This window comes from Epinephelus fuscoguttatus, linkage group LG13 (genome assembly GCF_011397635.1).
Source record: "Epinephelus fuscoguttatus linkage group LG13, E.fuscoguttatus.final_Chr_v1".
NCBI classification, from domain to species: domain Eukaryota; kingdom Metazoa; phylum Chordata; class Actinopteri; order Perciformes; family Serranidae; genus Epinephelus; species Epinephelus fuscoguttatus.
Window position 1 is genome coordinate 25,412,580 of NC_064764.1, and position 121,896 is coordinate 25,534,475.

At 40.6% G+C, this 121,896-nt stretch overlaps 4 protein-coding genes across 13 annotated transcripts in view; 1 reads left to right on the plus strand and 3 right to left on the minus strand.

Annotated features, from left to right (window-relative positions):
* acp6 (acid phosphatase 6, lysophosphatidic) overlaps positions 1 to 7,209 on the minus strand; it is a 9,260-nt gene extending 2,051 nt beyond the window's left edge. The window contains exons 1-10 of one of the 2 annotated variants that reach the window (XM_049593846.1): positions 7,061 to 7,209; positions 4,148 to 4,373; positions 3,927 to 4,055; positions 3,066 to 3,196; positions 2,846 to 2,925; positions 2,672 to 2,759; positions 2,365 to 2,497; positions 332 to 432; positions 144 to 236; positions 1 to 48 (exon numbers count right to left, since the gene is read on the minus strand). The exon at positions 1 to 48 is cut by the window's left edge and continues 118 nt beyond it. In XM_049593846.1, coding sequence (XP_049449803.1) covers positions 1 to 48; positions 144 to 236; positions 332 to 432; positions 2,365 to 2,497; positions 2,672 to 2,759; positions 2,846 to 2,925; positions 3,066 to 3,196; positions 3,927 to 4,055; positions 4,148 to 4,366 — 1,022 coding nt within the window. In that variant the 5' untranslated portion in view covers positions 4,367 to 4,373; positions 7,061 to 7,209. Of the gene's footprint in view, positions 49 to 143; positions 237 to 331; positions 433 to 2,364; positions 2,498 to 2,671; positions 2,760 to 2,845; positions 2,926 to 3,065; positions 3,197 to 3,926; positions 4,056 to 4,147; positions 4,374 to 6,678; positions 7,030 to 7,060 lie in introns of those variants that run through there. The other variant, XM_049593847.1, reaches the window with a different exon arrangement.
* A 2,481-nt stretch (positions 7,210 to 9,690) lies between these two features.
* Positions 9,691 to 26,612, minus strand: gja5a (gap junction protein, alpha 5a). Of its 4 annotated transcripts, none has more exons than XM_049594428.1 (3): positions 26,366 to 26,612; positions 15,711 to 15,785; positions 9,691 to 13,372 (listed from the first exon to the last, which is right to left on the minus strand). In XM_049594428.1, the coding sequence occupies exon 3, from the start codon at positions 13,270 to 13,272 to the stop codon at positions 12,124 to 12,126; it is 1,149 nt and encodes a 382-aa protein (XP_049450385.1). In that variant the 5' UTR covers positions 13,273 to 13,372; positions 15,711 to 15,785; positions 26,366 to 26,612; the 3' UTR covers positions 9,691 to 12,123. The 4 variants fall into 4 exon arrangements, with proteins under 4 accessions (XP_049450385.1, XP_049450387.1, XP_049450386.1 ...); XM_049594430.1 differs by lacking the exon at positions 26,366 to 26,612 and adding an exon at positions 17,679 to 17,733; XM_049594429.1 differs by lacking the exon at positions 26,366 to 26,612 and adding an exon at positions 16,203 to 16,385.
* Positions 26,613 to 54,040: 27,428 nt separating this feature from the next.
* Positions 54,041 to 71,523, plus strand: LOC125900132 (gap junction alpha-8 protein-like). The gene is given in 8 exon segments (XM_049594929.1): positions 54,041 to 55,318; positions 55,838 to 55,857; positions 55,860 to 55,913; positions 65,107 to 65,193; positions 68,373 to 68,678; positions 69,214 to 69,337; positions 69,431 to 69,455; positions 69,615 to 71,523. Coding segments are annotated over 8 exon segments (1,956 nt in total). The 5' UTR covers positions 54,041 to 54,074; the 3' UTR covers positions 69,711 to 71,523.
* si:ch211-214p13.3 (nectin-4) lies at positions 61,537 to 120,896 on the minus strand. Of its 6 annotated transcripts, XR_007450820.1 has the most exons (9): positions 120,445 to 120,714; positions 108,745 to 109,086; positions 108,352 to 108,654; positions 100,448 to 100,541; positions 87,363 to 87,523; positions 82,364 to 82,466; positions 82,157 to 82,274; positions 81,825 to 81,928; positions 61,537 to 62,249 (listed from the first exon to the last, which is right to left on the minus strand). XR_007450820.1 is itself a non-coding variant. In XM_049594926.1 (8 exons), exons 1-8 carry the CDS (start codon positions 120,833 to 120,835, stop codon positions 81,902 to 81,904), a joined length of 1,248 nt encoding a protein of 415 aa, XP_049450883.1. In that variant the 5' UTR covers positions 120,836 to 120,896; the 3' UTR covers positions 72,823 to 81,901. The 6 variants fall into 6 exon arrangements, 5 of the variants coding, with proteins under 5 accessions (XP_049450883.1, XP_049450881.1, XP_049450882.1 ...); XM_049594926.1 differs by lacking the exons at positions 61,537 to 62,249; positions 120,445 to 120,714 and adding an exon at positions 120,736 to 120,896 and having other exon boundaries at positions 72,823 to 81,928; XM_049594924.1 differs by lacking the exon at positions 61,537 to 62,249 and having other exon boundaries at positions 72,823 to 81,928; positions 120,445 to 120,713.
* Positions 120,897 to 121,896: the final 1,000 nt, after the last annotated feature.

Here is a 121,896-nt window from a genome sequence, read left to right on the forward strand (position 1 = left end):
AGACAGGGAATCAAAGTAGTGTCGTGTGCAGAGTACAAAAATAGTTTCCTGTTGTAGGGAGGATTTAAACAGAGGGACATATAAAGAACAAACACAATCAAGTTTGTGCAACAAACGGGTGTATCCGTCCAGAGGTGTCCAACCTGTTTGGCTCTGATGAGGTGCCTTGTACTTTCTCATCTATGTTGGTTAAAAGTATGTGCAGGAGGCGTCCAACACACAGCTTCAAGTTCTCCCTGGAAAAAAAAGCACGAGAATTAATAGTGGTCTGTTGCACATGAAACAAATGGTCTACATTCAAAAGCCCCTCCTCTGGCTGACTTAATCTGACCTCTTGCTGGGTTCAAACACATGGCAGATCATGTCAACTGCTCTCTGTTCCACTGTATTCCTCCAGGTGTCCAGCACTGATGGGCAGGGCAGGCCATGTGTCTGTTAATGTGCAGAGACTTGACACAGTCAGTATCAGCGATGCTGCAAAGCAACACAAGCCTCAGAAAGGAAACTTCCAACATGACTGAAGGTTTGCTAACGTTTTCCAGAGTTGTCGTGTTATTATGTGATTTTTTTTTAACCCAGTTTCCCCTTCATCATAGTCATTTTACAAAGTGGTGTCTACTGCGGGCGACTTACAATAGACAGGGTGTCAATTTTTAGCCGTGAGAGAAAAATTCACCAGAAGCTTTATTTTCTATTTAAAGCTCGGGTTGGCAGTTTAATTTTGGCTTAATGGGGCAAAAATTCCACAATAAACTTGAAGTATATTGTGATTCAGTTGTTCTGGGAATAAAATAGAATTCTGCACCTCCTCTTGGCTCTGTTTTCAGGCTTTGGAAAATGTAGCTCGTGATTGGAGAGTTGCAGATGCGTGTGTACGTCGCTTTGGTAAAAGCCTGATTCAATGCAGGACAGTCCTGCAGAGAAAGTTGCTATTCCAGCATTTACAACGACTGCCTACACTGCAAAGCAACCCAAAAAAGGAAGACCCACTTCTCAAAAAGAAAAGAGAGTCTGACGATAAAGGAAACAAAACACGTCTCAATATTAACGCGTTTCAGTAATGGACAGAAAATGTTGCTAATAGTTTAGCCTTCTGCTAACCAGAGGTAAAGGCTCACAGCTGCGGCTCATATTCATGTTTTTGTGGGCCTAGCTAATGTCAGCTCGAGCCACAAACGACAGTGTGTACTCCATCTCACTCCCCACCTATCGGGAGGAGAGCAGGCAACAGCTCCTGAGATGAACCCCTAGTCAGCAGCCGTAGCGACTGCAATACAGCCGCGCAAACGCCAGCTACAGGGGAGCTTACATCCCTGACTCCCTGCTGGATTAGCAAACTTTCTGCGGCTGCCGTTACCCACTGTGACACCTGGTGCTAAGGGGCTGGCGGAATTCAAACTGCTTCAGCCGCTGACCAAAGGTCCGGCTCCTGAGCTGCTGCTAGCTCTACTCCCGCTAAAGCAGACCACAGTTGTAGGGAGTGAGATGGAGGGATGGTGGGGTGGCTAACGTTAGCTTGCAAATTCTTATCCCATTTGTGCTGTGAGAAACAGAAAGGTAGAGAAAGCGGGGCAAGAAGGGGCTGAGCGGAAGACCAGCATGCAACTCTACAGTGAAATAGGAATAAATAAATCAGTGTTACTGTATGAAACGCGTGCATATGCCTGTGGTTGTGGGAGGAGCTTAGGACAGAGAGGAGAGAGAGGTGAGCTGCAGGAGCAGAGTGGGAGGAGGGTGCATTTCTAAATCCTGCCTTCTTTCTTGCCCTTTCCAGATTTCTGCCTACCCCAGCTTTGACTGGTTTATGGATGCATTGACTTAGAAATGTGTTGCTTTAATTGGTCTGTTAGTTTGAAAGTCGAACCCAAACACGCTCAGCCAGAATGTTAGGTAAGATTTTAGTAGTTGGCTTTGCACAGCGTGGGAAAATTCAGGAAAGGCCAATAAAGACACACCTTCAGTCTTGTTTCAGATCTACTGGTCGCCCCAATGTGCACATTTACAGTACAATATGGTTATTTGAACACCTACAAAACATGGCCCTAAAGTCTGATATGTGAAATGCAGTCTCTGGTTCCAGTAATGTATTTCTGTCATTGACTGAATTAGAACTTATTTTAGGATATCTTCAATTGCAGCTATGTGTAAATACTGTCAATGTTTAAACTCAAATCATGCTGAATCTGTTATTTTAGCTTGTTAAAAACTTGATGAACCCTGTTGTGGAGTTTCATCTTACATAACGAGCGGCTTGCTGGGTTGCTGCCTCCAGCCAGGCCAAGTCTTCATAATAATCGTATGTATTCTGAAAGCTTGTGGTGAGACCGAATAAAAGTCATATGAATCATGATGCGGCGGTGTCACCTCTCTGGCAACCATGTCGTCCCTAATGAGGATGAAGTCGATGCGCTGGTGAGCAGCGATGCCCAGTGCGTTCTGGATGCTCTGCAGGTCTGCTGCAATGTCTGGCAGAGTGGCCGACTCTGCCCAGCGGTGGCTGCACAGAACACACACAGTGTCAGCCGCGAAACACAGACACACCATGACAAGCTGTCAGAGGCATCTCAACTCTGCTAATAATTTTGCACCACACATTATTCTGGATTCCTGTTTTTGGGGTAGAGAGTGCATGGGATGTTTGAGGCCTGGGATGAAAATACACTCCACGTACCTGCCGAGGGATTTGAGCAGCTTGCATCCGTGGTAGTTAGGATACAAGATTTCAGATTCTGCATCCGTTGTTAATATAGGCACGATTTCTTTAAGTAGAAAATTACAGAAACTGATTAGAGGAGCATTCAGAATATAATAAACAACACCATGCTTTTATGGATTTCTACCCTACCTTTTTGTTTTTGCTGGAAGAGCCCTGCTACCAGGCACTTGGCAGATTCAATGGTCCTCACAATGTTAGTGGAGCGAACACTAAAAATGGAAAAACAGGTCATGGAAGGCAGCCAGCTTCAAAATAGTAAAGCATTTAGGGCTGATGTCCTTTGTACTACGCTCGTAAACACAATGTATCAAAGCTGTAGTGCACGGAAAAGTACAATAACAACACCTACTAGACCTCCGTCGGGCTAAAGGTGGAGCTGAGGAAAGGACTCTCCTCAATGTATCTCCTCCTCAGTCTCTTGCCCAGCTCATACAGCTGCTGCATGCCCACTGTGGTCAGCTGACCGGGGTACGTGCCACCCTGCCAAGTGCAACAAACAGGATCAGGTTTTACTCAGATGTGGCCTAAACAGACACACACACACCTGCCACGGCATGCAGGAAGCCAGAGTGAACGTGAGACAAGGATGGCAGGAGTCCACATTGTGGGATTTAGTTTTCTAAGCTAAATCCAGTGCAGTAAAGCTCTTTAGCAAAGCAGCTAACTCAGCACAGGAAACTATCATTTCCATGGACACAGTGGCTGGCAGAGATGTCTCACTGGGAGGCTCTACACACAGTTCAGCAGCATTACAGAGAGGAGGTGAATGAATGAATGCACTTTAATGTCATCTGTAAGGCTGTGTAATGAATCCTAGTGGCCACTAGAGGGAGAAAGGCTGCTGAATCCACACGATGCTGCAAAACTATGACGGACAAGAACATCCATATGCAGATCTATAAAAAGTATTAAATCCAGAATCTCTTGTCACAACCTGCTTTACATATAAAACAGCAGGCCTTCATCGCAGCAGGTATTAACCTGTCACCGTGCCAGATTGCACAAGGCCCTGGCACATGCACAACAATATCTAATGACACTTTTCTAGCTGCTGCATATCTTCACATCTGCCGTTATCCAGCTATTTGGCCATTATCCTTCCACAAAGCCTCTTACCAAGAACCAGCTCCACAAGTTCCTGCACCTGAATTCGTTCTGTCCACACCTTCTTATCTCAATGCATTCAACACCACACAACACACCTACTCACGGTCAGCGTGTTTTTCCGGTAGCTGTCTTCCACAAGAGCCGGGGGCCTGGGGCCACCATCAAGATCTGTCACTTCATAGTTGATGTGGGTGTGTGCCGGAGGCTCCAAGAGAGTCGGCACCCACTGGGCCTTTGACAAGACAAACATGTCCAAAGTTGTTATATACAGACATCTTTTTTTGTATAGACACAAGCACTTAATGAGCTGATGAAAAGTTTTACCTCCATCACATCAGGTATTGACTTCAGCGGTGTTCGAGCACCGTGTCGGAACACGACTTGGACCAGTTTCAGTTCGTAGGGAGATCTGGTGTTTGTGTCAGCAGGAGAGGAACCGGAAGCGGGGTGGTCTGGTTCAGTCTTCTTCTGCGACCACAACATCGAACCAAAGATCACTGACGCCGAGCCGAACACACCTGCTTTGGTCCAAACCTTCCTCATGGCTGCGCTGTGAACAAAACAAATTGTTTTAGTGTCTGAATTAACTATTACTACACACATTAGGGTTAATACAAGAGGAAGATCAAGAAGAACTTTATTATGATGACAGTAACATTAACAGAAATAATCATTTTCAGGAACAAACCCTGTGTAGTAACCTTCTAACACTAACACCCCCTGTGCAGTTTTTTTTTAACATGTAAATATCATAACTGTCAAATACAAAGCTAAGCAAACTAGATGTAAAGTCATTACCATCCAACTAAATGTGTAAGGCAACCAGTTACACGAATTATTCCACATTTATCCCAGTACCCTTTGCACTCTGCAAAAAAAAAAAAAAAAAGTCAAAATGCAATCACAAGTTCCCACGGCCCTAAATGACGTCTTCCTACTGCTTCTTTTGTCCAACCAACAGTCCAAAACCCAAAGACCTCCTTATTGACGATCATAAATGACAAAGAAAAGCAGCAAATCTTCACATTTAAAAAGCTACCAGCAAATGAAAAATAACCTAAATAATTAATTGACAATCAAAATAGGCAATTATTTTTTTCCAGTTAACAAATCTATCAACTGACTATCATTGCAGCTTTACTCTTCAACACTGCACTGTTATCTTACAGTCTACAAATGTTATAGTTGTTTATATACATAAGCATATACTTCTTGCATACATTAATGTTTGTGTATTATGTTTGTCCTTCTTTTTAGCACTATGTCTAGGCCTTCATTCGTATGTACATTGAGAGAAACAAAAACTGGAGTCAAATTCCTTGTATGTGTTTGCATACTTGGAAAGCAGATTCTGATTTTACTGGTGGCTTTAAAAAAGGCTTTCAGGCTTCCTACTGTTACACAACAGTCTTGCAACAAACCAGCTCAAGTTTGTTCTGTATTCTGTAGTAAGACAGCAGCAACAGCAAGTTTCACTACCAATTCATCTTGGTGTAAAACATGCCAGGAAATAGTAAATGTGACCTATTACAATTACAGCAGCTGGCATATTCATAATGCTTGTTTGGTCTGAACAACACTCCAAAACCCGAAGATAGTAAGTTTATCATCACAGAAAACATGTTAGAAGAACTTTTAGTTTAGTTGCTTAACAGAATGACAAAAATGATCGATCAAGTTGATTATTAAGATCACTGATTAATTGACTAACCCACTGGTTCCCAATGTGGGGGTCCCAACCCCTATTTAGGGTCGTCAAAGCTTCACCGGGGGTCTCGAGGCCTTCTTGATTTTAAGGGGTGTATGATTTTTCTTTTTTAAACTATGACGTACGCCAATTTCTCAGTATTATATTAATTTCTGTGAAGAAAACTAAATTAAATTGTTATTTTTAAAGTTTAGGTTATTATTCCAGAGTGTCTACAGATATAACTGAGTTAAATTTACGACTTAAGAAGGAAAAATGACAACAATTGGGTGAGTCTAAGTTTAACGTGTTTTATGTAAAAACAAAACAAAATCTCATCGCTGTCATAAATGCTATTTATTATTGCATTTCTTCGGTCTGTCCAATGATTGTTAACAGTCACTGGGTCTGTCAGGCTGGAGAAATGTTCAAAGTTAGGTGACTGAAAATATGTAAGACCCATCCAATCTGATTTTAAAACAATTTAAGACTTTTTAAGGCCTTGAATTATGAAAATTTAAGGCATTTTAAGGACCTGTAGACACCCTGTATTCAAGATATAAACTTAAAAAAATCTCATAGAGTAGGGGCACAGTGACGACCTGGAAAACAAGCTATATTCACAAAACCTCCTTCTCATAAGTATGTGTTATTATTACAAATATAAAAATGTATAGTACATAATATACATAATATTTCATACAATAGATTTATAATATATAATTGTATAAAAAGTACCTAAAAATATCAGGAAAACTTATCCCTGACAAAACTTCATCCAAATGGCTCACAGAACACACAATTCTTGCAGTTACTGTATGCACTTTTTGAGTTACTTGTACAGTTTATCAGTTGTTCTGTTCGTTTATTGTTCTGCAATAAATATAATATAATATATCCATAAAATACATAACTTAGTCAGGGGTCCTCAGCTCAATCAGTGATAGGGGTCCCTTTAGAAATGAGGCTGGGAACCACTGGACTAACCATTTCAGCTAGGATGAGCTGCAACAAACTATTTTTATATTATTAATTAATTTGCAGATTTTTAAAATTGGTATATGAAGTGTTAACAATGTGGGAAATGCTCATTACAATTTCTCAAATTCAGTTTACATAATAAAAAGCAGATAAAAGTACTCAGGTTAATGGTTTTAGCTCCACTTACCTGAGTTACCTGATAAAATGTAACTTCCTGTTAAGTCCAATGATGTCAAGGATGAAGATGATGTTGCAGTAGAGCTAACGTTACTACTAGTCAAATGTTTCCCCACGACTGACCAAACTATGCCACAAAACTCCCCAGTATTGTGAGATTGGGTCTATTGATACAGCTGATATCCTAAGCTAACTGTTAGCAGATAAACATTTCTTCATTCGTTTCAACAGACTCGTTGCTACCCGAAGCACGTTAAGAAAACACCTCTCGGCACCAGGCTAACGTTAACTCTTTCAAAGCTAGCAAGTTGCAACACAACACGATAACACGGAGTTTGACCTCCGTCTCAACGGTCAGTCAAGCTAACCGCTAACTAGCTAACGTTACTTACTTTATGTAATGATGTAATGAAGTTCTTCTGCTTGAAAAAACAGCGTTTAATAAATGATAAATTCAACTCTTAGTCGGCAACTTGACACCAGTTCGTGCCAGAGAACATGTCGGGAACTGTAGGGCAGCAGATGCCACTCGGCAATGAAAGTAAAGGTGACAGCTACACACTTAAAACTACATTTCCCTACAATACATCATTCCACCACCTTCTTCTTCCTCGTTAAAAATAATTGTGGGGCAAAAGATGCATCAGCGTGTATTGCTGCCCCCTACCGGACAAAAGTGTATCTGCATGCCACAATGATAAAGTAAATCTCAAACAAATACTGTGGTTTTTGTGACAATAAAAAAAGTCAAAATATAACATCTGCTTTAATGGCTCTGCGCACAAGTGTTTTTTTTTTTTTTAATAAATTGGAAGCCAAGAATATTCCCATCACCAGAAAATACACAATTTGCTGTCATTTTAATTTACTATATATTCTATTTTTATCAAATTATTTATCACAGAATTTATAAATAACATTGAATCTGTCACAGCCATAATAAAAGATGTGTACACAAAATTGAAGAGGCATTTGGCTAGAAATGTATTTTTATCGCCACTAATCAGATTTTTAAGAAGTTACTTTGAAAATGTTAATTTTTCCATATTTTCCCCTCTTTTTAACATTTATTTTATTTTATTTTATTTTATAAGAAGAAACTTAGAAAACCTAACCTGGCAAAAAAGTTTTTTTTGTTTCAACTGTTCTAAAGTTATAAAGACAAGAGAGAAAACAACATCTCAAACTTTGCCTTTTGGACCTTATTTATTATTTTGAAATTTATCCTACCTTTGTTTTAGGCAAAAATTATATATAATATTCACAACTATGTTTTCATTAGTTTATAATGACCTGAAAATAACAACTGTTTTCGTCATCTTACAGTGAGCCATCTATATCTACATATAGAGTCTGCCCTGTTGTTTCTACAGTAGCCCAGATCTAAATAGGGCCATTTGCTTTTTTGCATTTTCTCTCATTTTCTCCTAAACACTTGGCACATGGGGAAGTTTAGGTTCTGCAACCTCACTGCTAGATGCCACTTAATCCTATAACTAACCTATAACTTTAATAAAGACCCTTTCTAAATTCCTTAATTTCTTTTTTTAAATATCTAAAATTAAGTTAAAGAAAAGTTTTGGCAGGTTTTGTTTGTTTGTTTTATAGGTGTTTTTTGGGGGGGCAGATTATTCTTTTCTTAAGTGTTTGTTGTTGTAATACTAATTTTGGCCACAAGAGGCTGAAGTGCAACACTACCCCATGTTCTACATAGGACTAAAAGCATTTTATTTAATATTAATTTCTCCATGCCCTCTAAACACATGGCATATTGTGTGTTAGCAAGTTATACAATATTAAAGTCATGTCTTGCTTCTGGTTTAGAATATTTTTTAATTGTTGCTAATCAGATTTTCTTTAAAATGTTCCTTTTTTTTTTTTTTAGAAAAAAAAATATTCTGGTAAAACCTGTTCCCTCCTGCATCAAGATTACTTTTTAAGGAACTTAGAAAATTTATCCTGGCACACATTTTTCCACCCTTTGATTAAGTCATAAACACAGGAGAAAAAAAATAGATCAAACTTAGAAAATAAGTCACCAGAAACAAATGTTGTCAGTTACCTCTCAGGGTTTCCATAACGATGCATTTTGCACTTTATATATTATTTTGAATTTATTCTATCTTTTATTTTTGTTTATTATATGCTTAAAACAGTAACAAAATAGCTGCTACGGGTCAATGTATCAGGAATGATAGGGAGATTTCACCACTGAATGATTCCCACCTCTCATCCTGAATGCAGATTCTTCTAATTTGTAAGCCATGTGGTGTCCGTCGATTAAATCAAATCTCATACAGGTTTATGCATTTTCTTTTTCCAAAACAAAAAGCTAAGAGACTGGAAACTGAAATCTGAGAAGCATTTTCCATCTTGAATGTTCATCTTGGCTACATTTTTAAATCAATAAGGAGAACAGGCAGCAAGTATCACTCCAAGTGCATAAAAACATCTCAGCTTTGCTCCTGGGTGATTTACAGAGAAAAGATTTTACTGAGCAGTCATGTGGAGTCATCACACTGCTCCTAAATATATGCCATACATTATGCCGTAGCATAATCTTACACAGTGATGATGAAATGAGGGTAACTTTGCAAAGGGGTGAATCAGATTTGCAGCAAACAAAATGGCAGCATCTAACACACTTTCCTACTCAGCTTGTGACAGACCAAGTTGGATATTAGCACTGAGCTTCCTGGCAGAGATGGCGAGACAGTCTTTGTTTGTGTAAATACTGCACATCCTCTCCAGTCTGTCTCCTGCAGGTCCTCTCTGGTGAGAACAGACTGGGAGATGCAAGTGGTAGGATACTGATCTAAAAATGCAGGAAACCCTTCATCTATTTGTGCCCTTCTTTATCTCATCTTCCTCATTTCCACTTATGCTTTAGTTTACAGCACTTCACAGCTTTGATCTGTTGGTCTAAATGTAAACTGTCTAAACACATTTCTAAGTGTTGATGTTGCAGAATGATCCAATGAGTGCTAGAATCAATCACACACCTTGAGGACAATAGAGCATATTGTACAGATGATGGTTTATTATTTGTGATGGATTAGTGATGACATTTATTGCATAAAGGTTTGTGTGAAAGAACCAAAAACATAGACAAGACTTTTGTGTTTTAAATACGCTGTAGGAGAAAGTCTGTAGGGTGAAACCCCCAGTCACAGAAGATGTTCATTTACAAACTGCTGTATTACACAACCTGTACAATTATCCTGCATATAGTAAGAACAAGACACCAAAAAAATCAAATATAATACATTCAAAAACATCAACGGAAACATACATTGCATAGGGACAAATTCACAATTTGCTGCACAAGGCTCAAGGAGAGAAACTGAAAAACTTAAGTGCAATGCTGCCACCCAGTGGCCGGATCTCCTCATAACAGCATCCAAGCAGGACTTCTTTTCTCTTTTCCCTTGAATCCCTTCCAAAGGGAAAAATCCTAAAACAAGCTACATTCTCTCGATGTGTACACAAAGGCTCCTGTCAGATATATAACTAATGAATACAGTTTTACGCACACTTCTTTTTATTCAGATGTGATTGTGAAGTGATTATTCTTGAGTTACATTTTATGTTTGTTGACTTGCAGGTGTAGTGCAATCAGGTAAGCAAGTCAACAGATGGCTTTATATAGGTTTACAGTCTCTGACATGGCTTTTGGAAAAATATACATAGAAAACATATTAAATGGAAAGAGATATATCTTCCACAGTTGTTAAGGCACTTTACCGAAATTCACTGTAAATGCACTGCATGAAAACTTCCAATTTATAAACCAGCAAGCTTCACAGTTTTTTGGATATTAAAGGTCCAGTGTGTAGGATTATGGGGGATTAATTGGCAGACTTCAGACATAATATAATGATTATGTTTTCTTTAGTGTATAATCACCTGAAAATAAGAATCATTGTGTTTTCGTTACCTTATAATGAACCATTTGCATCTACATACAGAGCCGGTCCTTTTCCATGAAGTCGGCCATGCTGTTTCTGCAGTAGCACAGAATGGACAAACCAAACACTGGCTCTAGACAGGGCCATTTGCATTTTCATGTCAGCCACCATAGTAAGCAGCCTCTCTGCAACGGGCTTAACAGCATCGGAAAACAGATTTTATTTAATGTGTTTTATTCAGTGTAATCGTTTTAAATTGCCGGGTCTGTTTGTTGGACAGGAAAAGACCTCTACGGATAATTGGGCTCCTGGTAAAAACCTCCCAAATATTAACACTGAAGAAATGCTAAATGCCTTTGCACACTGAGTCTGTTTTTTTAAATCCATCATCCAAAAAATAAAATCATTATGCACAGAAACCTTGCACACTGATTATGATGCGTTTTATCCTTCTATTAGTTGTGAAAATTTGCAATATGTTACAAAATTAAAACATTTCCTTCTTTGCCTCTCTCCACTGGAGTTACCTATCTGGCTGTCACCACACCTTCCCTGTCTTTCATTAGGTATTGCAGCTGCATGAAGGGGCAGAGCTGTCCTCCCTCTCTGCCCCCCACATTCTGTGTGCAGTCCACATCCTCCTCCTCCTCCTCATCATCATTCACCAGAATATAACTATCTGACCCGTTGAAAGTGAGCTGTCTGAGTTATTAAATGAATCTGTGCGCTCCCTGTTTCTCTGTCTTGTTGCGTCTGCTTCCAGCCCCCACATTTTCTTCACTGATTCTTGGTCAAACATCTCTAAAGGCTTCTGACGGATGTGAAAAATACAGAAAATCGAACATGATCCGAAAATTTTAATGATGGACAATAGTTTCAGACCCAGTGTGCAAACGTGATTTACACAACGCTAAGTCTTGGATTAAAAAAAATGGACTCAATGTGCAAAGTCCTTAACTTGGAGTTCATGCTTGGCACATGGGAGAAGTTTTACCTGGCTGCAATCTGCAGTTCTCACCACTAGATGCCACTAAATCCTACTCACTGTACCTTTAAGTTCCTGTTTTCTCTAAATGTATCTCATTTTTTGCAGCGAGAGAGAGAAAACAGTTGGTTCTACTGTAGTCACAACCTGATCATATGATTAATCTGGTTAATTGAATAGTTTTTGGCTTTAACGGTTCAACTCAAACATAAAATGTGCAATAGCAATAGTGTCTCACCTGTTACCCTGTTCTCATTTCAAAATTGTTTTTCTTTTGCAGTTTGGTTTTTTGAGCTCGGCGGACAGACTGGTTCACAAACACTGCTCACAGAGCTCATGCATGTCAAGCTTATGTGGTCCACTCACACATCTCAGTGTCTCATTTAGTTCATCCTCTGTAGTTATGTGTCAAGCTTCAGTGCCAGAGTTTGCATAATTATCTTGGCTCACATTCTGACCACTTCAACTTCTTCCTAAACTGATCTTTCTGTTCCTACTGTTGGTCCTGAAGGTTCAGTTCTTCCTCGTCTCCCCTCGCCAGCTACTCTTTCTGGTTGTGAGTCTATACTGCCAGGTCATCCTGGCGAGCCCGGCTGCTGCTCCCGCTGGTCTTGCTCAGGCGGCGTTTGTCCTTCATGTAGCCGGAGTGCAGCAGAGGTGATGGGGCGCAGCTGTTGGGCAGCTCTGTGGGCGCTTGGTCGTATCTCATCCTCAGGAAGTCTTCCTCGTCCTCTAGGTTGTCGCAGCTGTGATGCCGCTCGGTGGCCAAGTTGACCGAGTTCTGCTGCAGCGCCATCCTGTTGTTGAAGGGATGAGAGGCCATAGATGTCATGGGGTTCATGGAGCTCGGGGCTGCCAGGCACTGGCTGAAGTCAGGAGGTGGGGTGCAGGAGGCCGAGGGCCGAGGTGGGCTGTTTGGCTCCAAGTCTGTGGACACGGCCACCGTCACAGCTCTGTGTTTGCTCTTCTGCATCATCTTTTGGCGACACTTCCTGGCGCTCTTCCAACCAAGGTGGTAGAGCTCTAACACAGACAGCAGCAGAGACACACCGGCCACCACCAGCATGAAGATGATGAAGACGTTCTTCTCCGTGGGCCGGGACATGTAGCAGTTGACAGGGTTGGGGCAGGGCCAGGCCTTGCACAGGTACAAGGCCCTGAGGAACACCCCATAGATCATGTACTGCACCACAATAAACGTCACCTCCATCACTGTGCGGATCAGGATGCTCAGGATATAAGTCTGCAGCAGAGCTCCTTTTAGGCGAACACGGCCAGTCCCATCAGACGTCATTGTTTTTCCACTCTCCTTCTGCTGGAGGTACTCCTTCTCCTCCTCCAGGTCTCCTCCGCCTTCCCCTCTCTCCTCCCTCTCTTCCTGCTCCTTCTTGCGCAGCTTCTCCTCCCTGCGCACAATGTGCATGGCATGACCCATGTAGATGAGGGATGGCGTGGAGACAAAAACGATCTGCAGCACCCAGTAGCGGATGTGGGCGATGGGGAAGGCGCTATCATAACAAACGTTGGTGCAACCGGGTTGCTGAGTGTCGCACAGGAAGTCGCTCTGCTCGTCGCCCCACGAGGACTCGGCTGCTGTGCCCAGCACCAGGATGCGGAAGATGAAGAGGACAGTGAGCCAGACCTTCCCGACTGAGGTGGAGTGTTCCTGGACCTCCTCTAGGAAATTTCCCAGGAGACTCCAGTCCCCCATCACTGCTCACAGGACAAACACACACCTGAGATACAAAGAGTGGAGAGGGAGGAAAGGAAGGGCGGATGGAGGGTGCACTAGAGGTGGAAAGATGAAGTCACTGAGGGGGAGAATAGATGGAGCACAGAGGGGGGTAAAGGAAAAAAGAGAAATACAGACAATCAGTCAGACAGTTGCAGTTCCTCTGACATGGAAGAAATAAGGTTAAGGTTATGGAATAAGGTTTCTATAATTATAGATATATTTTTATGTAATCTGAGTAATTGGGGTGTAAGAAACGTCACAAAGATTTTTTTTTCTCAGAAATGTATTTTTGTTTTCTAACGTCCCTTCTGGAGGACATCAGGTCAGTCTTCTCCACAAAAGGGTACAATACATTACATGAATAAATTCTCATCTAAGAAATGTAATATTAAAGGTAAAGAGTGCTGCAGGGATGAGTCCTAAAACCTAGATATGAGTTAGCATTTTAGCGCTCCTGATTCCCGTGTCTTGACATCAATGGGTTTTTTGAATGGGTTTTTGGTTAGATGCCTTAACTAAGGTCTTTCATGCTTTGTTTTTTTTTGCTTGTTTGTTTTTGTTTACATAAAATAGGTCAGTAAAAAGCCCATCCATAAATTCTGAAGCCATAACGTGGCAACACCATTGCTATTAAGTGGCTAAAAAGGACTCCAGAATGTCTCCATGCTGAACATCGATTTACAGCCTCAATTTGGTGGTGACGTTGGAGTCATGCAACTGTGATGCTGTTTGTTTATAGTCTAATGCTAGCTTTCACTTCTGGCGATTGCATTTAGGCTTTTTTTTTTTTAAAGTGTGTTTATTTGTTAAGATTATCTTGCTGAACAGAAAGTGAAAGTATCACAAGCTTTTGTTTGCCACAGAGCTTATGTACCCTGGGTTTTAACAGATCTGGGGAAAACTGCGTTCTCCTACTCTGCACCTTGGACATGGAACAATCTTCAAAAAGATTTAAAATTGGAAACACTGCAACCATTGATGAATGAATTTTAAGGGCATTATAAAGATAATATGGTGATAGAGACAGACATGTGCACGTTTTTCTTGAGAGGCCACCATGTTTTAATAGTTGTTGTTTTATTGTGGATTTTTGTATTATATGTTGCATTTTAAATGTGTTCTGATTGGCTGCTACCTCGGCCAGGTCTTTCAATCCCAATGGGACTTCCTGGTTAAATAAAATGAATTAAATTAAATTAAATTAAATTAAATTAAATTAAATTAAATTAAATTAAATTAAATTAAATCAGATCAAATTAAATTATTCTTTGCAATAACCCAAAATCCAATGAAAAAAAATCCCATTGGCTTTTCAGTGTTAACTTCTGTGTTGGCCTCCAAATAAACGACATCCCTGTAACACACTATTGTACATGCTTTTCACTGGTTTTACTTAGTGTGTGTGCGCATATGTGTGCATGTTGGTGTGTGTTATCAAGGCAAGTAATCTACATGTCTGACCCTTCCTCGGTAATATTTACAAAATCTTTTCTGCCTCCTTCAGTGCTCTGTTTCCTGTAATGGTTGAAATGAGAAAAGCAACTGTCCCCAACAAAGGACATGTGTTAAAATGTGTATTTTGAAAGGCTTAACATTAAAATTCACTTTGAAAAACTTATTGTAATATAGTTAAAACTCTCATCATTATGAGGAACAAAAACAGTATATCTTCATCACTTATCTCCCTTACTGCCATTACCTCCATGTGTGCTACATCACTAGAAGGCCCAGGAAGTCTGTTTCACAGCACACCAGGGCTCAAACTGCCTGCATGTATTGTGTTTGAAATAAAGGCCTCAGTGGCATGTTCCCCACAGCGCACAAATATGAATTGCTGGGTCTCAGGAGGATTTTCTGACAGATGAAATGACCTGGGCATGTGTGTGGCATCATGTGTGTAAAAATAGCTTGTGAATTGCTTGAGGACTGGACGCCATGGCATGAGAACAACCATTTTCCCATGAGAGGTTGAGTTAGGGGGAGAGGAAGTTTGGGAGTCATGTAAAAGTAAATAAAGAGGGTTGTTTAAAGAAAAATGATTCAATAATATGCTATGTGTGTGTTTGCATTCCTAGTGTCCAGCTCCAAATTACGTATGACAGACAGTCAGAGAGGGTAACAGGCCACCACTGGGTAAGTCAAAGCTGGGAGACTTTGTCCTTTTAATGCCGTGACCTGCACGGACACTATCTTGCCTCTGGATCTTGACCAGCAGACCTCACTCACAATGACAGCACAGCATGTCCCCTGTCCTCTCTGCAGTAATGAAAACCTCCCACAGGCTGCAATCTGGATCTATCTGTGAGCATCAATCAGATCTCCTCATCTATCCTCCTCTGTGTGTGTGTGTGTGTGTGTGTGTGTGTGTGTGTGTGTGTGTGTGTGTGTGTGTATGTGTGTGTGTGTGGTTTCACCTGCTGCATTAGTGAGAGTTGAGTGAGACCCAAACATGGCAGCGACAAGCTGGCGAGTCTCCGCCGAGAATGACCCTATAAGGCAGTTCACCAGACAGCTTTATGAGTGCAATAACTGACCTCCATCATTGAGGGGTTAAGAAAACCCATCAAGCTCTATCGAGGGGCGACCTCCGACATCTAAATGCACTGTGTCCCTTTGCCTGCTGGCAGCTTTTACTATGCAATTAGACATCAGAGACAAACGATTTATAACATACTGTAAGGAAGGAGGGCTGAAAGTAACAGTTTGACAGGTTTTTCCAACACGTCACATGTCTAAAGTTACTGCCCTACTTGGCAAGCGTATAGAAAACATGGTACACATTCCTCAAAAGCTGTGTGTTAAGACAAACTGTTATTTTAATGGTGAGCCAGGTAGGATATACAGAATAATCACTACAATCACAGATTGTTAAAAAAGCCAAACACGGAGATAATATTCTCTCTTACCACCTCTCATCTCCTTCCAAGTGTAATCCATGAGCAGTTGCTTCCATAATAAGTTACTCCCATTGTGTAGTCCACTGTGGAAGGCTGTGACTTGACTGGCTGACACTGACACTAGTTATGTGTGAGAGAGAGATGGTCTAAATGACCCTCAGTCTGTCTCTCTCTCTCCCTCAGTGACTCTATGAAGTATATATATGGCAATAAGATGGAAAATCAGAGCGTTGTGCTCTTTATCTGTGAAGCATGAAGAGGCGGGAAGCAAAACACCCCTATGAGAACATGTGGGAGAGGAAACGCTCGGCCTCTGTCCACACACAAGGCTCATACTCCGATGCATAGTGCAGGAAAGTTTGGTGTGACACTTGCTTTCCAGCATGCACCATCTAATTCCCGCTAACGTCAGACCGGTCACAGTTGGAGACCAGTTGGATCATGAGTAAGTGAAGCGGGTCCTTGTCCCACTCAGGGAACTGGCTCTAAGCCCTCCTTGGATAAGGCTGATGATCTTTACTGGAAGTAAATCACAAACAGGCAGAGAGCTGGAGGAGGAAGGGAGTGAGAGTCCAACCAGCACAATAACAGGAGGTACACGTTACTGAACGGCCGTGTTCTTATCAGCGAACACTGACAACAGGCTTTCCTCACCTGTGCAGACCCCACTAACAATACATCTCCCCCTGGACTAATTCAGAGTCAACCTTTGTGACAGTGTCATTATTTGAATAATGACACGCCTCTAAATGTTTCCATCAAGTACATAATATGGTCATTAAATCAATGTGATGACAAAACTACTTTTGTAAAACAATGTCTTTATTTTTAATCTTTTCCTTGACTCGTTAAATATGAAAACCTAAAAAGAAGTGAGGGTGTGCCAACCGGTCACCGGTGTGGAACGATGATATCCAGATCCTTTAGCAGCAATATCACCATGTAAAAATATTCTGCTACATTCAAAATTTTCATAATTCAAGTAAACGTACTCAGGCCTGCTCACAGAAATGGTACATTTTTCCCCCCACTGTCATGTACACTCATACCATTTTCAGCAGAGGGGATTTTCATGATGAAACATGCTACATTTTACAAAAGCAACAGTGAGTACAATGTTTATTTTTGTTGTTTTTATTAGTAATGGTGGAAAAAATTGTTATTATGCTTATATTTAGGACAAAAATGTTTATTGCTGGCCTCCATGCTCGTTCCCCCCCCCCAGAAATCTTTTCAGTTTTTACTCCCTTACAATGTGTCAAAGGTAAAACAGTCAATGATGCACTAACAGTATGCTATGCAGGATTTTCCTAAAAAACAAACAAACAAAAAAACCCAACAACAATATATAGATTTAAACGTAAACCCTCTCAATTATCACTTATGACCCACTAGAACTGCGTGGCGGTGTATTTTGCTTTTTTCTTCTTATTTTGCTGTGTTCGGGTTGTTGTCGGGTACAGTGCACAGGTGAAAGGTAGCTACCGGGTGTCAGACCGTAAGCAGCAGGCATCCAAGAGCTCCAAGCTACAAAAAACTGCAGACGCAAACACAAACATAGCAAGGCAAAGTGTCAAGGCTGTGGTTGACTTTCACTTTTGCTGGCAATCCTGCTTACAGTCGCCTGCACAGTGGTCTTTACCTTTAACATGTCATCAGCATTTTAATGTCGTAGCTGGTCAGCTTCACACAGCTTTTGTTAGCTTGATCTATAAACAAGACAAAGAGTTTACAGTGTGCAGGTGGCTCTATGTAGCATTCAACTCAAAGCACTGCTGTGTCTATTGAAAGTGCTAACATGCTAATGTCAGATTGGCACAATGCTTATTACATTTACAGTCCAGTGTACAAGCATGATAACATTTGCTAAATACTGTAACAGTACAGTGGAGGTTGATGGGAATGTCATTAGCTTTTGCAGGTATTTGGTCTTAATATAAAGAATATTGTTTGGGGCAGCAGTAACTTAGTCCATAGGGGCTTGGGAACGGGGGGTTGCTGGTTCAAGTCCCTGTACGGACCAAGAATGGAGCGTGAAGTGGTAGCTGAAGGCACTGCCGAAGTGCCCCTGAGCAAGGCACCAAACCCCCAACTGCCCGAGGCACCCGCCTGAGGTAGCCCCCCTGCTCTGACATCCCCCCATTTAATGCATGTACAGGTCCTGTTTGTGAATGTGTGTATTTTGAGATTGTGTGTGTATATACTATAGAGTGAAAAGACTGAATTTCCCCTTGGAAATCAATAAAGTACCTCCTCTTCTTATATAATAATAAAGTATTACGGGAAAAAATTGGCTAGGTGACAAGGAATCACCAAAGTTATTACAATTCATCCTGAGGGGAGCATGAATGCCCCTTGAAGCTAGTTTCTGATTTGTGAAATTGAGCTATATAAATAAAACTGACTTAACTTGAATGTCTGCATCAAATTTCATGGCCTGTTGTTGAAAAAATTGTCTCAAAACCCTTTGCAAAGCTAGATGAAAGTTCAGTCGATCCCTCGCATCAGTAGGATTCATCCTCTGGGCACCATGAATGTCGACACAAGATTTAAAGAACCTCTATCCAACAGTACTTGTGATATTTTAGTCCGAGCTAAAGTGGATGGACCAAACCATGCTGCTATCAAGGCTAAAAATCTGATTTTAGAAGACGATGCTTTGGATGTAAGGTTGAAAAAATGTACTACATTTATCTCTCACATGTGTAGGATTAAAAGTACAAAGTGATATAAAGTAGAAATTCTCAAAGTAAAGCAGTACACACACAAGTATCCATTCACAGTTGTGGGAATGGGAGCTTTAGACAAAAGACAAAGTGGACTCCAGATCAGCTGGGGACAGGCAACGGTCTCAGTCTCTTTCTCCTTCCCTCGACTGCTTTCCTGTTCTCAGAGGAAGCAATCTCAAACAATATGATTTCCGAAGGACAAAAGGAACAAGGTATTAAAGGCAGTGGGAGGCAGATAGGTTACAGCCCACATATTCCAATGAACCTCTCTGACTGTGAAAACACCTTTTGCTGTTGGCTATCTATCATACCTGTGCTCCTGTTGGCTCTCTGGCAATAACCATGGATTTACTAGGATACATTGTGCCCTTTGCTGAGCGGTCTGGTTTGCCTGTAGACCATCATGGCTGTCATATTTGTTTATAATCTCTGTGGCAGAGTAATGGACAATCTGGTTAGAAGGTATTCAGAACGGTGAACTGCGCAAGTGGGGTATTATGCACCTCTGAGTTATTTCTCTTTGACGTTATATCTGAGTCTGTGAGTGTGTTTGTGTGTGTGCGTCCTGCACAGAGGAAGAGTGTTGGGGAGAGTTCCATGGAAACAAAGTGTTAAGTGTTAGAGAGATATTATGATAAACTAAGCAGGAAAGTTGAGTCTGTATGAATTGCAGCCAAGAGCTACAGTCATTTCACCACTTCAGTGTCAACTCAAACTCAAAGGGAGTCTTCACCTACAAAATGATCACTTGGGGAACAATTCTCAGCCCGTGTTACATTGAATATGTGAAGAAAACTTTGCCTTTCTGGGATGCCTCCACAGTAAACAAAGAATCTAAACCAAATCTAAAGGGGGCCACGTTTAACAGCACCAAATGTGGGTCAAACTCATACTGTATACAGTATAATCCAAGTCCCATTTATCCAGTTGTATGCTCAGTACTTCCCAAACACATGTATTTTTTGCTAAAGCCTTACTATTTAAACACTTAAGCCCAGTTCTGACCAAAGATTTGTGACAAGACGAAACCGTTTTAGAACGTTGCAGAGAAAAGTTGCAGTGGGGCAAACTGGCTGTCTGAGCTCGACTCAAGCCGGCTGATGGTGTCACCTACAACTCCGCGGGTCAAATCACTGACAGCTGGTTTTGGAATGTAACACACGTCACCTATTAGCCAATGGGTTTGTAGTGAAGTTTCAGAATGGTCATGGTTGGCATGTTTGCTTGCTGCGGCAGTTGCTCCGTCCCCTCCAAGCCCTCTGTATCTGATGCCAGTTTTGTTTATGGTCTTCGCCGTTTTGTCACTCCTACAAATGCAGCTGTAGCCAGTATCTCACTATCACTATCCTCATTCATATTTCAAGAAGCTACAAATTATATTCAGCCCAAAATAAGCCTGAAAAGCTGAAAATCAGAACAGAAGTACAGAAAGTTGTTGCATAGAGATGATACACCATCTCATCTAGTTGCATCGGCATGAACCGGCAGGTTTTTAGAACTTCGCAGAACGGTGCATTGCAAGTAGGTCCATGTTTCAACTTGTCTTGTTGTGAATCTTTGGTCTGAACTCTTTGGTCTGAACTGGGCTTTCCGCCTTACAGCTCATTCATTGGCCAGGAAGTGACAGGTGCGTGTGAGCGACAGCAAAACCTCTGGCCAATGAACAACCAAGAGATTTAAACTGTAAGGTTTTACCAAAAATGAATGTATTTGGAAGGTACTGGATTCTTACATTCACCACGGAGGCATGCAAGGAAAACAATCACGAATTCAAGGTAACACAGGGCGAGTAGTTGATACACAAATTATCATTTTGGGGTGAAGTATTCCTTTAAACCGCACTAACTGAACGTGGTTGTATTTAGCTTTCCAGAGCAAGAACTGAAACTGAGTCGGACTGGACAGCAGCCAGGCAGCTCAGAGACGTGAAGAGAGAAATAGCAGCTATTAAACTGCATCAGTGTGAAGTGACAGCTGCTGCTGTGACTCGCTGCCGAGCAACAGGAATAAATGCTGTGTGTTTTCTCTCCCCTGCAACACAATTAATCCTCCAGTGTGTTGGGCCCGCCTCAGTGTTGCCTTAGAGGGCAGTGACTCTGGTTCAAGAATCAGTCGGGACTGTGGCAACACCTTGAGCTGGAGAAAACCCCTGGATGAAGTTTTATAGGATCATTAAGTTGTGTTTTTATTGCTGGCGTATGGGGTAACGGTGTCAGATTTATGTATCTCGCAGAATCATTGAATATAGTTTTAACTGAGTCATAAGAGTGCAGAGATAGATCAGTGTTATCTTTAGTTTTAAATCTCAGACAAAGCACTGATGATTAAATCTCTCTTCTCTATTTGAGTCCTTTAGTTTAAACACAAGCTGGTTCCCCTCAGCCTGCAGTGTATCCACGGGCCAGGAACAACAGGGGGCAGGGTTGATTTAAACATTCCTCCAGTGATCTGCACCTTTCAGCGCTAAGCCCTGTTTGACAGACTCTGGATCCTCATCGAGGACCAGGATACACTGCCCGCCCTGCACTGTCCCCATAAACACAAGACAATTAGATGGTGAGGTATACATTTTCTCGGCCTGTTTTTCTTTAATGGAACATGTTTACATTGGTGGAGGAAAAAGTGTTGCAGCGGTGTTGGGCATTAAGTACAATAGTGTTATCATGTGTGTGTGTGAGAGGAGTAAATTTCACAGCAATCTCACAAATGATCTCAGCATGCCGGCTTAAAAACTGCATTATCTGACATACTAATTTATCGTTACATTGGAAAGTAAAACACAGTTAGAGAAGTCATTTATTTCCTAGAAAATTCTATTTGACATATTGCAGAGGGACACATTTGGCCACACAGGCTCACATTGGAGGGGCCCGAAGTTAGATTCTAAAAAAAATTGTGGAGAGCCAAATTTGGGCAGCTGGCCTCAGGAGATTCTGGTGTAGGGTATTTTAATAGCTACATGGCCCCATATATGTTCCACATCAGAAAAAATGATGTGTATTTGAACTGTATGGCTGCATTATCTCTGCTGTGAGTGGATTAGAATAGCAAAAAATGCACTTTTAAGAAATTTATTACATGATTAATATCTAAATATTTGTGTCTGGTGCTGTTTTTCTTTTAAGCTTTTGACCTTGTCATCCAAAGGTTTGTATTGTAAGCTCCTTAAAAGGGTGGTGCTATGATTTTTTGTCTGTGATTTCTCTGATACACCATCTATTTTAGACAATTTGAATACAGGCGATGTTTGTGGCTGTATTTCTTCTTTATTGGCTTCTTTATATTTATACAATTACATTTTCTTTCTAATTCTAAACTCCAACCCGATTTTTCTTTTTTTTCATATACTATAAACACCTATCTGTGTATTATATATTATTATCTGCGTATGGTAGTTTTCTTTATTATTACTAAATGCATTTTAGCCAGTATAAAGTGCATTTTGTGTACAATATTACCTGTACTTTTAATAATAATAATTTAATTAATAATAATTAAAGGCATATGGTGCCAAGCTGTGATCACTATGGTACTTGACTTAATGAGTGATGTAAATCTGCAGTGGGACCTGACTGGCTCTCACAGGTCAGGGGTCAGCAACCTTTACTATCAAAAGAGCCATTTTCAACCAAAAATAGACTAAAAAAGCCTATCAGCATTACTAATAGGTCTAAATAGGTATTCATTGATATGTTTTAGCACAAGGTGGCTCGTCACATTTGGTAAGAGTTGGTGGTGAAAGCAAATGAATCTGTCCACCAGTTATTAATGTCTCTATTTTTGTCTGAGATTTTTACATCTTTGGATTTGGAGTCCATAGCTAGCCTCACTACAGAGATTCAAGACTAGCCACCACTACTGAGGCTCATTTAAACATGACCCAAGCAACATTTTAATTCTGCCTATAGGCTTCACATTTTTACATTTAGAGAATGTAAGAATTTCTTTGGGCCTACAACAATGGATTTAAAAAACAAAAAAACAAAAACGCTATTCATTTCCATAGAATTTTTCGGAGCTGCAGGTTGCCTCGTCTCTCCCAGTCCTTACTGAAACATTGTTCTTATTCCCAATACATTTCCTTCTCTTGCATGTGTAGCAGACAGAGTGCAGAAATTATTTGTTCAATGATAGTTGGCCCATGGTCTTCTCCTATGCACCTGTCGACCCCAAAAGTTTTGCACTTTTTGGTTTTTCAAAATTAAGTGTTTGACTATACTAAAAACTCTTAATCATGCTTCGCCAACTTTCTTCTTTTTTTTCTTATAAAACGTTTTAACAATTTTTTTTTCCAAGATGTGAGACACCATTGTGACGTGTAACCTAGGTAAATAACTAATAATGCATTATGCAAATTAATAAAGACAGCGCAAATAAATGAAAACAAAACACTCACAAAGAAACTCTCAACGAGGCAGCAAATATTATATCAGAGATAATAAAAAGTGACTAAATAAAAACATTGATATACTATCCAGACCCTTGCATCCCCAAGTCCATAAATTTCAATCCATCTATACTTCTAAGTTCATATTTTTCACAGCCAGTTCACTGAACAATCACAATTAAATTCATGTATAAATGCCTTAATTTACTTGACACACATTGATTTAACCAGAATTTCAATGGCTAGTGAGCAGTTTCATCTGAGAATCGGGTTCTGCTTTATCAAAAACAAAATGAATTTTTATTTCATGATAATTATTATCATTATTATGTTCTCTCATTTAAATCTTGGACAATATATAATAACTATGTAACCTTAGATATTCCATACTGTATGTACGCACTGATCTCGGAAGAAATAGTTTCAGGTATTGAGCATATGAACTGCAAATTTCCCTCAAGCAAGAATCATTTACTTCCCTTGGAGATACTAAAGATTTATTATATGAAGTCTTGTGTGATTTCTGTAAGGTTTTTGGCTCAATTGTTAGTTATCTGACTCTATAAATGTTTTTTCTCTCCTGAAAAAGAGGCTCTCTAACCAAGCCACTACGGGAGATAAACTCAACATCACAGCTGATATTAAATGACCCCAAACAAAAACCTCCTGCCAGGAGCTCCACAACCAAAATATATTTGCCGGTAACAGTTCACTTTGCAGTATTGTGACAGCTCAGCAATGTTGGTGCTCACAGCGGAGCACAAGGAAAATGTCAAACCAGCCACACCATTGCTCTGCGCTAACACATTTATACACTTGTTGCATCAGTCTCAGCTGACATCAACAGACCTGCATGCAGGATGCCAAACATACCCAGGCTGCGGTTATTCAGCTCGGTGATTGTTATTTTTGCTCTCTGGGTGATTGGAGCCATTTCATGAGGTTATTTAGGGAATAATGGAGTGAGTAATGGAAATAAGTGAAGTGTATTTATTTGCTCATACGTGTCAAAGCTTAAAAGGCACGCAATATTTACGAAGCATGGTTTTTAAACTTGAACTTCAACACGTGCGGTTAATCCCAGCATGCACTGCAGCAACTGGACTGCAGGAGTGGCGCGCCTATCTCTCCCAAGTGTGCCGGGATTACGATCAAAGCTGAGTGTGTTTAAGTTTAGTGGTGTTGGCGTGGTGGAGGGGTCAGTTAGTGTGACCTACAAAGTGGCTCTGAAGCGGGATGAGCAGGGGGGAGAGTTTCCCACTCATGTGAGTCACCTGTTGCCTCTGCTTCCAGGCCAGAATGGATCTGGGCTGCCATATATCAGTCACAGCAGCAGAAGCCTGCGGGCCGATGTGCTGCCTGCTACCTTACATGGCTGTCTGGCTCTTCATCTGCCCACTACTGTACACAGACCCACAGCCCTGTTATGATCTATTGTTTAGCTGCATATGGCATTACACTGGAGCCCTCAGGCCAGACAGCTGCAAGGTGTTTCATGGAGGAAAATTCTCACTAACACACTCCCGACTGAAATTCCTGGATGGCTGCTATTTCTGGAGGGTGACAGAGTTTATGCATGGCTTGTTTAGATCTTTTTTTATTTTGAAGACTATTTTCATTGTCAGTGACGTCAGTTCATCCTTAGCAGGAACACAACATCATTCGATTAGTCAGCCTCTAATCTTACATCTTTAGCTAGGAGGCGTCTGCGCACAAATCTCAGCCATTGTTTAGCATGTTATAGTTTATGAACTGACATAAAGTCTTTTCTACGACTGAGCCAGGAGTTGGGATTCACGCTACTGTCACAGCTCTGGTTATTTGTCAGTGCCGATGTCACTGATAAAGACTCAAAAATATTGAGGTTGCTTTGTCTGAGATATGAGTTTTTGTAATCTTGTCTAGAGTCACATATATCTGTTTTTGTCTAGAGTCATATATATCTGTTTGTCTAGAGTCATATATATCTGTTCTAGAGTCATATATATCTGCAGGAGGAAAGTAAGTTAATTTCAAGGTACTTGTACTTTACATGAATATTTTTAATTTCAGCCACATTTTACTTGCACTTATCTGCATTTCTAGAGAAAATAATGCTTTTTACTACACTACATTTATTTGTTATCTCTTATTTTTCAAATTAAAACGTAAAAAACCCACATGAGCACATAAAAGACACACTGTCAGCTATGCACATTAAATTAAATTACCCATCAGTATATAGTAAGTAGAATCAGCCTCATGATGGCCAGCTACAACATGCAAATGCTTCTCACATATTGGTGCATACATAATAATAATCAAGTGGTAAAATATGTAATAATTTAACACTGATCACGGCCATATTACCTGCATATTAAGTAGATTTTTGTTATACTTAAAATACCCTACTTATTGCTGATATTACGACTTCTTCAGCGTTCCGGTTGCAAGACATTGACACTGTGATACTGGCACTTTTACTTAAGTAAAGACTCTGAATATCTCTCCCACCACTGCTGAGATAAGGCTTTATATAATTTAAGATAAAAAGATTGCCTCGGACTTATCAGTGTGTGGCTTTCACCCTCTTTAGCATGCATCTTACTTCTGCTGTTTGATGCATTTTCTAGCGTTCATTTCCATTTAGGCTGACACATTTTTGGTTACACAGTTTGTCAGTTCAGATTAATGAACTTCTGTATGAACAGCAGAGTTCACAACTCCTCAAACAGTGTGCACACTTTGCTGGTGGCTCTCTGTTTTTAAGGTCTCCAGTGCTGCACTTTGTTTGAATGTTTTTGTCTCTTATGAGAGTTATGAGCAGAAAGGAGGGAGAAGGAGACAGACAGAGCAAGATGCAAGGAGTGAGAGTGAGCAGGGTGACAGATGTACCTCTCTCTAACACACATCAGGCAACCTGTTCCATCGTCTAAGCCCTGAAGATATCATCTCCCTCTAGGAAACTTCATCGCTAAGAGGCTTATAGTTGTTCTGCAGTGGGATGCTCACAATGTTTACTTAAATGTCTGCATCCTTTTCGTCCTTCATCTGAGCATGAGTTTGTGAAAGCTTACCTGCTTTTCTGCTGTAGGACAGGACGTCTGGAAGGATCGAGTATCGGCTCCTTATCTGTCCCCTGATGAGACAAGTCTTCCTTTAACTCAGTGGACAAATGGCAGGTGATGATGCGATGTGAGATGTGAGCAGACCACCACAGGCTCAGTGCGATGGTGGGACTACCTTCTTCTTCTTCTTTTGAACATCAACAGGAGCTGGCTCTGGAGGACGGCATCTGAGCTCAGTGTCGTCCCAACGCCACACTGTTAGTTCACGCAGGGGGCACAAGAAGAAAAGCAGGGGCATCACAAGAGAGTGTTTCCCCCCCACGGCCCTCCCTTCTGTCTCTCCTCCTCCATCTCCTCCTCTTCCTCCCCATCACCCCCCCCTTTCTTCTAACATCCCTGGTGCTCTATTTTTTGCTGGGAAGCATTCTTCGGCAACGGGAGGGGAAGTGGAATTGTTTTCTGGGATCAATGGCAATTCCGCTCAGAGTAAACTTCCAGAGTGCTCTTATTTACTGTGTGGTCCTTCAGGTTTACTGTGCTCTTGTCTGTGTGGCCAGGTTGTCACAATGAAATATAGTACTATAGTACTAGATTTAAAAAAAGTTTATTACACACTCATTTCTATAATTTTTATCCATATTTTAATCTATCTATCTAAAAAATGTGATTTCAGCTTGTTTTTGAGACTCAAGCATCAACACAAAGAAACATTCATGAAGTCAGGGGTTACATTAATGGCTTTCATCGAAATACTGTACCTGCTTTGTTTATCTGTTTGTCTCTCTGGCCTCGTGCACGAGGTCTGAAACCACTTGCTAAAGTCTGTGATGCGAACAAAGAGTCACAGACAAAAATCAAAGAGCTCATCTTACTGTTCTTTCCTTCCTTCCTTCCTTCCTTCCTTCCTTCCTTCCTTCCTTCCTCCTCTTTTTCTCATCCCACATAAGGTGTAAGTTGAACCCAGGTCAATCTCTCTGCTCCACAGCGTGCCTGCAGATACATGCTGCATTATATAATGGGAATCTTTTAGGTTTGATTTCTCCTTGCCGAAGGGCCAACGTGCATTCAAATGACTGTAATTATGTGGTGGGGGCACACAGTATGTATGAGCACTCACACATGGATGATGTATGTTCACAAATGATGTGACTTTAATGCTATGTTTGCATCCGTCCTTGATTTGTCCAACATTACATCTATCTTCTCCTTAAACTGTGTCAGATTTAACCTCTGGATTTTGTTCCCATCCAGGTTTCACTCTAATGGTATGATTTAATATTTTGGAAGATAAGCTTGTTGGCTTTCTTGCCGCGAGCTAGATGAGAGAAATGACTCATTCTCATGCTCGTCTAGTCAAAGGGAAGGTGCCACCAGAAGCTGGTTTGCTCAGCTCAACACAATGTTTCCCTAATTTTACCAAGTAGCTACTTTAAGCCATAACTAAGTTGTTTTTGTGTCTAAACCTAAACAAAGATTCACCATCAACCCAGTCGTCAGAAGAAATGTTGGCATTGTATGTCTCTGCAAACTACAGATATGTCAAATTTGTATGTTTTTATGTAGCAGATGCGCTTAAGCTTTACGCTTCTTTCTGTTTCATCAACAGTTAGGTTTAGGCACAAAAAACACTTGGTTAGAAAAACATCATATTTTGACTTAAAATACCTGGTTTAGTACTTACATTTAAGTAGTAATAGATTGAACATCATAGAGTTACTGGTAAATTATTATTTCACTGTCATTTATGGCACTTTGTATATTGTTTCATCTGTATTTTCGTGTGGTGTTTACGTGGAGTCATTGTGTTCCCTTGGTTATGAGCTCATTGGTTCCTACCTGCCCTTGTTTTGGGGACAGATATGAGTGATACACAAGAGTGACTGCCTCTTGTTTAGTCTCTATATACAGACTCTACATTCAGTGAATGTAGTCTGTAGGCAAACCCTGGAGATCTTGCCTCTGGAAGAACAGCGGAAGAGCCCTGGCTTCCAGTTGTAGGCTGTTTGTAGTCCGCGTGATATTGACCAATCACGTTTGAGCCGGCTGCAGTTATTGCCAGGTTAAACGCTCCGTGTGGTGAACTAACGAGGCGGAACATGATTGGCGTCACTGCAAACTCTGAATCCATCGCAATGGTTCAGCATATTTACTTATATATAAACGGAAGTCGGAAACGGAAATTAGCCTCCTCCGGCCAAATCAAACCGGAATGCCAAAAAATCGGGGGTCTGCCCCCAGAAGCTGTATCGCCGAAGTCAGACGCCGAATACAGTCGATAGGTTCCGAGAATGCCTCTTGCTTAACAGTGAAGAGAAGTTGCTGTATTCCCTATGTTGGGATGTGTTAGTGCTGTTGTGCCGTGTTGGTAAAAATTGAAATGAAGAGGAAGAAACAAATAGCCTGCTTATACCAACAGCCTGGAAGAACTGGGGAACTCCAACAATCAAGAAAAGAGGGTTACTTTGGGCAGTGTCCTGGCAGGAAACAGCAATGTCTCAGTTAAAAACAAACACTTGTTGCGCAGTTACACTGTTACTTGCGTTAGATACGTTCCTCAATTACGCACATAATAGGCAGATAAAACAAAAATCAAATGTGCCAATAACAGCAACACCATTTAGGGCACTCATGGAGAGGCTTGTAAGCCTGGGCAGTCATGTTCAGGTTGCCTGAAAATTGATTTCAGGATCTCCTCTCATGTAGTATGACAGCTGCTTTAGAGATGAACTTGTCAAACAAACTGGATGAATCTACCATAAAGCCACTGCTTTGGTGAGCCAGTGAGTCTGACTGATTATGTATGTGTCATTACTTTGAATAACAACTCTAACCCTAATCCCCAGGGGAAAACAGCAGCAGGTTGCTAAAACACACTCATGTTTGGTGTCTTAAATGCTAAAAAAAGCAACCAGTTTTGTTGTTTGTTGTTCTCAAACGGTGGTCTGCAGCTTGGCATACTCCCTATGACATTATCAGCTCATACACTACCTCACTTTAGAAGTGTTGATATGATACGCATGAAACGTACAAATGCAACATATTCGTGGTTTGCAGAGACGCACAATGCCAACATTTTCCTCTGGTGACTGAGCTGCCACTAATATCAGGAAATGGTTTTATTTTTGAGCAGCCATCTTGTCATTCTGGCCAGCATGGACCAAGGATGTATTTCATCGTTTGACTCAAAAGCTTGTTGGGTTTTTTTTCACCTTGTATCAGAGCCATGCGAGCTGTTTCAACCTGTTTCTAGTCTTTATGCTAAGCTAACCTAATTGGCTCCCAGCTATAAATTTATGAACATACATGAGAGTGGTGTCGGACTTCTTATTTAACTCTAAACAAGACAGTGATTAAGTGTTTCGTCGCAAATGAAACCCCAAACTATTTATTTTTTTTGATGATGTCAGTTTAGGGAACACTGCTTAATACTCTTGGCAAATCAAAGATACCCCTTATTCTTGATCTTTTCAGATGTCATGGCTTAATGTGCGATCTGAATGGCTAAATTCTCCTCTCCAACAACTGCGCCTTTGACCATGGAGCAGAGCAAATGTTTTAGTATGTATAAATAGCATTAGAGACCAAACCGGCCAGTATCTCATGACAAACCTTACCAGATCTAAGGCCAGGAGCTGTGACGCTACCACCTCATCTCTGCTGTATTGCTGCAAAAACATTTAATCTGGTTATCTTCTGGTCTTTATTGCTCTGACAAGACAGAGCCTCTTTGTGAAAACTGTGTCAGGCCGCGGCATCAGGGACAAACGCTAAACCACCTTCTTTCCTTTAGCATCCTAAAAAGGTCTGCAGTCGTCTGTAAGAATTTCCTGTGATTTCCGAGTTTCCTTAAACAAAAGCCCACGGAGCACCTAACATCCCCTCAGGCCTCTCAGTCAGCGACACTGTTTAATGGAGTGTTTGAAGGGATGGAAAGCTGTTGCTAATTCCTAATTACGTAGCCTTCCTCAGTTTAAAGTCTACTCTGACGTTTCCATTGTGCTACTCATCAGGGTGGATTTAGAAATGGAACACCATTCACGCAGAATAACAGCGTGAAGTAATTTGTAATAAAAAAAAAAAAAAAAAAAAGCAATGTTCCACGACTTCACTTAATCTCATCACTTACAACTTCTCGGCGGTGCCAGGATGAGGTCTGAATGTGTGTGTGTGTAACTTAGAGATCAAGAGAAGGGAGACAACTGTGTGTTTATGTGTGCGACTGTGTGTGAAGGTAGTGCATGTGTACTTGAGTGATGGAAAAAGCCCACACTGCCAGTATGCATTAGTGTAACCCACCCCACCCACCCAACAGCCTGACCCCTGCCTGCTATTCTGCTCACGACTGACACAAACCCATTTCAGCCCTGCCTCGCCCGTGTCCAAAGGAAGCCAGGCTTGATGGACATGTGCTCCTGAACAGTTTTCATGAACTCATGAACACCCTTCGACTCATGACAACTGATATGACAATAAAAGGAGGAGAGAAACTCAAAGTTGTTTATGTTGAGCGCACATACTCATTGGTATACGTCAGCACAAACTACGCTGACGTCACTGACAGGAATGGTCCACAGCAATGGCATGTTGTTGAGGCAGACTTCCTGTCAATCAGGCACATTAACTGTACTTTGTGATGACTGGTGACACAAAATTAATGTCACACATTCAATATCTGACCAAATGTCTCCTGGGTCCTGGGTTTGGTTGCTGAGTAATAGCAAGGAAAATGTTTTTGTATAAAGATGTCACAAATAAATTAATTAATAAATAAAATATGTTTATGAAATTTCATCATAATTAGCATTATGAATTCTTGAGTTATGGATGAAAACATTGTTTTGAGGGGTCATAATGACCTTTGACCACCAAGCTTTGATCAGTTCATTGTGCCTCATTGAGGAAATTCCCTCAGGTGTTCCTCAGATATCGCATTCATGATAATGAGATGGACACAAGGTCACAGTGACCCTTGACCATCAAATACTATTTAGGTCATTGTTAAAGCTCCAGTAGGCAAAATTGTTTTGGTATAATTGAGTAAAAATTTTATAATATCCTCTAAGCATAATGTAAATCAAATGGTCTGAGACAAACAATAGGTTTCTGCACCTCACCATGGCTCTGTGTTCAGCCTCTAAAGAATCATTATCGTGCCGAAGTGCATCAACCAATCAAAGGTCAGCTCAGACCACTGCGTTCCTACTGGCTGTTCTACTGCATATGTGCGTTCCCGTGCCACCGGCAGAAGGGGAGAGCAAGCAGCGATGGCAAACAGTGCACCAGGTAAAATAGCTATTCCAGCACAGCAACTGCCTACATGGCTAAACAACCCAAAAACGGAAGACAGAACTCGGTTCCCCGGAGCCCCAGAGGGAGGGATGGGGCGGGCTGCTGCGCGGTGAGGGTGAGCCGAGGCTCCCAGAGAGGGAGAAATAGAACCAAGTAGGATAAAATACTTGTGTGCTCGTCTGGTAGGAGGGGCTCAGGGCGGAGACAAATGAAACCTAACTCAGATGAGACTGAAAAATCAACCGTTTTCAGGCTTTCTACCTACTGCAGCTTTAAGTCCAACCAGAAATGTGTGCAAAATCTGTAGGGATTCCCTTAAGGTGTTCTTGAGATATTTCATATCACATAATCATATTATTTACATGCCTGTCTAGGAGAAAGAGGGCCGATTCGGGATCTGCTTTGAACCCTTTTAAATCCTGCAATTCTCCTTTGGTATATTCTTTTCTTTTTCTTTTGGCAAATCCTGCTCCAGTATCAGCCATAACCACAAAATAAAAAGTCAAAATTCTCCAAGGAAAATTCTCCAAAAATCTTTTAAGTGGCCCATGTACTTCACATTGTAAAACTTGCCTGGGAAATGTAACCATAGATTCTTGCCATCTGTGTAAGTCATATTGAGGCATCAGTATTAAATTGAGACTGCTTCATAACCACCTTGTAGCTGCTTTAAATTTAATGCTGCTCTTAGAAATGTATTTCATACATTAATCCGTAATGTATGAATAATTGATTTAACAATTAATAAATCCATTTGTTAGCATTTATAAGAGGCAGACTGTTTGCTACTGTCTCTCAGGTTGGTGCAGAACAAGTGGCACAAACTATACGAGTGTTTAAGTTAAACATACAACACCATCAGTCCTCACTCTCATCATCATCTTTACAGTTAAACCAGGTTATTATTAAATCAGTGCTGCTCTGTTGAAAAGACGACCCAGAGACGAGAGCACGTGGTGACAGGCAGCAAATGATTATTGGTGCCATTTGGTCATTATAGGGTGCCAAAGCTTGGAGGCAACAGGTGAGGGATTGTGAGGGATGGTCACTCATTGGTTGTGTATTTTAGACTTCAGTCACTTAAGACCCTGTTCCCAACACTGTCTATAGATTTAGACTGATGCTATTCTTACCAGCTGATCCGTGACCCTGACTGAAACACCACACTGGAGTCATTGATGATGAAGAGTTTACGAGGGCATATATGGGTCACACACGCAATATTATGTGTGTCAACACCATAAGCTACTGGGCATACCAGAGCAAATAAGACTGCAGCAGGGTGTGTTTTTGTTTTTTGACATGTATACTAGTGACACAATTTTCTTTTATACTAACTCCTATTAGGTTTTTAGACCTGCAAACATGAGCACACATAAAATATATAACAATGACCAACTACTTTAATGTGAATGATCCACTTTTCCCAATTCTTGTCAAAAATATTTCCTTTAACTCCCAACATGTACATCAATTTGTCCACTAAAGAAACATCCCAAACAATTATTAGGATTATTTTCATTGTCGATTACTCTGTTGATTAATTTTTGAGTAACTGATTAGCTGTTATGTCAATAAAATATCAGAAAATGGTGTAAATATTTGACCAAAGTCCAAGATGAAGTCTTCAAATGTCTTGTTTTGTCTACAACCCAAAGATATTCAGTTTACTGTCATATAGAAGTGAAGAAACCAGAGATCATTCAATTTTTTTTCTTAAGAAGATTACAAGGCAATTGAACAATTATCAAATTAGTTGGCGACTTATTTAATAGTTGAAAACTAATTGGTTATATAGGCCTAATTGTTGCAGCTCTAACATCAAACCGTTGCTCTTTTCCCTTAGGGTCAGATTTACTCTCTTTCCTTGTTATTGCTTTTTTGTTGGCTATCAGCTCTATCTCTTCACTCAGCGTGGATAGTGTGTGTAAATGAACTGTGGTAAACTTCCCTCAATCTAACCAGTGCCTAGACTCTGCTCCCCTCCCAGTCAGACAACGCATTTTCACTGGCTCTCAGGCTGTTGCTCGAACTACAGGCTGTACTTTGTTCGCATTTTCATATTGGCCATCACCTATGCCTCCACCATGGACACAGAGTATAGAAGTGGATCAAGAGAGAGAACCACCCCCCTCTCTCTCTCAAACTCACACCAAACTCCAATCAAAATATCATGGAATATAAACCAAGATTATGTTACTGTATTACCTCTATTTCACCTTTTCAGAAACACATTTTAGTGCACTGTTTAGCTGTAATAGCAAGAGTTTTTGAACAGGAAGTGGGCACCATACTGTTTCCTGAAAATACTGAGATTAAATAGTAAAAGTAAGCAGCACTGATCAAATATAAGATTTTGTTTCTGCGTTGCCTATTTCTTGCCTCATATGTTTTCAGAGACATGTTTTCACTGTTTAACTGTAATATGAGATAATTTGTCCAGCCAGCCGCCATTGGGTCAAATAGACATGTTTGCATTACATCACCATTACCAGCAGGAGCGTTGATTGGTCCGTTGTGGAACAGTGCAGGTCTGGTAGTTGTAAGGGGTTTTTTTTTTTTACCTCTTGAGCAAAAATAAATGCCGAAGCCTTTTTTTTATCTGTTTTTTCCGGTTGGGTTGCACTAATTTTGAAAGTATATGAAAAGACCATCTTTCCACTGGTGAAATACGACTTTAAGGGACTTTTATTAGTGGTGACAAGCATTATAGATATATTAGGATCCTGCCACACCTAAGTTGAGAAAGACATTATCATGGAATGAAATGAAACTTTCTGCCAGATGGGGCTTTCATAGGACTTTATCCCATGCGCAAGAAAACCATATAGAGAGGGGGGGTCAATGGGTTGAGGGGTTTGAGTCCCATGAGAACCACCAAACCATGATGTTCTTCTAAATCATGTGCATCTTTTTGGCACCTTAACCTCAGGACAATGAAAGTGAAACCTAACAAAATGGTAACAGCCATTGAATGGGCTGGTAATGGCCTTCTAAACCTACCAGCAGATGCAGTAGGGCCCTACTGACCCACATCTGTGAGGCTTACAACCACAGATAATCACACCAGATAAACAGCGCTGATAAAATCCAGATCAGTTGACTTCTAATTCTGACCTCAGTGATTTACATGTTACCAACAATGTCAACAAAAACTGATTTTAAAAACTCTATGGCAGAGCTGTTGCATTGACTTATACAGGTGAACTTAATTAAGTGACGACTGAGTGTACATTGAGGCCTGTCCTGGTGATATACATCTGCAGTTTCAGGGTCCTGGTATTGTGCATACTGGCTCTCTCACATCCAGTATAGGTCACTGTAGCTGAAAGCTTCTATCAACATTTTTATTCCAAAAGTTTTTATAAGATTACTGTGTTTCTTTGTGCCGAGTCACTAACTGATGGTTTAACAAAATGAAAGCAAACAAAAGCCTGTTAGTTCCTCCTCCGCCCTACTTGGAACAAGGCTATCAAGATGTGGAGAGAGCCGAGGAAACATGGATTCTTAATGCCATATTTTCACCCAGTCACCCCTGTGGAGTTACAGCATCCCAGTGTGCAGCCGAGGAGAAGGAGTGGCCAAAACAAATGCAGGAAGAGGGATATCAACAAGTCCCCTCAACCAAGAAAACCAACTAACTCAGACCTGAGGACAGATGGGTGCTGTGTGTGAACAGATTGACTTTGTCCAGCATATATGTTTTATGTGTATAATTAAAGACGGACGAGGGGTGTATGTGTGTTTGTGTGGCCACCATACATCCCTGAAAACAAACAGTGAATGAAAGGACGGTATTGTTCTTTAGGTCCGGCAGACATATGACATGCAGTCACGGGCCAAGAGTAACGAACAGGTCATTCAGGCTTTCAATACAGCCTCTTCCTCCCTGCTGAACCTTTGACTGGAATTATTCTAAATCAAACAATTAAAAGACAAGGGGGCACTTTAACAGCTGATTTGACAAATTAAATGAAATCATGAATGGTCATTTTGTATTTTTTGGGGGAGCTTAGCATGTTCATTGTCGTATACAATTTGCTTTGGCAATGCTTTACGGCTTCCTGTTGGTCCTGGTCATTGTTAGAGTGACTCTGCTTCAGTTGAGGAAACAACATTAAATAATAAATCATTTCTCTCACCCACTGAACGTGTGTGAGAAACTCTTGTGGGTGTTTGCTGGTGGATGGCTGACCGTGTGTGCCGGCACTCCTATCCGTAGATAACATTGTGTTGGGCGGCTGGCTGACTTTGGGGACCTGGAGGCATGAAATCATCCTGTGTAGGGCCATGTGTTCCCCTGATAGAGACAAAGAGGGTGTTACCCTCCTCTGAAATCTACCTCCAACCCTTCAGGCAGCTCTTCCTGTCCTGAGCGATACGCACACCCACAGAGGTCCCTCTTACACTGCATTTTCTCAAGAACCTTAGTCACTTGCTTTATGCTGCTTTTATATTAAAAATCTTCCAGGTTCTTTTATCCGTCTTTTGTTTTGTTTCCTCAAAAGTGTATAAGTCTGTTGACGACACTTGACTGCTTCCCAGGGCCAGGGTACTGAGCACCAATGAGTAATAAAGTTTATTGTATTATAGCAACCAAAAATTTCCTCTCACATCTTGAATCTGTTCTAGGTAATACTCCTTTACTAACGTCACTTTTTGTATGTGTAAAGAGTCGCTTATAGTAATGAGTGCAGTTCCCTCATGGTGCTGTGAAGCATTTTTTAGCAACTTTACTGTTTTGATTTACTCTTACTGCTCTCATCAGCCTTATTTTCAGTCATTCATAGCAAAAAAGCTCTAAAAATCAACTGTACACCACCTGTCTGGCACCTATCGACAGACCAAGTCACGCTTCATTTCCACTGCATGGTACCGGCACAGCTTGTCTCAACTCAACTCACTTGGAACAGTTATTTTTTTGGTCGTCCATTGGCAAAAAATGTGGACAGTACCTGGTCATTTTTTTGGTACCACCTCAGTCGAGGATCCAAGCGAGCTGAGCCAGTGCTTAAAAAATTGAGTTAAAACACTGCAGACAGCTGATTAGTCTAGTCTAGCTGATTAAAATCATAAACAGAATCATCACTGCACAAACCCTACATCTTTAATTAGCCTGGCTACCATCAATAGCGATCGCAATTGTTTAATTCACTCAACCAAAATGTGTAAGTAATGGTCAAGGTAGTGTTCAATTGATAAAGCCCAGACGTTTCTCTGTTTGGTTTTGGATAGTCAAGAAAAGTACCTGGTACCAAATGTGAGTTGAGTCGAATTGAGCCAGACAATGCAGTAGAAATGAGGCATTAGTGAATAGTTGGTGAACACTGTGGGGCATTTAGCAGCTTAAGAGCCAAATATTTGCCTTATGAGTTGGTGGAGACCAAAACAGAGCTCCAACTCAATACTAATGCTGCTCTGCATCTCCTGCATGTGTTAATAAGCAACAGTTTATGCTACCTGCTAACAGGCTCGCCATATCAATCTAAAAAGATAAAAAAAAATGTCAGCATTGTTTTATAGCTTGTTTCTGTTGCCCCAGAGTTTAACATAATGAATAAAGAACACATTAACTCACATTACCGTGCAAACAACCACCAACACATTAAACTGCACTTCACCTGCATAATTTTATACTATCTTGATTTTTTTTATTACTTATTGTTTCTAAATGTCACTCTTATATATTTATGTCGCCTGTGTAAAGCACTTTGAATTATTTCCTTTTGAAAAGTGCTCTATAAATACAGCTGCCTTACCTTGCCTTTTATTAGACGTCCATCGATCAACCAACTGACCTCATTCACAGCAGACATTTTGGCATGCTTCAGCAGGAAGAGCATAGGTGTTACTGATAACATTAAAAAAAACAATTCCTCTACATTGAGGCGAGCTACTTAAAGGTCCATTGTGCATGTTGGCTGTGTGGTCTGGATTACTGGGACATTTAAGGAAGCTGAGTCATCGTTAATAAAATTTGCTTCACCTGTGCAGTGAGAAGTCAAAATTTCTACAGTGAAAAAGGCTCCTCCTCCCTCTGGTTGATCCTTTCTGTGCCACTCTTCACAAGAATCAATGTTAAATTAAGAAAAAAAACACTTAAAAAAAATGGAATTTAACACTCAAAAACAAAAGCATCTTTAGGTATATTTTGATCTGACTTATAATAAGCAAATCACCCCAAAACTACTACTAAAAAATCTAATACGTGCTTACGGGTTGTACTGAAGGATTAAACTTCAGGACACTTAAAGTTTCTGCTTGTTACATGCTCACAGTCTTTTTCAAAATAAACTTACAACGTAGGTAAAACACTTTGTTTTTAGGTTTATTTCTTTAGGTTGAGGCAACAAAAGTCCATGGCTAGGTTTAGAAAAAATATCATGGTTTAGCTTAAAATTCACATGGGAAACAAACAGCAGGCTCTCGGGTAAAAGTCTGGGGTTTGTTTGACCCGTTCACCTCCCTATATGGACTTTCTCGCTCTTTATATTATGGTAGTTGCACTAGGTGGTGTTACAAACTGCCGTCGTCTGGTGCTTACTATACCGCTGTGAAGAGTGCCTCTATGCGTCAATGTCTGATGGCAATGTCACTGACAAGTGGCTGTATTAAACGATTTGGGAGTGAGAGCAGGCTGAACACTTAGCAAGTCTCTTTAGCCTCAGCTAACCATCGGTTAACCAGAAACTAGAATGAGGTGCTAAAAACAAACTTACACTTACCTTCTTACTCGCCATGCACACCATCAGTACGGTTTACTTTGATGAGGTCCTCTGACAGCTACTGACTGGTAAGCATGTCTGCAGGTATTTTCATCTGTTGGGCTGTTGTTGCTATGTTGATTAATTGGCTCAAATTAGAGCCTTTTTGTGGTGGCTAGCAGGGGCATAACAGCCCAAAACTTTTCAACTGGGAGTAACGTGATGCAGCTTCAGACATGATTCCAGTTCAAAAGCAGACAATAATCCCAAAGAAATGCAGCGGAAATATAATGCTAATAAAAAAACAAACCAAAACAAACACATTATCAGCAAACACACACACCTGAAAAGAAATGTAATGGAAACGCTGCATAACCAGTCAACACAACAGTATAGTTCTCCAGGCCTCTAGGGGGAGCACCATGTGGAGCAGCTCTTTCGGAGGCAAAGGCCGACTGTAAAAAAGAATACATACCTTTTTATGTTGTGTCTTTACTCCAGTTTTTTTACCACTGAAAAAACAAGCAGACTCTCTATCTGTCTCTCTCCATCACTCAGGTCAAAAAACTAAGCTAGGGCTCTTAGAGCTCCCCCTAGAGGCCTTGAGAACATCCCTTGTGTACTTATTGCAAAATGTACTTATTATGGCTTTCTGCATTCGTTTTTTTCATTTGCAGTATGTTTCTGTTGTATTTGTTTATGAAGTGGCATTGTTCCTGAAGCTGCAGCACGTTACTCCTGATGGTAATGTTTTGGGCCATTGCAGTGTGTTTGCCGTTGCCAGCCAGCGTACTTCCCTACACATCCACTGGGTTCACATTAACACAGACGTGAGGAATTGTCGTGGACTGCTTACTGGTTTGGGTTTAATGTGTGCCAGACATCCTGAGGAAGTTAAATGTTGTGCAGATACAAGCTGCTGCACTTCAATGATTTGTCACATGTTGGTTTATTCAAGAAATTTTCCTCTTAACCATTGTAGCAAAAGTGCCTAAACTAATTTTGATTGGGGCATTACTAACATCAACACTTCAAACTAGACAGAAGAGCACAAAGGGAAACAGAAAAACCTCATGTTAAATAATCAAAATCTTTCGAATTTGTGGTTGAAAATAGTGTGTTCATATGGGGCCATATCACTCATAGTAAAACAATAAATGAAAAAATGTTTTCAGGGTCTTAAACAATGAATCTAGGCTAATTCCTCTGTGGTGACTGTCTCCAGCAGTGTTGAACCCATTAAGAATTAACACTCATATCTCACTGGCAGTAAACTAAATGTCAGATTTTAGTGTCAATCCAGCAGCATCAAAATCATGGATTTCTTCTAGGATCATCATTTTATTCATTCTTCTGTTTTTTGTTAATTATACAAGGAGAAATATGTTGAATTCATCACTGAAGAGGCTGAGGGGACTACAGCCTAAGTTGTTTTGCATTTGAAGTAAGGGCATGGGTCATACTGTAATGGGAAACATTAAGGAAATCACTTAGTTGATGAGTCAAGCTGTGGGAAAGTGGGAACAACAAACAACACAAAGAAACGCAACACAATGCTGATATACAGGAGCCCAAGTGAGGTGGTCCTTTGATTTCCTGCCTGTCTCCAACCATCATCTCAACCCCTCTGTAGTCACCCTGAACTTCACTCTCTCTCATCCAGCCTCTCATATCCAGGCAGCACTTACATCCTCCATTAACGCCTCCTGTCTGCCCTCCACCCAGCCCTTCTCCATTGTGTGCACGTTGATTCTCCTCTCCGTCCCATGGTACCCGGCGTTACACAGAGAGGAAGCTGCCCTTCCACTTCCTTCTTGACTGGTGAGAACAATTCATGTCTCGTCTCTCACCCCCGTCTCTCTCTCTCTCTTAAACCCAGACTACATGAAGCTGCCAGGTTACTTTGTTTCCTGATGCAGGGTCTGCTTCTGTAAAACTGTAGAGGGATTTATTTAAAAGCCTCAGTCTGTGTGACATGTACAGCCACTATGACTCCAGAGGAGATGAAATAGTTCTGGGAAAGAGAGTGCAAATGCCTTTTTAGTGTTATAATATGTGAGAGAAGTTTGTTTTGACAGCTGTCGTTGCACCCTATTTGGTTCCTTAGAGCTTCCTTGGGGCGACCACAATCTAATAAAATTGTTTTTACCACATAAAAACACTGCCCACAAACACAGTCAAACCGCCACACTCTTCAAATCAAAAGTAGTTAGGGATGACTGCCTGATAGGAATATTGTTTTGAATAAGAGTCTTGCGGTCAGTTCTGATGTTTGGCCTCGAGTGTAACATGGGAACAGTTTGGTAAAGTAGCCAGGCACCACTCCATGCAATGCTTAGTGAGCAATACAATTTTAAAAACAATTCTGAAATGAACAGGGAATTCAAAACAGGTGTAATGTGAGCAGTTATATGGGCTCCTCATCCCCAAAATGGTGCTCCAAACTAATCCAAAATGTGAACTCTCCTTGAGTTTCTGTTACTTTTCTTTGGTTTCAATTACGGTGCTCCAAAGTGCCCCCAAATCCCAAATGTTGTCCCACAGTGAGCTGAGCACAGTGACATTTAAGGAGAAAGGGGCACTATCATAAATGTTGGGATTGTTGCAAATAGCAGGTGATGATCATGCTCCACTCATTTCTTCACTGGTGATAGAGGGGAATCCCGAAAAACAACACTGCACACTTTGATGAGCTCCATGACCATCTCCGTCTGTGCTCTGAGGGCACATTATGCTTTATATAATAATCTGCATGCATATTTGTACAAAGAAGAAAGAGAGAAGAAGAAAAATGAAGAAAAAGTTTGATAAAAATGAGACATTGGACTGAGTGACAAAGTTTGGGATAGTTTTATTTTTAAAGCTTGGAAAATTTGTCAAAATTATGGGGTGCCGTTTGTAAAGTGTCTCACGCTGAAAATAACATCAACATTTTGCCACATTTAGCTTCAAACAATGTTTAAAAAAGTATTGTGATTTTTTTAACGTCACCTTTTACCACATTTACAGCAATATTTGTTAACTTAGAAATATATTAAATAGTTAAATCTAAATATTAAATGTGGCACCTAAATGTTAAATGTTAAATCTAAATATTAAATCTAAATCTAAATCTAAATGTTAAATCTAAATGTTTTGGGTGAAACTAAATATTTAGCTAATATGCAAATTCACACTGCCGGTCACCGGAAGTACCAAAATAAAAGCTCGAGATGGTCAGACTGTTTATATAATCAAATAACGAATTAAAACCAACTTATAGGGGGAAATGGACACTTGAACATCCATTAGCGTGATAATAACTACCTAAAATAACAAGAAACGTGTTTGGAGAAATTTTATTTGATGTGTACTTTGAGCTGTTAGTGTCCCTTCTGAGGGAATCACCTTGTTGTTTACAAATACTTCCGGGTAGAAAACCAGCGGAGTTTAGCTACATATATATATGCACATCTCACGTTTTTCACGTCACTGTATCACCGTTTAGACTAATCTGGTGTTTGTAAAGCCTATAAACACTATGACTGAACAAACATTACTATCACGGTCTGAAATTAATAACATGGTTATCGTAGATTAGCGGGGCTAACTGTTAGCTGTTCCTGTTAGCAGTGTCTGTAATGACTCACTAACTCTAAACGGTCCGTGAAGAAAATATTTTTTCCAGCGGATGTCTTAGTTACAACATGATTGAGCTAACTGGAGTAGTTTAATGTCGTATCCGACAATGGGAGACATTTAACAGATGACGTCCTGATAGCTTTGCTGCTGCTGCGGCCACTGGTGCTTTCTAGACATTGTGATTCCCCAAAACTGAATAAATACCACACATCGCAACACAAAACTGCTTTGCTAGCTCAATCATGTTGTAACTAAGACATCCGCTGGAAAAAAATATTTTTTTCACGGACCGTTTAAGAGTTAATGAGTCATTACAGACACTGCTAACGGGCTAAGAACTGACGGTTGTTAGCTTAGCTTAGGTTGTTAATCCCTCCGAAGGGACACTAACAACTCAAAGTACACATCAAATAAAATTTCTCCAAACACGTTTCTTGTTATTTTAGGTAGTTATTATCACGCTAATGTATGTTCAAGTGTCCATTTCCCCCGATAAGTTGGTTTTAATTCGTTATTTGATTCTATAAACAGTCTGACCATCTCGAGCTTTTATTTTGGTACTTCCGGTGACCGGCAGTGTGAATTTGCATATTAGCTAAATATTTAGTTTCACCCAAAACATTTAGATTTAACATTTAGATTTAGATTTAGATTTAATATTTAGATTTAACATTTATATTTATATTTAGCATTTAGATTTAACATTTAGATTTAGATTTAGATTTAATATTTAGATTTAGATTTAATATTTAGATTTAACATTTAGATTTAGATTTAGCATTTAGATTTAGATTTAATATTTAGATTTAACATTTAACATTTAGGTGCCACATTTAATATTTAGATTTAACTATTTAATATATTTCTAAGTTAACAAATATTGCTGTAAATGTGGTAAAAGGTGACGTTAAAAAAATCGCAATACTTTTTTAAACATTGTTTGAAGCTAAATGTGGCAAAATGTTGATGTTATTTTCAGCGTGAGACACTTTACAAACGGCACCCCATACAAAATAGCCTGAATAACACACTACAAGTATGAAGGCATATACAGTTTATTATAATTTGTATTTTTCTGCCCATGCCAGGAACATCTCCGACAAGAGGCGCCCAGGAAGCATCCTGATCAGATGCCCGAACCACCTCAACTGACCGCTTTCGATGTGAAGGTGCAGCGGTTCTACTCCGAGCTCCCTCCGGATGTCCGAGCTCCTTATCCTATCTCTAAGGCTGAGCCCAGCCATCTGCAGGAAAGTCTAGTTGTGATTGCAGCCATGCCAGCAGTGACAGGAGCAACAATCTGGTGTATCTTCATCAATCAATGATCACAAAAAAAGATCAAAAATCATCTCTGTTTGAAGTTACAGTTGGGTGTGAGGTCTCCTGTAGGTTTAATCTTGGAGTTAAGACGAAGCTTAGTTTGATAAAAACTGTTTAGGTTACAGTTTTTCTAGCTTATCCAAAAAGTGATGAGTTAGTTAGATGAGTTTGAGTAATGCAGGACATACGGCACTGCCCCCTGGTGAAATGCCAAGATTTTAGAATTCCTCAAACTGCCACAGAAGGCAACTCAAAAAATCTGCACACTATTACTTAAATTGAAAATATTTGATGTGCAATAATTCTAATGTCAGACATCTGACCACAAACAGGTGGCAGCAATACACAGTCACTGAACTGATTAGTCAATAAGATACATTAGGTGAAGGTAGCAATAGGCTCTGTGCACCAGCTCCACTACTTCTGGGAAATGTCCCCTTTCCTACTTCTGCTGTCCTCCATTTACTCCAGAATTTGGAGGTAGTAGCTGGTAATGGCGTCACACTTGAGTTGACCACGTTCCACCACAACAAGTTGGAAAACAGGTAAGCTGTCGTTAGCTATGCCAGTTCACACCAAAGCATTGCAATGTATTTTGCACATAAATACACCGTAGCAACATGTCCACAGATGGAAGTTGAGAGGACTGTGTGAACGACTGTTATAATGAGACAGAAGTGCTGATAAACAGTTAATTACTGCAACTCTAACTATGCCCGGAGCAGCCATATTGGCTTTGAGGTCAGGGTTGGAGTGGTTCCTCTGACTTTCTGAGTTGGAAATCTGACCTCGGAAAACGTTACACTTGAAATTTCCAATTAGGAACTTGTAAATTTTGACACAGTGCAAATGGAACTCACTTTTCCTTCACCACAATTCCAGCCTCCCTTGCTCGGACCACACCCATCTTCGAGCTCAACCTTCATTTTGATCTCAGCTACACACCTGTTAAGTTTGTTGTGTTGTGACATAATTGCATTGACAAAAATCTGTCCACAGACAGACAGACAACTGGCAAAATAAACAGCTTCTATGGTAGTTCCTGCTACCATAGGTGTCACCAGGACCACAGTTTGCCATGATAACACACACACAAAGTCATGAGACATGTTGTCACAGCTGGTAACTACTAGTGACATACATTTTGACAAAAATCAGGCACTTCAATGTACCCCTTTCCCTATTACAGTGAGGGAACAGCTACCAGCCAGGTATCATTTAAACTCTACTAGGTTTTTGTGTAGTGGCCCCCTTTTAACAACCGAGTCCCCTCACAGACAAGGGGGGGGGGGGGGGGGGGGGTGCACTGGTGTTGTAACAGGACATGGAAGGGGAAACCTTAAGCACAAATGCAGGTAGTGAGTCCAAACAGTCCAGTCTTCTCACCATTTAAACGCACCGCTTTCTTACGTAATCTTACCAACAATCAATCTGTATTTAACTCTCCAACAAACTGTCATACAATAGCCGGTGAAAAATATTTACGGAGGAACAAACTTTAATTTTCGAGCACCACTTTTCTTCCGTAATGACGTATTTTACTTTATGAGCTCTCAAACATTTTATGTACGTGTTTTTGTGCACCGGTTCCTGTAGTAAAGTGTGTTTAACAGGCCTGGTTATGCACATCCTAGCTCCAAATGACCCTGCCCCATGAGACTATCGTCTGTCTGAGCGGTTGAGCACAGGAGGGACAGTGAGCTGATCCAAATTCAACAAATGTGACCTCCTGAACACAATGGTCAAACCCAAGCCCAGCTGGGCAGCAAGAACTCTGCCCTCAGAAACACAATGCTGTGGCCTGGGATCAAATGTGACACGATTTAGGGCCTGTGTGTGCGCACATTCATTTGCGTGTATGCCTGTGCATACGTGTGAGTACACAGAAGCATGTATTCATCAATCTGTTCCCCAGTTTCCGTTGGCTAATGCTGAAGTAAATGGCTGCAGTGTCACTGCTGTTTACTCAGTGATTTTTGGATGCCTTTGTGATTAGTTTCAAACTTTCTCACCATCTCAGGAAACATACGACTGCTCGGTTCTCAGAGGAAATCAGAAATTGCCAGACGAGAATGTTCACACTTGCGAAAGTGAGAAATGTTTGTGTAAAAGTGGACAAATAACAAAGAAAGTTGCCTAGTAAGTGATCTTGACGTATATTATAGCTCCATTCAAAACAAAAGAAGTGGCTCCGAACAGATGACGCATGAAAAAAAAAATCTTACAAAGTGGGGGGAAAAAAATGAAGGCTTTGTCACTGAGGCAGTAGGTCACTAAAACACAAAGAGAAATGATGGCACACATGTTGTGCACAGATGTGTATGGTCTCATGTTTGCTCGCTGAACAAACAAGTGTTTAGAAACAAGTGGATCTCTGTCTTTAACCGTAAGCCTTATGCCATTGAGGTCTTAGTGTTGTGCTATGTCATGGGACTCAGCACTGCCCCCAGGTCATGTTGTATCTGTGAAGGGCATCGCTGATACCATCTCTTTAAACCCGCTGTGAATGCCTCCTTTCTGTGTATGTGTAACTATGAATGACACTGATAATTAAAATAGTGAGAGGACAAAGACACAGAAACATCATGAGCTTGGAGACGTCAGACTTTTCCTTAAAATGCTGTGTGGGCATCTTTGTTTTAAACAGTATACTTAAATACAAAACCATTTGATGGTTTGATGCTATATATATATATATATATATATACATATTAAACTCAGGTAGAAGTAGCAATACCTCAATGTAAAAGCACTGCATGCTAGTTACATTTGAGATTACAATTTTTCATACGTTTCCTGTCAAGTGAAAATCATGTATCTCCAAATTTGGTGATTTTAATCGTGAATATTTCGCAATAGATGAAGTTTTCCTTTATGGGTTGAGAATATTCCCCAACTTCTTGAGTTGCATAACCTACTTAAAAAGGCTTTTGGATCACCTGGAAAATGCATCATTACAAAGCCACGCTACCAATGTACAATGCTCTTTTACACCGTGTGATACTGGTAATTTTACCTAAAGATATACATAACTTTTCTGCATTAAAATGTCTAAAAACGACTAGACTAATGTTGTACATTTTGTTAAGTCATGTTCTTACTTTATCCCAGATCTTTCCAACAATATTCACACTCAGAGAAATCTGTGATTTTATTAAAGGGCATCATATTATGTGCACATGCTGCTCTCTAAAAGCTGTCTTACACTGACTTTTTATGTAGTTTTAATCCACATTTTTACTATTGCTTTTTAGAGTCTGGTCTTTTAAATGTTCTTAACGGGATGATTTTAGTTCCTGGACATTTGGATCTAAATTATCACAGAAACAAGCTGATGTTAGCAAATGTTAGTGACAGTTCAGCTACGGGTCCATGTCATTGGTTCGACAGCCCATTGGTTCGACATCCCATTAGTCCCACTGTCCACGGTGCTGAACGGCTCGCGGCGGGCGTATGGTGCACCGCGACTGGCTTGAGGTAGAGCAGGCTCACGGCTTATGTGTTTGTCACTTTTTTTTTCATTTTAACCCACACCATGATCTTTTCCTGACCCTAAGCAAGTGGTTTTTGTGCCTAAACCTAACCAGACCTTAACCACAGGGCATCATGATGATTTCGGAACGGACTTCGGAACAATGAGTTTAATATGGTGGGAACAATGGGATGTCAAACCAATGGGCTGTCGAACCAATGGGCAGTTCCCTCAGCCACAGCCCCATCTGTGCCAAACAGCATTAGAGAAACACCGATTTTCAATGTCAAACTGCTTCATTCAGCGTTTTTACAGGTTTAAATCACTGGGTTTGTTTGTTTTAGAAAGGAGGAGACCTCTGTGGATAATTTGGCTCCTGATAAAAACCTCAACTTCTGGATCTTAAGTTATCAGAGAAAATATGTGAGCACACCTTAGCTGGAGCCGGGTTGGTAGACCCTCCGTGACAAGCCGAACAGCATCAGAGAAATACTGATTTGCTACACAAAACTGTTAATTAGGTGTTTTTACCAGTTTGATCACTTAGTTTGTTTTGGGGAGAAAGAGACCTCTGCAGATATTTTGGCTCCCAATAAAAACCTCTTGCATGATGAACACTGATGCAATCCTTACCAGGAGACAAACTAACAGTGATGGCACTGTTCAATCTTTTGTTATTGTTTTAAATGAGAGACCCCTGGTGGCAAAAAACAACATATTGTGAATACTTTTTCCACCACTGCTAAAAGCCAGTGAATATAACATAACCTAACCTAATTTCCCTGTCCCTAAATCTCCAAAATTTTGACTAGCAAACCAAACACAAGACAATCAAAGCAAAGCAATGAGGCCAAATTCTACTGTGCTTTTATTTTGTATCATTACCCCAACTCTCTGAGGCTTTTTAAAAGTATCTTTTTTTTATGTGTGTTTGTCTGATACATACAGTGCTGGGTCAAAGATGCTGCTCTGATTATAGCGACTAGCTGGGGAACATAGTGGAGCATTTAGTCACTTATAAGCCAGATAATTCCCTCAGAGGCTGGTGGGTAGCAGAACAGAGGTGGTGGATCAGGTGCATGCAAATAAAGGGGTTTAAATGATTTGCAGGAAAAACTACAGCTCCCAGCTATTTCACAAAATTAACCCTTCTAGAAATTGAACTATATATTGTGAGCAGGTATTTTAAGATTTGCACTTTCAGTGGGAGTTAATGGGCTCAGAGCTGAGTGCTGTACTGCGAGGATGACCAAGGTATTGTTAGTTTTGGTCTTTTCATGGCATTTGTCAGCAGTTAGAAAAATGAGTGTTAGTAGAGACTGTCTGAGATTTTCCTGTGAGCTAAAAATGCTGAGGTCATGAGATACTGCTGTCTTCATGCATTACAAACTTCAAACTTGATTTAAATTATCGGTTGAAGCTGATAGGGGGCATCCTTTACTCATAGAGGACTTAAAACCAGCAGATTTGAGCCTGTCCACAAATTCAAAGCATGTTCAGACACTTAAAACGGTTATTTTGAGCTGTCTCAAAATGAGAGTTAGTACTGGTTGGTTGTAAGCATCAACTGAAAAGACTGAGAAGTCAGAGTGATTCCTCGCCTGTCACTAAAGCATGCATTGACCCTCATCCTCAGAGCAGAGCTGAGAGAAAGAGCCCACAGCACACACGATCAGCTGCAACTGAATAAATGCCAGCATAGCAGTGCAAATTATCACATGTAACTTTGTAACTTCTCTTTCAAAATGTGCTTCATGAATAAAGTTGCATGCTTGCTTGTGAGCGGTAAGTTTTGTTTCAATACTGGGAGGGACACATATGAGGCGGTGGGTTTGGGGGTCCTTCGATAGAAAATTTTGAGCATCAAACACTAATTTCCTGCATTCTGGTGAATTTTTATGCACCATTTTTTACCTTTTCTGCATCACTTCATAAATGAAATGTCCTTATTTTCATCAAAATAAAAGTCCTCTGCTACTTCAATGTTTTAAATATTGAGGGGGATGTCGCCCCCGCCATACCAAAAAAATCTATGCCTGTGCTTGCTTGCAGTTTGTAACGGCCAGCTCCCCTTGTGCTGCAGTCCTCGTTGCTGATAACTCCCGCTGTTGGCCTGAGCGGAGTGCAGATGGAAGGAGGCAGGCCGACCATGTGTTGCAACAAAGACATGATTGTTTGATGTGGTCAAACCAGATTTACCGCAGCAGTGGGGTGAATACAAACCCTCAAACTATCACAACTACCTTGTGCCCTCAGTATAGATCATAAGGTTTACATCTGCTCTGAGGGGGACATTGTTACACACTCAAAATAAAGCACACGAGCAACAAAAAGGCTACTCATCCTGAAAGTACTTATCCTCAGGGAGTGATGGGAGATGTTCACTGTGTGACAGGTTACCAGGAGGCCAAAGCAAACCACGTGTCAGAATCACATAATGCATATTGTTCGATGAAATACGTGTCTTAAATTGCATCACGTTGATAAGGTCGCTACAACAGTAAGATTTCAGTTACTTCCTGTCTTTCAAAGGCCCTGCAAGCAGGAAGCGCGTGGCACCATCGCGCCGTAGGCAGATCGCCGTACGATATGTTTGTTAGCGTGTTAGCATTCTGATTAACGGCCAGTTGGTGCCCTGCTTCGGAGGTCTAATCTGGCCTCACGCCTCACTGCACGTGCTCAATAGAGTCCGCACCCTGCATCATGACATCATGTCTTTGTGTGAAATCCCGGTGCCATTCACGGGCCCACCGTAGGGCTTAGCATGCAAGCGTCCACTATACCAACACACAGCTCTTTAAAGGGAGTCCCCTGGTCCCCCAGCTCAGTGGATACACCCTGATGCCTCCACAGAGCTCTGAACATGGCTTCTATCCTCCGACCCAACGGGGCTGAGCCCATGTGCCATCCAGGGCCCAGAGAAGAGCGAGCATTTACGCTTTTTGTTGAGGACATTTTTTTTTAATATGAGAAGATATCACTGCTCCTGGATATGTGGAGACTAGTTATCCAATCAGCTAACACACACTGATGCTCCTGGATGTCATTTAGAGAGACACAAATGATTTGGGGACATTTAACAAGATAGTGCTTCACACTTTTTTTTTTTCTTTATCGCTCTAAGATTACATCATCCATTTGTGAAAAGCTGTGGGATCAGTGAAGCTCAGTGTGGAGGCCAAATCTGCCACTAACCAAAAGATCAGGGAGCAGACATCAAGAGGTGGACTTTCTATAGTTCACCAGCCCAGTGATGTCACCTAGGAGAGAGAAGACTATTGGTTGAGAGTGAGCGAGGGCCGGCTGTAATGAGATGGGCAGAGTGGAGATACATCCATAAAAGGAATGATGACTTATACTGATTGATTGTTGATTTTGACCACTGATATATGTCACATTTGGTGGACTGATTAAAATATAATGAATAAATAAATGATTATGTCTGTCTTTCTTTATCTGTTTTATTTATAAATCATTATTAATTTAATCAATTTAATTCATAGGACAGATTCTTTACAACTGAATGGATGCAGTGAGCTTTCATTTATGCAATTAGAAAAGTTTTAGCATTCAGACCATGTAAAATTTGTAAATAAAAACACAATAGATATCATTATTTTTCATTTCTAATAAAAGTTAACATAGAGATACACTGAATATAAGTCTGATATGGATTCTCACTGGTTCAAACCAAGAAATATCAGCACTGAATGCAAACCAGACTTCAAAGAAAGCTGCATTGTTCAAACTTCATTGGGTCCTGGGAATATGAAACAATCGTGGAACCTGGAAATTAGATTGTGCAAAGGGGGGAAATGAGTTGTGTGACTGTAAACAAACTGTCTGTTTCAGACTGCCATGTAATTGTTTTGTTCCTTCCTTTCAATTTGGTGCATCAGTGGTTTACCGGGAGAACAAGTTTTCAACAGTTTGGATAACGGGCAAACAAAAGCTTTCTTCAAATAAACTTCTCCAGTGTGTGAGTGTAGTTTATAATGGAGGTATTAAACATTGGCACGAAGACATCAGATTATCAGGTTCTGGGTTTTAACACAGTGTGTCGATTTCTAATTTATATAAGAATAATATCCTGTTCTCCATTTGCTGATAGACTCATATATATAAAAAGATATATGGATGTGTAGGAATACTTTTGTTGAATGTAAATAAAGCCACATTTTCCATGTTAAAACAATCAACATCATTAGTTTAAAAATGTGACTGAGCAGAAGGTTCCTTTAACAAACAAGCCACAACAATCAGTGATAATATTAAGGTAGCACCTGTAAACGTCCAAAACTCAAACACTTTTCTAAACTTTTATCAAATACAATCAACAGTGGTTTGTTTTTAATGATACAGATGAACAGGTGCATGCACCTGTTAGCTACTATAAAAGCAGTGAGCTTGATTTTAGATTATTATTCTGTTTTAGTGGGAGGAATACCATCACTTGATAGATATATTAATGGGCAACATGTATTAGATAATAAATATTTAGGTATAATTTCTCTAATTTGTAAAAGTCTGGTACAATTTACAGCATACATGTATATTTATAAATTATTTAATTTTTTTTAACATTTTTAATCAGCTTTTATTGCATTTTTTTCAAATATAGACATGATACATTTCAATAAATACAATTTGAAAATAAAATTAAGTCATAAAACAGTAGCAAATGTTACTTAAAACAACTCTATCAGAGCTTTTTCAATGTACTGAAACACCCTATAAAAATATTTACATTTTTATGGTTTAAATGAATATTTTATTAATAAATTAATACTTATTGATATTGATCATATTATGATTATTATAACTGGCCAAATTAATCATAGCCAACCCAGTAATGACAGTTTTTTTGAAAAATCATTGAGTTGAATAGAAATAAATTTGTTGTGCTTGTGTGTTAATGTCTTTACTCACAAAAACAAAATTATGTATTTATCAAACATGCCAGTGTGAAGCTGACTGTCATGAATCAGACCTACAGAGTCTAAGAAGTCATGTTTGTCATTATTCATCTTATTCCTAAGATTTATCACTCATAGAGAGGCTTATTTATGAAGCTGTTGATTGTGTCTGCACAGACCTGGAGCTGATTTCACAATGAGAAGTCAATATATTTACTCGGCCCTCTTCATGCTCTGCAGTAGCTCTTCCTCTGTTCTGTCATCTGTGGATGATTCAGAGATCAAAGACTGCTGCTGAATGTTTTTCTTCCCTGAGCTGGGAAAGTTTGACTAACCTCCATAATAGAGACATTTCGGCGTGTGCATTCACTCAATGGTTCACATTCTTCACATTCCGGCAAAGTGACAGATATGATGATACACGCACACACACACACAGAGGTCGACTCAGTTATCAGCCATGTTAAAACATTTGATGACACTATCGATGGTCATCTGAGGCTTTACTGAAAAGAATCAGGAAGCACTGTGACAAATAAAGCATGTTAATATCTGAGAAAGAACAAAATGACAAAAGAAAATGTGTAAATGTGATGTTAAAGAAACAACAAAAGAAAGCTATGCATATTAAAAGGTTGGCCCTGAATCATCCAATAAATATTGGCTTTAGTTGCACAGTTAAAAACTGGTATTGTTCCTTTGGCTACTGAGGTTTGCAGATTCAAAGTTAATCAAGAGGAAAACTGAATATGTGAGTGATTTGTGAGGAGTGGAGAGTCCAGTTAAGCTTTGTACTGCACATCAGGAATGTAACATGAAATAGCTCAATTAAACACTGACACTTCCTGGTGTAAAGATAAAATTTAAAAAAAAAAAAAAAAAATGCCCTTGTGTGATTTTCAGGAGCTAACTTTGTCTTAAACGCTATAAAAAGAAGATGAGAAGGACTATTTTATTTAAATTTACAGTGATTTGTCAGTAATTATACCAGTAAATATTTTTGTCACATGATTTATGAATTTTGTTGCAGATATAAACATCTGAAAATCTCATTATGAAAATGATTTAAGTTGTTTTTTTGCTATTTTTGGACTTCTTTTGTAACATTGTTGCATGCATTGCACTCTGGATCTGGCTTTATATGGATTTTTATTTGTCTTGTAAAGCTCATACATAATGGAAAAATTGAGTAAATTAAATAAAATTAGTGATAACTGACCACCAACTCTTCTAAACACAGTCAGAAAATAATTCCCAAGGCTCAACATTAGGGCACTGATCTTATTTAAACCCACAGGAGAATGAAGCTACTGCTGCCTGCACTGAATAGCTGTATAAACAACAATGTCCAGGACATAAACTCTCCTTCATCCCTGCCCGAGCTGATAGTTTGTCACTGACCTGCCTCTCTGCTCTAATGTTGGGCATGGCAGTGCAGCTGGAGGCACATCAGCTGCTGTTGTTGTTCCATCTACTGTATGTCTGCTTCTACATACATATGTGTGAGGAAATTGCACGCATGGAGCTGGGCAGCTCTGCTGTGGACTCTGCTGTGGACCCGGTGCCCCGGCCGTACAGTGTCCATGTTGGTGTGGGAGCCTGAGGCCTGCTCCCATACATCCCCGCTCTGGCTCTGTTGATCCTATTGTCTCCTGCGTCACCACACGTCGCCCGGCAAATAAAGGCTGTCTGGCTCCAAGCTTAAATATTGCAGCAAACTAAAAACCAACCATCAGAGCCGATTCATTCACATCTGCTCAGTGGGGCGACAAGGACGGGGCTTTAGGTGGGAAAGAGGGCAGAAAAAAGTTCACTTTTCCCTGCCGGGTGCCAAGAGAACGGGACAGGACTCAACTTCGCCGGAGCCGCAGCTGTGGCAAGTTGCCCATTTGATTACATTTAACCTATATCATACCTTACTGAAGAAGGGACTATTTATTACTAATTCATCTTTATTGGTTTTCTTTGGGAGTTATTGTGTGGATTTTTTTACAGAGCTAGAGCAAGGGATTTTTTTTGGTCTGCACTACTGTTAATGTTCGACATAGTTAAAAGTGTTTACATCGAGAGCAAAAATGTCTTCTAAATGGCCTTGCTAAAACTTTAAATTTGATATATAACTCATTATATTGATTGTTTTTAAACTATCTGGAAGTAACTGGAAATAAAAGGCTCGAATGAGACTCTTTAGAAGTTTCAAACTCTTCAGGTTTTCACAAGAATCACATGTGGTGATTGAAATTATAGTTTACACTATTTTTGACAAGTTTTCGTAGCTTTCTAACGCTCTATTCCCCTCCCCCTGTCTGTCCTGCCTACCCCACCCTCCCCATCTGTCTGCACCCTCTGTGTCCCTTCTTACCCCACCCTTCATTCTGCAGTGCTACGGACCGATCATGGGTGACTGGAGCTTTCTGGGTAATATTTTAGAGGAAGTTAACGAGCACTCTACGGTGATCGGCCGGGTGTGGCTCACAGTGCTCTTCATCTTCCGCATCCTCATCCTGGGCACGGCGGCGGAGTTTGTGTGGGGCGATGAGCAGTCTGACTATGTCTGCAACACGCAGCAGCCCGGATGTGAGAACGTGTGCTACGACGAGGCCTTCCCCATCTCCCACATCCGCCTGTGGGTGCTGCAGATCATCTTTGTGTCCACGCCGTCTCTGGTGTATGTGGGTCACGCTGTGCACCATGTCCACATGGAGGAGAAGCGCAAGGAGCGCGAGGAGGCAGAACTTAGCCGGCAGCAGGAGCTGAGCGAGGAGCGTCTCCCTCTGGCACCAGACCAGGGAAGTGTCCGCACCACTAAGGAGACCAGCACAAAGGGAAGCAAGAAGTTCAGGCTGGAGGGCACCCTGCTGAGGACCTACATCTGCCACATCATCTTCAAGACACTGTTTGAGGTGGGCTTCGTGGTGGGCCAGTATTTCCTGTATGGCTTCCGCATCTTGCCGCTGTACAAATGCAGCCGCTGGCCCTGCCCCAACACGGTGGACTGCTTTGTGTCTCGCCCCACGGAGAAGACCGTCTTCATCATCTTCATGTTGGCTGTGGCCTGTGTCTCACTCTTCCTCAACTTTGTGGAGATCAGTCACCTGGGCCTGAAGAAGATTCGTTTTGTCTTCCGCAAGCCGGCCCCGGCCCCAGCCCAAGGCGAGGGCTCGGCCCCCCTGCCGCCACAAGGGAAGAGCCTGCCCCCCCTGGCTGTGCCCTCCCTGCAGAGAGCGAAAGGTTACAGGCTGCTTGAGGAGGAGAAAGCTCCCGTAACTCACCTCTACCCACTGGCTGAGGTGGGCATGGAGGCTGGCAGAGGGGCCCCTCCCTTCCCGGGGCTGGAGGAGAAGGCGGAGGAGGTGCTGCCCATGGAGGACATCTCTAAAGTGTATGATGAGACTCTGCCCTCCTACGCCCAGACCACTGAGACAGCAGGGGTGACATTACACGAGGAGGCGGCTGAGGAGGTGCAGCCGGCAGAGGTGGAAGCAGAGAGAGTGGAGGAGGTTGTGGAGGAGGATGTGGAGGTAGAGGAGGCGGTGAACGGGGAGGGGGAAACTCCAGCAGAGGCAGGGATGGAGGCTACGGATACGATAGAAGACACCAGACCGCTGAGCCGACTGAGCAAAGCCAGCAGCAGGGCCAGGTCAGACGATCTCACCGTATGAACCTGTGAGAGAGAGAGAGAAGCACATGTACACCTGCACACACCAAATGTTCAACATAAGAGAGAGAGAGCACACACACACCTAACTCAAGACAACGCACACTCTTGAACAGGCAGGTTAAAACAACCAGTGGATGGAAAACAAAATCAACAGGGATAGATTAATACCTTTAAGACGCGGGCGACAATTCTACAAAAAAAAATCTGCGTGTTTGTGATAAAAATGAAATATAAAAAAGTAGAGGTTAAAGAGAGGAGAAGTAGGTTTTTTATTAAGCGTGTTCTTATATTTAAAAAATGTGGAAAGGACACATGCAGGGGGGAAATGTTTTTACTTGATGAAAATCCATGTTCAATTTTTAGAAACATCTTTTTCTATTGAAAGAGTTTTAATCATTTACAATGGAGGATTAGACATTTTTACATGGGGTTTGAGTAGATAGGGGAAAGAGAGTTATAATATACTTGTGTGTCTGCAAATCAGTAATTTCGCTGTAGTTAGGCACTGACTTTCATTCCCATTCAGACAGCGACATACTGCAAATGCAGCATGTGGCTGCTGCACACGGCACGGGTGAGAGGGCTCTCGCATACACACATCACACGACTAAGTGCCGGTACATTTACAGGTATGAAGCTCTTTGAGAGGAGGAAGAAAAGTCCATTTTCAGGTCGAGGACGAGCATACCTGCTTTTTTTTTTTTTTTTTGCACATTCAGAGGTTTAGACTCTGTGCAAGGCCTTTAACCCTCATAACACCTCATCTATGCATCCATTTACACAGGATTCTTTCAAGTGAAGAGAGATGTGCATCAATTTCAGAGCATTTCTCTCCTTTTCATGTTTATATACCAGGTAGCACAGCCAGAGCTGAGTTAGTGAGGAAAAAACAAACCACAAAAAAAGACCACATGTTGAATGTCTTTTTTCAATGTGATTCTGCATCTCTTCATTTTAGATTTGCCCATGTTTTGTAGCCTTTAATGTGTGCTGTGATATCAGTTGTCCGTGGCAGAGAGCAGGGCTCATTTTGCCCTATCAGAGAATGAACTATAGTAGCGACCTCAGGCCAAATCCTCTCTTTTCGTGCTGTACAAACAGGCGTCCGGGCGATAAAGATCATGCACCATCAGCACAAAGTATTGTTGGAGGCGAGACAATAAAAGAAACCGCGCTCATCAATGAAAACAAGCATCCTTGACCTGGCAGTGAAAAAGTCTTTCTACTTGATTTTATGTGACCACGGCAGGTCCTTACACCGTAAGAAAATAACAATACTCGTGACATGCTTTCAAATACAAAGAGAAACAAACAACTAGGGGCAACTCCCGCTGTACATAATGCCCCATCTCTTGTCTGATAATGTACATAATGTGCAGAGCAGCTGTATTTCAATGTCTGGAATCACCCAATTTATAAATATGATTACAATACTGATTTAATCTCATAAACCTGAGAAAACTCCCCTAAGAAGAGGAAAGAAAAATTCAAAATACGATAATCCCTTTGTCCAGCCTATTTCTCCTGGACACAACTGAGCTCAATGTGACTTCAACCTGAGATCTGGACCATTTTTCAAACTTCTTACATTTGGCTCCAGAGGAATAGCCCTTCTCTCATTTCAGCCCAATCCCAGTTTACGTTCTTAAAATTCTCTTTTCCCTCTCGCACTGCAGTAGTCTTTACTTGTCTGAAATAATCACGAAGATCTAAAAGAAAACTTGATTGACTTATAAATGAGCCCACCCAATTTCAGACATTTGGTGATCAAATTCAAGTCTCAACTCTGTGTATTTTATCTGTTCTCAGAGTTGGAAAACCTCTGAGAAGCCCACCAGCACAACTAAAGAACTCATGCAGATTTATTCTCTTGCTCGTTTCTCCTGAGGTTGGGAAAAACAAATCAGAATTTAGTCATCTCCAAATAAGGAGCTGATTTATTTCTGACAAGAGAAAATACTAGTGTGAGCAGCAAAATTTTCCTCTGGGCCACGCTGCACTATTCATATATCTGAGTAAAGATTAATTTCTTTGCAAATCATTGGCGAATACTACAAAACAAAGCACGTTAAGCCTTAAAATATGCCTTAAGTTTATCACAAATCTTCCTCTCACATTCTCTGGCTTTGTTTCTTCAAACAGCTGCCACTGTATGATTTTCTGTGCCTTATCTGTAAATGTAAATTCTCAAATGTTGTAAGATTGTAGCAAGTGCTTATATTGCTCTGGGACCTATGTGAATTTGATGTTTTATTTGCTTTTTTTTAAAAAAAATCTGAGTTTTTGTATGCGACCCCTCAGCGCACACACACACACACACACACATGAACCCACCCACACAAACACATAAAACATGTCTCTATTATGCAGCACAGATGGTAAATAAGTATTTAAAGATTCAACAAGATAATTTAATGAAGATATCAGGGCATTAAGTCACATGTTTGGGGACATGAAGACACTCACACAGTGCAGGCTTATGCTGATATATGTGCCTTTGGGCACACAGACAAACTCCTCACAGTGTTGGTTTTGGGGGTATGATCAAACGGCTCTAGAGAAACTCAGAGAGAAGGCAGCTGTGACCCCTTTGTGACCCCCAGCCATCCCTGAGCCTCCCATAATCCAATGCTGTGGAATCTGAATCAAAAAGAGCCTTCAGTCAATCACCAAATTGTGACCAAATTCAAGCATTTAAAAGTGTTACAATTAAAGCATGACGCTTGTCCTCCTTGTGTACATCAATATGACTGGTAATGTATGATTTTTTGTATTTTAAGACTGTTGCATTGCCTGTATGTTTGTAAGAAGACATGATTAATCTTTGGAAAGAACAAAAAAAAATCCTTTTTACTAACTTGTAGTCTTCTTTGCTGATAGATGTGTGGCAGTATCTTCTTTTGGAATGTGAACCAACGCAATAAAAAGTCACACGTGGTCAAGAAGTGTTGTGTCCATGTTTCTCTGCATGCACCCATGTGTGCACGCGCGCACACACACACACACACACACACACACACACCTTTATCTCTGTGAAGACCCTCATTGACATAATGCATTCTCTAGCCCCTTACCCTAACCTCAACTATCACAACTAAATGCCTAACCCTAACCCTAACCTCATTCTAACCTAAACCTTTAAACCGAGTCTCAACCCTCAAACAGGCCTTTGACAAAGTGAGGACCAGCCAAAATGTCCTCACTTTGCACACATGTCTTCACTCTGTTGCTAAAATACGGGTTACGGTCCTCACTGTGTTGCATGTACAAGTACACACACACACACACACACACACACACACACACACACACACACACACACACAATGCTATACTGTATGTTGAGATGTCTGACAGACAGATATGTTTTGTATTAAACATTAAAATAATAACAGGGGTCTTGCACAGTGGCTGGACTTAACTTAGAGTAACAGGAAGAAAACATTTATTTGGACATGTGCATTTTTGTACATCTATTGTGTCTGATGTAATAGACTTTTGTTGTTGTTGTTGTTTACAGATACACACAACACCATGTATCAATCCCAATCAGTGCAATTGGATTTTACTTGAGTTTTTCCAATTTCATGCTATGTTACTTACTTCCACCAGAGAGCAGAAATACTCTGTTACAAGGAAAAGTCCTGCATTAAATATTTACTGAAGTAAACTTACAAAAATATTAGCATCAAAACGTGCTTCAAGCTATAGTTGGTAACTTTTATTTAAAAAAACAAACAATATTTCATATTTGCCTACACTGTCACTATATATACACAGCACTTTATAAGGCAGATAATCTGTGGGGAAAAAATCAAACTCCTCTGCCTACTCTATTGCCATGTAATAGCTGCGCTTCTAATGGCCTTACTGCATGTGAACAAAAGCAACCAGTCAGAGCAGAGGAGTCTCTAATGCAGCTGTCAATCACTGTTAATCACTGCTTGTGAACTGGGATTAAACTGTCAAACTACGCAGTGCTAATCAAATGTGAATCAAGATTCTGTTACTGCATTGCCCTTTTGAAAGTCTGACCATAGCTCATGAGCCGTGATTGAGATGACTGACAGCTGTGTTTGAGACTCCTTGGCTCTGACTGGTTGTTTTTGGTGTACCACAGTCTGATTGTAGCAGAGACATGTTTGTTTTGTTGTTGTTTTTTTTTTTTTTTTTACAGGCTATCCATCTCATGTATGTCTTTTGGAAAATAGTGATAGTTTCAGCAAATATGACACAGTCATTTTCAGAAAAGTTACCACCTGGAGCTTCAAAGTAGCAAAAGTTAAGGTATTCATCATACCAAACTGCCCAATTAAAGAATAATGTATGTTATCTTACAGGATTATTTTAGTCTTTGAGCAGAAAATCCTGCACACTGCTCTTGCTCGGCTTCATAATTTATCAGTAACACTAATGTTTCAGTCCTCCAGGACCTTCATTAAGTGTGTTCAGCACCATTATTTCAAACATTGAGCTTAAACAGAAACTGCTCTGACCATTTTAACCATTTCCAACAACTTCAAACATATCTCATGATTTAGGTTTCAGGGCATTGAAAAAGTTACTCTGCCAGAGAGAAGTGGTAACATTGAAGAGGTACTTAGCAGAAGAGAAATATACTTGAGATTTATTCTGCAAACTATCTCCCAAAAGATTAACAATGACATATCATGGCATGGCATGCTATAATGGATTTGGGGATCCAAATCAAAAACCAATTTTTAATACATAGCATAAGAGTATACAGTGTTGAACATTTTGAGTAATTTATGAAAGCTGCAAGGCCGATGTGTTCATTCATACGAGCAACATTTTCTTGTAAATAGAAAAGACTGCGCAATAAAGACTTTATTGTGAAAAGAGCCTGAGGATTCCAGGTTTTTCCAATGTTTTTCTTGTTCCCTTGTTCTTTTGTTTGTGCCATATGGACACAAGTTGTTGTCAATTATTGAGAAACCCACCCGCATCTGATTAATTCCCCCACACCTGTGCACACCTATGAAATGGTTGAAGCAGTTTCTATTTGCATATTAGACAGCTGGATGGACAAATACCTTTCTTCAAACTAATTGCCATCTTACAGGATTATAAAATAAATGTCTTAGTGGGTAAAGGTGGAGCTCATTTTAACTATGTTTCATACATTTGGGTGAATTGTGTCTTATGTTCATCTATTATGATATACCATAATTTATGTGTTGATTACATTTTGATTAATTTCAATTTGCAAAATAAGAAACTTCCAAGCCCTCAGATAAATTTAGTGAAGTGAAAGCACACGGTTTTTCACTTTTAAATGTACAGGAGTAAAAGCAGTAAGTAAGAAAAGGAAATACTAAAGCTAAGTCCCACTGAGACACACCACACCAATATTAACATGGTTCTCTCACCTTCTTAAACATCAATTTTAATGATTTTTCAAGGGCTTTCCAGGCCCCCTTCCCTCAAATTCAAGGATTGAACATGTTTAAGACACAGATGAAAGTTAATTTATGTTGGAAGTAGGCTTTACAGAAGCTTGAAGACAATTAAAAAAGATATTAGTCTTAGAAAAATGAGAACATGACAGACAAGCTATCACAGATACATTTGAATGCTGCAAATTTACATTTAACCTAATCTGCACATCTTTGTACTGTGGGAGGAAATTGATATAAGTACAGAGAATTGACGCTCCAAGTGCTCTTTAAGTCTTAAACACATTTAGTGTGTAGGGGTTTACTAGGAAAAACAGGGCTTATTCAAACAGTATATGACTGATTATTGATGACTAATAAAAGGCTGAGAGGTTTATGATTAAATTACCACTAGGGGGCAATATTGTAAAAGAAATTTTTTCCCTAGACCCAGTGCGTCTCTCTTCTATAAAAAGCAGGTTTGAACAAGATTAAAAAGTTCAGGTCATGGGGGCAGAGTCAGACCTGAGCTTTACTTTAACGTTGAGTGGATGGATCAGTTTGGTATTACTTTACATCTACACATTACATTCATAAACATTTATAGACTCAAACTTTTTTCACATACTGCAACATATTGGTCTTTGTATGCCCTCTTGTGGTGTCGCATGGTTACTGTCCAAGCTCTGCCTATCCTTCCTTCACTTATTCTGCATTTAAAAAGCTGCATTCATTGATTTTTGGCCACTATGCAGCAGAAGAACTCCCAAACAAGTAGACACCCACACACAGCTGTAATGTTTATTCACTGTTTTGCCTTTAATGCCATGACAACAATAACATCCAGTTAGAGTTTTATTTCAGATAATCTCTCGAGTTAATGGAACTTCACAGAGGACCAAACAATCACATGCTGACGCCTTGTAAGTTAACAGAAACAGCCAAAACTCACAGCACTTTGCACCATGTATGGTCAGGTACGTGAGAGGCCTAACAAAGGGTCTCAAGAGTTTTAGGCAAAGAGTAGCTGGTATCTGAAAAGCTAAATTTAGACCCTGTGGAGACAGAAACTATTCATCCAGACACATGCCAGTAATCAAGGGCATTAACATGTCTTGCAGGAATCATTATTGTTAATGCACTAATTGTACTTAAGAGCATGTTTAGACAGAGACCTAACACTTCATAATATAATGCTTTTATCTTTAAAATGACTTTTTAAAGATCAGGTCTGTGAGCGCATAGTGATTAACATCAGATGAGCTTTTCATATTTATTTCTTAACTCCCATCTTCTCTCTACAGCTGAACAGGGTTTTAAAAAGTGACAGACATGCCTCTCCCATCCCTGGTGGAAATTACAAACTCAACATTCATTGTTTGTCCAGAAATCTGATCACAGAGCTTTAAATGCAGTGAAGCTGTTCTTCAAAGAAAAGCACTTGACTCGCAGCTCCATGACCCCCGGGGCACTTTTGGATGAAATCCTAAACATTTAGACAAAGACATTCCGCAGCTACAGGAAGAAGAACAAAAATATTTCTACTGTCAAAACAGGTGATCAAGTACAGCACATGTCACGTGTCAGATGCAGATGGGCAAAAAGCTGATGTGCTAGAAGTGGCTGCAGCACAGGATGTAACACTGATGGAGATAAGATTCCACACCAATCATTTTACTGTTGAGTGGGATTGCGTAAAAACCCCGCTAGTGGCAAATGAAGCAGTATCTCAGACATGCAGGGTTGGGTACGATAACTTTGAAATGTAGACAGTTAGTGAACACATGTTACATGGCATTTTTTTGTAATTAGTGACATAACCAAAAAAAAGTATATAAATACTTTTGGATTTATTTTAAATGACTTAAAAATCAAAGATTAAAAATATGGCAATTTATACTAAAAAATGATGAAGCCACAAACATGTGAGTTCCCCAAATACACATTATTTTTTCTCTTTAATCATTTAAAAACATTTTCAATGCAAATAAACTGCTTCAGTTCGTCAAATCAAATGTATTCTCCAACATCCACATTTTATTAGTTGAAGTGATGGCAAAATTGCTAGGAAAGGAATACTGTTCTGGAACGACTGCTCCTGCTTGAACCTTCCATCAACACCACAAGGTCCACCACAGGGTGGAGCACTTGTACAGAAACCCTATATGTCAGGCACGCTTTTCCTAAGTTGACAAGTTGATAGCATGAAAAAAAGTTTTGTAGTTTTAAGGAATCCTTGACAATGCAACTATGATCTAATGCCACTTTTTCAATAATCTGGGCTGATTATAGTTAACTTTACTAGTCGCGATTACATGATATCCATTTATACCCAACCCTGAGTGAAATGTGCTCTGACTAAGGACTTTGAAATTTTGAGTAGCAGTGACAGCGAAAGATATTAAGATAGTCCTCAATGAGACAGCATCCTATCATCAGTGACTCACATGAAAGCAATGCTTTGAGTCTCCACAAGACACAAGGCAGACACAAGGCAGACAAAAGGCAAACCACTCATAGCAGTTATGTGCTGCCATGGCGTGTGATGGATTTGGGTGTGTCATGCATGTTTGTGATGTGGCTCTTAAGATGAGAACAGATTTTTGTGTTCTGTCTGGATGAGTTGGCCACACCTGTTATGACATACACAAGCTCCGACTCCAGACAACCTTGAACTGAAGACCAAACAGTGAAATGGTGACATCTTGTTGGCGTTTTTCAGCCGCTTTATCCTGTCCTCAACTGTTGATGGTTGACTGCAAAAGGAGCTTGAGAGAAAGCTGCCGTTGTCTGAACTGAAAATGCAAACTGCCCTTTGCTGTCATTTTCATGTTATATGAGCTGACATGACGATATCTCAAATATCTCAAATTCAAAAAAGCAAAAGGCTCGATTTACATTTTCAGGGTGTACAGTGTCTGCCATAATCAGGATGCAAGGTCCATTTCATACTCTCTTAGTATCAAATAGCCTGGGAACCAGATGAATCTGCCAGCTCATGTTTTCATGCAGGAAGTAGAGAGGGTCGGCCACTAATCAGAAGATCAGCAGATCGATTCCCGGCTCCTCTGTCTGCATGTTTAAGTGTCCTCAAGAGACTGAGACGCAAATTGCTGTGGTGTCTGTGCCATCGATATGTGATTGCGTGCAAATGTCAACTGAGCAGTTGTTAGAACACGCTTATATGGTAGGATGGTAGGTATGAATGCGTGGCAAGTAGTGTACAAGCGTTTTGAGTGGTCAGAAGTCTTGAAAGCTACACAAATGCAAGTCCATTTAACATATTTGCTCAGGCAAATGGATTCAGTCAGTCATTTTGCCTAATGCAAAGTATGTGATAGAGCCTTTTGTCATTGTGGTTCGTGCACACTTGGTGACACTACAGTGACCATAAACCTAGCGTAGTAAAAGGAAATGCTCTTGAGACATTTTCAAAACCAAAACCAAGATGGTTGCAGCTAATGTGGAGCTTTGTGCTGAGGTACTACTCAACACTTGTTCACAGACATATTAATGCTACATAATGACAGCTAATCTCTGCACACTGTAGTCTGTTTACAGCACTGTGTCACATGTTTCCTTGCTCTGATTGGATGAATGTCTGTCAATTTCATCAAGAGGCACTTCATGTGCATTGATAAAGCCCCTTGAAAGCTGAAAATGAAAGTTTGCAGACTAACTTTAATTTGCAAGTTGGCCTGGCTCTGAAAGGCTCTCTAAATATTACTGTTTTTGTGCATTTCAAACATGAAAAAGAAAAGTAAAGCATGCAATGTGATCTAAGGCCTCTCACACTCAGGATGTCATGTGGGTAGAACAGTAAAATACAAATTTCTGCAAACTACTGCATTGACAGAGGTCTGCGAAAAGGCTCACAAAAAACTCTGCAGCCTCAAAGACACAAACACCAGACCACCAGAGTCATCGCGACATTCACTTCCTGTATGGAAACCATTTCTTGTGTGTGTGTGGGAGGCCTGGCCAGGTTTAAACTTCACCTCACATACATGCCGGCTACTGTGTCATTCGCAGTATTTCGTAGTACAATATACAGTTTCCTCTTTTTTGTTACCTTAGTAATATTAAATTACGGCTGTAGTTAAGATTCAAGGAACTTAGAACGAGACACAACAGCAGATACAGATACTCGCTACCGGTAAGTGTAGTTGCTATATTTATCAGACTGGGTCTGGTTAGAAAAGATGTGACTTTCTAAACACTTTTTTTTGTTAGTCTGTTAATCACTATTATTGCTGCTTTTTCTGGGCAGGAAAGTCTTGAAAAGGGGATTTTTTCAGACGGTATGTTTGAAGTAGACCACATTATAAATCCAAATAAACATGAGGTTTAACAAAACTGTTTCTGTGTAAAGGTGTAATGGAAGATTTCTGTAAATATCTGGGCATCAACAAGACCGTTTCTCTGATATGTTGCATGTTCTGGATTTTCTCAGCAGCAGGTAAAAGTCATTTGCAACACCTTTACTCTGACAAATAGTATAGTACAGAAATAATCTGACATTTTGAGCAATGTTTGTTGTTGTCTTGCCGAGAGTTAGATGAGAAGATTGATACCACTTTCATATCTTTATTGTAAATGTGAGGCTGTGTTTGAATGACGTTGTTGTAGTTTGGTTTCTGTACGGATTAAAGACGCGAGATATGAGGTGTTAGTTAGTGGACTTAAAAAGTGCTTGTAGGTGGATTTCGTTACCTTTAAACCAAGGCATTAGCCATAGATTCAGCACATGGGGGACCAAGTCTAATGGTGAGGCTAAAGATATCGACGATGGCTCATGAGCGCCATTATTAGTCACTGGGTGCAAGGACGTAGGTTTTCATATGTCCCTGCCACTACTGTGGGAGGACAGAATTGCCCCTACCAATATGTGAGCACACTCCTTTGCATTGTCCTCATTCTAACATTTCTGTGCACAAAATTACGGGGAAAACTGCATCTCCTACTGATTCAGTAAGGGACAGTGCTTTTAATGATTAAATACGAAACGGTCCCTGTTTTTAGTTAGTTTCTGTATTCCACCTCCAGTGAAGAGCAGCGCACAGCCACTAAAACTCTGTGTCATTCAGAGAGAGTCCCAAACAGGTTTTTGTGTCCATCAGTCAGTCTGAAGGTGATACTACCATATCAATATCAGCAATGAGCTCATGTACAGTGGACTATATGGCAGGTAGATTGTTTTTTGAAACATTATGGCTGGATTTTAATTAAATAATGAATTTATGACTTCTAAGAGAACACAGATATATGTCATGTTTGAATGTGTAGAAAGTTGTGAACATCAGAGGAACTCACACGTGAGCTATTAAAGCCCAGGGCCTTTTTAATTAATTAAAATGAATAAATTTATCATTGGTGTGAACAGGTGCCACATGCACATTTAAAGAGGTTACTTCTCCCCCAAAAGAAGAGTAAACTATGCCAACATGTGTGCTGACTCAGCAGGAATGACATATACGAGTAAAGCTGATTTATAGGAGAATAAATATTTGAAAGCCATACAGAATACCCGAGAGCCTGTATTTGTATTTTGAATCATCACCTATCGCCTCAATTCTGTGTTTTTATTTGCATAAAGAGACCTTTCCACCATAATTTGGTGCATAAAACTTCATCAGATTGCAGGAAATTATGTGTTTGGCGTTCAAAATGTCCTTAATATGTGTCACCACCAATGTTAAAATTAAACCTACGCCCTTGGCTGGGTAAATGTTTGGCTAAATAGCTGTAGACAGCTTAGCTATGATAGCTAAAATTAGTGATGGTTGATTGATTGGCACTTTGAAATCAGCCTGACCTCACCAAAAAAAATTGTTTCCATTTCATGCAATTACTGATACTTGTTAGAAAAATAATGTTTACGCAATCACAGTTCTAGCACAAAATAACATTTTGTGTGTAACATTAATGTTACCTTTTCATGCACATCCTGACTGTAGTGTTAGTGCTGGGACAGTGAAACAATAATCACTTTGCTATCAATGACTGATGGAAACATTAACTTTACGCAAAGCTAATAAGTGGAATATGCCCAGAATGTACTGACTGCTCCAGCAGCGCATCCTGCTGAGGTGCAGCAACGCCACTTGGACAAATCACACTGTAGTACTACATCTTTGTTTATTATTTATTTATGGTAGTGATTATATTTGCTTATGATTATTTTGGGCAGTGGTGCATGGTTGCCTGGCATTTTGAGCATACTCGGGGGTGGGGGGTGGCCCCCAAATTACAATTGATAGTTACCAGAGGTGTGGACTCGAGTCACATGACTTGAACTTGAGCCAGACTCGAGTGACAACTTAATTACTCTAGACTTGAAAAAAAAAAAAAAAAGACAACTCAACTCGGACTTTAACACCAATGACTCGTGACTTCATTTGAACTTGAGTCTTTGGACATGAAAACACTTGTAACTTTATTTTATTTTTAAAGATTATTTTTTGGGCGTTTTGTCTTTAATTGACAGGACAGTGTGAAATGGGGAGAGAGAGAGAGAGAGAGAGAGAGTGGGTGATGACATGCAGCAAAGTGTTGCAAGCTGGAATCGAAACTGCAACTGCTGCAGCGAGGCACCGTCTCTGTACATGGGGCGCTGGCACTATCGACTACGCTATCGATGCCCCACACTTGAAACTTTCACCCAAACTCACAGATTAAAAAATGAAGCATAGTGTTAGTTCAGGCAGGACACGATGTCAAGCTCAGCTCACATCCCAGCTACATCAGCTGATCTCAAATAGCCCAGTCAACTGATGGAGCAGCTGATTGATGGAAGGGAGTCAGCTGATAGATCACATTCATTCATTCATTCATTCATTCAGGGCGCTCTATTTAAACTGCTCTGGCCTGCCTACTGTTGCTGCTTCCTCTGCAAGCAGCCTCCACCACAGCTCCTCCTTTTCATGTTGTGTCTGACTTATCAATGTCATTTCTATTTGTCACTGACGCTGCTTTGTTCTGTTCCCGGGGGGAACTGCTGCTGCTCTCCCTGCCTTAGGCTTTCCATGTAGGCGCATGGAAGGGCAGGGAGGTGTGCTCTCTCCACCTTAGGCTTTCCATGCAGGCACGTGGCAGAGGCTTTCTGCTTAGGCTCGAGGAAAGGCATAGAGACCCCAGAACAGAGCCATACTGCCAAATATAATACTGCAAATGGAATAAAGCGTTCTTTGACTTAAGTGTTCCCAACTGAAGTATGTTATTTAAAAAGTGTGCCATGAATCAAGTCATTTCCCTTAATTTCCTAAATCAATTAACGTTAATGGTATTCATTTGCAGCAAGTCAACACTTAATTCCCCAAATTCACTTTGTTTGAATCATCTGACCACACTCTGTTGTTAATATGGCATTATACTTGGTGAACAGCGCATTATGACTTGGACTCAAACATTGTTTCATAGCACACCGTGACTTGTTAAGAACTCGAAACTTACTTGTCAGTAGCTTCATATTTAGTGTTCAACTGTGAGAGTGGTATCAATCTTCTCATCTAACTTTCGGCAAGGAAGCATATCTTTCTTAAAATATACAGTACGCAAACTTTTGCTTAACTCTAGTGTAGTGTTTTGGTGACATAATTGTTGTAGAGAAATCATCTAAAATTGATGTTTCCCTCACAGAAGGAAACAGCATCTCTACGGTGGTTGGCAGCAAAGTCATCCTGCGCTGCAAGAACGGGACAAACGACATGCTCACTCAGCTGACATGGAAAATGAACAAGAATCTCCTGTTTAGTTTCATCCCAAACCAACGCTTGCATGAGAATGAAGAAGCTCTCCCCCCGAAAACAAATATGTCTCTATCAGAGGGTGAGCTGTATGCACTGGTTATAGAGAGAGCCGAGAAGTCTCATACAGGAAACTACACCTGTGAGATCAACACAGACAAAGGATCTGAGGAACAGAAGTGGGAGCTGATAATTACTGGTGAGCTTGTCAGTACTAAATTACACATTTAGATGAAGTAATCCCTGTGACAACAACAAAGGAATAGGAAGTAAACAGGAACAGGATGAATGTGGGATTATTACATACAACAGAGCCAATAATTACTTTGCTGCTGTTGCAATACGGCACCTGCAGGAACTACGCACACACGTAATCCAAAGTAAAGACAGGTGATGGCTGGCACTGAGTGCATGTTTACAAACTGTGCAAGTTCACAGTGAACCTTCTCAGTGACAGACACAAAACCTTACAGGAGTGTCTCTCTTCTACATAATATGGGTTTGACAAATTGCTTGTCAAGTTTAGAGCCTTGATATTGTCTGCATCATTGCACAAAATGTTGGTGCAGGGGGCATTGTGAAAATCCACAGGACATGCAAACACCACCTCAGCTTCCTTAATGAAACAATGATCTTACCAACACAAATATAGCACTGTCTTAACATGAAGTTCAGCTTAATTTAACTGCATATTACATTTCTAGTGGGTGTAATACTAATATTTTCCCCCCCAGAGCATGAAGAAAGTGGAAATTTCAACAAGCTACTGATTGCCGTGGCGGTCACAGTTCCTTGTGTGTGTTGCCTGATCTTTATAATTGCTTTTGCCATTCTGCGAAGAGTGTGCAAACGTGCAGGGTAAGTTATTTAACATGAAATTTTATGCTCAAAAAGATTATGGCTGATGGCATTACATTGCTAGAATATAAACAAAATGTCACTCTCTTGCAGGGGTCGTTCTCGCAGTGCAGAAATGGTAAATATAAAAATCAATATCTTGTCATTTAAGAAGTTACAACTTTTAAACAGTCTATAGATTTACAATGACTTGAGCTTCACAGCATGTGAAGTAAAGACAATATGTTATAATTAAGCTGCATTCAATTCATTTTTGTTACTTTTTTTCTCTCAACAGCAGGAGAGAGAAGAAGATATTTATGAAAACTGCCTGGAAACTAATCAACGACGTGGCTATAATCAGCCAAACCATTACAAGCCCAGGGCTCACTGATAGGAAGTGCAGTTCAATTATGGGAAAGGGAGCGCAGGAAGTGGACTAATGCTTGAAACCGCTAACTTCATAGGAAAAACCATCTCTTCTCGAGTAAAACCTCTTTTTTCACATCCTCTGTCTAAAGAGCTTTCACTCTGAATAACTACTTCAGTCTTTTTATATATACATATATAAATATTTTTTTACACATATTTAACTGCTTTGTTAATGAATGTACTGTTGGCGAAGAAGGGGGTGAACACATGACTTACGCTACTATTTTGTACAGCTGTTATGGTAAATGTGTTCACAGACGGTCGCCTATTTACACATCCAAGGCTGCTGATGGCCATCTGGGTGACCTAAGCACCATTGTTTTGCCCCCGCATATAAAGTAACATATATTTAACAGAATATAGTTAATAAAATAAATAGAAAATACTATATCCCAAATATTTGTGTGATTTTCTTCCAAACTGGGGGTGTATTTTCATTATCAATGTTACAAATAAAAAACTGGAACTATTCAAAAACAGCAGCCTGTATATTAACTAACTGCAGAACAAGCAAACACACACACAAACACGTGTGTGCAATCATCTTCATTAAAACAAATGAAATAATGATATGCTCTATGATATGATATCAATACCATTATTCTTGAAATAAATATATAAATAAATAAAACACAGGGTGGCACGGTGGTGTGGTGGTTAGCACTCTCGCCTCACGCCCGAGGGATCCCGGGCGTGGGACCCCTTCTGTGCGGAGTTTGCATGTTCTCCCCGTGTCAGCGTGGGTTCTCTCCGGGCACTCCGGCTTCTTCCCACAGTCCAAAGACATGCAGATTGGGGACTAGGTTAATTGGTAACTCTAAACTGTCCATAGGTGTGAACGTGAGTGTGAATGGTTGTTTGTCTCTATGTGTTAGCCCTGCGATAGTCTGGCGACCTGTCCAGGGTGTACCCTGGACTGTTTTGAATAGTGTACCCTGGACAGGTCGCCACTTCCTGCGCTCCCTGTCCAGGGTGTACCCTGGACAGGGAGCGCAGGAAGTGGACCCTGGACAGGTCGCCCGATGTCGCCCGATGTCAGCTGGGATAGGCTCCAGCCCCCCCGCGACCCTCAAGAGGATGAAGCGGTTAGAAGATGAATGAATGAATGAATAAAACACAACTGTCCCATTAGTCATACGAAAGACAGTTTCAAAAAACTTTGCTCAGCAGAGGCAACTGATACTAATGACTGTAACATTAACCTGTAATCACGAGTGCAGCACTTAGCGAGCCTGCATTGTGTGCACTGAAACCATCGGCACCGCAGCTCAAACCCTGTTGTGTCTGAGAGGGCCTTTACTGGGAGAGTTAATGCAATACATATAATTATGATTGATAATGATCACACTGGGCTGTTTTGGTGCCCTTTCTAGCACTGGTGTCCTCCGTACATTGTGTGTGGCACCTGCCCTTAGCAGTGATGCTGTACACACCTAACCATTTTTCCCCCTCCTGAGTAAATTATCTAACTCTCTAGCAGCTAAATGCTCCACTGTGTTCACCAGCAAGTTGCTAACTTTGCCCAGTCCCATTTCATATTTTCCCCCCTACCCCTCAATTTGGATTGCCACTTTGCCCCTTTGAACAGACTTAGAAAAGGTAGTAGTTGAAAACCTCCCGAATGAATTGAAACAACTCCTCAAGAGGTATGTTATGAATGAATGAAAATGAATGAATTGAATGGCCTTTATGTAAACAGGTGCGGCAAGTGTTGACAGACATTGCAGATATGTTGTCTTTGGCAGTCGTGAGTTCTTGCGTGGGCTATAGGCATTTGTTTGTGACGTTTGTGATTCATTACGATTTAAGTTTTACTCTATCAATCAATCGAGAAGTCATTGGAAAAAAATTACTTCTTCATTATCAGGCCACTAGTAATGCTCTGTAGGCTAACGTTAGCATTACCTACTTCTACCCTGCCAGTATGCACTCATATAAAAAGAACAGCAACCTCACTACTTGACTTAAGTTAAATTTAAGGTATCATGCCGTATCAAAGAGGGAAATGTAACATGTAAATATGTCAAAATGAGGTCATGCTCAAATCAGCAATAACAATGCAACATTACCTAACTACTGTAGCTACCAAGACATACTACCAGCATTTTCTTTCTGCAGTGTGCCTCTGAAAGGCCTTTGTTTGGAGGCCCATGTAGCCATAACACTTTGCCCTACGCCTTTATCCCTACACGAATTAGGACACCTTTCTCTTCATGTGAACACACAAAACAGAGGGGTAAGGGCTCAGGGGGATGGGCATGTTAAGTCTTGGAATTGGGCTTTTATCTGTCTGGTGATCGATGCTGAGCAATCTCTATATGTGCTAAAAAAAACCAAATGCCTGCTTTGGTTCTAAATGTGGATAATCGGAGCAGATTTGTGGGCAAGAGCAATTGGTTACAAGATGGTAAAAGGCTCTGTATAGCTGAGGGGAACTAAAGCAGGGTGATAATTCTCTGTAGGATTGCCTCTATGAGTGACCCCTTTCACATTACACAATCATGTGATACAGTTAAAAATAAAATGTGCTGATAAATGCAGCATTGAACTGTTATAAAGGAATGTGTTACACAGTAGAGATGTGTCTCAGAGGAGTTACAGTTAAACTCTGGCAGCATCCTGTAAAAAGATACTGCATGGGTGAATGGAACATAAAGCAGCTGTGTTAGTCATACCTGATTATACATCACAGATTTTGAGATTATAGACTAAATATAACCCTAGCCTACACTGTGTAACGCCCTTCAAATGAAGTGACTGGGGTTGGAAATTTTGTTTGTCATGACTTTTAGTTGAGTCTTAAATTATGGGCCTACTGGTAGAGGATATAATCATCTGTGAAATGGGACTTTTTCCCCACGATAAACATTTGGAATAAATGCAAGTAAAAGGCAATCATGAGGAGAATGAAAGAACTAAGGGCCAGCAAAGGTTCAACAGCTCAAAAGTATAACCAATAGAGCTCAGATTCTTAGTGAATTTTTGTTAAAGGTGATTTATTATCGCACATCCATAAAGTTGAGGTACCCACAAGAGACAGATGATTAAAAAATGCCAGCTGATATCAAAGAAGCAGAGGCCAAGACAACCTGAGCTTTCAGTCCCTGGTACGGGTCAAGCTCTGCAACATTTGCTCCTACACTTCAGCTCAAAAGCATCTTTTCTAAGCCTGACTCCTACATGCGGTTTTCTTTCAAACATCACAACTCCAGGCTTTCTGTTAAAGATATTAGAGTTTTGACCCTTAGTAAACTCTACCACAAGCCCACGAGAACACATCCGCACAAGCCAGCCCCTCCTCCCTCTGGTTTCCGGCATCCTGCTGATTGACAGTTGGTGGCAGTAACACGCCACAAAAAATAAAGCGCACTGGCTGTGAAGGCACTGAAGAAAGAGACTGCGAGCAAGTAAACATGGATGTAAACAACGCAGGATTTGAACTAAAGACAAAGATAGATTTTGCAGATTTTGATTGCTGAAATGAATGATAATAGTGATCAGTAACTATTTCAATGTACCTGTGAGTTTTGTTTTAAGACAGACTTGAAAATATCTGGAACTGTAATTAAAAACAATGCGTAATGACTGATTTTTCAAACACCACGCTACTTTAAGTGTCACATCACTTTTCTGTTGACAGTACTTGAAAAAATACCTCTATTTGAACTGCTTCTTTGAGTCACAAGACTAACACAATTCTTTCCTGGCTCGTGACACGTGGCGTTTTTGTTTCCATTGGACTGGCCTTGTGACAGATGTTACTTCCATCCACATGGTCCCAACTGAGTTATGAGCCTGTAGCATGTACTATTTTGTGGTTGCTGTGGATGTAGATTTTGTTCAGTGAATAAACATACCCTAGGGCAAGGCACAATCCTGAATCGCTGAAGTATTGTAATGCAGACTAGGTATTACGGATGGTATGTGTAGAGTACACACTGTGAGTGTAGAAATACTTGAGACAATTGTAATGTTTATCTATCTTTAATTCGAGTGCACAGGAAAGGCAAACGGCAAGCTTAAAGATGATGTAACAGCAAACAATGAAAAGGTTACAAAAACACCATCAGCATGGGAACTACAGCAGTGAACTACAGTCAAACTCCTAAATATAACTTAAATACAGAATAAAACAAAATACTAAACATCATGGCATAATAAAGCAAATGCAAAAAATAAATACACACTGCAGCACATAATTAATGATTTAAAGTTTTAAGATTAAAAGTAGAAAGACGCTGCCGCTCTAAAAGAAAAACCCATCTATTACGTCTATTTGATTCCATTACAGTTTATGAAATGAAACTCAGCCGCATTTCTGTCACTACGGAAATATATTGGATGTAAATAATGTCGCTATACATAAGCTGCTAATTGTTAAATGTTGTAACTACTTAATTTTTATGACGGATTAAACAAGTACTCCACTGGTTTAGTGTCAGACTCACAATGCAGCAGAATCAGAGACACAAGCTGTATTTAAAATCACACACTAACATACTACTCATATTAAGTATGATGATTTTATGTCTGAAAGAAATGCCCAGATCTATGCTACATTAGTAGTAATATGAGACATGAACTTACTGATTAATTACCCAACAATGCATGAAGACTTCTCAGACTACATGTGCACAATGGCTGGCAACAGCAAAGATAATGAGGCATGCTAAAAGCTGTTAATATGTCACTTTATTAACGGTCCAGTGTGTAAGATTTAGGGGGATATACTGCCAGAAACACAATATGATATAAAGAGTATGTTTTTAATAGTGTATAATCACCTGAAACTGAGAATCTCTGTGTTTTCGTTACTTTAAAATAAGTCATTTGTATCAACAAACAGGGTTTGAAATATTATTCTACAGTAGCCCAGAATGAAAAAATCAACACACTGGCTCTTTTACATGCTTGGCCCATGGGAGGTGTTTCATCTGGTTGCAATCTCCATACTCACCACTAGATGCCACTAAACCCTACACACTAGACCTTTAAGTTTTAATATCTTTTCAGGCAAGAAAGTAACTGCTTTATGCAAATAAAAATAATAATGAAAATAATACATTAAAAAAATAATAACGTTTGTAAGTTTGCTGCAATGTTTTGAAAAATGTGAGCAGTGGCTGGGTCCAACCTGCTGTCTGTCATAATTCGTAATTACATCTTGTGTCGCGAACGTGTCAAGTTTGTAAAAAACAAACTTGTTATTTTTAGGGCTGTAGTCAACCAAAGACAAAAATTTTGTCGACTAAAGTCGTACATAATCTTCAACTAATCAATTAGTTGTGGGGGAAAAAAATCTACTCATTTTTTACACTTTTGCAGTGGTGTGTCTGTGTCACTCTGCAGTTACACCTCCAAAACACTAGTCGGCGGTGGAGGACTGTGTTAAGTGCTGTAAAGTTTAGTTGTTTCAAAACACACATTAAATATGGCTTAAAAGAGACAATTTCAAACACAAGTACACAAATTGGCTTCACTATAAATCGCAGAATTGACAGACAAACACTTGTCTTTATCTGGACACATTTCCCCAACCAATACAACATGCTAACGTTATTAGCACAAGTCTATGGCGTTTTACATTGTCTAAATTAGCGTCTAGTGATCTTTTCCTCTTCTCATATAAAACCAGGGACAAGAGAAATATGTAACAAAGGTAATGTTACAAAATTTGTCTCCATTACAACTCACAAGATTCACCGACAAAACAACTGTCCTATACTAAACACGTTTTCCAAGCAAATACAACATGCTAAAGTTATTAGCGCCAGCCTATGGCATTTTACATTGTGTAAATTAGCCTAGCGACGAGCAGAGATTTCCTCTGCTCATATGTAGCCAGAATAAATCCCAAGGTATATTTCCCTGAAGGATAAATCACACACACGACTTAAAATGCTATTTTAGTGGAGGCTTTACTGTCTTCACAATTTATTGTTTCCTATCTGTGAAATACAAGTAAATACAAGCTTCGTTTCCACTGAGGGAAATGGTGTCAGTATACAGAAACTGACTCACCGCAACGCTGAGCATACGGTGGGCGAGTTCAACTTTCTGTCAACAATGGGTGTGTTTTGAACCCCCCCCCCCACAGGAAATAATGGGTTAGTCCTGGAAAGCTATTGATGTAGCACTTTTCCCCTTGTGAAAGTAACACGGCGATTAATTGACCAATGAGAATTTGGTCAGACGAGAGCATATCGACCAAATAATCGACTAGTCGACCAGGAGACTACAGCCCTAGTTATTTCGAAGTACAGTGAATTTCTGGTGCATGGCTCTTGTTTTGAAGTGCCATTTCTTGCTGTACAGTGAATGACTAATGGACAGCCACATGACAGAGACAGCAAACTAGCTCGACGACATGGCCAAACACAACTATGCTGAATATATTAAACTGTGTGGACCTTGCCAAGTTGGGAACCACTGCGTTTACTTAGTGTGAACAGTCTGTCAGTAATGAAATACTTAAATGTTCATTTAGTAGGCAGCATGCAATAGATGAGCATAATGAGCATGTAGTAGGCTGTATATTAGTATGAAATTCCAAACACAGCCATCGTCTTTTTATTCCACTCATTCTTCTAACTTACTTTACTTGTGCCTTGCATCTACATCACCCACGGCACAACTTGAGTGTTGACATAATTTTGGTTGAAGATTTGGGTGTGTTATGATGACAGCAGCTGACGTAGCTTTGAGCCGATTGCCTAAAACAGAGATGAGAAGCGGGCTACAGAGGTCTGATAAGATAAGATCACTTCAGTCTAAATGCACACCACCAGATTCTTTTCATTTTCAAACTTATAGTCTTCAAGCAAAACTGATTTGAGGCAATTTATGAGACTTCACTGAGCTCCCTCAGCAGCCAAATAAAGGCTTTAAAAAACATTTTCACATACAGTATGCAGTAGCACTCCCTTATACACCTGTTAACAGAATTTGCTGTGTAAAACTGGTGACGTTCCCTTCATATATCATTAGATTGTTTTCAAATTTGTTTAATTTAAAAATATATATATATATATATATTTGGCACATTTTAGTATTTTAGTATTATACTGCATCTTTGTATGAAGGAGTTCTTATAAATTTGGCATCATAGATTATTTTTCACTTTTTGATTTCATTTTTTCCACTTTATAAAGCATTTTGATTTGCTTTTGGTTTTTAAAATGTGCCTTATTACTAAAGTGGCCTTTGATTAGGTACAATCAAATCAACAATCAATTGGCACGCAAGTTTCAATTTCAGTAGACAAAACAGCACTGCATTATCTTGTTTGTTTGTTTATTCATCAAGATAAACATATTCCATGATAACTTTGGACAACATGAAAAAAATAGCTGTGTGATGTTATTTGGATGTGTGGTTGTGACTCTGCTACAGTAGCTGTCTGGCAGTAAATGCTTGTTAAAGAGAGAGGACATTTAAGGCACATTCAGTTTATTGCTTTAAAGATTGCCTGAAGAGCCTTGACCACAAATAGCACTATACGTTGCAACATTTTAATGAAGTAAATTGTGGAAAAGGATATCTACATTAGAGAGTGTAACAGTAACAACTAAAATAGAGGAGTGTGATGTGTCTCCTGAGAGACTGAGGTGTTTATTGTCTTGCCATGTTGCCTTGATTAAAGAGGACTACTCCAAGAGATCACTAATCTACTTACTATGCACTACCCAGAATGACTGGGGGATACTAAACCAAAATTTCAGGTTTACAATAAAAAAGATCTTCATACAAGTGTAACTAAAGTCAAGAAGAGTGAATTTGACTACATATGACTGAAACTCTAGGAATGCTGGTTTGGTCAGGAAGATAAAACCCATGTCTCTACATAACATATCATGCATTAGTGCTGTTACCGCTAGGTTTAGGAAAAGAATCACGAATGGGTGTTAACACAGCACACACTTAACATAAAGTTACGTAGGTTGGGTTTAGCAACGTAAACCGAAGTAAACAGAAGTTAGGTTTAGGACAATGTTACGTTACGCATTTAATGTAATGCTATGTAGGTCAGGTTGGGTACCGAACTTTATACTTTTAATGGGACTGACTGAATTAAGTTGATACTACAAAGTACAGATTTGTGTTAATCACTTGGTGCCAATTTCCAGTACCTACCAGCGCTCCTGCATGAGAACACTGGGTTCAGACAGGAGGCAGAAGCACCTCAAAACTGATAAGCTGACAGCACAACTCTGTGGCTAGTCTCGCCACCAGACAATCAGAGATCTCCGCCTTCTAATAGTCTGGGGACACTCCTTTCTAAAGTGTGCTTAACACACCAGAGAAAACGGCCGGCAACAAAGCAACGCATTTGCATTTTTGAAAAAGCCCTCCCAGAAATGTGCGCTCCCCCTTTTCTCGTCCGCAAGGACACACAGAGAGCTTGAAAATGGATGCTGAGAGATTTAACTCCGTTTTATCAAACGTGTGCTCAGTCCACATGATTGTGGAAATGAAGCACTTACAGCAACTGTCACAGTCCCTGTCTCTCATTCCCCTCCTGTCACTCTGCTGCAGTGATTTTCAACTCTCCCTCCCTCTGCTCCACTCTACCTGCCAGCCACGCCCACCTTATCAGCCCAACTCTGCTCACCTGCCTACACAGCTGCAGCTCATCATAATCAGCCCTGCATATAAGCCTCTCCAGCACTCTCACTCGTTGCCAGATTGTTCTTCCGCATCATGCGAGACTTTCCAGCGTTCATCTCCTGTCTGATCTCTCAGTGCCGACTCTGCCTCTTCCCGACCTGCTCTCCTTGTCTGCCTCCTGGTAAACTCACCTGCCTTCTGTCCCTGACCTCGTGCTCTGCCTCAGCGTTTCTGGTACCTGACTGCTCGGCTGGTAACGACTCCTCCGCCTGGCCTTGTCTATCCTCCTGCCTGCTCCCCATCGGTGCCTCTGCCTTCGTGGACTGCTCATCTGGCTACGAACTTTATTCTGTGTTTATTCTATCTGCTCCGTACCTTGTTTGCTGTGGTGAAAATAAAGGTCATTACCAACTGTTCCTGAGCGCCTGTGTACTGCATTTGGGTCCATACCACACCCGTTTCAGCAACTTTGTTTAAAACTTTTAACGCAGTTGGACTATGTTTACGAGCACAAGAGTTCAGTGAGCCACCGAAGGACCGCCCTGCAGAATTACTATTGGTTCTGCAACGTAGGAAGTTTTTTTTAAACTCTGAAATTGTATCCACCCATCTAAACACAAAATCAGGGAGACATCAGTCTTTAATTAAGCAAAGCATCTAAAGACTGACTTGTGAGTCTACTCTGTGGCCAGCTTCCCGGGTTTGGGGCACTTTGCAGCACAGACGACACAGCTCTGCAGAGCTAATGGGTTCAAAAAAGGGGGCATAAAGTTCCCCACAGCCAGCTGCTCCATCGGTTGCCCAGCAAGCCAAAACTTGGTTTCACACGGGACATGAACACTGGCTTCCTGGGGGAAAGGTGTGTTTGTTTGACCCATCCACCATCCCAACCTACCTCCTGACAGGGACTCTTTATACAACTTCATTTTATACTTCTGTTAATGCATTCATCACGTGATTGTGATTACACGGGTTATGTACAAAATCTGGTCTAAATATCCCCTACCCCCCAAATGTTTCCTCCAGTGCTATTAATTGTCTTGACAGCAATTAGATTGATTGGCAAATTAAAAATACCTCTTTAGCAGCATGGCTTCAGGAATTGCAATAAGGGTCAGTAGATAACTTTATACGTTGTGTTTTCTGGTCATTTAAAATTTCAGCAGGCTGTAACACAGCAAACATGGTAAGCATAATGTCCAGTGTTTATCATTGTGATAATGATCTTGTTAGTATACTGAAATTAGCATTAAATACAGGCTCACAGTGCTGCTAACACAAAATGCTTAGGTCTAACACACTTATACTGAGGTAAGAGTGAGGCATGGTTCAACAGGCAAACGCTCGCTGTGGACCCGGATGTTTGTTTCTTTCTGAAATAGTCAGCAAAGTTGAGATACAAGAACAAGTGAGGCTAACAGGAGTGTATGGCACATTTTGAAGACAGAGATGCGTATGTAACTTTTTACATTACAGAATTAAACATTTGAAACACAGACCTTCATTCTGACTTTGAACACGACATTGAAACACTGGCTTTGAGTTCAGTCTGTTTTTGATGTGTTTACCCATAACTGTAAATCTCTGAACACAACAGATGGAAACTGATGTGGACTAAAGATAAAAGAAAGCTCTGCTGCCATTTGTTATTACAAAAGATAACAATTAAAACAAAACAAAAAACATGTGATAACTGATAACGCGCAAACACAGCTGTAGAAGGAATTCTAAAATAGAGCATAATATATTTTGGTATTTTTACTTTGTATGACAGCATGCAGTAGATAGTGGCAGAATACTCCAGTTATAATGCTCCAGGATTTAGCAGCTCATAGAAGTGACAGATAGATAGTGTATGTTCCATGTAATTGTACCTTCAGACAAATATATTGGCATTGAATTTGAAAAAGGAGTTTTTTGAGTTAAGTGCTGGAATAAATAAATCATTTGGGGGCTTGGCAAAGTAACATATGTGCTTCTGTAACTACTCAACATTCTTTTTTTTTTTTGCATACGTGTATAGTATCAGTGCAATGTTACACAGACTAATGCGTGTCCTCTTCAGTGGCTCTCAGGCTTTCTTACATTCTTACGTGCATGCAAACAAGCTTCATAAATGCTCCATTATTATCAGCCGTTCTTGTTGTTGGTGTTGGTGTTGGTGTGGGCTACAGAGGGGAAGTATCATGACTGTTAGAGCTGTTAATGATAAAGCAACTGCCAACGGTTGCTGCCACATTCTACATAGATAACACCATAGATAAAAGTCTGTTAACTACACTTCTACTTTCAATCCAGTTTTTGAAATGCTCCCATGTATGCTTGAAAGCTCTACTTACTGTTTGTAATACTTGATGCTGAATAACACTTCATAGATTAGTTGACAAAAGACATACATATTATTGTGTAGCAGGGGTGGACCGGGATAAACAGTTGGCCCTGGCACTGGCTCTGGCATTTTAGCTCAGACCAGCCCACCTCAGCCAAATATAAGTCTTATATATAACATGAGGGGACATATGTGAAAGAGGGATTCTGGGGCTCTCTTTTGAGCGTCGGACACTTCATTTCCCGCATCCCTGCACTTCATTGCCTGCAATGAGCAGCCAGCATGTTGGTTAAAGGGTGTGAAAAGTCCAGGACCCCGTTTCCCAGTTTCGACATACTTTAGCATTCTACGAGGGTCTCTAAGATATACCTTAGCTTAGGAACTTCCTTTCCCAAACTGTCCCTTAGTGGGTGCTTGTAAGGAGAGCTGCTAAGGTACTTCATGAGTTAGAGCTGGCCTTCACCACAGTGCTGGAAGTGTATTATCTCATATGAAGGTAAATTAATGACATAATATAAAAAGTATTGCCATAATAATTTTACCTCCATCAAATATTGTATCATAAATGAGGCTATGCCTTCTACAGAACATCTGCTCATCTATTTGAAGCCTAGTCCACACACAAAATGACTTACATGCGCATCGCGTTATAAACAAGGAGACTAATGCTGAAGCAGAGAAATGTGATTGCTGCTCACTGATAATGCATTTGTTATTGAAATATTCATAACAGCATATGTGTTTGTTTTTTCCATCACTGCAGACCCCCCTTCTTAAGATATACTGTACCTTTCAGAAGATATATCTTAACTAAGGAGACTCTGGGAAACAGCCCGTAAGCTTAAGGGAGACCTTAAGATACAACTTACGATGCACATAGCGCTACTAAGGCTCTGGGAAACGGGGCCAAGGTTAATAGTAATTTTAGATTTTTAGAGATTAAAAATGTAATTAGGGACAGCCCAGTATTGATGAAGAAAATATATCAATGGGCCTGACTACTTGTATTATTGGCTGGTCAAAGAAAAGAAAAAAAAGTGTGTCATTGTGTCAGCCCCAAGGAATGTTGGTCCATCAGGAAACTGCCTTGTATGCTAGATGGCTGTTGCTAGCACCTGGACACTGCATCTATTCACTAACCCGCTGAGTCAGAATGACACATTTGAGCACTTAATCCTGTAAACCAGCTACAGCACGGTTGTCTTCCATCTTGTTGCTTACTGGGATGGCGTGGGGTGAGATCCCTAAGGCAAATAATTCAAAACATTTTATTAAAGTCAAGCACTTAATTTCAAGGTCTGCTAAACGAACATTTAAAGAAGACATTTTACTAGAAAACAGCTGCAATACCGTAACAATTAAGAAAGCTGTTGTACTTTATATTGTTACAAAAAAGGCACACAGATTTGACCATGAGGGTAATAAAAAACAGCCAGAATGCACTGCGGCAAGTCAAATATTATACATCTTACTTCTTGTGCTGCTTGTTGTTCCCCTGCGTCTAATGGTACTGCCTGAGTAGGTTCATCTGAGTCTGTTGGGACCTGCTGCCTCTGTCTAGGTATCCACTCTACCATCCTGGTTAACGCACTAACCATCAAAACATAACAAGAGATTAATATAGTGTATAGTATGTTTATATACTTATCAGAAGTACTGTATATGAGTGAGTGTAGTACCTTGGAAATGTACTATATTTATAATAGTACCATGCTGCAGCGGCACCAAAGGCAATCAGGATAAGCAGAATAATTAAAATGGTCCAACAAGCAGTGCAGGCTCCTACAGGGAGACAAAACACAGAATACAATAACATCAAATACTGATATACACTGCCAGTACAACAGCCCTGCAATGAATCCCAATTTAAAGCTTAACCTAAGTCTGTTTTGACTGAGCGGTGTCTCAGCTCCTTAAGCAGTCAAACCAGATTTCATGAATCTAGGAGCTCTGGGTTTTAATAAGTGGGGGAAACTGGAGAGGAAAAAATACCTGGATTAAGTTACAACAGGTCAGTTGATGGACTGGTTGAGTTTCAGTGTGCATCTTGGCCATCATTCACTTACTGATAATGGAGTCAGATTCTTTAAAGATCACAGTGTGCATATTCGAATGTATTTTTTAAATGCTTACAAATTTGTCCAAAGTTTTTCTATCAACAACATGAGACACACACGCAGGCTACTCTGGTTGTTCCATTGTCCGCTATATCCACTACTGGGGTTAGTAACTGCAAAGAACTTAAACTGTTACTCATTGGTAACTTTGGATAGCTACCAATAGCTACCAGGGAAAACAAAAGCGCTTCCCTTTGTGCTTGGTTCCTTTGTGCTTACTTCCTTTGTGGCATAAATCGAGCCTTCATTTTCCTGGGAAATTGCACCTGGTGGCAGATAGAATTGAATACTGAAAGTGATGCCCCTCTCCTTGCAGTGGGCCACCATGGGTTCTTGTTTCAGAAAAAAAATATGTATGTTAGTCAATGGGGAGAGACTAGTAATTTTATTTTATCCTGTTTGAACTGCGTCATGAATTACACATGATGTTCATCAATTTCAAAAGATCATTTTGCAAGTCAAGAAAGTCACACTTCGTAAAACTGTTGAAGTATAAGACTAAAAAAATGGAATTAGAGTGACTGCCTAAGTCGTGTGGGTGATGTCATAACTGTCCCTCTTGCTAAGACATGTACAGCTGCAGACACATTACGTTTGAAGTGTGCATGTCACTCACCTTCAAACCGCACCCACCACTAATACACGATAAACCAACCAACATGATGGTTATCTGAACCCTGCTACAACACAAAGTTGTAATGAACAAATATGAGGCCAAGAGTGGCAATAATCTACTTTATAACAAATGATAAATGCAGCCGTGATTCACCTTATAAGAAAACAATGCAACCCTTCCCATTACCATTACCCTAGTCTCGCTCACCAGACTGGCTGGGCCGACCCTCACTTTAAGATTGGAGAAAAAAAAAACGCCCTGGCTGCTTGTATTTCTTTCAACCAATCACAATCGTTCTGGGCGGTGCCACAGCAACGGTGCGCTTGCAAAAATATTGCCGGGGGAAACAGGCTTTGGTTTAACACGCCCACAAGAGGGAGAAATATAAATAATAAAATAAAATAGGAAAACCTGTCTCCCTCTTTTATTTTATTTTCAGCGTTTAATCAAGGCGGAGGCTGGCGGCTGGAGGTCCGAGGCTTCCAGCAAGGGGAGAGGTAGAAACAAACAGCCAACGTGTGTATGTGTTCTGTTCAGGTGTTGTTACGTAAATAACAGTCCCCAAGCAATAAACAGGACAGACAATAGGATTTTATTTATTTTTACACTACATTTTCACTGAAAGCTGACCAAATCCGACCCAAGCCCGAATACAATCTATACATTTTTGACCGAACCCGGCCCGACCTGTCGGGACCCATCGGGCTCGGATCGGGTAGCCACACTCTAGTGTGTGTATGTGTCCCCTATCTATAGGGGCATATCTGAATTTCTGTCTTTGAGAGATATTATTTTGTAATATAACTGAATATTCTATCCATACATATAAACTTTAAATATATTAAAATTATAAGGCATCTTTGAGTAAACTGCGAGTATCATTTAAGTAGGCTATCTCATGGCCGGGCCGAGTGTCCTCTTTTTTGGAAATAAAAATATGGTCACCGTAGCTAAATGCTAACATAGCATTTTCATCAGGGCTTATGTTTCCAGGGGAACAAAGGGGGCTGATTGTGGACTGATGTGTAGATTATGGTGGGTTAGTCATGTAGCTCATGAGCGGGTTAAGTAGCCTACAGCTGCAGCTACCTCCTAGCTCACTGAAGCTACAATGCTTGTGCTTTTAGTACTGGGATATATTCACAGAGGCAATGGGTCTCGCTCATTCTTTCACTTCATGGGATAAAACATGTCAGGTAAGATGAAGATTTACACAACACTAAACAAAAGTGGCACAGTGGTGGTTAGCATGGTCGCCTCAAAGCAAGATTGTTCCCGGTTTCAATCCAGGGTGGGAGATCTGAACCCTGGGGTGGGCAAGCCCTTCTGTGTGGAGTTTGCATGTTCTCCACATGTCAGCACGGGTTTTCTTCGGGTGCTTTGGCCAGGTAAATTGGTGACTCTAAATTGGCTGTAGGTGTGAATGTGAGCATGAATGGTTTAAAAATCTAGAACTGAATTTAAAATCCTTCTCCTAACTTATAAAGCTCTAAATGGTCAAGCTCCGTCGTATCTTAGAGAGCTCATAGTGCCATATTATCCCACCAGAACACTGCCCTCTGAGAATGCAGGGTTACTCGTGGTCCCTAAAGTCTCCCAAAGTAGATCAGGAGCCAGAGCCTTCAGCTACCAGGCTCCTCTCATGTGGAATCATCTTCCTGTTTTGGTCCGGGAGGCAGACACTGTCTCCTAATTTAAGACTAGACTTAAGACTTTCCTCTTTGATAAAGCTTATAGTTAGGACTGGCTCAGGCTTGCCTTGTACCAGCCCTGAGTTAGGCTGTCTTAGGCCTAGTCTGCCAGGGGACCTCCTATAATACACTGCGCCTTCTCTCCTTCTCTCTTTCTGCTTTGCTAACACTCATGTCCTGTTACTGCATCTTGCTAACCCGGCTTCTTCTCCGGAGCTTTTGTGCTCCACTGTCTAGCAGGTTAACTTATATCACAGCAGTGCCTGGATGGTGTGACATGTGTGGTTGTGCTGCTGCCATGGTCCTGCCTGATGCCTTCTGCTACTGCTATCATTAGTCATACTTCTACTGTTAATATACAAATATGATTATTATTGTCACATACATATACTATCATATATTAACATATACCTACAACATACTGTACCACAATAGCCTTAATTATTATTATATTATTTGTTAAATTAATGTTGTAAGCTACTGTCATTACATTCTCTGTCTCTCTCTTTATGTATCATTTTGTCATATGGATCCCTGTAAATTTATTATGTTGATCTGTTCTGTACGACATCTATTGCACGTCTGTCCGACCTGGAAGAGGGATCCCTCCTCAGTTGCTCTTCCTGAGGTTTCTACCATTTTGTTTCCTCGTTAAAGGGTTTTTTTTGGGGGGAGTTCTTCCTTATCCACTGCAAGGGTCCTAAGGACGGAGGGATGTCGTATGCTGTAAAGCCCTCTGAGGCGAATTGTGATTTGTGATACTGGGCTTTATAAATAAAATTGAAATTGAATTGAGCTGTCTGTCTCTGTGTGTTGTGTGTGGTACACCGTCTGTCGCCCAATGTCAGCTGGGATAGGGTCCAGCCAACCTGCGACACTAACAGGATAAGCCGTTACGGAAATGACTGAACAAAACTAAACTGTACCATGACAAATTGATGACAAACTGAGACTTTCTTGACTCAAAAAATTATGTTTTAAATTGACAAACATCATATGTGTAATTCATAGGAAAATTCAAAGCAATCGAAAAATGATTTGTCTCTCACCATTGACTTCTGTACATATTTTTTCCCAAAATTAGTACCCATGGGGGTCACTGGAAGGGGAGGGACTCCACCAGTGGTGATGCAGATGGTGTCATTATTCAATTGAAGTTATTGTTTTTTATTATTGTTTTTATTTTTTATTAACATTTACTTTATAATGAGAAGTTGAAGCAAAAAATAAGTCTATTTACACTTTGATGTGCAATAATCACCATTTTCCTTGTCATCTTCTTCACTTAATAACTACAAATGTAGACTTAAATAATTTCTCATACATACATACATACACATACATTTTTTCATTTAAACACATTTTGTAAGCAATGGCTCAGTTCCATGAAGTTTCTCAGAAAGCCTTGACAGTGAGATAACAGGCACAATTCCAGGACCTTGAACCAGACCGCCTAAATGGATTTCATACCATTTCAACATTCTCAATTACACCAGGGCAGAGAAGCTTTTCCTGCTACGACAAGCCAAAATACCTGCTTTGAAAGAAATCTCTCAACGTCATTTAGTCATGAAGGCAGGCCTCCTGTGTTTGTGTTTTCCTTCTTTTGTCTTAAATGCTATACTAACATGTACTGTTTTTCTGTTTCATAGCATTTAGTTTCATATTGCACAATGCAGTCAAACACCAAAGAACTACGCCACTACTGACTGTTATTGATATTTTTTCTTGTCCTGACAGGTCCTGAGTTACTTAAGAAACAGACAAATGAAATGACCATGACAGAAAGCACTGCACAAGAAAAGACATGCTGCAAATTTTTGAGCAGTAGTTTTCATAGACTTTGTAATTTGTTTGTAATCCGTTATCCTCCTCTTGTCTGGGTTACGGTAGCAACAGGCCGCAGCAGCTGGGTCAGCTCCTAAGCCCAACCCAGAGCATTCCAAGGCTAAGTGGGATATCCAGTCTCCAGTGTGTCCCGAGTTGATCTTTCCATTAGGGAGGAACCCAGGAGGAATGTTGCTACAAAAGTGCTCCAGGCCTTGATGTCCAAACTTCCTTGTATGAGTCCATAGCTTTAACTTGTTACAGAAATTCAACTGTTGCCATCTTTTTCTTTTTAAATTACGAGACACAAAAGGAATAACAGAATCAAAGAGCATCCACAACAGACTCAAATACAAAAACACAGAGCATAAACACATGCAAAAACACCGCCACATTTGAGAAGAACCCACAACTAAATCAAACCTACCCTTACCCGAATTGACATGCACATAGAGGTGACTGTGCTCACTGCCATAAGGGTTTGATGCTTCACACTGGTAGAGGCCATTCAGGTTGGAGGTCATGCTTAGAAGCTGCAGTGTTGCGCCTTCTACTTTGACAGCAGACTGAGGCATCGGCTGGCTGATTCTGAAACAGACAAACAAGGCTAGGCCAGAGATATTGGATGAAGCGAGATACCCAACTCAGCTCACTTCCTGATTCAGTGACGTCAGCGCCACGCCCCCGTAGGAGACTTGCGGCAGCTCTGAATGTATTGTCGTCAATGAGGAAAATGAACGTGATCACAATTTATGGTCAATTCTTTCGCCCTGTAGTCACTAAAGTAAATATTGGGTTCATTTTCCACAAGCCACACATCTTACCAACATTCTGACACTAAAGCTGCATTTTTCATCCGCACAGATCAAGAGAAAGTTAACTTTGTTTGAGCCCTGTCCGTCTCAGAAAACAAGTTCTCGCGAGATCTCGTGATCTTGATAAACAAGCGGTAAAATCACAGTTAGCTTACAAACAGTTATTTACCACTACTAATAAATAAAAAATGCCCAAGCTTTGTGCAACAATAGGCTGCAATAATAGGAAGAATGTATTTTCATTCCACCTGCTTCTCGATCCGCATACACAGACATCCTCAGAGCCTCTGTTCAACACGGTGGTGGGGAGAGGGGGGTTGAGGGAGAACAGGCTCTGATTGGAGGGAGAGCTAACCACGCCCACTTAGGAGACAGGAAGAGTAACGTTTTCTTAACATTGGATAAGCCCACAGTTGGGTATCTCCCTTCATCCAATATCTCTGGCTAAGCATGAAATAGACAGTTAAATAAAGACAGTAATAGGCCAGAAAAATGTTGCAAACTGTAAAGAGTTGTGCCAAAACTAATTCTCTTGAAAGATAGGCTTGTTGCTTTTATGCCTCTGACCTTGTTGTGTTGCTTCACTTAACCAAGATCTGCATACCAGCACCTCTAAAGCTCACCAGATAACATGTTATATCTCTGTCTCTGGTTACTCTGACCTGTGGTAAGCGTGTTGGAGTAATTTCCAGAGCTTCTGTGTTAGTCACTGATAGCGTCTTTGTGCTTAGCCAGCTCAAACCAGTTAATTTTTGGATATTCCTCATTTCAGCACTCATAGCTTCCTTCTTCTTTTGGCAACTGTGACTTGTGATAAAGAGCTTTATAAATAAAATTGAACAAATATTGAATATCCTTGTTTAATCTGTACAACAACTGAAGAGAAAGACGACATTTTGCAACTTTACATGGGGTTATGAGCTGGCTTATTTCTTGGCAGGGAGCAGTAGCCTGGTAAGGCCACCCTAATAACGTGGGTTCAACATTCTGTTCCACTCTCTGCATCAGTCTGGACTTGCTGTCGTCCCAAATACTTTCAGTGGACGGGAGTACTCGCCTTGACAGACAAACACCTTAAGTCAATCAGAGTATCAAAACACCTACAGTAAGAACATCTTCATCACCAATACAGCCAGTTGATATACACTGTAAGGACACTACATGGAAAGTATTTGGCCACACCAGTTTATCATTAAATTCAGGTGTTTCAATCGGACCCGTTGCCACAGGTGTATAAAATCAAGCACCTAGCCATGCAGTCTCAAAATGTGATACAAAATGTGTCATTTTGAAGAGCTCAGTGATAGGATGCCATCTTTGCAATAAGATGGTTCGTGAAATTTCGTCCCTGCTGGATATTCCATGGTCAACTGTCAATAATATTATCAGAAAGTTGAAAGCGGAAGACCACATAAAATCCCAGAGCGGGTTCAATGACTGCTAAGGCGCATGGTGCCTAGAAGTCATCAACGCTCTGCTGAAGAATTGCGAGCTTCCACTAGCATTAATGTAAGCATGTAAGTGCAGTGGGAGCTTCATGGAATGAGTTTCCATGGCCAAGCAGCTGCATGCAAGCCTCACAACAAGAAAGAATGTTGTGCCAACTGTGAAGTTTGGTGGAGGAGAGATAATGGTATGGGTCAGTTTTTCCGGCCCTTATCTCCAGTGAGGGGCAACAGTTCAGAGAAGGCCCTTCTCTATTCCAACATGACTGTTCCCCAGTGCACAAAGCAAGGACTATACTAAGACATGGTTTGATGGAGTGGTGTGAAAGAACTTGGCTGCCCCACACAGAGCCCTGACCTCAACCCCATCGAGCACTTTTGGGATGAACTGGAATGGTGATTGCGACCCAGGCTTTCTTGTCCAACATCGGTGCCTTACCTCATAAATCTCTGCATAATGAATGGGCACAAATTCCCACAGAAATACTCCAATGTCATTACAGCCCGCGTTGGTGTAATAGTCAGGCATCCAAATACTTGTATCCATATAGTGTATCAAATCCAGATGGAAGAAAAACAAAACATCTTTTCCTCTGAGAAACTCAGCGAGTGCGTACTCTTGTTCTTATTTAATTGTTGCTATTGAGTCTGCTTCTACTAGCTTCACTTATTGCTGTGTTTACTAACGTCAGAGTTGGCTCTTGCCGCTTCAGCAGCCGCCATTACTGTTCTGCAAGCTGCAGACGGCAACTACTGTACAACGCAGTCCCTGATTGGCTGCTTACGTTGCAGATCCCTGACTGGCCCAGAGTGGAATTTAATCAATTTCTGGAAAGTGTTTAGGGTGGAACTGAGTCCAGACTGACACAAAGAGTTCAAGTCATCAGGCTATGGGAGCAGAGCAAAGCTGACAGTTTCTCCTTGTTTCCCGGTTCCTGCTCAGTCTGTCTAGCTTCCTATTTAATAGACAGTGATGAGAGTGACATTTATGTTCTCGTGTAACTCTGTGCCGGACATTGAAAAAGTGTATTTCTCGAAAACACCAGGCATTACCAGAAAAGGATCTCTGTGTGAAGAGAATAACACAATGAACTGCAGCTAAACTCGTCATCACACATATCATGTAATTTCACTCACTGCATGGTCTATTTATTAGGGACCTCGGCCTGAAAGGGCGAGGACCCTCTTGTTCTTGTAGTGTTTATTATTATTATTATTATTATTATTATTGTTTCTTTCTTTCTTTCAGCGTACGCGACTTTCAACTGGAATTTGACCCCCTAAACATGCTCGAAAACTCACCAAAATTGGCATGCCTGTCAGGACTGGCGAAAAATTTTATAAACTGACGAAATTAATCTGAAAAGTGCCAAAATGGGCTCTCTAGCGCCACCTAGAAACACAAAAATGGCCACTGCAGCCAGTAGGAACGTCGTAGGAAGATCAAACCAAAACAGCCTCGTTCGTCTCATCAAGACCTACAAATCACGCGCTCGCACCCATGACCTAACTCCAACAGGAAGTGAGATATTTCCCTTTCAAAATAAGAGTTTTCCTCAAAAAAAAAAAATTCCTTTAAAAATCAACTAGTCCGACACCGTTTATCATATCGGCTTCAAACTCGCACACCTTATTCTTCAACGTGTCCTTATCAATTATTGTGCGTAACTTTTTCAATCCTCGACTGGTTTGGATGTTATGACGCGTTTCAGGTGATGTGCGCCAAAACCTCCTGAGGATTTGTTGTGCCACCTAGACACACTAAAATGCCCGGTGCGACGGGTAGGAACCACTTAGAAGGACCAAACCAAAACTGTCTCGTTCGTCTCATAAAGACCTACAAATGTCGCGCTGCAACCCCTGACCTAACTCCAACAGGAAGTGAGCTGTCGGTCTTTGAATGTAAGATGGCGTTTTTCACAAATTCTGTCGATCAAAAATTATTTGCTCCTACACCGTTTATCATAACTGCTTCAAACTTGCACAAATTACAGCTCTACCCCTGCTGAACATTACTTGTGAAGGACTTTGTCATAACTTGAACGGTTTGGATTTTAGAAGCATTAGAAGGTGCAGGACACAACTCCTCATGATGATCTCTGGAAGAAAAGATGAGGGCCAACACACTGTAAACTTGTGATTAAGGTGACATTTTTCAGTCCATAGACATACAAGCTTTATATGTTTGCGTTCAGAACAAATTTATCTATCTGGTGATGTTTTCAGATTGAAGATGGGACCCACGGTTTGGCATCTGGAAGCATTTGTTTGAGAAAGTTTCAAGCCATTCTGCTCTGTGTCTGAGCTGCATGCAGTCCTTAATTAGCATAACAAAGGCTTCACTCTGACAGTCTGTGTGTCAGAGTGAAGTGTGTATGTGTGTGGTCACACACACATGAGGTTTTAAATTACTTTAAAAATGACCTTAAAAGTATCAAGCATCAAACACCTTTCTTTTGATGTAATTGACAGAAAAATTAAATGCTGTGTTTTTGATGCATACAACATTATGTATACTTCGTGCAATCTGTAACTTTGTCTGCCACAAACAGGAAGTATGTGAACATGTGAGATATGTCAATATGTCAGCAAACTCTCTCTCTCTCCCTCCCTGTCCCCCCATCTCTCTCTCTCTCTCTCTCTCTCTCTCTCTCTCTCTCTCTCTCTCTCTCTCTCTCTCTCTCTCTCTCTCTCTCAGGCTGTGGCATAACCTGACATATGTTGCTGCTGCTAAGCTGCTGACTCTGTTCTCTCCAAGGATGTGTTGCATTTTAGTTTGATCAGGCAGAGAATCAAAGTCAGTGACTTTATGTTTTATTTTTGAGAGGAAGTCGGCTCTGATGTGTTCATACTTGCTGCAGTGCAACAGGAAGTGTGTCTCTGTCTCCACTTGTCTGTGTGGACAGAGCTCACACAACCTGTCCTCTCTGGGCAGCCAGGTCTGCCTGTGTCTGCCCGTCTCTATGGCCAAGCTGTGGTCACTGAGTCTGTACATGGTCAAAGTCTTCCTCAGTTTCTCATCAGTCACGGTGCTCAGATATTCTGCCGCCGTGTACTGTCTGTTCAGAGCCAAATAACACTGAAGTTTGCTTTGCGTTTTTGTGGTCGATGTCCAATAGTTAATGTAATGTTCTTTTTGTTTCTCTATAATTTGGTGGGTCTAGATTGTGTGAGGGTTGTGCTGAGGTCTTGTGTTGTTAGAGGAGCTGAGCCTCAGGACTAGCTGGCTGAGGGGGCTCTTCTCCATGTTCTCCTCTTGGCATTGCATTTCTCTCTCTCTCTCTCTCTCTCTCTCTCTCTCTGTCTCTCTGTCTCTCTGTCTGTCTGTCTGTCTGTCTGTCTGTCTGTCTGTCTGTCTGTCCTCTTTCTCCCTTCTCTCCCTCTCTGCATGTTGAGAACTCGGCCGTCTATGTCTGTCTGTCTGTGTTTCTCATACTTCTAATGTTATTATACACATATGATTAGTGTCACATATGTATACAATCAGATATTAATTCAACATATTGTACTATAGTTGCCAGAATTATAATTATAATATTATTACTTTTATTAATGTTGTTGTAAGCTACATTATGTGCAATAAACATTTGGGAGCTGCTATGACAGATTGCCAGTCTGATCCTTGTGCACAGTGTTATTAAATCAAATAAATATAAAACGACAGAGGTTTGATTTGAGCTGAGGATGAATTTGTGCAGTGTAATATTTGAACGTTAAGACAAAAAGTGATGCTCAAAGAAATGACTGATCTGCAAAAATTCAGTAACTTAAGACAGTCCTGAGTAACAAAGAAATGTGCAGCAGGTTAACTTCTATCACAGCGGTGCCTGGCTGGTGACATGTGAGGTTGTGTTGCTGCTGTAGTGTGAAATGCCTCATGCTGATTTTGTTATCATTACTTATTAGTCAAACTGAGCTTGAAGTCACCTAATGACATGGTCATTAATTAGCATGACAATGGCTTCACTCTGACAGACACAAGCCTGTGTGTGTGTTTGTGTGTGTGATGTTATTTGAATGTAAGGTGACGTTTTTCACAAATTCTGTTGAACAAAAATTATTTGCTCCTACACCGTTTATCATAACTGCTTCAAACTTGCACAAATTACAGCTCTACCCCTGCTGAACATTACTTGTGAAGGACTTTGTCATAACTTGAACGGTTTGGATTTAAGAAGCGTTAGAAGGTGCAGGACACAACTCCTCATGATGATCTCTGGAAGAAAAGATGAGGGCCAACACATTGTAAACTTGTGATCAAGGTGACATTTTTCAGTCCATAGACATACAAGCTTTATATGTTTGCGTTCAGAACAAATTTATCTATCTGGTGATGCTTTCAGATTGAAGATGGGACCCACGGTTTGGCATCTGGAAGGATTTGTTTGAGAAAGTTTCAAGCCATTCTGCTCTGTGTGTGAGATGCAGCTCTCATCAATTAGCATAACAAAGGCTTCACTCTGACACACTGTCAGAGTGAAGTGTGTGGTCACACAGACATGACAGTATAACATTTACCAAACTCATTCCTAAAACTTTGTCATACATATGTGACAATAATCATATGTGTATAATAACAGTAGAATTATGGCACACACAGACAGACACGGACACACAGAGACACACAGACAGACAGACAGACACCCACACACACTCCACTCCCTTTTATTATACACATATGATTAGTGTCACATATGTATACAATCAGATATTAATTCAACATATTGTACACACACTCCACTCCCTGCCCCCCCCCCCCCCCCCCCCCTCTTTCTCTGTCTCTCTCTCTCCCCCCTCTGTCCTCTTTCTCCCTTTTCTCCCTTTCTGCATGTCTAACTCGGTCGTCTATGTCTGTGTGTGTTATACTTCTACTGTTATTATACACATATGATTATTATCACATATGTATACTATCAGATATTAATTCAACATATTGTACCACAATTGCTAGAATTATAATTTTAATATTATTGCTTTCATTAATGTTGTTGTAAGCTACTGTCATGATCATCTCTCCTGCATCTCTCTCTGTCTCCCCTTCTGTCTCATGGGGTCCTGAGGATAGAGGATGTTGTATGCTGTAAAGCCCTGTGAGGCAAATTGTGATTTGTGATATTGATTGATTGATTGATCGATATTTGTTTCTTGACTCAACAGCATTCAGTGACAGTATTTCAGTTACAGATGTAGTAAATTTAAAGACTCTGCAATGTTGCACCATTGCTCACTCAGAAATATTAACAAATAATTTGCAATATTAGGCTATAGGAATTATGTTCCATCAGTGTGACTAATAACATCATTGATAGAGATTATTAGTCATTGATAGTACGTCTTTGAAGCGTCATAAAGATTTTTAAAATGTAAACAATAAGACCTACATATTATGAGCATTAAACATTTCAGAGCTGATCTGACAGACTGACAGTCTGGTCCTTGTGCACAGTGTTATTAAAACAAATAAATATAAAAACGACAGAGGTTTGATTTGATCATCACACATGTCAAAGTTTCATTAGGTCACATGGCTTATGTCTATAACTTTCAAAATATACGCTCACACCACCTTCATAAGAACCCTTTACAGTTTTTAAAATTGAGTTTGACTTATGATCCTGGCTATTGTGGTACAACATGTGGGAAGTATATATTAATATCTGATAGTATACATATGTGACAATAATCATATGTGTGTAATAACAGGAGAAGTATGGCACACACAGACAGACATGGACACACACACACACACACACACACACACACACACACACACTCCACTCCACTCCACTCCACTCCACTCCACTCCACATCCCCCCCCCTCTCTCTCTCTCAATTCTCAATTCAGTAAGCTTTATTGGAATGACTGTAGATTAACAATATTGCCAAAGACATTAAAATTTACAAATAAAGTACAATAATAAAAGTAAGTCAGAAAACTATAAAAAAAAAGATTAAATATATGATATATAATACAAAATACACCAATCTACAATACAATACACCAATATATAATATAGAAAAAAAATGAATAAAGAAAAATGTAGATTGTGAGTTACAAGGACTGTAAATATAGACAGGTGTGTCGGGTGTTGTGATGGTTGTCCCTCAGGCTGTGGCATAACCTGACATATGTTGCTGCTGCTAAGTCGCTAAGTCTCTCTCTCTCTCTCTCTCTCTCTCTCTCTCTCTCTCTCTCTCTCTGCATGTTGAGAACTCGGCCGTCTATGTCTGTCTGTCTGTGTGTGTCATACTTCTAGTGTTATTATACACATATGATTAGTGTCACATATGTATACAATCAGATTTTAATTCAACATTTGTAGGTCTTAGTATATATTTGTGTCTGTTTGCTGCACTTAGATCCTCAAAGCAGCCAGTACACATCACTCAAGCTTTCACTAGGTCACATGATTTCAAATGAATATGGATGTGTTGTTTGATCATCACACATGTCCAAGTTTCATTAGGTCACATGGCTTGTGTCTACAAGTTTCAAATTATAAGCTCACACCACCTTCATAAGAACCTTGCATTTTTAACCCTCATGGCCCTTATAAAAATCACACCTGTCCCCCTTGAACGGTGTGAACAACAGAAAAATATTAAATATTAACATATTTCTCTACATTTTTTTGCTTAAATCTTTTAAGCAACTTGTTCTCAGATTATGCATATCTAATATTCATTCCTTTTGAGGATTTTCACAATATATTTGCCATTTTATTTACATGAAGTCACTGTTACTTTAATGAAAAAAACATGAATTAAGATTAACTATATAATAAATGTTGGATGGATTTTTTTATTTTATTTATCACAGTCTGTGATATGTGAATGATAAATAACAACACCAATTTTGATGCATTATCATTTTTGGGGGCAGTTTCTATTTTTCAATAAAAATAGACACTGTTCCCCTTCAGGACTTTTTTTGTCTTTGTTGAAAAACAACCATAAAAAAATTATTTTTTTTTTTGATTTTTAACTCCTAGTCAGAGTATACATACCAAATATTCATTGTGGGTGTATATATGAGAGAGAAAGACAGGGAGATATATTATATTATTTATATATATATATATATATATATATATATATATATACATGTAGAGAGAGAGAGAAAGAGAGAGACATGGAGAAAAAAAATAATGTAACCTTAGAGCAACCTGCAGTTCATAATTTGCAAATTTTAGCGACACAATTACACTCACACACACACAGACACACACACACACTCCACTCCCTGTCCCCCCTCTCTCTCTCTCTCTCTGTCTCTCTTTCTCCCCCCTCTCTCCTCTCTCTGCTTGTCACTAACTGCCGTACTGCATGTCAGTAACTCGGCCTCTTCTCCAGAGCCTTTGTGTTCCACTGTCTTGCAGGTTAACTTCTATCACAGCGGTGCCTGGATAGTGTGGTGTGTGTGGTTGTGTTGCTGCTGTGGTGTCAAATGCGTCCTGCTGATTCTGTTATCATTAGTCATTAGTCAAACTGAACTTGAAGTGCCTGTGCTGTCACCTAAGTACGTGGTCATTAATTAGCATAACAATGGCTTCACTCTGACAGACACAGGCCTGTGTGTGTTTGTGTGTGTGTGTTGTTTGATCATCGCACATGTCAAAGTTTCATTAGGTCACATGGCTTAGGTCTGCAACTTGAGCTGGGGGACGCAGCGGGGGGCCGAGGTCCCTCCCAACGCTGCTTGCAGCTTTAATTAGCTTCTCTTTTCTTTCAATCATATGACATGGGAATTTCCACAGCTTATGCAAACATGTCAATTTCATGCCCCAGATACTAAACACAACACTAAACATTTCTCAAAGGAGGTGGAGACCAGTAACAGAGCTGAAAATAGAGTGATTAATGAACTTACAATCACCTGGTTGCCAACGAATACAATCCTTACCCTAAATTCTTTGTTTTATGAATATCACTACAGTTGTGTAATGCTATAATATGTATCCAGTGTTACAACAGAAAATTCTGATTAAATGAGAAACTGTTTTATTGTATTAACCAGCATTTTATGAAAATGAAGATATGCAGTAGTGCAGCAGTGATGGAATATAACAAGTATTTAAATACTAATTTGGGTACGTGTACGTTACTTGAGCATTTCCATTTTAAGCTACTTTACACTTTGTCTTAATTACAGTTAAGCAGCAAATGTGCAAGTTTCTCCACTACATTTATGTGACGGCTGGGGCTGTAATTAAATAAAAGAGGTTTTTACTTAGAATAAACAATAATACAAAATATTTAAGTAAAACTCGGGGTGGGGGGATCGATACAGCATAGCATCGCGATATTTTGCGTGGCAATATTGCATCAATACACGGTCGCCAAGTATCGATCTTTTATTATATACATCATTCATTTTTGCAAATACATATTTTGATACAACTTTTGGTACCAGAATAATAAAATCAATTACTTTTTCGTTGCACTAGATGGTGCTGATATTTTTTTCCTGGTAAGGTCAGCGAAGGTCTCAGCGGCATTTGGCAGGAAGTTATTCAAAACAAAGATGGAGGCATATCAGCAATCAGAAATGAGCTGTCGGCGTTCAAATAAAAAATCTGGACTTGTTGGGAATTTTTTAACACAGAAGGAATGAAGGAACTGGATATGACACATGTAATTTGCAAGCAGTGCCATGTGAGAATAAAATACTCTGGGAATACTACCAACATGAGGGCTCAACTTACATGCCACCATCTGGAGGTAGCGTTAGTCATGACAGTATCATATCGTGAGTCCTCTCCTCCCCAGCTCCTAGGTTTAACTAATGCTACTCACATATTAATCCACTGACAGGGGACATTGATCTGTGTTCTCCTACTTTTACTTCTGATACGTTGAGTTCATCTGGTGATTAACGCCTGCATACTCTGACTTTAATTTGTGGTATTTATATGGATCTGAATACTTCTTACACCACTGGCTGTCACCTGGTTTATGTTAGTTGGATCTGTTTTAATTAGTCTAGTAATTATAATAATAATGAAGTTATGAATTAATGAATGAATTATGAAGTTTAACTATGACCTTAATTTCACTGAAAAATATACATAAATGTATCTGGTGTAGTTTTAAACACAAATGTGTACAGAATAAATTTAAGTTGTGTCTTACTATATAATGACGAAAACTCTGTCTGTGTCTCTTTTCCACATTTTTCTCTTCACTGACTTGGTCAATCCATGTGAAATTTGGCACAGTGGTAGAGTGTCATGGGAGGATGCGAATGAAGCAATATTACATCAATTGGCCAAAGGGGGGCGCTATAGCAACCAACTGAAATTGCAAACTTTGAATGGGCATATCTCATGTCCCATATGTCATAGAGACATGGAACTTTGCACAGAGATGCCTCTCCTAATGAGGAACAAATTTGCCACAAGAAACAGAACTTCCGGTTATATAGATTTTCCGCCATTTTGATTTTTTAGAAAAACACTTAAAATCAATCTCTTCCTAGGAAGTTTGACCGATCTGCATGAAACTCGGTGAACATAATCTAGGGACCAATATCTAAAGCTCCCTCTTGGCAAAAGTTGGAAAACTTACTAAAACTGAGCTTCTATAAGGCAATGAATATTGCTGAGGGCATGGCTCATCGCATAAAGGTGTGTAACATCTCAAGGGTTTCACCGATCACCACGCAACTTTGTAGGCATATGACCACACATAATCTGAGGGGACCCCTCCATTATTGACCCCATAAAACAAAATGGGGGCGCTAGAGAGCTAATTTCTTATCTAGGCCTAACCGCCATATCGATTTTTACTAAACTTAATAGATATGTAGAATAGGATGCCTCAAGGTGACCGGAGAAATTTAACTCTAAGTGGCAACTGGGTGGCGCTATAACAACAGAAAAATGCTTAAAAATGTCTAAAATGTGACCGATCGCTGTGGCTCCCCCTGTGGCTGAGTGTTTGTTTGTTTTTCTAATTTTTGGTATGACTAAGTCATGGTATGGTATGCTGTACATAATCACGGAAACTGTCAGTGTGTCATTCTGTCAGTCAGTCATTCTGTCTGTCCCACATTTTTCTACTCACTGACGTGGTCAATCTATGTGAAACTGCACATAGGCATTGAGGATTGGCATAGGCAGAAGGTGACAAAGCTACCCATGGGTATGGACTAGTCTTAAATAATATGGATTCAATTTGTTTCCCTGCTCTACATATAGACTAATAACATTCATTTATTCAAATAATCATCGATACCCTGACTATTGTACAACCTCCAGTAAGAGTGATTATTTAGAGTGATAAGCGTTCTCTTTTAATTCTCATATTCCTCGACAAAACACACCACTGAGTTTAATGTTCCCCTCAGACACATGTCACTCTACTGCAGCTTTCTGCTTTAATGATTTACAAATATAAAATTAAGGTTTCAGTCCATGCTTCCTGTTCTGGTTTGTGTACATTGTTTCTATTAGCAACGTCCACACTGTAAATCAATAAAGTCTCATAAAGGCAGGATTAATTTGCTTTTTATAAGCAACATATGGTGCCTGCCTGACTGGGGTGCGGGCCTCCCTTTTCAGAAACCAACAATCATGCTGGATGAGGCCTGGTTTGAAGAGCAGCAAACTGGAAATTTAAATTTAGTTCAGTTTGTTGCCTCTAATTCTCTGTGATAATTGTCAAAAAGTGTGTATATATTATGTTGTATTTTCAAATAGTTCAATGTGTTTTACAGTTTTGCTGTTTGGTGACAAAAACAGGACAAAGAAGAAATAATTTAACCACTTCAAACTGCTCAGGGCACTTCAGCGTAGGCTGACAAATTTATAACAATAACCTGGAAATGTTTGTGCGCAGGTTTGTCCAAGCTGTGTTCCTATCATGTTTAGTTCTTGACTTCCTGTGGATGACCTTCTGAACAGGGTGCCTCTAACGTGCCAAGTTATCATACTGAGCTTTAAAAATACATTCTGTTCTCAAGTTAATGTTTTAAAATTCACATCTAATGCTATTAAACTGTTCCTTTTTTGTGTTACGTGTTTTGTATTGTTTTGTCTTATGTCTGTAGAATTTCAAGCAATTCATGAGCCATGATTACAGCGGCCTTTCATCAGCGTAACATCAGAGAACTTACAAACGATGCTTCACTGCAGCTACAGCCATAATCCAAAAATGTATTTAAAAATTTAAGAACTCACAAATCAAATCAATCAATGACACAATTCACAACTCTCTCAAACATTGAAATTGGTTCGTTCAAACTACTATACCTTTGCCATGTAAAGGTTGAGGGTGGGTTGGCTTCCGTCAAACATTCAAATACGCCTTGAGACTTCTCAGTAATGTTCACTCCCATCGGTGGAACTGCAAGAAACGGGGAGAGAGAATGACCTGAGTTACTGCTGAGAAGAAACTAATCACAGTGTATCAGAAAACTAAAGGACACCTATGTTTGGATTCCATCTGTCATGATAGTGTTGTTATCTTGCTTTTAGAACTTTTCAGTTTGTTTCAAGGTTGTTTAACACTGCAGTATCACAATGTCTTACATTCCAGTGTCGGCTTGGGTGGTGTCATGGTATTACGGCATACCAGGGTTAGAAATCCCACAAGTATATACTGTCAAAAGACCAGGGATATACTCACAAAGCTCTCCAGTGCTGAGTTGCTCCTAGTGACGAAATCTTAAGCATATGAGAATGGTATAATTATTAGTTTTTAACTCTGGTGGAATTCACTTACATATTATTGCCATCAGCTTATTAATAGCATTTTAACCTAAACAAAGAAAAGTGTACAATTTCCAGAAAGGTAAGTGCTGCTTTAAGAGAGCTCCTACGGTGAAAAACTGTAGAGACTGCCGAGAGGACATCTGAGAGGCTTAAGAGTTTCTTAAGGAGAGGAGAAAATTGTGGAAACTCAAACACTGGATGACAGCGAGTAAATGAAATGCAACAGATTAGATCATGCAGGGCTAACATTTTTGGTTAAGCTCATAAAGGGTGTGCACGCACTTCCCAAACGAAATAACGCCAGAAATTAAACGATCATGACACCAAGAAATTGTAAAAAAGAAACAGTGCAGCAGTGATGACTTGGGTCTGTTTCAACCCTCCATCAGCAGAGTGTTCATGACAACCTGTTCACAGTCAGCAGTTCATTTCCACTGGGTGTCAAAAATGAGTGTGTCTGTGACAACCAATCCCACCTGTTAAAAGAATGCATCATACCGAGCAATGGGGTCAACCACACCTTCTCACTAAGGTAACCATTTCTGTCCCTTCCTTGCTCAGAGGAAGTTGCTCTGAGAACTTTCCTAAGTCACTCCCAAGCTAGGATACCTTACTAAAAAAATTTAGGCTAAGTTAAGAGTTGTCTGAGAGTGTTCTGAGAATGTTTGTGAATACTGCCCCGGACTCCCTGTGAAAGCGCCAAAAAAAGTCTGCGAGTCTGCAGGTGCGGTAAAGTGCGGACATTTGGATTCAGCGCTAACAACGGGGTCAACCACACCTCCTCACTAAGGTAAAGGTTTCTGTCCTTTTCTTGCTCAGAGCTGCTCTGAGAACTTTCCTGAATCATTCCTACGCAAGGACTCCTTACTACAAAATTTAGGCCAAGTTAGGAGCTCTCTGAGAGTATTGTCAGAATGTTTGTGAATACAGCTCCAGACGCCGATCTTTCTATTAAACTCATATGGAAAGGCTGTATTGTATATGCACCAGGAGGCAGCTGAGCTAAATGACTGGGGACATCCTGCAAGCAACGGCAGTGAGTAACTGCAACCGGCAAAACTGCGTATTTTTACATCCAATTCTGTGAATGAAGGATTTATTTCGACTAAACCAGAGCTGGTGATTGTTGGAATAGCGGACTAACTAACTCAAAGACTAACAACACTAACTAAAATGCTTTTCGTGAGTTTTATTTTGTTTCTGTTGAGTTTGAATCAAATGTTTTATACAATAAGGTAACACAGCAATTAAGCCTTTATGTCTTCAAAAACCTCAAAAAATAGGCTGCATACAAGAGAAAATATAAGTATAGTATAAAGTGTCAATAGAATTAAAAAAAAAATAGGCTTATGGCACCTGAGGTGGCCAATCAAATTTAAGGGTCCTGTGCCACCCCTGGCCACACCCTGAAGCTCACTTTTTTACTGCTGCTACAAGAAGGACAAATTTGGGTACTTCTAAATGTCTTTTACAGTTTGTACTTTTCAAATTCACAAATATCGACAATATTTACACTGATGCAATCTGTCAATGTAAAGACTACTGTTGTCTGACTCACAGACTGTTGAAACTGTATCTAGGCAGCCTGCAGACTATGTTGTTACTGCCTGAGGTTTAGACAGTGGGAGTGTTCTGTGTATTTGAAGGTTGGTGGGGAATTCCAGCCTCAATGGGAGCTCCTTTGTCCCTGCAGCCGAAGGAAGGAAGGAAAGATAAAGGCTTTTTACACTGGCAACTGTTTTTGCCTCGTATTTAATCTGCAATACTGCTGTTACTGCACATTTGTTTTGGTATTGGCACTGAGCTGTCATCTATGTTATTGTCTCCTCCCTTTTTCATTATTTTGCTTTGGCAACCAGATAACACCAAGTGATTTTGTTGTTAAATCACAGTATCTATCTTTTTTTTGTTTTGTTACTGTGTTTCTTACTTTCCTGAATCATTGTTCTTGTTCATTGTTCTTACATAACATTATTTAAACTCAGGGGTGCAAGCGGATGTCTGGCCGAGGACACCAAAATGTTCAGACACAGCACTAGGCGTCATGATGTTTCTCCAGCCATCCACTGCTCCCTGGCTGAACACCTCATGTTGACCATGACACTTGACACTCACTTGACTGAGGTAATGACTTGGCTCAGCTGAACAAAGCTCATGTGATGCAGTTGGACAAAAAGTATGCAGCCTTCTTAGCTTTTTTTTTTTTTTTTTTTTTTTTTAAACTTTAACTGACCTGCTTCCACAGGCCCTGTTTACAGGTACAGTCCTGGGTGATCGGACCACAAGTGGACAGCTTTCAAGGTCTAGAGTGTGATTTAGGGGCATCTACTGGCAAAAATGGTATATAATATTCATAACTACATTTTCATTTGTTTATAATCACCTGAAAATTGCAATTGCAACCTTGGAATGAGGTGTTTATATCTACATAGGGAGCAGGTCCTCATCCACCATGTTCGACAGTAGCCCAGAATACAACCCTCTAGATTGGGCCATTTTTATTTTCGTGTTGGCCACCATAGCTCTCCTACATGCTTGGCACAGTGGAGAAGTTTCACTTTGCAACCTCACCGCTAGATGCCTCTAAATCCTACACACTGGTTCTTTAAGTGAAATGCACCCAGTGTGTCCTTAATATGTCTTGAGATCCCATTCATTAGACCACATTTGGAGGTTGTCTGGGCGGCATATGGCCACATTCTTTAGGCAGTGTGTGCACTATTGAAAAAGCACCTACTCAGCCAACAGCCTCATTTAATAGAGCTGTGTTCCAAACAACATAGGTTTTATTGGGTTTTATTAGGTTTGCCTGGAACACGCCAGTAGCAGTGTTTCCCACAGAAGCGGAATATATGTGTGATGGTAGCTGATACAGGAAGGGGGGGTGTCAGCAAACTTCGCTTTTATACTTCTTGTGTGTACTTGTGGTACTGTGTTACTGACACTATTAATTATGTATAGAGCAACATGCAGATTGTTACCAGAACATTTACAAAAGCGGTTTGTTTTTATTTTAGAGGACGACGAGCATAGAAGAAAATTTCGCTTTAAGCACCAGTTTGCATGGACTACATTACAACAGATGTGTACTTCAGTGATGGGCGTAAAACTCTGGAATTCTCTACAGAATGTGAATATGTTTAAAGGGTTGTCTAAATATTTTGCAATTTAAGAAAATGCATAAAGAAAGAACAATTAAGTTATATGAAGTTGTCACATGGACATTGTGTATGGCTCTCGATTCTTCTGTTTATTTATTTTTCTTTCTGAAGTTACTGTAGGTATTGGTTATTTACTATAACTGACAGATCATCTATTTCTTCTGATCATTTGTGTTTTGAGAGAGGGGCAGGTAAAATAATACTGTTTTCTTCCTCTGCTCCTTTTCCGTCATGGACATATTCTGTGTCCCATCTCTAACAGGATATATGCAGGAATCCTAAGGTTAATTTCAGTACCTTTTTAAGACTTTTTTAAGACCTTCCAAAAACACTTTAAGACCTCATCACCACTTCAAGCTGTTGTTAGCAGCAATGCATCTTTTTTTATATATATATTTTTTGGGGGGGCATTTTTTGCCTTTAATGGACAGGACAGTTAAGTGTGAAAGGGGGAGAGAGAGAGAGAGGGAGAGACATGCAGCAAAGGGCCACAGGCTGGACTCGAGCCCAGGCCGCTGCGGCGACAGCCTTGTACACGGGACACCTGCTCTAACACCCCAGCAACAACGCATCTTTAACTTACTAAACAGTTGTAGTTTGCAATTAAATCCATGGAGCACAAACATACAATAGAACTCAGATAAGATGAGAAGGAATAAAGCTTGAAAGAATAAATTAAACCAAAGGCAGGTTTATTAAAATACACCTTAGGTCATAACAAGTAACACACCTTTACAGCTCAACATCAACTATTCAAGGCCAACTTGCTGAAAACAACAACCTTATGGCTAGCCCCTTGCATGTGGGATTCAGGGCTGACCCAAAAAATTTGAAGCTTTGTTCGATGGCACGGGATTCGATTGTGATTTTTTTTTTCTTAGAATATTCAGCCTTTTTTTCTCCCGTTTTCTGGGGGACCTTGAACGCAACACTAATCATGCCGTCAGTTTACGGTTGTTTTTTTCCCCTTTAGCCATATGTAAACTCAAACAACGGTCCGCTGCACTCTGAGTCTGGTGTCAGTGACGCATGCTGCTCTGAGTCGCGCATCTGTCTGCTTGCGCTGCAGTGCGCGCCGAGGGTTTTAAATTTTAGTGTTAAATCAAAGTTAAACACTACTTATCAGCAACCAGAAGTGTTTTTTCGTTTGTAAATATTTTTATCTTAATTCTAGGGTTGCAGGAAACTACCCTTTCACCATAATTTTTAAGTTATTAACTTTTTTGGACTTTTTTTTCCACCCCACCCCGCGTGGCAGTCCGAGTGTGCCTACCTACACATCATTGTTTGTAATAGTCGCGAGGAGGAAAATAAATTATACATTCATGGATACTTTTTGTCAAAGCTTGAATGCCAACAAAAAATTTAATACTTCATAAAATCACGATTAAGACTTTTTAATACTTTTTAAGGGCCTTAATTTTCCGACATTTGATTTATCAACTTTTAATACTTTTTAAGACCCCGTGGACACCCTGTCTAAATACAGAGGGTCCATGAATGCAGCACAGGCAGAATGTCTCATTAGTTCTTTAATTCCTCAGCAGCTGTTTGTGCAGTTTGAGCCTTGGGGTGGACGACTGATCAGCTGATCTGATCAGAGCTAATCAGATCAGATCAGATTGATGGGTGAGAGGAGCAGCTGCTGCAGAGGCGAGTGAAAGCAAACTTTTAGACCCAACACAATGAATGGTTAAGTTTTAGTTTTCATCATTGCGCCTGGTGTTATCTGTATTGTTTGGCCGCAAGCCAAAGTCTTTGCAAACTACTTCTTCATTCACAGGAAGTGCACACCAGTTAAAACGACCCATTTGAAGTTTGCAAACAAAAAAGATGTATATTTATGTATGATCCTATCACAAGTGCTCAGTCGAGATGCATTCTCCACATCAGACTCATGTTTATACCAGGTGTGTTTATTTTATAGGGGGGAAAAAAAGGACTTCCATGCTATACGTCTCGCCCTTGACTCCAGGCGTTTGTCACACTTTGGGTGGACTAGAAAAGCGTGGCCTGGTGTGGTTTATAAAAACACTCTGGGTGTGAACCAGAAAAATGATCTCAATGCAACAGTGGTTTGGAGTTTACCCACTGAGCTCTGGTATAAATAATTCTCTGGGGCGTAGACCATGTTTAAAATCTACTCACTCGAAAAAATACAGCTGACTACTTTAATAAGTTGAACACATTATCAGCCATTATACAGTATGTTTCAGTTTGGGTCTTCCATTGTAAAAATACACTTTACAGAAGTGATGACTACAACACCCGAAAATAACACTATAAAGTTAGAAGTGTTATTTAGGCTAAACTTTTCTTGCACCTGTGTTGCAGATGGCGAGCAGCTGTGTGACCCTGAACGCATGTTGTGAAACTGATCCACATCAATGATTTGAGCTTTTCTCCACTGACTGAAAACACACATCTGAACTCAAGGACTGTAACTTGGCTCCAGACAAAATACCCAGAGCCTCAAATTCCCCAGCCAGAGCCCTGTGGGATTGTCTGCTACTGTAAGTCATGCTACATGTGCTGTGCCGTCAGTTGGCTCACAAGCCAGAAAGAGAACAAGCTAGCTTCAAATACTGCCTCCACTGTAGTGACCAACGACCTAAGAAAGCATCTTGCTCTGTCACCTCCTTGCCTGACCGTGCCCTTTGTCTTAGTTGCCCTCCTCATTGTCTCGACTCTTGTCCTTCTTGGCTTGTTGTTACAAGCGCATTTCCAAGTTTGTGTAAACATGAAACAACATTCATGGAGAAGGAGTACACAAGAAAAGAAACAGGCATGTCTTGTGCAAAGCAGTTCCCATTTTAAACAGATCACATATGTGTAATTTAACATCAGACAATGTCTTAAAAGACGATTTTGCAGTATGACAAGCGTCATTTTATCAACAGTGTGTAAGGCAACTGGAAAAATGCACTGACAAAAAGAGTTACAACTGCTCTGACTCTGACCTTAAAATTTGACTACCATTGACACTGATCACAGAAGAGGAAGCTTCATCTTCCTTATCATAACTAGCTCTACTCCCTTCATCTCTACTTCCTCTCTCACATAAGCATCATGGCTCTCTGTAAACATCTCTGTGTGTTGCACTTTTGTTAGTCCAAACTCCATTAACTCTTAAATAACCAGTTAATTAAAGAAAAAGTGAGTGGCGTGAAATACAAGAGGAGCTTTCCTTTCAGTCCACCACTCCACTGATTAGATACCTGAAACGGCTTATTATAGAAGTATTACTGAATGATTAACACTCCCTGACTTTACTGTCAGTCTTGTTGCACATGATTGGACAGCAAAACACATTTATGCACATTTGTGCACAGAGTCGTGTTAAAGTAGTCCCCAGCAAAGGTTTGAGCACCTGTAACCAGAGCAAATAGGAACACCTGTGGGGGTGATTATGCCAACAGTGCCAACCACTGTTTCAACAGCCAAAACGTTAGGAAAAGTCATGTTTTGGCAGCAAAATCCCCCAACTGAAAACACATCTGTGTTTCGGTAAAAAAAAAAATCTTTCTGTGCTACTATCCAGCAGGAGACACAGCAAAGTCTGTGTAAAAAACAATCGCATTCGTGACATTGCCTGGCAGGAAAGACAGCAATGTCTCGGTAAGAAACAACCAATTTTTTTGTCACAAATGGCAACAGCTTGCTTAACACACCCAGGTTTGGTGGCTGAAAAGCTGCTGGAAACTAGGGGTGTGCCATATCATCTTGCTCAGGATAATACCGGTATAATTTTTAACATCATATGAAAAAATTCATATCATGATACTGCAATATTTAGACCTGTTGACTCAAACAGTTAACCACGGCAACAACAAACCTCCTGAACGTCCTGAATGTTTTATGAACAGCTTCTTCTCAGACTCTTTTAACGAGGTACCGCTCAGAGGGAACTCATTCAGCAGCTCCTCCAGCAGCAGCACAGCAACCCCCTCACCTCTTTCACATGGGAGTCAGTTTCATCAAGTGATTTTGCTGTAAATCTTTGGTAATATAAACCTACGTGACGCTTGTGACTTGACAAAAAAACGACATGTGCGATAGTTCTGGTATCATAACAGCCTGTCACAGGTTACAGCATGATGATAGAATGATGATCCAAAAACACTGATATGATACATAGGAAATGTAAAAATGTGACATTTTATTCTGGCGACTGACCTGCTTTTCAAATAATTAATTAAATAAATTAAATAACAATGCTAAAATGAATTACAACGATCAAGCACATTGCTAAGTAATGTAGAAAAGTATTTGTATACTCACAGAAGACCTGTATGTTGAAGTTGAGGGTTTCTTTGTCCAACCTGGCTGCACTGGTGACAACACACTGGACCGAGTGACCGTTGATTTTTTTGGTTGGTATTCCAAACAGCGAGCTGACCGTGGTAGTCGTACCGTTGGCATGCGAGCTGTAGTTGGTTGTTATCCTCACTGATTCTTCCAGGGTACCAGTGATCCACACCACCTCTGCAGGAGGCCTGGAACCAGCAGCCGTGCAGGTAACGAGGGAAACCTCTTCATCACCCAAAGTAACAGGATCATCCTTCAGGCTTATGACCGGAGGCACTAGGGGAGTTTCATACATAAAAAAAGTTAACATGCAAGCAAGAAGGTAAAAACAATTCTCTTACTCATTTTTAATACAACACATTATACCAAGCAAATTTAGAGGTATCTCTGTCTTGTGATTGCCACTGGGGAACAAAGTGAAGATGCATGTGTAGGTGCCTTCATCCATCAGTGTGGTGTTGGATAACTCCAGAGATCCATCGTTTTCGTTAAAGTTCCCGACAAATGCAAATCGATCGTCACGTCCGTTGACAAACTGTGGTCCGTTTTTAGCCAAGATTGTATAGAAATTGTCATTCTGAGGTTTTCCTCTGGTCATCTTCTGCCATGAAATCTGAGTCAAGGGCTCTGCTGTGTCGACGAGTTTGCAGGGTAAGATGGCGGTCTCCCCTTGCACCACGGTGATGTTTCCTCCAATCACCTTGAGACCTGTTGGGAGGATAAAATCTCATCAGGCAATCACATCCCATGTCAGTAGGCACAAAGACAAGTAAAGGCACTGATAGATGGAAGCATTCACGCTCGGCAGAGCATCTGACATTAGCGAGCAGAAACACAGTACAACAGCCATACTTTCTTTCACTCACTGAAACACTACGTTTTTCAAGAACAATCACCAAAATGGATTCATTTCAATACACTGGCTGGGCGTTACGTGTAGATGGGGAAATTGAAGCTTTTGCAAAGTCATGTTGGTGTGGAAACATAAGCCTGGTGTAGGCGTTCTTTAAACAAAAGCATGTTTCGACTGACTACTGTGAAAACAACAGCCTACAATCAATCTTAATGACAGGAGTGTGGATGTATGGCTGACCCTGGCGCAACTTTCAAAATGATGAATTAGTATCTCAAAAATGTCGAGTTAATATCTCAAAAATGAGTTTGAATATTAAAATACTGACTTATTATCTCAAAATAATTATTTATTTTCCCAAAATAATGACATAGCATGTCAAAATAATAAGCTAGTATCTCAACGTAGTGAATTAGTGCCTCAAGATAATGAAAAACTTTTAAAATAATGACTTGGCATCGTTTCTAGAGATGTCCCAATCAAGTCTTTTTGCCCCCAATGCCAATCCAAGTCATTTGATACTGAATATCTGCTGATATCAAGTCCTGATCCGATTCTTCTATTTTCCCTGATTACACAGCCACACGACATCCAAGCTGTTCCTTTTTACTAAATAGCAAAGTATAAAAAAACAAACCCTCTCCTTTATCTATTTGGCCTTGTCGCTGTCTCGATGAAATGTCTCTGTCCCTTTAAGAGAGTATTTTTCAGTATTTGTTGCCTCTGTGCAGCCTTTGCCTGAGTTATCTGAATGAGATGTATTTCACTCAGTATTTATTTTTGTTATCCGTACATCTTTAACACAGATGAGGCTTCAATAATGAGTTACTTTTATTGGCTTTTTGCTCGCGGGGCTTTTGTTGCACTTGCAGTGGCGTGGTGAGTGTGGTTGTCATTGGTTCTGCACTGCTCTTGGTCTCTCCTGTGAACAGGGCGGAAAAACGTCTCCCACCCTTTCCATGACTGCTGGACAAACATCGCACCACAGAATGTCCTTCCTGCCGGTTGCTATCAATCGTCACAACTTCTCCCTCAGAGTGTCGGCCACTCTGTTACTGGACTGGCTTTTGGACTTTTTAAGCTACTGCATTTATAATTCATAAAAACCAACAGGGTGCAATAATTCAACTGCTGCAATATTTTTCACCTCTTGAATGTATATATTTATTCAACATACAGTGCATGTATTTCTTATGTTTACTCTTATTCTGTTTCATTCAATTGATGTATATATTGTAGTTAAATTTTCACACTTACAGCCTCAGCACAGTGAGGATACATATTTTATTTGTAATATTTTAATATCTTAAGTACTAGTGTTAAACACTGTAGCATGATGCACATTTTATTTTTTTTAATAAACATTTTCATTTCTATTCTAATCTAACTTCATTTAATTGTATTGCTTTATATTTTCATACCTCTATTTCATAATCTTATTTTTACTTCTTATAATTCTCTATTCTTTACATCAGAGGGACTGTAACGAATCATAATTTCCACTCGGGGATCAATAACATATTTCTGATTCTGAAATACAGAATGCAAGATACTCTCTCACTGAGCTGAAATGAAACAGGTGCTCATAACTTTATAACTTTTAAATAACATTAACAAACAGTCTCATACGGCATTTATCTGTCATTTATGATGCGTCATCTTTTGCCGCGGGTGAGATTTAAACCCTGCTCATGGAGCTAAGGAGAGACAGAGGATGTTTTCACACTTGGTCCTTATCAACCCTCTAAGCGGACTTGAGTGGTTACTCAGCATTTTTTTCGCATATGTGAACACTCCAAGAGAGCTCAGTCTGCAGTGTGGTTCGATTAACCTGTGCATTGTGAACACAAAGTCCTCCAGGTTCGCTTTGCTCTTTGCTGTTGTATTTAGCCCTCTAGATCACATGCTTTTGCACTGAGATGCTTGAAAAAAACCCACGTCAGCCTGAAACTATTGCAAGGATGCAGGATGGTGAGTAGTTTGGTCCACAGAAGATACTACACATCTCCAGATGTGGCATGTAGAATACATCAAATGGCAACAGTTGACAGCACAGTAACGCTGATGTTTTCCTCCATTTTTTAATTCATCTGAAGGTGAGGGGCTTCATAACCGCACTGCGGTGCCACGTCAATTAAAAACAAAACTATATCAGTGTATTATATATAGGCTACAGTGTGAACAGAAGGAGGACAGAGGCCCCAGTAGAGCTGAAGTGGTCCACTTTTTGGTGCACTTTAAGGGTGTTTTTACATTTAGTCCTTTTTAAATGAACTAAACTCATTCCTCTAAAAGTGCACCAAAAATTGGACCGACAGAAAAGGGACTCGGTTCTTTTTGTGTTCACATTGTCAGTTCATTTGAAAGAGGACTCCGTTTCCTGCCCAAATAAATACAGGCGGTCATCAAATTCAAATGGCTCATCCAGATCCAGTTGGTCAAAATCTGGTAAAAATTCAGCCATGACTACTCCAAACAGTCGCATTTGTAAGCTCACTACAGCTGTAACTTCCTGCAACAACTCAAGTCTGGCAAGACCAACTGCTGTAAAACACCATAAACTGAATAGTAGTGAACAGTGTGAACAGGAAGAAAACTGAGGCCCCATCAGAGCTGAAGTTGAACAGAAAGAGAACTGAGTCCTCTTTCAAATGAACCGACGATGTCAACGCAAGAAAAACCAAGTCCCTTTTCTGTTGGTCCACGTTTTGGTGCACTTTAAGAGGACTGAGTTCTGTTTGTTTAAAAAGGACTATACACTACCTGTTACATGCCCCCCCCCCTTTGCTCCTTGATCCTTGATCCTCATCCTGTGTCTGCCTCTTCTCCACCAGGTGTGGCTGCACACTAATCAAGAGTACTTATAAAGAGGGGGAGGGGAATGCAGCTGACTCTCTTTCCTCACTCTGGCCTGGCAGCAGCAGCAGCAGGAGCTGCTGCAGTGTTTTTTGGTGAGACCTTATGTAGCTTTTTTGGTTTCCTTTATTTTCTCTTTTCTGGTGGGTCCAGTGGTTCAGTTTTCGTGGCTTCTTTTCATTGTTTAGGGTAGTTGTTTATGTTAGGGTAGAAGGGAGAACCGTGTTCCGCCGGCCCCATGTGGGCTGGGCAGTGGTGGCTCCCTTTCTTTTGTTCTTTTCAGCTGGCCCACCAGTAGTTAGTTAGTTTGGGAGGGGGGGGGGCTTATTTAGTCAGGGTTTTTTTTTTCTTGTATGACTTGGTCTTTTGAGTTGGTCACATTTTGTTGATTAATAAAAAAAAACATGCTTTTCAATCGCAACTCCTGGCTCCTGTGATTATGTTCGATCCCACTGGCACGAGCTGATTCATGGGATCGTAACATAATTTGGGGGCTCGTCTTAACTAGTTGGGAACTTTTAAGTTCTCAATGTGGTTTTGTGACATCTAGCTTTGGTGGCTTAGTGGCAGTAGGCCTGTGTAAGTCGGGATGTTTTGGTAGTTTATGGGTGTAGCCTTTTTGTACTGTGTGTTGCCTTTTGTGTGTTTGGTAACTTTGTGGACACAGTTTTGTGGGCTTTGTGGTAGCAGCAGTCGTGGCTGTACTGTGTGTGCAGTGATTTGTGGGTCAAGAGTTGCCGTGGTGTTGAGGCTGTGTAGTGTGTCTGTGTTTGTGCTGTAGGCCGAGTTGTGGAGACATTTCAGATGGAGTTCAAGTTGGCTGAGTTTGTTGATTCTCCATCTTTGGAGGTTTTTGATCAGTGTACTAAGGCTAATTTGGTGTTAATTGCTGACCATTATGAGGTAGCTGTTTTAAAGCAGGCTAAAAAGCAGGCTATTAAAGCAGTGTTGTATGCTGCCTTGGTGGATAAAGGTATTTTGCCCCTGGTGCAGAGTACTTCAGAGCAGTCAGGTCGGTCTGTTGATGAGGCAGTAAGACTTAAGGAGTTAGAGGTTGAGTTGCAGCGTCTGGCTTTGAAAGAGAAGGAGTTGCACTATATTAATGATCTTGAAACTAAAAATTGAACAGCAAACTAAGATCCGCATGCGTGAATTAGAACTTGGTGCCGCTTCTCCAGTTCCTAGTAGAACCACTGATTTTGATGTGAGTAAAAACATCCGCTTGGTTCCTCCTTTCAATGAAAGGGACGTTGATAAATATTTTGTCTTGTTTGAGCGGGTGGCATCAACATTGAAGTGGCCGAGAAATGTGTGGACATTGTTGTTACAATGTGTTTTGAGTGGTAAAGCGCAGAGGGTTTACTCATCTCTTCCAGCAGATGATAGCCTTGATTTTGATAAAGTAAAAGCTGCTGTGCTTGGAGCATATGAGCTGGTACCTGAGGCGTACCGTCAGAGGTTTCGTAGGTTGAAGAAGCCGGGGTACCAGACCTTTGTTGAGTTTGCTCGGGAGAAAGAGTCTCTTTTTGATCGCTGGTGTACGTCCAGCAAAGTTGAAGATTTTGAGCAGCTTAGGCAGTTGGTGTTGATGGAGGACTTTAAAAATTGTCTCCCTGAGCGAGTGTCAACATATTTGAATGAGCAGAAGGTTTCTGATGTGTTTAAGGCGGCTGTCTTAGTGGACGAGTATGCTCTGACTCATAAGACCGTTTTTGTGGATCGCCCTTTCAGTAGTAAGCCTGTTGAAAACATGAATGGTACTGTGAGGGATAGTACTAGAGGTCCGGCTATGGGGTCTGAGCTGGTCAGAAGTGTTGGTCCCTCAGAACCTGAGGTTAAGGTTGAGAAGGAGGACTTGAGGGAAAGAGATAATGTGATGTGCTTCTATTGTAAGAAAAAGGGGCATATTGTGGCGACGTGTCCTGTGTTGAAAAAGCGGAATTCTAAACCGGTGGCTTTGGTCAACAAAGTTGATGAAACCTTGGATGAGTTCCCTGCAGTGTCCAGTGACCTGGCAGATTTTGCTCCATTTGTTATGGATGGTTTTGTCTCATTGCCTGATAGTAGTCATAAGGTCCCTGTGAAAATGCTGAGTGATACTGCTGCCTCCCAGTCTTTTATTTTGGAGGGAGTGTTGCCATTCAGTGACAGGTCTGCAGTGGGTTCTGATGTTCCTGTGTTGGGTTTTGGCATGAAAGACATAGGTGTGCCTTTGCATCGAGTCTGTGTGGAGTCTGACCTTGTTTCAGGTGAAGTGACTGTGGGAGTGCGTCCTGGTTTCCCAATTCAGGGGGTTTCCTTTTTGCTTGGGAATGATCTGGCTGGAGGAAAGGTGCTGGTTACCCCTGAAGTGACGCCAGTCCCTGTTAGGCAGTCTCCTGATGAGCTCGCTGTGAGGTTTCCAAAGGTTTTTGCAGCTTGTGCTGTTACTTGGTCTCGCTCTAAAAAGGACGAAGCTGATGTTGATTTGAGTGACAGTTTTATGTGATCCTGGTGTTGATTCCCAGATTTCTCCAGAAACTGTTGAGAGTAAAGGTGTGGATGTAGGGCCTTTCTCTGAGGTTGAGCATTTGTCCCTGACTCGTGACCAGTTGATTGTTGAGCAGAAAAATTATGCTACTTTGTCTGCCTTGTTTGAAGCTGTGGGAGCTGGGGCTGAAGTGGATTCTGTGTCAACTGGTTATTTTGTGAGGGATGGGTTGCTGATGCGTAAATGGATGCCATTGACTTCCTCGGTTGCAGATGATTGGATCGTTGTCACTCAGATTGTAGTTCCTGTTCCATACCGAGCAACAATTTTGAATCTGGCTCATGATAATCCCCTCGCTGGTCATTTGGGTGTTAAGAAGACATATGATCGCATTTTGCGGCATTTCTTTTGGCCAGGATTGAAGAGGGATGTGGCACGCTATTGTAAATCTTGTCATACATGTCAGGTGGCTGGGAAACCAAACCAGACCATTCTTCCTGCTCCGTTGTATCCGATTCCAGTAGTGTGTGAGCCTTTTGAACGTGTTTTGGTTGACTGTGTGGGTCCACTTCCCTGCACAACAGCAGGTAATAAGTTTTTGGTGACAGTGATGTGTGCATCAACTCGATTTCCAGAGGTGTTTCCTGTTCGTGAGATCACAACTCCCATTGTTGTAAAGGCTCTGACAAAGTTCTTTTCATTGTTTGGCATGCCGAAAGTTGTATAGACAGACTGGGGTTCAAACTTCGTGTCGCGTGTGTTTGCTCAGGTGTTAAAGCAGCTAAACATTAAACACTGTCATTCCAGCGCATACCACCCTGAGAGCCAGAGCGCTCTCGAGCATTTTCACCAGACATTGAAAACCATGTTGCGTACATATTGTCTGGAGTTTGAGAGGGACTGGGATGACAGGGTTCACATGCAGATGTTTGCCATACGGGAGGTGGTCCAGGAATCTCTGGGGTTTAGTCCATCAGAGTTGGTATTTGCCCATTCTGTGCATGGTCCCTTAAAGCTTTTGAGTGAGAAGTGATTGTATGAGGGGACAGAGCAAAACTTGTTGGACTGTTTGAGTAACTTCAGATTCAAGCTGCGCCGTGCATGTGAGATAGCCAAAGATAATCTCGAGACGGCACAGGCAAGAATGAAGGGATGGTTTGATAAGCACGCTAAAAGCCAGGAGTTTCAGCCTGGTGACAAGGTTTTAGTGTTGTTGCCGATCCCTGGGTCTAGCCTGCAAGCTCGCTATAGTGGTCCTTACCTGATCCAGGAAAAGGTGGGTGATAGGGATTACCTTGTAGCCACTCCAGATCGCCGTCGTAGAAATCGTCTCTGTCACGTTAATATGTTAAAACCTTATTGGGATAGGGATAAGGTGCAGGCGGAGTCCAGTTCTGAGGCAGGTGAGGTCACTGTGTCACCTGTGGTGCTGTCCGGTGCTGAAGTTGCTGCACCATGTGTTAGTCTTGTGACAGGAAAGTCTCAGCGCTGTCTAGTGCTGAAACAGATGACAGGGTTTTGTCTCAGGCCCTGACTAAGGGAAAGTTGTCAAACTCTGAGATCTTGAATGATCTTCCAGCTCGTTTGTCTCATCTCCCTGAGCCACAGTGCTCGGATTTGGTTGAGTTAATTGAGTCTAACAGGTCACTGTTTGCTGATGTTCCTTCTCAGACCCATTTGTTGAAGCATGATATTGATGTGGGGGATTCACCCCCGATTAAACAGCATCCGTGTCGAGTGAACCCAGACAAGCGTCGTCGGCTTAAGCAGCAGGTGAAGTACATGGTGCGGCATAATATTGCTGAGCCCAGTAACAGTGCGTGGAGCTCCCCATGCTTGCTTGCTGATAAAGCTAATGGTGAAGATCGCTTTTGTACAGACTTTCGTAAAGTTAATGGTGTGACAAAGCCTGACTGTTATCCTCTTCCCAGAATGGAGGATTGTGTGGATCGTGTTGGGGGTGCCAGGTTTGTGACAAAGTTGGACTTGCTGAAAGGTTATTGGCAGGTCCCTTTGACTGAAAGGGCAAAGGAGATTTCTGCTTTTGTTACACCTGATGACTTTTTGCAGTATACGGTCATGGCTTTTGGTATGCGTAATGCGCCAGCCACCTTTCAGCGTTGATGAATGTTGTCCTTTCTGGTCTGCCGCTTTGTGAAGCGTATCTGGATGATTTGGTTGTCTGTTCTGAGTCATGGTCTGAGCATATGGAACATTTGGCGTGCAGTGTTTTGTCGCTTGGAGGAGGCAGGGTTGACAGTGAACTTGTCCAAATGTGAGTTTGGGCAGGCCACGGTGACGTACCTTGGGAAAGTAGTGGGTGGAGGTCAAGTTCGTCCTGTGCGAGCAAAGGTGGAGTGCATCGAAGCTTTTCCTGTTCCGACCAACCGAACAGAGCTTCGCCGTTACCTTGCGATGGTTGGTTATTATAGGGGCTTCTGCAAAAATTTTTCTGCCGTTGCCTCCCCCTTAACTGATCTGTTGAGTCCAAAGGTAAGCTTTAATTGGTCCAATGCCTGCCAGTCGGCGCTTGAGCAGACAAAAGTCTTTTAGTGAATGCACCTATTCTTGCGGCACCCGGTTTGATCAGCCCTTTAAGCTGGCTGTGGACGCGGCGATACTGGCGTCGGCGCTGTCCTTCTGCAAGAAGGTTCGGATGGTGTTGAGCATCCAGTTTCTTATTTTTCTAGGAAACTCGATGTTCAGCAGAAATGGTACTCAACCATTGAAAAGGAAGCGCTGGCGCTTGTTATGGCTCTGGAGCACTTTGAGGTTTATGTCGGCTCAACTATAGCTCCTGTTATTGTTTATACCGATCACAACCCGCTTGTTTTCCTACATAGAATGCGAAACAAAAACAGACGTTTGATGAATTGGAGTTTGCGGTTACAGGCCTTCAATGTGGAAGTCAGACATATCCGTGGCAGGGATAATGTTCTGGCTGACGCATTGTCGCGCCTGTGAATGGTTGTTCCTGAACAATGTATCCTGTGAAGACTGTAAGTTTTTTCCTTGTTTACTTGTTTTGTTTTGTTTTTCCTGATATGCATTGTTCAGTAACTTAGGGTGGGGGTGTTACATGCCCCCCCCCTTTGCTCCTTGATCCTTGATCCTCATCCTGTGTCTGCCTCTTCTCCACCAGGTGTGGCTGCACACTAATCAAGAGTACTTATAAAGAGGGGGAGGGGAATGCAGCTGACGCTCTTTTCCTCACTCTGGCCTGGCAGCAGCAGCAGCAGGAGCTGCTGCAGTGTTTTTTGGTGAGACCTTATGTAGCTTTTTTGGTTTCCTTTATTTTCTCTTTTCTGGTGGGTCCAGTGGTTCAGTTTTCGTGGCTTCTTTTCATTGTTTAGGGTAGTTGTTTATGTTAGGGTAGAAGGGAGAACCGTGTTCCGCCGGCCCCATGTGGGCTGGGCAGTGGTGGCTCCCTTTCTTTTGTTCTTTTCAGCTGGCCCACCAGTAGTTAGTTAGTTTGGGAGGGGGGGGGGCTTATTTAGTCAGGGTTTTTTTTTTCTTGTATGACTTGGTCTTTTGAGTTGGTCACATTTTGTTGATTAATAAAAAAAAACATGCTTTTCAATCGCAACTCCTGGCTCCTGTGATTATGTTCGATCCCACTGGCACGAGCTGATTCATGGGATCGTAACACTACCGCTCAAAGGTTTGGGCTAACTTGGAAATGCAACTGAACAGGACACGAGTTGGATGAGAGTTGAAATAATTATAATAATAATTAATGGAAATGATGAATGTGTACTTCAAACTTTGCCTTCATCAAAAAAAAAAAAAAAACCAAACAAACAAAAAAAAAAAAACACCTTTTGCAGCAATTACAGCCTGGCAGACCTTAGGCATTCAAGCTGTCAAGGTAATCTGATGAGATTTCACCCCACGCTTCCTGGAGCATCTCCCACAAGATGGATTGGCTTAATGGACTTTCCTCCGTACCATATGGTCAAGCTGCTCCCACAACAGGTCAACAGGGTTCAGATCCAGAGACTGTGCTGGCCGCTTCATTACAGTCAGAATTCTGGCTTACTACTTATTCTTTTAATATTGCTGACACATTTTGGAGGTGTGTTTTGGGTCATTATCCTGTTGTAGGATGAAACTGGCCCCAATCAAGTGCTGTCCACAGGGTATGGCATGGCTTTGCAAAATTCTTGTGATAGCTTTCCTTCCTCAAGGTCCTTTCCACTCTGTACCACCTCCAAAGCAAACCCAGACAGTCACGCTGCCTCCACCATGCTTGACTGATGGCATTAAGCACTGTCCTTGCATCTTTTCACTTGTTCTGCGTCTCACAATCGTTATTCTGTTTGATCCGAAAGACCATAAACTTGGCCTCATCTGTCCACAATACCTTCTTCCAGTCATCCAGTGTCTAATGTCTGTGCTCTTTTGCCCATCTGAGTCTTTTCTTTTTATTGGCCAGTCTGAGATGTGGCTTTTTCTTGGCAATTCTGCCATGAAGTCCAGCTTCCTGAGGTTCGCTGTTGATGCTGACACTGGTGTTTGATGGGTTTTATTTAGTGCAGCTGCTTTTGTGCCCACGCCCTTGTCCTGACCTTATTAGGGCCAGTTTGTGCTGCTGTCTAAAGGGAGTAGCTAACAGCATGGTAAGACAGATCTCTAAAACAAGTTCTCTCTTTCTGGCCATTTTGAGCCTGTAAACAAACAACTGCTGATACTTAAGATACTAAAATAGCCTAAAGGATGCCATGCTCCCTTTTTTGCTCTCTTATTAGTACAGGTTTTCAGCTGTGCAACACAATTGCGAAAGAGTTTTCTAATGATCAATTAACCTAATGAAATAGATCATTCTTTAAAAATCATCCGATTCATTTTAATTGTTTGTGAAATGGAAAAAAATGTTTTGTGAAGTGCATGAAAATTGCAAGTGATCCCAAACTTTTGAGCGGTAGTGTGTACAAAAACACCCTGACAGACAGTGAAAAGTTGATGACTGGACATCGCTCATTAATTTTTAGATACTAAGTCATCATTTTAAGGTAACTCATTAATTTTGAGATAGTCACTCTTCACCTCTAGAAAGCTGCTCGTTATAATAATTTACAGGATCCCTTTTATTATAATCACACTGGCAGAAATGGGCTTCCCTACCTTCCAGTATCACACGGTTTTGTGTGTTTGCATTTTAGAAACCTCTGAACATGTGCCTGCATCACACAAAGCTGAGCAGAAGTTTGTTATGTAGATGCTTTTCAAACATGACATCGGATAGGGTAACATGCAGAGTCAGTATTTTGGGTAATCATTTGTATCCAGGTATAGCTTGGGGGAATAAAGGGGAGGAGGGAGCTGAGAACACGTGTCTTGGGAGAAAATGGAGTTTGCTAAACTAATATTTACTGACTAATCCACACATTAAGCTACCAAACCATACTGTACTCTACTGTTCCTCGCATTTACATATGATAGTTTTTAGTTAGCTTGATTAACACATTGCTTTTCTAATTCAAAGTCTGAATGGCGTCATCCTTTGTTCCCAGTGATAACCATGAGGCAACACCTGATACACCAGCTATTGTCAGCTAACTGTTAGGAGGAAGACAACCTGTCTCTTTGTTCCCTCTTTCACATCAGATGTAACTAACGTTACACCCCATCTATTTTCAAACTGGTCCAACCTTGTGTAATGTCTGCCAAGGACATGTTTCATTAACCCTTTCTATGTGCAACGTCGCAAACTATGTCTGTCTCCACGTCTGATGTGTATTTTACTGTTGTATTGTAGGGAACTCCACATTTTTGCTATTTGTGTAACGTTAGGCTGCTACGTAAACTGACAGTAACGTTAGTTGGGCTAAATGTAGCCTGGTTGTATGAGAAGAGGAGTCAAAAGATAGCGTTTAGCCTGGCCTACCTTCTGTAACTGTGCTCAGGATCAGTATTAACACCAATAAATGCATAGTGGAGCTCCTGGAGAAACATTGTGTCCATAGCGTATCGTTAAATGCACAACGGAGAGAACCATCCATCCATCTTTAAGCCTCTCCTTCAGTTGCCGGAGTGTTGGTGGGGCTGCTGTATACAATGCTGCGTTCAGGTGCAGTGGGATTTCAGCGATGTTGACTTCGTCAAGTAAGGATTTTGATGCTAGTCTACTACCCGGTGTTGTGTCCATACTGGTTTCCAATTTAACTGGTTTCCTTACCGAACAGCCGCAGATGTGCTTCGCCTCCGTCAGCAGATTTGTCACAAATCCACAAACATACACAACATATTACTGGCGATCTTAAAGTCGCAGCCCACATCTGCCACTGCGGTCAAGCCAGCCGTGGTTCGCTTTTGCTTGGTCAAATCAGCCACACGTTTTTTTCTAGTGCGCGAATCTACCAACACTTACGGTAATCGTAATGAAACGGCTCTGAAGAGCTGCTGGGAGTGACTGTGGGTCAGACTGCAGAGGGAAAGTTGAAGGATATTTCCATTTCCCAACTTTGACGTAGAATAAAAAAAACTTATTTTCCATAAGTAGTCCAAGATTCATATACCGCTGAACTTAGTACTCCCTAGACTACGTGCATGCATAATATGAAGTACTTTTACTGTGTACTTTTCGAGTAATCCTTTGTCAAAGTCCTTAACAGATCACAAGATCAAGGATATTTCACCCAACTTTGATGTGGAATAAAACACTTATTTTCCATAAGTAGTCCAAGATTCATATACCGCTGAATTTAGTACTCCCTAGACTATGTGCATGCATAATATGAAGTACTTTTACTGTGTACTTTTTGAGTAATCCTGTGTCAAAATCTGTGCAATACTACTGCATTATTTGTGTTTTTAAAGGCAGCAGGTATAGGTCATGCCATTTTTCTTAATCTTGATTAATTTTGCACATCTGTGCTGTCATATTTGATGATGTGTGCACGCAAAAAAATCAAAGCTACATTGCATCCCCCTTGTTAAAAATTAACAATTCGACCACTGATTATCAATTATTGGTTTGTGATTTCGTTTTTTACCATGTTTGCTTTATCATTTTGTCATAGTCATCCCCATTTGAGTTTCATAGTTCAGCCTTAGAGTTATTTTTGCATTTTAGTCAATTGGGATACATTTTTGTTTTTGCTAGGCGAGGCACCTGTGGTGAGGTCCCTTCACTTTAGCATGTGAGTAGTTGCACAGGGACACCATAGACTACACTATTTTTATTTGATGATTGCTGTGGTGTTTGCTGTGCCCATCTGTGGTGAGTGGTGGTAGCACCCCTTGGCACACCTGTGTAGTCTGCCTCTGCACAAGTGGCCACCGCTCAATTTCTTTACTTTAATTTTGCTTACTTTGGGCTGAGTTAACTTTTACATCA

Bases quoted from the DNA above. Each gene is read 5' to 3' on its own strand.
- gja5a (XM_049594427.1), bottom strand. From the start codon at position 13,272: ATGGGGGACTGGAGTCTCCTGGGAAATTTCCTAGAGGAGGTCCAGGAA.
- si:ch211-214p13.3 (XM_049594924.1), bottom strand. From the start codon at position 120,559: ATGGATGGTTCTCTCCGTTGTGCATTTAACGATACGCTATGGACACAA. The intron at 100,542-108,351 runs GTGAGTATACAA...CGTTTCTTGCAG, and splicing joins CTTCAACATACAGGTCTTCT to TTCCACCGATGGGAGTGAAC. The intron at 87,524-100,447 runs GTATAGTAGTTT...TGTCTGTTTCAG, and splicing joins TCAACCTTTACATGGCAAAG to AATCAGCCAGCCGATGCCTC.